The 122,186-nt window shown below is 41.4% G+C and overlaps 4 protein-coding genes and 1 long non-coding RNA gene across 17 annotated transcripts; 2 read left to right on the forward strand and 3 right to left on the reverse strand.

The window, feature by feature from the left end:
• Nucleotides 1-7,829: 7,829 nt before the first annotated feature.
• CD47 (CD47 molecule) lies at nt 7,830-29,060 on the reverse strand. Of its 9 annotated transcripts, none has more exons than XR_015285082.1 (12): nt 28,878-28,996; nt 25,124-25,474; nt 23,756-23,794; nt 21,456-21,545; nt 19,667-19,768; nt 19,192-19,284; nt 18,579-18,674; nt 16,988-17,080; nt 15,283-15,314; nt 12,930-13,059; nt 12,238-12,265; nt 7,830-10,185 (listed from the first exon to the last, which is right to left on the reverse strand). XR_015285082.1 is itself a non-coding variant. In XM_086883268.1 (12 exons), exons 1-11 carry the CDS (start codon nt 28,921-28,923, stop codon nt 12,240-12,242), a joined length of 993 nt encoding a protein of 330 aa, XP_086739394.1. In that variant the 5' UTR covers nt 28,924-28,996; the 3' UTR covers nt 7,830-10,185; nt 12,238-12,239. The 9 variants fall into 9 exon arrangements, 7 of the variants coding, with proteins under 7 accessions (XP_086739394.1, XP_086739397.1, XP_086739396.1 ...); XM_086883268.1 differs by having other exon boundaries at nt 12,930-12,954; XR_015285083.1 differs by lacking the exon at nt 23,756-23,794 and having other exon boundaries at nt 28,878-29,043.
• LOC111940372 (uncharacterized) lies at nt 29,009-57,936 on the forward strand. 4 transcript variants are annotated; one of them, XR_002869487.2, is made up of 7 exons: nt 29,009-29,189; nt 30,220-34,064; nt 40,865-40,982; nt 42,076-42,176; nt 47,336-47,513; nt 56,609-56,776; nt 57,660-57,936. It is a non-coding gene; the product is annotated as an uncharacterized LOC111940372 (long non-coding RNA). The 4 variants fall into 4 exon arrangements; XR_015285086.1 differs by lacking the exons at nt 56,609-56,776; nt 57,660-57,936 and adding an exon at nt 50,417-50,492; XR_015285085.1 differs by lacking the exons at nt 56,609-56,776; nt 57,660-57,936 and adding an exon at nt 49,764-49,849.
• IFT57 (intraflagellar transport 57) lies at nt 46,030-59,447 on the reverse strand. Its single transcript, XM_086883267.1, has 11 exons — nt 59,254-59,447; nt 57,712-57,874; nt 56,349-56,467; nt 55,354-55,444; nt 53,372-53,440; nt 52,683-52,805; nt 50,535-50,606; nt 49,807-49,938; nt 48,841-48,903; nt 47,000-47,066; nt 46,030-46,470 (listed from the first exon to the last, which is right to left on the reverse strand). The coding sequence occupies exons 1-11, from the start codon at nt 59,436-59,438 to the stop codon at nt 46,292-46,294; spliced, it is 1,263 nt and encodes a 420-aa protein (XP_086739393.1). The 5' UTR covers nt 59,439-59,447; the 3' UTR covers nt 46,030-46,291.
• A 1,507-nt stretch (nt 59,448-60,954) lies between these two features.
• Nucleotides 60,955-67,754, forward strand: HHLA2 (HHLA2 member of B7 family). The gene is given in 6 exon segments (XM_086883275.1): nt 60,955-61,013; nt 63,334-63,425; nt 64,507-64,813; nt 65,264-65,460; nt 65,463-65,527; nt 67,393-67,754. Coding segments are annotated over 5 exon segments (951 nt in total). The 5' UTR covers nt 60,955-61,013; nt 63,334-63,361; the 3' UTR covers nt 67,711-67,754.
• Nucleotides 67,755-73,673: 5,919 nt separating this feature from the next.
• MYH15 (myosin heavy chain 15) lies at nt 73,674-119,343 on the reverse strand. Of its 2 annotated transcripts, none has more exons than XM_023943060.2 (43): nt 119,188-119,343; nt 116,195-116,343; nt 115,047-115,150; nt 114,385-114,528; nt 112,776-112,932; nt 111,381-111,408; nt 110,407-110,500; nt 109,108-109,128; nt 108,405-108,497; nt 107,287-107,350; nt 107,096-107,194; nt 105,117-105,220; nt 104,545-104,683; nt 103,829-103,947; nt 102,601-102,750; nt 102,124-102,294; nt 100,897-101,076; nt 99,496-99,628; nt 97,630-97,697; nt 96,090-96,177; nt 95,738-95,855; nt 95,369-95,492; nt 94,556-94,692; nt 93,940-94,195; nt 93,201-93,443; nt 92,400-92,576; nt 91,754-91,899; nt 91,073-91,163; nt 89,710-90,099; nt 88,611-88,737; nt 87,383-87,501; nt 86,710-86,906; nt 85,369-85,718; nt 84,665-84,789; nt 81,794-81,909; nt 79,689-79,881; nt 78,819-79,022; nt 77,695-77,820; nt 77,131-77,301; nt 76,539-76,643; nt 75,166-75,261; nt 74,520-74,657; nt 73,674-73,804 (listed from the first exon to the last, which is right to left on the reverse strand). In XM_023943060.2, the coding sequence occupies exons 2-43, from the start codon at nt 116,286-116,288 to the stop codon at nt 73,787-73,789; spliced, it is 5,817 nt and encodes a 1,938-aa protein (XP_023798828.1). In that variant the 5' UTR covers nt 116,289-116,343; nt 119,188-119,343; the 3' UTR covers nt 73,674-73,786. The 2 variants fall into 2 exon arrangements, with proteins under 2 accessions (XP_023798828.1, XP_023798838.1); XM_023943070.2 differs by having other exon boundaries at nt 109,108-109,125; nt 119,188-119,261.
• Nucleotides 119,344-122,186: the final 2,843 nt, after the last annotated feature.

Genomic DNA, 122,186 nt, shown 5'->3' on the forward strand with positions numbered 1-122,186 from the left:
TCACATGTCCCATTTAAAAATTAAAAAGGTTTATCTGGATCACTTCTCCAGTCTAGCATCAGCTCAATAGTGCAAGGATAGGGTGTGGGACAGATCAGAGATTGATTTGTTACTCAGCATTTTTTTTGCTTTAATAGGTTAAAATAAATGAGAACTTTTATGCAGGTGTTTTTAAACTGCTTATTTTAATCATCTGAATTTAAATTTTGGCTCTATTTTTCTGCTTCCCTAAAGAAATGGCGGTATTTCAAAATCTCGGCTTCTGTTCAAGTGATTCACTCTGATGCAGATACCATCTGAATCAAAACAAAGCATGGATCCAACAACCACATTCACTAAGGGAGAAATAAACCAGTTTTTAATGGGTCCTTATGAATAATCATGACATTTTCCCCTAATTGCTCTCTTCTAGCTTTATTTTAGTAGATACAATTCTCTGCATTAAGAGAATTTATGCCAGTTTGAAGAGCATTCAAGACAAACAGCCTCAGGAGGCAAGGTGGGCCCTGCTTTCCCAAATGCATGGACCGGTCATTAAAATGTAATGCTGACCATCCTCCTCCTCACAGGCTGGCTGTCAGCCTTTTTGGCACAGGACACACACACACACAGATTTTCAGAGCTTCCCAGGAAACACCAGCATTCTTGTGAACTGCAGGCTGCACCCAGGAAAAGGAGCCACAAACCACCGTCCTCATGATCTCTCATGATCCAGAACCTTATCTGGCCTCATGCATGGCTCCTGGAGTCCCCAGTCTTCTTCCAGCCAAAAGCACACCCTGCCCATCCCAGGAATCACAAGGAATCACAAGGGGGTTGGTTGGGTTTTTTCCCTTTCCATGGAACTTTGTTTCAGACCGTCACTGTATCCTTTCTCACACATTTCCCCACCTGTAGTCATGTCTGTCCCATCTTGACAAGAGGTTTTCCCTGCACTCTAGCTCTCAGAACAGCAACATCCATGCTGGCAGACTGCTTACCATTTCTACAGACGTCTGACCTCCTGAGGGCTGAGATAAAGCCACGGGGTTGCAGCATGGCATTGCAAACTGGAGATATTGGAAAATGGAAACATTGCACTGGAACATCAGTGCAGCCCCGAGTCCTGTGTCACCAGAGGTGTGTACGTGTGGGAGGCCCTCCTGCTGCACTGCTCTGTTGTTTAAGGAGTTCAATCCCTCCCAACCTTCTGCTTTGTGGTGTGCCACAACCTCTCTGTGTGCTCCCAGCACTGCTCATGGCAGCAGCTCCCTGCGCAGACGCATGCGATGGAACCGTCGTGGTGGGAAATTTTTCCTTGGTTGCTCTTTTTGAGTTGTTAAAACATTAACATGAGCATCAGCAAAAGGAGCTTTTAAAGTGTCTGGTCTGTCCCTCCATCCCTGTGCAGAGTCAGCTTTTTGTCTGCTCTGCTGCAGGTCTGGGGAAATGATTCTTGCGACTTTCATTCCTCGTGTTGCCATGCCTTGCCACTGATTTTCTCTTTCTTCTTTAATTTTTTTAATTAACCTGTTAGTTTCAGTCCTTCCTCCAAGGCCATGTTTTCCTGGACTTAGGGTAATTTTTATCTTGGGCTCCCCTGGATGCCCTGAGACAAAGTCACAGCTCCAAAACCCCAATGGAGCTTCCATAGGCACATCCCTTTTTTCTCCTTTTCCTCCATGTGACTTGTGACTTTCTCTGTCCACAATTCACTTCAGATTCAAAAGCAGTAACTGGTCCCAAAATCACAACATGTCTGGGACTATACCACTGGAAGGGACTACAGATTATACATTTCTTACCTGCATTTCTTGTAGGTAAAACAGTTATGGGATTTTTCTTTATTTTTATTTGCCTTTACACCAAAGTGCAAATAACCTTTTGCTTCTGTTGGCACAGGCTATGTCTTTCTGAGCAGTTTCAGTTCCCTCCTGTGGTGCTGACAGAGGCTGGCCTGTATTAAATCAAACCCAAATGAAACCTTGCATTTGTGCTCTCTTGAGGGAGTCTGGGGTGTTTGAACAGGCATTTCCGAGGCTGCACCTCGCAGAATCCAGCCAGCTTGGCTGAGCTGCTCTGGGTGAGGGTTAGAAGTGATGGGACAAAATCTAAACCAGGGACCTGATCCACCAGCTCTTCAGAGGCTCACGACTGTGTGCAGGGGCCCCCAAGGGAAGCGGGTAAGCACTCCCCCCACTCTAGCTATTTTAGGTGAGAATGCAGAGAAATCTACTAATGATTAACTCTGCAGAAGCAGGAAGAGGGATTGCCTCTTTTTGCCAGGTGTTTTCTTGGACTGAGAAGCCTGGGATGAGCACTGGCCATGAAGCACCCACATGACCCAGTGGCAGTACCTTCAAAGCAGTTGTCTTCCCCACCCCTCCCACTGGTCTTGTTTGTTTAATTTAACCTGATCATGCACCTGAGTTAAAAGAAGGCCACTTTGGTATAATCAGACAAGGGAAGCATGATCCAGTACTATAAAGGAGAGGTCCTTAGTGCTGTAGCAAAAAGGCACTTTTTACTGCATCAGGTAGGCCATTATTATACTTTGTTACGACCCCTGATGTGGCAGGTGTGCAGAGCTGTGAATAAGGTGAAGGATGTGGAACTCTGCTCCCTGCCACCCTCCATGCCCCTTGTGCAATGACAGCACTCAGCCCTCCTCTCATCTTTAATCCTTTGCTGGCAAAATTGGGTTTTGCTTCCTTTGTGGTCACCAGAACACCTGCAGGAATCCAGACAGTACGAGGTGGTCTCCAGGCATTGCTGTTCTCTCCAGACATCCAGATGCCAGATAATGCAGACCTCAAGGACTTTCAAATGTCATCAGTTTCTCTTTGGCACTAAGGGAACAGATGCTTGGAGTCCAATGAGGTATGAGTGTCACCTACATGTATGGCTTTGAAAGTCTGTCCTTTGGCAAAGCTACTCTTTCACTGGGTTTCCTTTCAGACCTGTGAGATCACCATGTTGAGGAATGTTATGCTAAAGACACGCTTACAGACAGCAAATGCATGTACTTTTGCTTTACCAAAAAATAAAGTCTAGCCACAGATTGACAGAGCTGGCAAGTTTAGAGGCAAAGTTACCTCTAAACCCAGAAAGTAGCTCCCCTTTAGGAACTATTCCAGTAAAAGGTTCACAAGTCTTCAAACTTGTATGACCATCCTAAGGGCAATTCTTTCAGAGCTTGCAGTTTGGACACTCCCCTTTTGTCCTGTGGGTTCAGCATCTCTCCAGTTCTGTGGGGTTCAAGTGAGGCAAAAGCCTTGCCATGGGTCCTGCTGCATCTGCACTGTCACTCCCTGAAGGAGGGGGACACTTTCCAAATGAAGGTATTTATACTAAGAAGCAATTTAACAAAAAACCTGGTCTCACTTCTCTTCAGGAGGGCTGAAATCAATCTGAGCTGAGCTGGTGATGGCACACAACAGGGGTTAAGGATCAAAGTAAGACAGATTTCTCTCACCTGCCGAAGATGGCTTGCTGGAACAGTGCCAACAGTGCCAGGGAAGTTGAAGGTGTCGGAGCAGCATGAAGGCAAAGGAAGGCCTTACCCACAGTTTGGTGAACTGTACCAACTACAGCTGCTGCTGTGACCCCCCCACAACCAGTTCAGCATGGAGAAAATACTGTGGGAGCCTCTCCATCCTCCTCCCTTTTTCCAGTCCTTGCTCTTCTCTAGAAAGCCTTGTGAGCTCCCAGCACTTTCTCTTTGCTGCTCTCCAGCCCTTGTCACGGCAGTTCCTGCTATGCACCGAGGTTGTTTTGTTCAGGTTTCCCAGCCTGAGGCTGTAATCTGGATTAAGAGCAGGCTCAGGGCATGGAGCAGTCCCTTACCGAGTGCACATGGTAAATGGGCTGTTTTCTATGGTGGGTAAATAAACAAGTAGTGACTTGTACCTTTCAGCACAGGGCTTTTCTCTTGTGTTTGTTTTGTTTTAGCATCTTTTCCCTCCTTGCCTTGGACATGCACTGTGCTATTAATTCACCCACAGAGCATGTCAAGAGCTTGCACTGTCACCACCAATGAAACAGATGTAGCTCCTTTAGCTGGCCATGGGGGACAGGAACCATCTTTTCTTCTGTCACCTTCCCTGTGACTGCCAGAGTCGTGACGTATTCTATCCCAAGTTAATTGTACTTCCTCACTGATGCTGTAAGCAGCTTCATTTCCTGCTCAGTAAGACATTTGAAGCTGTTTATGCTTTGGTGTTCTGGTGTACCACCACTGCAAACACCAAGAGCTGCCTCATGGTTCGGAATATGGTGATTTTATTCCCCAGTTGCCCATTACTATTTGATTTATATCATTCCCAGAGAACTGGTATGATGAAAAAAGGGCAGCATGAAGGAAAACCTAACAGGGCTAGGAAACCCTAACAGGGTACTATCAAAGCATCACCTTTGTTAAATAAACAGAGCTGTAAGGGTGGTAGGGTGCCACATCTAATACCCTGCTCCAAGGCTCTACTGAGCATCCATGGCCACTCATCCTCCCCTTGTGGAAGCCTCTTTTCTCCCTGCTGCAGGCAGGAGAGGAGCTCTATGTCCCCCTCTCCCCGCATCCTGGGAGGAGCAGCTGTGCTGCTGCCATGGGAGCAATGGAGGAGGCACCCAGGGTGTAACAGCAGGAAAGCCAGCAGGGCCCCAGTGCTCCCTAGCCAGTCTTCTGCTGGGATGAGGTTCTCCAGTGGCCACAGCATCAGAGGACAGGGCAGGTAAGGGGTACTGTAAAGAAAAAACAATCGCCCTCCTCCCCATCACCACCTTTTTAAGCCATGTTTCTTTACATTGTCACATTAAACAACATCACAGTAGTGTTCAGCTTGTTCAGTCTATCAAAAAATAACTTTTTTCCTACCTACAGACCAGCTAAGGGAGGACATTATAGGTTCCTGCAGTGGTACCTGTTTATCTGTGCCAACCAAAACATCACAAACTTCCTAGAACAGTAAATGTCTGGCTCTGTCAAAGCCTGATGCAGCATTTTCATTCTTAAATGTAATTCCAGCTACAGAGGGATTGTTTCTGAAAACCTGTTTTGTAATTACAGTGCAGGATACAAAGGAATCTATTTCCATGACGGGCTCCTTTAATTACAATTTATATAATTTTATTACAATCCTTAAATTCTCAGTGTTTCTTGATGTGGGACAAATCAAAGCTTCCAAGTTCTACCTAGGCTAACCCACATACCTGCAGAGCTCTGCATACAACACAGTGCCTTTACTTCCACTTCATCTTCAATAGATTAATTTTCTTTTTCATTGAGCTGAACTAGTAAGAAATGTCAGGAACCCTGACCACCTTTTTCTTCAATGAAACTATCTTAACTGTCTTTGCTCAAACTTAGATGAAATTAATTGCAATGAATAGATTTTAAAGATCCCTTTTCTCCTTACTACTGTCTGAAGTGACATTTGTCCTTGGATGAACCTTCTGGTTTAACAGCACAGTGCATTTCCACTGATTTGCTAGGTTTTTGGGTTGTTTTTTTTTAGCTCTTTCCCATGTATCTAGTTTATTAAAGAATGATGCTTTCTTACACAGAAAAAACCCCAAAAAACCCAATTGCCCAAAATACAATCAAATGTTCTTGCTCTAAAAGAAATTCCTGCAGCACTTCTGGAAGACAAGAAGGAAAGTTAAATGAGTGCAACTAAATACAAGTACCCTCAAGCTAAGTTCTGAAAAATGTCTCTGTTTTTCCTCAGGTCTGGTAACCATGTCAAGTCTAACCTGCATCCACCCATTGTGCAGCCTTAAAAAAAAGGCTGAGGGACTGTGGGATGGGGTAGGAAAGGGGGCAGATTAATTACCAGAGCAGTTTCAGAATCTTTCGCTATCTTCAGGTACATAAATTGTGAATGACAGTAAAATTCAGTACTTTAATTCAAGTGGAAGGTGTGCCAGACCTTACTCTGCACCAAGCAGTTGCTGTGCCCAGGGGACATCACTGAGGTGGGGAGGTAGAGTCTGACTTCATGTGACAACTGCACATCCCCAAGGACCTCCACGTGCTCAGCTGCTTGGTCACATGCAGACAGCAGCACTGCACAGAATCATGGAACTTTTAACTGAACACCACCCTGTCAACAAAACATCCAATGATTCCACCACTTCCCTGGGCAGCCTGTTCCAATGCCTGACAACCCTTTCACCAATGAAATAGAATAGTCCCATAACTCTGGAGAGTCCAAAAGTACCAATTCTAGCGATGTTAGGAGAAACTGTTCACGCTCTTCCAGCAATCTTGCAGTTCCTGTGCTCTTCAATTCTCCCACTAAACTTGTATTCACGGCAGACTCTCTCTTCCCTTCACAGCACCCACTCTCCAGCCCAATAATTTCAAAAGCCTTTCTGTAGTCTTTAAAAACAAGCAAGCAAAAGAACAGAAGGAAACCAAAATTTGTTTCAATACTGCAGCTTTCCTCCCCCAAAGCAGATGATCCTTGTCTCCATGCTATTTACATTTGTGTACTGAAGTTTCTTGCCAATTCATCATTTCATTGAAAAACAGTCTTGGTTCTGCCCTTCTCTTGTACTTTATGAGTATTCCTTGCCCTTTTCCTGCAGCCCAGCTGCAGTGTGAGGGGTTTGGGGTGCAGCTCCCAGGCCATGCCCTACCCCTGCTGCGCTTCTGCCACAGACACAGTAGGGAACCGACAGGGAAACTGGAGGAAGTCCAGCTCACACCTTCTCCTTGTGAAAGCTTTTCAAAAGTCCTCAAGGATACAGGAAGCAAGTGTCTGAAGTCCAAGACAGTACTGGCTGCATCTATGACAAAGGCACAGAGCACTAGAGCGAGAATAATTATTTTCCATAGGACATAGATATAAATTCTTCTGCGAAGTGGAAAAGAGCTCTGGCTGTTCATTTCTACTCTTAGGTAGGTAACTCTGTAGCAACTGCTGAATCATGGAGCTCTGATCCAGCGTTTTCAGAAGGCTTCTGGACTGGAAGCTGAGGCTTGGGTTGGTTTTCCTGGTTGAACTGACTGGAGCAGTCTGGATACTGTGTTGAGATGTTCTCCAGTCACACACATTCAGATTAGCACCATTTCCCCTCACCCCAAAGTTCAAGCATGCAGTTTTCCTGAGCTTGCAGTTCACCCTGCAGTTGGGTCTCTGCACAGAAAACGCTTAAAACTGTTAAAATTCTGTGGTTCATGGCTCCTTTAGAGAGGAAAGCGTGTGTCTAGGGAAGTCACACAACACTTCTGAAGAGACACTGAAGTTCAAGAGCCACAGTTAAAGTCACCTTGAACAAACGAGGGAATTGCCAATAATTTCCACTGTTCCCATCAGCTCGGCTCCACTGAAGAGGATGTGTGAGCGGAAAGCCTACCAAGCAGGACTTGCAGCTCCTCTCTCCACAGTCAAATGAACATTAAAAACAACTTCAGGAAATCCAGAACTTATCCAGCAGTGCTTTAGCAGTAGCACAAGGGGTCCTCTTCTCACAGAAATACCATTCCAGGGCTGCAGAGAGACTGGACAGAGGTGCTGCTCTGCTGTTTCTGCAGTTACAGTGGCAGCAGCAGCTTGTTACTCCTCATTTCCTCCCACAGCACACTTGGGTGACCACATTTGATGGCTGATGTTGGAGAGCAGAACTGAAGTCATTCCAAGGCAGCCTACATATTTGCTTCACCATCTGGATGACCTTTCTAAGGAGAAACCCACCCAAAATCATCTGCAGCAGCCTATGTAACACTGAGAACATTCCTACAGATCCAGTAAGTAATACATAAAGACAGGGAGAAGAGCAGCTGTGACTGTGAATTTATAGAAGCAGCTACAGAAGTTCAGTGTGCTAGGAACAAGAAAATCTCCCGCAAAAACAACTTAAAATGACTTTATTTTTTAAGTATATTAGCACAGTATTTACAAAATCATTTCATGTTTCATAAATAAAAACAGTTTCTTGGGTAAAGACTATAGATCTAGAGATATTTAAAATGTCTATATATTTATATATACACACATATGTACACACACACAAACGAAAGCATACAGTTATGAACAACTTTGGTTTAAATTACTGGTGGGAAAGGGCTGGCTGGGTGTACCAATGACTTTTTAAACTCTCGCCTTTCAATTCCCACCTAGAAGAAATCCAGCCCTTAACACAAGAGGATGGTGGGTTTCTCCCATTTCTGGGGCCATGATTCTGCAGTCCATAGACAGCCACTGAGCTCCTCACGTTTTGACAATTCCTAGAAACAGCTCGGCCTGATCCCACGGTGACACAGTGGGGTTCTGCTGCAGTTTGCTTTACAGAAATTAACATAAAGCTATTACACATAACTGTTTTTGTAAGGCAGAATACCTCAACAGAATTGCAGCTGATTTGGTTTTTTATTCCTCTGCTGCTAAGATTTTCAACTTGCCAGAGGGAATCACTAGTTATAAACAGGGAGCGCTGCACAGTACTAAATTAGAAAAAAAATGATACCAAATTGTAATGGAGAACTACCTCCCATCTTTAATTAGATATCACTGAGATTATGGAAAAACCTGCACCAAAAGATTCATATGTAAGAGCTCAAACTTCACATGAATACTCCCACTGGCAAAGTAGGACAGTAAATGTGAGCCGTAGCTGCTTCTCCCATAATTTAATTGCATGGGTGATCCTCTTCCCTGTGTCCCAGTGATCCCAGTGAGGGCTGGACCATGGCTTGCTTTAAGTGGTTCAATCCTGCAGCCTTGGCAAGAGGGAAAATTGCACAGCACCTACTGTAAAATCAGATACCTCAATTTCGCTTTGTTGAATTCTTAATGCGACTCGGAGCTCAACGTGCAGAGACCCAAATCCCTGCAACATGCACCCAACAACATGGATATGAACCTTGATTTGCAACATTCCACTCTGAGAAGTGCCAAATTACTCAGGATCTTTAAAAACATAGATTTTATTACAAGACTTTTTGGCAACAGCTTTCCAAACCAAGTTTTAAATCGTTAGAAGGAGAAAACCATGTGTGCCTTTGAAATACAGTACCTTAGTACAAACGGGAAACAGTGTCAAGATTTCTACAAAGCATACACAAAGTCCAAGAGCAGCCAACTATATTGGAACAACTCTCAAAACAGCTGTAAAACATAGCAGAATCTCATGGAATGTGCAAGTCCTAGTAAACTGTTTTTTAATAGATATATACAGAAACTGAGCTTCCTCACTCCTCATCAGCTCCTCCTACTTTTTATTTTATGTATTTGTGATGTAATGGCAGCAACACAAACCTGGGCCAGAAATCATAATTCAAGAAAACAAGATTTTAAACTCCGTCAAAAATACACTAAATAGGACAACTCCTATTTTTATGAAGCACCCACGACTTTCACAAATTCACTGAGTTAAGAAAGCCTGAAATTGCTTCCAATTCCACACACTGCACAACATGAACACACACAAGAACCACATTCAGCATTAAGATTACCAGCTCCTGTGCTCTGTAATTCCAGTGCTGAATTAGGCTCCAAGAGCTGAGCAGTTTCGCATCAAAGGATACAGAGAAGGCACCGAGAGCCCTCTCACTGGACAAAAAGATCAGCCACCAGAGCACACATGACTACTGTCCACAGAGAGGAATACTAATGTTTCATGGAATTAGAACTCTGTTAATAATTTCAGGAGAGCTGGGAGTAAACTTTGTACTTATGCAACTTTGTGTGTAACTTTTTATTTTTTTTTTTTTATAAAAATTTGCTGAATGTCAGAAAAGATGTATTTGTACAATCTGTACTTCCTGCTTGTATCATACACAAAAAACCATACTTTGTCCATGCACACAAATAAAGAAAGCAATAGTCTAAATGGTATTGCAATCTCTGGGCTCAGCAGGCCCATTATCAAAGCAGTGATTAATGATAGTTTTTGAAAATAGTACCACTAAGGATTACTGCTGGGAGACTCTGTACTGGGCAAATAGTGCTTTTTATATTCTCACCCTCAACCATCCCATATACACCATAACAAAAGAAAATAAAGATCACATGTGGGCAAACACACATGTTCCTTGCTACAGCTGCTGTGACTATAAAATTATGTCATTTATATCAAAAGCACTTTTGCCACACATGCAAAACAACTAGATTCCTGAATTTCTTCTCGTTGAGTAGTGCATCTTCAAGGCCACGGTGTATCAACAATGGTGTACTTTTTATATACGCATCACATAGCTCTGCAGTTCTGGGAATTTAAAAAGAAAGAAAAAGAAATATTGTTTGGGAAGAATAGCAATGTTTTGTGCTGCCGACACAAATCACAGCTTACTTGGCAGATTACAGATTATTTTTTTCATTTCAATATTGAAAGCATATTTAGCATTCAAATAGTGGAAGAAGGTGTTACTAACAGCAAGTGATGTTTCAGCCTCTCCACAAAACAAAGGTGGACACTATCTTGGAGCTTTCACTCGTGAATTTGAATAAGCTGAAGTGGCTCACAGGCTCAGCTGTCTGACCCACCCTGCCCATATATTCTAATGATAGTTTATTTTCACATGCTATTTTGTAAGCTAGTCAGCTTCAGCGTCTGATTCATCCCTGCTTCAGTCTGTGTGTGAATTTTCCAGAGCAGGTTAACATAGAAGCAGGTAGAGCTCAAAAGGTTACTGCCTCCAGCGTGTGAGTCAGAGCATTTGCCTTCCATCTGTAGAACCTTCTGTCACTGGTTAGGAGCCATCTTTCAGAGCAGAAAAAGCAGACAGACTTCTAGCTCTACCCTAAAATTAAACGAGTAATTGACAATTTCTGTGCTTCTGGAAGCTCCACCTCAGCACTAGAAGGTAGGTTTTCATAACCTAAATGAGACCCAAGAAAAAAACAGGCAACTTATTTAAAATTTGACCTCCAAGCAAAATTCTGCCTTGTTCTTCAGTAGGATGAGGTAACTGCAGAGAGCCCATCCTGCTCTGCTGGATAACCATTCTGGTCTGCTCTGAATGCAATAAACTGGCAAATATCTACTTGTTTCCTGGTCTCAACTCTGTCAAGAACAAGCAGTAGCCAATTCTGGAGGAGGCCCTGCCTTCCACTCCATCCAGCTCAGATTACTGGAGCTCACTAACTGGTACACATTCATCAATGGAGAATTGATAACTGGTATACATTTATCAATTCTACATTGATATAACTAACTGGTCCACATTTATCAATGTGTTTATGAGACAACAATGCACTTGTCCTTTGTACTGTAGAAGTGCTTGTTGATATAAACAAGTTGATATAAAACCCTGTTGGTTTGGGAAACAATTATACGGGATATTTGGATGAACCAAATGTAGCAGTCATAAGTAACACAAACCGAACAGCACATGGTATTTGTAAGGAAGCCTGTTTTTAAAACTCAACTCATACACCTTTTTCCAATTAGACCTAACTAGTACCTCATTTATTTCCTCACTGTCAATCCATACCTCTTAGAAATGGCATGATATAAAATTATTTCAAGTGAGCTAACCAATTTGGAGTGACCTTACTCTTTATCTCAAGTAGCAAAATGTTGTAATTGAATGCAGGGGTACTAAACTAAGGGTCTAGTGATACCTCATGACAAGCTTGCTCAGTATTCAGGGAGAAACATAAGTACCAATAGCACCAATAAGTGCTTTTTTATCCTATTTCCATGAAAAGTACAGCTGCTGAATAGAAAAGACTTGATAATACTGTTTTCATTTTCAAACCTTATCATCTAGCCTAAAATTTAAGCTCTTCAATGAGAGCAATCTGAAAAATAATAAATTGAGTGGAATCTCATTGGAATACAATCTAACAAAACCCAGAGAATTCAAATAACATCTAAAGAAGGGGAGAGGAAGTTAATTTTAAACCACCTTCCTGTGAATTTCCATTGGGGATCACCAATTAAATTCAAGAGAGAAAGCTGAATTATATCAACAACAATAAACAAACAACCCCCCCCCATACACAACCCACCACCAAGGAAACATTGCAAATACTACATGAGCATAAAGGAAACAAAGCTATTTGACTTTCCACATTTGATCAGAAACATACTATTGCACAGTTCTCCCACTGACTCATCCTCTTCACTGTTTAGGAATACACATTCTTCCCCTATGTTTGATGTATTCTTTCTTTTCAATTATATATAATTTGAATAAGAACAGCACCTGCCCTCAAACCGGTTCTCCAAGTTTCACTGAATTAGCACTGGGTTACTCTAAACACCAAAACCCTCAAATGCTTAGCCATTAAAACAAATACCTGTTAGACTTACCATCATTCTAACATCACTCCTTTTGCATCTTTAAAAGTCAAAAAAAAAAGGTTAGTAATGAATAAAACAGAAATTAATGTTTCACAGTAAATATTTGGGTTAATTCTAAAATTCAGGTTAATTCTAAAATTCAGGTTAGAATTTGCTACTACTTAGCATGCCAATTAGTGAATATAATAGCAAAAAAAAAAACAAACTCAAAAAAAAAAAAGGAAATAAAGTCATCCTAGTTTCACTGTGAATTTCCCTCACCTTAAGTGCTATGAGCATTTCCCAACCCAAGGAAATATGAAAAGAATAGCATAGCAAGGATAGATTTTGCTGTGATCATTAAGTATTTCACCTAAATAAATCTTTATGAAAATTAACATCTATTTTCAATACCAGTCCCTCTTCTTCCCTTAAAAGCTGGACATTTGGCAAAGCAAAGAGGGTGGACATAGTATCGTGAGATACTAGATTTGTCCTAAAACAGTCAACCAGTGCCTCTGGCTAGGAAGCACAGTGGCATAAAACAGGGAGTCTGGAGCTGTAGGCAACATTTCATAGAGAAATCAAACTCTTACTGACTCAGCGAGCCACATAAGTTGCCACACTGATCTGCCATCTTAGTGCTGTGGTATTGGGAATTAGAACCATCTTTATCCATAATTAATCCCTTTATGAGAAGATAAACCTTGAATATCACCTACCATTTAGTGGTTCTTCTACAGCTTTCTGCAAAACATTTAAAAATATATATATGTATAAAAAGCCTTCATGTTTACTTCTGGCTGGCCACAGTTAAATTACTCTAATTGACATATACAGTAAGTAGTGATTCTACAAAAACGAAGAAAGCTCAACGTTAATCAAATTAATGACTAAAGGTCTGAACAAAAAAAAAAAATTGACAGTCAATTGCTGCATTCTCCAAGGTTGTTTTCCCTTACTGTGATGTTTACCCAGATGAAATACCCCTAGGTGGCAGCGGAAGCCATGCAGATACTACTTTTAAGCTCTAAAACCTAACTGATTATTTCTGTCATTTGATCAATGGTTAGTAACAAAGCAGCAGGACTAAAAAAGAAAAGAAAATTAGTAGCCAAGCAAATCAAGTGGAATCTCCTCAAAAAGAAATACACGACAGTTGTGCATTTAGTCTGGTAGACAATCATCAGAAACAACACATGCAACCTACAGAAATGCTAAAAAAAAATCTGTACTTGGTTAAGATGGCAGATTTCAAAATTTTTCTTTTGCCCTCTGACTCAGGAAAATCTCAAGAATAATTTTTTAAGTGTGCCCCAGTGTCAAAATGATGCCCTTCATCAATATTAAGTTTTCCATAGTCCTTAGATGACACAGAATAAAAATGTGTTCTGAAAATTACTTCACATCTATTTATTGCCTCAAAGCACAGCAATACAGGCTGAACAGCCCTTGATGGAAACAAGCAGCATATTAACACACTCCAATTTCCACCAGGTCTTTCCCTAGCAGCTGTAAGTTCATGGACACAAATTGTATCACTTGAATTCCTCTCTATCTGGCTCTCAGCTATCTGCAGCTGCAAAGAACATATTTGTATTTGCTGAGGTTTCCAACAACATCTAAGTTTAAAAAACTTCTTTTGATTTCATTGCTGTCCCAAATTCAGAGAGTAACATAATGTTCATTCCTGTGTTGCTGTGGCTATTTATTTCTTAATTCCTCACTGCCATGGAAGACCACATCTTCTGTGGAGATGTGTTCTGTGAGGAGAACAGCTCATAAAGAGAGCAGAGTTCTCATCAAAGGATGCTAGTGTGCATGCTGGTTTCTAGTTCTAAGTTTATTTACAAGCAAAAGATTGTAAAAGTTAAGGGGGGAAAAACCCACCCTCTTCTTGCCCAGTTTACTTCCATTCTACAAGTAAGCATAAGGATGTCAGATAAAGGCAAGATTTCATTTTCAATGAAGCATATCTTCAATTCACTTCTCAGCTCATTTTTATAACATAATTATCTCTTAACCTCTTTTCCTTCTATTTTTTTTAAAACTCTGTGCACTTATATTCCTTCCATAAAGAAAGACTAATCCTCTGAAATACTCTTCCTTACAATGAAAATGGATGAGCAAAAGCGAAGGAAATTAAAAAAGCCTAAAAATCTCTTGTCCTAACTGCAGTCAGCTGTCACTGTTAGAAACCATCTTCCTTCAACAGCTGGGTCTCAGGCTCTAGACTGGAGACCTGAAAATGTGTCTCCAATGATGGCTGGCATCCAAGAGGTGGGATGAGTTAGCATTTGCCAGATCCCCCTGCTACAAGGGAGTTTTACTGGTATTCTGCAGCTGTGCCTCTTTCTTTGCTTCTGGAAAATACCAGAAATGAGGCAGTTCACATTCATGGATCACTCAAAAGCACTGTGTAAGTCTGTGAAAATGACTGTTTTGGAAATTATTATTCTACGATTCAAAACTACCAACTGAAAAACCTTCTTTAAAAAAAAAACCCAAGGTATTTTTCAATTTGTTCTGTGTTACCTAAAGACAGGCACTTTCTTTTCAGAAGGTCTCATCAAATTAGGGGGCATGATAGGAAAATCAGAGAAAAGGTCAAGGCTATGCCATCTGCATAGCCAGGAACTGAAGAGAATACCAAAGGGTTCTGGTGTACAAGATCATAGGAAAAAACCTTTTAAGTCTTTTTTTACAGGCCACCTGGATGTTTTGCACTCACCTAATGATAAAACTTTTTAATCAAGTGAGCAAAATGGCCTTTAAATACTCAGGTGGAAGAGTGCATTGTAAAAGAAGGGCAAACTCCCACCAGCTTTCAGTGACAGCAATGGAAGCCCTGTTTGGGCAGGACTATGTCGGGGTGGCAGTCACAGTACTACAGACACACTCAATAGGGACAATGGAGACCACCAACTCACTCAACATTAGACATCTGTTAACACAGCCAGAACTGTTGCTTGCTACCAACCTGGTCTGAATTCGAACTAGTGAAGAAAGGTTCAGTATCTCACTACAATCCCCTGAGCCATCTAGTCACCCCAAATTTATTAATTTTAAGCTTACCCCCGGACGAGGATGATCTTTCATTCTGGAACCTAAAATAATTACAAAAAAGTGACCAAGCAGATGAATAAATGTCACAACAAACCAAATAAAAACAGAGAACCATAGAATTGTTAAGGTTGGAGAAGACCTCCCAGAACATCAAGCTCAAGCAATTAGCAAGCCCAACCCAAGCAGCATCACCTTCACCACTAAATCATGTCCCCAGGGGCCCACCTAAACATCACTTCCAGTGATCTTGATTTCACCACGTCCTGGGCAGCCTATTTCAATGCTTGCCCACCCTTTCAGAGAAGAAATTTTTCCTAATATCCAATCTAAACCTCCCATGGCACAACTTGAGGCCATTTCATCTCATCTTGTCACTTGTTACCTTGGAAAAGGTATTGTCTGGTGATACAACTTTCAACAGACTTGCAACACACATAATTGAAGCTTCCTCTATCCAATTCATTAATTCTATGATCTGGAAAGTCTTAGAGCCTCTAAGCACTTTTCTGTTTAGGCACTAAAGCATCTTATCAAGTACAGTGTGTAAATTGCTTCACTCATGCACTCAGCTCTAAAGGTGAATTAGGCTACTCACTATTCATTGTGCTTATTTTGGCATGCTAGAGTCTACCCCAAAGTCACATTTGGCTTCTTCAGCTAGCACAATCAAAACAGAAATGCAATATTTATGCAGACCATGAGCACAAAGCATTGAAGTCAATACTATACAAATATATACTTGTATAAATCGAAGTCAATAAATTTATCTTGGATCTCAAATATTAGGCATTCTGCCCAAATTTCTTCTCTACTGGAAATTCTCCCTGTTTCAGGATTTATTATTTCTGGCCATGCCCACACACGATGTGCACACATTAAACCTGTATGGCTCAGTGCAGACTCGTGACTGCACTCACTGTAAACATTTCAGCAGCTTGAGTCTGGAAGCAACATATCCTCAATTGCACTGTTCTGTGTCCACAGAAGGTGGACAACAGGTGTTTGAAGAGCCTTTGCGCACAGCTTGAAACAAATGTCATTCTGACCCAAGCTGGTACAGTCCACACAATGTTATGCTGTGGTGTGCCAGCACTCCAATCACACAGCATTGCTAGGTTTTGCTCATTTAGCATATCTTTAAATCTTTCATCTTTCTGAGATCTGATGAACAGATCAGTTTCTGAAACAATGCCTTGCTATTCTTTTCTCCTGGATTTTAAAACTAAGCAGGAGGAAAGACAAGGTTCACTGAAACAAAAGGTGTGCATTCAAATTGCTCTTCTTTTAACCTACCTCTAACCAGTGCAAATCAGTAGGCAGATTTTTTAGTTCTTTAAATCCATGTTTTGATAAGCTTTTGTCATCACCATCCCACAACCCACTCAACAGAATCCTTGACACCCTTTTGCTCTCTTCATTCTAAGATTCAGCTGGCCAACTGTGTAAATGCAGAACTTGAACAGCAACATCCCTCCTACAACTGAAATATTCTTACTTTAGAAACCTGGCTATGTTGATCTCAAAACAGTTTATGATGATGAACTGTGGGTTTCTTAACTCAAGATTCCCCACACGCTCTATGAAACAAAGCCAACACATATAGACAACTTTTTAGTAATTTTTAAAATTATGTAACTGTGCAATCACACCTTGTGCTCACATAAATTATGTCTACCTTAAAGGAAAATAATGCAGAATATTAGGTGCTACTTACCCATAATAAACACGTAAGCCAGACTAAGCAAACTTCCAATAGCCATAATAGCTAAGCCAGCAATCAGAACAGACCCATGTAATGGAGGACAGGCTGGGAAAAACACAATAAAATAACTGTATCAACTGACCCAAAAAAAGAACAAGCTCCTATTTTCAGATATAACTGCTTAGTAAAATAAATAAACCTGATAATGACAGGCATGATTAACTTCACTTGCAAAGCTATTCCAGAACTACTTCTGCATCTTTCCTTTTTTTAATACGTTCTTTAGTGACAGAGGCATTTACTGATTTAGCCTGCTTATCTGAACTATTCTACTAGTTTAGGTACTCCATGGTCATTCACTGCAATTGATAATGTTCTTTCATTAGCAGTATTTTAAGTTTAAACTTACATCCTCAATCCCCACTGCTTTGGACTGTAATTGTATTAGATGACAATACAATACTGTTATAGTTATTACAATTAATCTGTCAGTTCAACACAGGATGAGCTTTGGTTTCTTCTGACAGTTCAGGGTCACTGAGCTGAACTCCCAGAGATACAGGTAATGCTACCATGTATGTATGACCTGGGAGAAGGACACCCTGAAAAAACTAGGGACACTTTTCATTTACAGGCATTATAAAAACATCCTCCAAAAAATACCTGTATTAATGCTTTACCAGAAATCTCTCATCAGTTCATTTTACTATTATAACTTCCAAATACTTCTGTAAATACTAAACAAGAAGCATAAGATTCAAATCACAACTCCACTGGAAGGGTTAGCATTTCACCCAGATTGGACAAATCTTTAAAAAACTACTTCAAGGAGAAATAGGTCATAAATCCCCAACCAAATCAATGGCTAAAATGGAGAGTATCTGTACAAAACAATAAATCAGGAGCATAAAGTGCCTACAAGGAAGACGAATATGTATTCTCCTACTAAATATACTGCCAAGGACAACTAGTCCTAAATTGACCCTTTTTTGTGCTGTGGGGTGCACAGGGAAAGGCAGGGAGGGACAAAGGGAGGACAGGGCCAGGGATATAGCTGGTGTTCCTTGACCACAGAAACAGTTTTTCAGAGATGAAACAAAGTGTCAGCCACAACCCCACTTACAACAGCCCAAGAACACTTCCAAGTTTACTGTTTCTGCATTTACCTTCTTAATGTGTTTTAACAGTATTCATTGAAATACCGATGGGCTCAGTTGCATACAAGCAGAGATTAGCAAGGAATTTCTGATTTAATCACTGAACATGAGAAAGTTATTTCTAAATACCCTAGGCCACAATAAGAATAACAATACTAGCTATCCAAAACCAACACTATTATGCAAAATTAAAACAATTAGCTTTTTTTTTTAAAGCAGCTGCACAGAATGCAGTCATGAAACTGATGTATGTAACGCTTCCTTTAGGCTATTCCTCTTTCACCAGATAAAAAAAGCATTAGCACAGCAGTCCTAAACTATATTTACAGAAGTTACTAGCTAACATTCCATGTAGTGAAACAATTTTTACAAAGTTTTAGTGTTAGAAATAAACAAACATCAGGTGTAGACAAGAGCGCACTTTCACAGAACACTTAACTGCTTACCTGGGACACACAGTGCAAAACCAACCACAGCAATTATAAAACCAAGAAGTTTCAAACCTATCAGAGCCAACGTTGCCTGCATTAGACTGTCAAAAACTGGGAATAAAAGAAACAAAATTGTAAAATTTAACTACAGAGTCACAGAAGGCAGATAATTGCATAAAGCTAGAAATCAGATTCTCCTAAATTCTAAGCTCAGCCAGTCAGTGTGCTAACAAACCCAAAAGTCACTGCAAGTCAAGGCTCTTCTATGTATACACACATATATAAAATTATATGTATATAAACAACATTACAAACAAACCAGAAGTACTAAAATATAGAACCCACAATCTCAGAGCTAGTTATTCAACCCAGTCCCTAAACCCAGGCAGGAAGAGCAGAAATCACTCAGATGTGCTACCCTAAATCTCACTGTTCAAGCAGGTAATCCCTACTTCTTCTGTGAAGCAACTCAGCCCAACAAACACAGGCTAAACATTTTGTTTCAAGATACTACAAATGTGATGAACCCAGGATGCTACTGTAGCATCTGTTTATAAAAATGAGAACATTTTGTAGATTATGGGAGTGGCTCAGGTTTTTTTCTTCCATACATTAAAGAAATACTCACCAATTCCAAACATGACGTACTGAAGCGGTATCAAAATCACAGTAGGGATTACAGTCAGGCCAAGACCAGCCTGATTCTGTACAGTATAACCATCTGCAAACATTTATGTGGGAATCAGTAAAACCAAAATTGGTAATGGGATTAAAGCACAAAGCAACAAACATAAATCATTGGTATCACCAAATTTCTTGAGCTCAGAAAGAAATCCCACTGAAGGACCAGAAGTCACTCTCTAGTCCATAATATTCACCCAAGGCAGTAGGACAGAAAATATACATAAATTTGGACTCTATCTTTCTATTTTCACTTGATGACCTGACAACTCCAATGTTTCTGCTGTAGTCTGTATATTCTTCTTATTTAAAAATTAATAGATGGCAATTAATAGGTGGTACTAACTTCCATACTACAGAACAGAAGAGATTATTTTCCACTCTTATTCCCTTAAATTAAGAGAGCAATTTTAATCACTTACCTTGGATAAAAAGAGCAGCGCCTACTCCAGCTACAACTGCAAAGATGACAAGTGCTACAATAACGCACACTTTCTTCTGAGATTCAATTTCGTATTTTAATCCTTAAAGAGACAGAGAGGAAAACAATCAGACATACAGATTTGTCTCACTAAAACACAGATTTATGATTTAGACTGCTCCTAAATAAAGAAACTCAAACTCCTAAAAATTAAAACCATACACACTCCCAAGATTTAATTTGTTTTCATTGTTTGATATGAATAATATGGTTTGCTCAGAAAAATGACACCTGGCATCAGTGTTCTAGTCAAATTCTTACTTTCTCCTTCCATACAATTTAGCTGATGTGTTATCAGAATAATTTTGGGACATGGTACAGGTTAATTCAGGTAGATGCACTGCTGACATTTAAATGTTACAGTGAATTTGTTTCTCAGGTGAGTGTCAGAGAGACTGAGAAATTGCAGGTTCCATTCTCTTCCTCATGACACTGGGTGAGCTCAGACACATCACATCACCTCTGTTCCTAAAGGAACTTAAATCCTTAAAGCCAATCCTGTAAACAAAAGTCCCAAAACCCCCACCTCAAATAAACCAACACAACACCTAACTCACAAAACCAAGAAAACATACATTCCCAAATATTACAAAGAAAAATCATGCCAAATTTAACAACCTATTTAAAGGTATAAAGTATCACTGATGGATTCCCAGGTTATCTAAAAGAGTACAAATTAAATGAAAAAGAATGTACCAACACAAAAAAAATCCCAACAAACAGTAAGTCCACCCATATTTATTAAGTTAGAAATAGAGCACCTCATTTCCCCACAGAAGCCAAGACCTTTCAATGAATGCCACAGGTGCAAAAACATCCAAAAAGCATCCAAGCATTCTAAAATTACTCTTATAAAATGACAGTGTTTCTCCATGAAATTATTACTTTCCTAAAAATGCTGAAGTTCTGCTATGAATGCAGGGCAATGACAAATCCTGAAGAGATCAGAGGTTCCCATATCATTATTATAAACTATGAAAACCAGGAATGTAACAATACAGAGAAAAAATGATTTTTAAAAGTATGTATTAGTTTTCAACTTTGGACCATGGATAGACCTTTGAAGAGTCACGTAGCACTTCCAGAGGTTTATGAAAAAGCAATAAAGGAAGTTATATATAGATGGCTGAATATGTATATGATTATTACAAATCACTCTGAGTACAATTACTTTCCATTTCTTATGGACTTGACTCTTAGCTGAAATGTTTCTCTTTTTTAATTTCTTTTTTACAAGTCTACTAATTGAAAGAGGCTGAAAAACCTCAAAGACCAAGGTAACAAATTGAAAGACCAGGACATAAAGTACATTCTGCACTGCACAGATGTTGGACAACAGTGTATAAAGAACATCTAAAGATGTCTGACACTGGTGAATTAATGTATTGCCTCTAAAAACAATTAACAAAATCACCAATGTCACTGTTAAATTATAACTAAGCCAGTCCTAAAACACTAATGAAAATTTTTACATTAAGAAGAGAGCACACACATTCTCTCATATTGATTTTATAGCCATATAATAAAACATCTTTGAATTATTCAATAATGTCATGGTGAATCAACAGTGAGGAAGAGTTTCACACACACCACAGCTCTATTATCTGGATCAATTCCCACATATCCTTTAGATGTGAGCACCACCTTGCATTTTACATGGGTACCTTTATGCATCAAACTGATTTCAGGACAAATCAGTAACTGCAAAGAATTAAAGAGTAAATACTTACCAATAACACTTAACTGAGCTGCACAAAAAATAACAAGTAAGCACATCAATGATATGATGACAGCCCTTTCCACTAGAAGGAACCATGATCCTAGAGAACAAACGAAGAAAAATAGTAAGAAGAGAAAAAGAACTTAGGCTATTTGGTTTATATTTATCATTCCTCTTAGGCTATGCCCTAGATTGCCCAATACTATACGTAATTTAGCATTAAGAATTATAATAGGCTAAGAAACCAATGTCCTCTACACCTATATATTTTTCTCCCTGATCTTCTGAGTGATAATCTACTACTTTAGTTCTTCCAGTTATCCCAGTATTTTCCAAACTGAAAGTCTTAATTTCCACTAGAGCAGAGAATATGTTGGTGCTAATTTTTGACACTAGAAGCTACTGAACTTGTGGAACTATAAAAATCTCTGTAAATCAGAAAAACAGTATTTAGGCTAAGCAGAGAAGATATGGGAATTTCAATCTGATGCCTCCTCAGCCATTCTATTCTACTTTCAATTGTGGTAACTCCCAAAGAAATCTGGATGTGTGGTAAGGAATACAGGAGCTAGCCTAAGTGAGAGGGAAACACTGCCTTGATAATTTTAGGTCTTCCCAACATCATCCATTTAGGCATTTTTCCTCTGCATTTTGGATGCCTTAGGCTGTTCAGTCAGTCATGTTTTAAAACCCTGTAAGCCACCTTCCAACATAAAATGCAAAAAATATCTCTGCTGAACTAGAAAATGCAGTTAATTCTTGCACCTCTGCTCATACATCCAATTAGGCTCACTCAGTGGAGCCCAGAGTCTCCATTTCTTACATTAGACTTGCCACCATTCCTCTGCCTGTATGTTTGCTTCCAAAGAAATTTCTAATCTTTATTAAGATGCATATTTGTTGCATTTTTCTCCATACATAAAAGTTGTATCTATTGCTCCAGAAACAATTAAGTAGAAATACCTCACAATTTTCAATGCCAATTAAATACCCTGAGGGCAGCTGCTTTTAAGTCCACAAATTTCCCTCCTTCCCTTCCCTTCCCTCCCCTCCTCCCACAAGAGGTCACAGAAGATACAGTGCATACAACAGAAATACAAGGCAAACACTAAGCTGAAGGCAAGAAAATGGAGAAACAGCTGCTAACTTCTAACTCACCAAAACAGGATTAATTTATTGAATTGTTTAAAGCAAGATTTTTTGGTTCATTCACAATACTGAAAAAGCAAATATTGAACAGTCAGTGCACAGTGGCCACTCCCTAGATAAGCCAAATCCCAGCGATGCTGTTCGATGCAACTGAGAATAATTAAAGAAAGTAACTGCAAGCAGAGATTGCAAGCCACTTCACTTCCTCTGTAGCATTTCCAGCTGACACTATCTGGTATCACAAAAATAAAGCAGCCAAGAAGCCTGGTACCTGCTGGGGCTTCAGCGTGCAACACAGAACCACGTGTGGTCTGGTGCTGGAGTCTGAAAGAACTTCCTGTACAGAAGTGCTTGCAATACTGCAGCCACATGCAACATGCAAGAAAGAGGAACTGCTGAATGCATTTTCCTGGAAATACACTTCCCTTACTCTGATGATTCACAGTAATCAACTAAACTCCTGGCATAAAGTAGTGTTTTGAGAGCCAATACAAGGTAGGTAGTTCCAAGCTAAGGAGAGAGACTTCCAGACTGGGAGGAAGGAAGAGTGAAGAGGTAAAAGGGAAAGGAAACAGGGGAAGAAGACAAGGAAGAAAAGAAGAAATGAGAAGGACAAGGAAAGAAGAGAAAAAGCAACAAGAAAAGAGATGACGGAGAGAGGAAAAAGACAAGAAAACAGGGAAATTTGACAGTCACTCTCCTGATCAGGAAAGAGTGTCTGTGCACAAAGATGAGGGCACTTGCACAGAAATCTTGCTCACACTGCTACCCACTGCCTAGGTGAATCCAGGAATTCTCTAAAGAGAGATGGAGGATGGCTGGCTCTTGTATGACTATCTTCGTAAAATCATCAATTGGAACATGCTAGTAGTGACAGCATGAATTCATCGCTCAGAAATGACCGAGTGAAGCCTGGTACAGGATTTCTATTATCCATTAAACCTTTTCAAAACTCACTCACTACACTTTCTTCTATTAGCTTACTGTCTCAAGAGTTTCTCTAGAACACTGAGGAGGAGCAAGCAACAAAAAGTTGTGCAGAAGAACTGAGAGAGCAAGCGACTGTGTTTCATTCAACTACACCCTCAAACCTAAGCCTTGCATTTTCTAGCATATACTCTCAAACCTAATGCAACCTCAAAACTGAATTTTTTCACCAACCACATTTTTCCTCTGGTGTTTCATCGCCGCAACTGACAACTAGAAAATGAAATTAGAAAAATTGTATCAGTTTCCTGCTCTGTTGTCTTTATACCAGTCTCATAATTATAGACACAGAAGATAAAACTTGCAAATGGGACTTGATTCTCTACATTCTCACGGTTTGCTTCTGCTTCTGGAGTGTAACACTGAATTGCATAAACAGCCAAAAAAGGCTGAGTAAGCTGTAAGAGAATGAAGGAAACTAAAACTGTGTATACCTCGTCCCCTGTTTTTGCATCATTTTAAGAAATGAATGATTTTCTAGCATCATCACTTTCAGTGGCTGTGCCCTTCTCAATTTCAAGATCACATTTGTTTGCAGGTTATATGGTTAACTCAACAACTAGACCCAGCTGAGAATTACACAAATGTCTACAGCAGGACACAAGCCACATCTGTTTGAGCTTCACAAATATATTATTGTGAAATGCAGAAACTAGTAGCAAAACCAAACAAAATTCTAGAGTGCATGGGTAAGACTCCTTGTGCTACACATATGCAGTGCTTCCAAGCAGCTCTCCAAAGGCAAGTCTCCCGTGCAAAACAGATGAACAGGGCACACCCATGTCCAGTGAAACTGTCACATCTGCATAGCATTGGACAGATAACACATGTACAACAGAACCCATTACCCAACAGCTAAGGTGCTGGAGAATGTGGGCTGGGACTGACAAGTTCAAGTAAAAGAGTTCTTTAGATGAGAAATTAATTTAGTGAATCTTACTCATTTTAACACCACTTTAAACACCACCTTTTGAAGATGACATTTAATGCTAGAAAACCACAAGTTGCCATCCAGCAGTGGCATTTTCAACCTCGCTAGAAAACTGCCTACTTTGAGATTGAGTTTTAGAGCTCTTAGAACAGAATTTCTATTAGTTCCACCTGTAGTTTCCCAGCAGAATTAAAGGCTGCAAGAAGCAATTCTTCCAAGAAAAGATCTCTGTAGCCACTGTGATGGATGTATACATTTCAGTATTATGAAGATGATCAGAAATACGTCACACAATAAAATGAGACTGCTGAACATATCAGCACCTATATAATCAAAAAGATGTGGGAAAACATAGATTTTCCTACAGAGGACCTAAATCATGCTCAGACTTTTCTACAGAATGAAAAAATGCATTCAGATCTTTCCCATGGAAGCACTCTCCTCTAACTTAAACTAAAACAAGCCATATTAGCTTACAAGTTAGAAGGCCTAGATGCTACATTTTTTGTATTTAACTTTAAAGGAATACATTGCCACATTGATAATTTTTCTCTTAACATTTTGCTTGATTTCCCTCCCAGCAGGTTCTGAAACAATAGCAGGCAACTCACCTGAGCTGTTTTTAAGTTCCATTTTTAATTCTCCTTCTCTGTTTGATTCTGTTACTTCACAGCTGTAATTTCCAACAGTTGCTTCTGCACTGCGGAGTACCAGTGAGGCCACTCCCTTGATTAAATCCGCCTGGGACAAAAATCTTGCAGACGAAAACGAGGGATAAGTATTCAACTTCTTGTTTCCTCCATGGTAAGAAAAAATTTTCTCTCCTTGTTTTTTCCATATAACGAACATGACATTTTCATCCTTCTGTTCTAGATTAGTCACGTAACAAGGTAAAACTACAGTTTCATTACAGTCATTTTTTTCTATAATACTTGTCCCAGAAAGTATCAACTGGGCAGAACCTACAAAAAAAAAAAAAAAAATAAAATTGACACATTCAGAATTATTTCTTAATACTTGAGAACAAAGAAGAAATAATTGCAAGTGAATTGGGAGAAACAAAACAAATGCTCCTGTGAAACCACAAAAAGAGAATCATGCTTTAAGGGATCAGCAGAAGACAAAAAAAAGGCATTGTGATTCTACTTACTCCTCTACACATGCTCAGCCATTCTCACATTCATTTACTGTATAGGTACCATAACTTCTCATACATTAAAAAAAATAATAAAAAAAAAAGTTGCCATTTGTTTACTTGAACATATCTGCTATTTCACATGTGGAAATACTGCCTGGTTTCTGCATGCAGAACAGCATTAACCACAGCATACAGATAACACACAGACAGGATTAACCACAGGTCATCCCACCGATGTTTGGTTTTTTGCTGCTGATCACAAGTATCTAGAAACTGAGATCCAGGCATCAGCTTGACACAAACTTCCTTCACAGTTCATTAAGAACACTGGGAACAAAGTCTCACTATTACACTTCTGAGAGAAGGCAGGCAGGGCAGCTTAGTCATTAAAGCTTTGTCACTTGTTCCTTCTTATCTCTGAAGGTGGAGCCAAATGCCTATAGGTTTAGATCATTTCTTGCAAATTCTCTCTCTTTTCCTTTCCAGTGGAGGAGGTTTACACACAATACCATATATATTAAATAAGATTACTACTTAGTATTTGACTGCATACACAACAGAACTGAAAATGGAGAATTTGTAAAAATGACCAATCTGTGTTACAAATCACTGTGACCAAGGTCTCTAACAATCACATTCAATGTGGGTAAGGAAAAATAAACACTTCACAGGATTATGTTACCACTGTTGGGTTTTCCCATCTCCCACACTGCACCACAGTTCTAAAACAGTAGTACTCACTGACCACTGTTTCAAGACCTAAACCCTATGCCAAGATTTTATCAAAAATGAAGATCCATTCATCACTTCTTAAGTGTGGATGCTAAATGCAAGAAGCAAGCAGGGAGTACCATGTCTGTGTGAAACTAAGTCACACAAGGGTCTCACTCTGGCCTGGGAAAGCGTAAAGAGGAATCTAAACAGCCCTTGGAGAAAGACAACAACCCTGCAGGTGTTGTCTAGGATCCTTTTTGTTGACTTGTAAGAAACAGTCAAGGGGTGGTATTCCACTTGACCAACTATAGTGGTGTGTAAGTTTAATGACCAATGAGAGTTTTATCTCTTGGACTTGTCTATAAATGAAGATCAGGGATAATGAACTTTGCTCTCTTGGACAATACAGCTAAGAGAGTCTGTGTTGTACTTCTCACCGTTCCTAATACGGTGTGACACTTAAAAATATCAAAAATCATAACAGCAGTATATAAATTACATCAGCAACAAGAAAAAAAGGGTTAATAAAATGATCTTGGCTGTAAGCTACAAAGATTTTGAATATTTTATTTTCTCTATTTTTCCTTGTTTGTATGAAATCATAAAGTTTAATAGTTTTCTTTGTAGTAATTGTTCCCTGAAGTCCCAGAGACATTAATAATTCAAAATGCTTTACTACATCCATCTGATGAAGCCAAATATGAGAAAGGATATGACAGTCCCCTCATACTGTAACCACTGAGATTTATAAACTGGAACAGTTCCAGGGACTTCACAGGAACTACTGATACTCACATATATAAAGCCAGCCCAGAATGATGATATGTATTTAATGACTAAACTTAATTAGGCCAAGGGAAGAAAAATAAAAAGGAAAGGGGAAAAAGAAAAAAAGCTACGTCACTATTTGCAGTAGCTCTTTATTTTTTTTTCCTCAAATCAAAAGCCTCAGATCACATTTAAAAAACACTCCTGCTTTAAATGTGGCTTTAATTGTCTAACACTGCTTCCTGGATTGCTACTGAATATCAAAAGCTTGAGGGTACCTCACAATGAAAATATTCTCTGGTTTACTCACCGTGTTGCATTTTTTAACTAATAAAAGCAACAAAAGCATACAAACCTCAACCTATGCCCTAATAAAAAACAATTAAAACCTTCAATGCGTCTTTGTGAAATTAATTTCACATCTGTTTCACACTAAATCATGATAATAACTGGTGGGGTTTTTCTTCTTTTTCAGCGCCAGCACATTTACGTTTTTGCGGGCTCTGTCCTCTGCAATCTGGCCGCTTTCACAGAAGAGGCTGTGTGGCTGCTCTCCCGCTAAAGGGAGCCCGACAGCTTCTTGCAGATGGTACTTCCACTACAAACTTACAACAATCCTGGTGCTAAGGGCAACCCAAGAGAACCCTCTCCCAACAGTCACCAAACCCTGCAGGCAGTGGATTAATAAACCTCGAACCTTCCCGCAGATTATCATTTTAGAGGTGCCACAATGAAGGTGGCGATTTTAGAGCCTTGCACTAAGGCAGCGTGGGGGCTTCTGAAGAGCTTGCACTTGCAAAGCTGCCACAGAATTTGCACATGCAGTGCAAATTCAAAACTGATCGAATTTTTATCAACTGCACACAGCTGATACAACTGGTTAAGTTTGGTCACCGCACTGAGGGGATCCGGCCCTTCTCACCTTCTCATGCAAACCGCGCTGGGGCACTTGGCATTTAAGTCCAGCTAACCCCAAAACCCAGACTGAAATTTCGACACGAGGTTTAAACACACAAGTTTCGGTGTGCTGCTTAGTGACAGAACAACACCTGCACCTCGGTGAAATTTTGTTAGCTCTGTCTCCCCACCGAGTTTCTCCTCAAGGCAAAGAAATAAGAATTTAAGACCGTGCGATGTCAGCTGCATTTGGACGGCACAAAAATCTAACACTGAAGATGCAGAAACGCCCCAGAGCCTGCGCAGCAGAGGACCGGTGTGACTGTTTCAGGAGCTGAGCTGCCCTAATGCACAGGGAAGTGAGGAGCAAAGCTCTGGGCACGCCGTCTCTCCTCTCCCCCGCAACTTCTGCGGGGAGCAGCCCACCGCCGGTCCCGGGGACCATGCGGGGAGCGACGGCGGCGGGGGCTGGATGAGGGCGGTGTGTGTGTGTGTGTGCGTGTCCCCGCTCCTTCCCAAAGGATGGCGATCCACCGCTACGCGCCCGCAGCCCCACACGCGCCGGCTGCCACCAGCAACAGCCGGCAGCGGCGGGCGGCAGCGCCGCGAGTCCCCTCGCCGAGCGGCGGGAGCGGCTGGACAGGCGGCGGCCGCTCCGCCCCGCTGCCCCCGGGACCGGCCCCCGCCCGTCCCGCGGCTCGGGGGGCAGCTCAACCCTTCCCTCGCACCCCGGGGGCCGGGACCGCACGGGACGCGCCTCGGGGCGATGGTTGCGGCCGCAGCCGGAGGAGTCCGGAGGACGAGGGAAGGGGAGAGAAGGCAGGAGGGCGGGTGCGTCGGGCACTCACCTGCGCGCAGGGCGCCGAGCAGCACGGAGGCGGCCAGCAGCCACATGGCGGAGCGGCGGCGCGCGGCCCGGCGCGAGAACGGCTCGAGCGGCGCCGCAGCGGGCGGGCGGAGGAGGAGGAGGAGGAGGAGGGGGCGCTCCCGCCGCTGATTGGCTGGGACCCTGGCGCGGGGGCGGGGGCACGCGGGGCGGCCCCGCCTTCACCGCCGGCCCCGCCTTCACCGCCGGCCTCGCTCCACCCCGCCCCCACGCCGGGGCTCCGCAGCAGCCCGCTGGATGAGCCGCGATAAGGCTTGTTTTTGCGGATGTTTTTGTATCTTTTTAAAGTGATTAGCAGGATGTATATCCCACGGCCGGCCGAGCTCCGCGGCCGCGGTGCTGTGGTTCGCGTTGCCCCGCACGCACAGCGCAGAGGGTCGCGTTCGGGGCCGGGTAAAATGGCTGCCAGGGGAAGTCTTTGGGCTCCAATAAAAGGGGAAGCTTTGAGGGACTGACTCCTCCACCGCTTAATTGATTGCGAAAGATCTTGATTTTTTGAAGGTGGGCAGGGCCGCGGCCCGGCGGGGGCGGGAGGGGATAGAGGGAGCGCTTTCGTTTTTCCCCGTCTCTTCCCCTTAGTCAGCTGACTGAGCCGGGGGCTGAGGGCATCCGCCTCGCTGCTAAAGGCCGGTGGGAGACCGGCCGTGCCAGGAGTACATTTGCTGCTGGCTGCAGTCATATGCGCTAAGTGCGAGTCAAACACGAGGTGTTCAAAAATACTGAAGAACTTGTAAGACATCAGTTGTTGCATTTCATTTAAAAGCGAGGATAAATGCTCCGTTTTCCTATGTTTGCGGTAATACGTACAATTGACTATTTCAGCAAATGTTTCAAGGAGGTTTTTTTTTGGTTTTTTTTTTTTTCAGGGGTAGCTCTTTTTAGAACTTTTAATGTAGAGTTGTTTTAAAATTTTGAATCTATGCATACTTTGTTCTCAAACATATGTGTTGGTGAGGCATTAAAAAAAGGACTGTTAAATATATTCGGGGATCACACCTTTATGTACATTTATAGATGTGTATATATTTACAATGTTCTTAGAAGTCCCAGAGTTCAACAGAGGATGAAAGCCAGGGCAGAATCAAAATTCTGTGAGAAACTGAATTTCCATAGGTTTTATGTCTCATATGGATTTACTGCATTTATGGGGGTTTGCAACATTTATATTGACTTTATATTGGGTAGGTCTACCCCACAAACATCCCCCCTACTTCCTGAGCCTCTGTTCTCTTAAATTCTCCCCTAGCCCTCCCTAAGTGATTAATGGGTACCGATGCCTTGACTGCCGCATTTGTTTCCTCCAGATATTCATAAAGCACTCAGACATCCTCCAGCATTCAAGTTTAGTAAAAAAGCCTTGAGCTGTGGGAGCCATCAGACTCGAGAAACGATGGAGGGGGCTGGCACAAAGCTGCTGATCCTGCTCCTGCCAGACTGACTCAGATGATGTTCTCTGGAGGCCAGAAGAGATGAGCTGGAGCAAAGGGTAGCAGGGAAGACATGTCTGCGTCAGCCGTAGCTCATATCTGTGTTTGTGCCCTGCGTGCCAGCACGCTGATAGCCACAGACACTGGGGTCCCCTCTGCGGGGAGCTGTGCAGCATTTTCTGTAAGAAAACCAGGGATGCTTTCCGGCTGCAAAGAGGAGAAGGCTACAGCTGCAGCACGCACTTGTCCCTGTTGCTAAGGTAACACATATCACACCCACGCTGGCCTAGAAGCAAAACAGCGCGCATGGGAAATTTCGTAGGGCCAGGAGCCTCGCGTGGGAGAGCACTGCTTTTTCAGGTGCTGCTGCCTCCCATACTACTGAGCCGGGTCTCACAAATCCCTCAAAGATAACTCTTCGCATGCAGTTTCCCTGATTGTGTTGGAGGTTGCTATGCCATCCAGCTAGGTGTACACCTGAAATACTTTGTCTTGTAATGCTCTGCCTTCTGCTGCCAAGAAATGTCTGCAATGACTCTGCTTGCTGATGGTTTTGGGCAGCAGGACTGTGCAGCACAAGGCAGTTCAGATGCCCGCTGAAACAAAGGTTGGGCAGCTCTGCTTTACATTCTGAACCAGGAACACAGAGCAGCCCCTGCTGTAATAAAAGAGCTGCATGCTTTTAACCACTTTCCAACATCGCTCTTGTTTTGCCCAGCAGTGCATGCTGTAGGTCACACAGAAACACATCTCAGCAGCTGTGAAAAGCACATCCCCAATGCCAATTTGTGTTTAAGTCCAAGTGCTCCAAAAATAAGAGGTGATATATTTTGAAAACTGCTTGAGTCTCTCATTTATGACTTCCAAGGCACACTTCTGGTCTTTAAATTAAGCAATTTATTTTATTACCACTACTAGGAACAGATCTGCCATTTTATACTGGTTTACAGCTCTTTGGAGTGCCATTGATCCCTCTCTGGGGTCAGCAAGCTGTAACAGGCACGAGTCACATCCTAAAGCCTAAAAATGTACAGGAGGCAGTGACTGCTGTGGCTGGCAGGAAGCTGCTGAAGAGTGACATAAAAGCCTGAGTGCCTAAAGCAAAGAGTGTCAGTAGCTGTGATTTGTCAAACTGACTGTGAGAGCTGTCTCCCTTGGCAAGAAATGCAGTGGCCAGGCCTTCATCTGTGTTCCTGGACTCACTCACCACAGGTACCCTACCCAAACACAGAAACCACGCACACCCAGAGCTCACAAGGCAGCAACATGATGGGTAATACCTTGTTCTCCCTCAGGCACCAAAAGGATTCACAGAGGAGCATTTTATCCTTTTCGCTTCTGATCTGGAAACCTAAGGATGCCGAGGTTAAATGAACTGACTAAGGTTGCATAATTAGCCAGTGGCAGAGCTGAGAATAGACACCATCTCCATTTTTCCAGGCCTAACATCTAACTCTCAGGCCCTTCTTGGGGGCATAGGCAGGCTAGCAAAACTGTATATCACAGCTGTATAGAATATGACATTTTTAGAACAGGCTCAATCCTGAATTTACTACAGCTCTAATAAAATAAAAACAAACCAAAACCAAACAAAACCACAGGAAAAGATTTGAAAAAAAGGAAAAGCAACAATATTTTCTTTTTACAGTGCTCCTGCATGGGTAAGAAGGTAAAAATGGAATTCAAGTGACATTTATAAATATTAATGGACTTCTAAGCACTAGCACATTAAACAAGTTCCCAAGGGTCAAAGCCTGAATTAACTTTGACTAATGGTTGCTGAAGACCTAGGCAAAAATAAAGCAATGCTGTGAAGAAATGTTAATCTTTCACAGATGTTTGGTAGGGCTAAAATGCAGTCATTTGTCCTCCATTTCAAAACAAACTATTTTAGGGAAACAGTGCTTCTTTCATGCTCCCAACCCTCCCCTTCTTTGCTTACTCTCTTTCTACTCTTGCGTATTTGAATGCATTTTTTTGCAATTTCCTTTCTTCAACTGCTGCTGTAGATGCTGGGATTTATCAGGCAACTTAATAACCTTAGTTGAATTAGTGGGGGAATGTGGAAGACAAGAAATCCTGTTCACTCTTGTTCAACAGAAAGCACTCTGGGAAAGGTTCAGTTAACAGTGAAACAAGGGGGTGTGAAACTCCAGCCTGGGAAACTCTCCTGCCTGAGGGCTTCTGAACGCAGATTTGTGTTCCAGGTCACTGAACCCCTGCTGCAGACTGCAGCTGAGACAGATGGGCAGAGCAACCTAGGGGTTACCTGCAGCTGCCCTCCACTTACATAAGGCCTGGACAACTGGATCAGGTTATTGACAAGCCAAGAGGAATTACATGTCACGGTAGCTAGGCAGTGAAGATGGTGATCTGCTTTCACTTTAGGCAATTTGCTCCTTCCAAGAACATCCTGGAATGGTGAAACAGTATGTACATTTCAAGGAAAGGTTCAGCTAAGCTGCTTGGTTCTCAAGGGTTCTAGAAACCTCTCATTTCATGCAAGATTCACTCGAGAGAGGGTCATTTTTTCTAAAATATTTAGGGAGAAATGTTCATAGCTTTGAAGCTGTTTAAAGACATGACTTCCGATGCAGTGCAAGTCAGAGTCCCCTTTGATGTCAGAGAGAATTAGGCTCTACCTGTCCTCAAATATCTGGCTCAGTCACCTAAATGCATTTACAAAGCTGGCCTTAGCAGCTTTCATTAGTGGCTGGCAGGTCTCTGAGCACAAAGAACACACTGTCCCCCACACTACGAGTCTTTGTTAGCAGTGCACCCATTATGTTCAATTAGTCGCAGCATGGAGCATATGCTGACCGTGCCTTGCACTTTGCCTGTCTGTCCTGCCTGGGGGCATCTACCAGCCCAGCCCAGCCACCACCCAGGTTCTGCAGCCTGCAAGTACAGGCCCAGGGCAACACAGTGCCACTGCCTGCATCAACACAAGATCCCTGAATCTCAGCTGGCAGAAAGAAGGGCTGTGCCTGTTCCACTTCTGCACTGCAGCAGCCACAGCCAGTGATGGCCCCTAGGAAATCACACCCATGGACAAGAACAGTATGTTTTGTGAGATGTCTGCAGAGACACCCGTGCCCACTGACTCTCCAGTGCTGCAGACTGGTTGGCTGCCTGCCTTCAGCCAGGATGGGCTGAGGATTAGCTGAGGCCTCACAGACTTCCTCAACATGGCACACACTCAGTGTGGTCTTGTGCTTTGTAGTCTCCCTCCTCCTCCTCCTTAGCCCCAACCCAGTCTGCTGCTGTCTTTCATGAGATCCATAGAAATATAATTATCATGGAGATGTCTGCCTCTGGCAGTATTTTTTTTCTTTGGAAATAATTATAATTGGCTGTGGCAGTTAAAAACTTATCGGTGTAGACAGATGACAGACAGTACAATCACGTAAGCTTCCCTCTGAGAAAATAAAGCTAAAACTCATTTATCATCCTGGATGGAAACAAAAGGTCTTCCTTTGAAGAGTCAGGCTGTGAAAACACAAAGAGAAGACTGTTATGCCCATGGATTAAATCTGTGGTACGTAACCAAGTACAAGCAGTCCATTTGCAGCATGATGATACTGTAGTAATTATCACTGCTTTCATCTGAGAAATACCTAGATGGGAACATATCAGCCCACTCAGAAGCAGAAACTGAGGTCCCAAGAGGATAATTAAGCCACAACTACCTGAAGAGTGACTGTACCACAAACACAGAAAAAGTAAGTATATGCACATAGTGTCTATAAGGGCTACTTGCATGGGGATCCACTACTGGACATGATCACTTATTTCTGGAGTAAGTCATTAACTGCCCTCTCCCAGAGACCAGAAAATTTTGATTCCTAGGTATATCTCCAAAGCACAATCTCCTGGGACCATCTTTCCTGTGGCAGCTCACATGCCATCCCAGGAGGAGTTCATGCTGTCCTCACTCAGCTTCCTAGCAGAGCCCAGGCAAGGACTGTGCAGTCCTTAGAATCACAGACCCATAAGATCATCTTAAAGATCATCTAGTGCCAAATCCCACCACCCCCCTGCCACATACAGTGACAGCTTCCACTAGACCATGGTGCTCAAAATCCCATCCAACCTCGTTTTCAACACTTCCAGGGATGGCACATCCGTAACTTCTCTGGGCAGCCTGTTCCAGTGTCTCACCATCCTCACAGTTAATGTCTTCCTAACATCTAATGTAAATCTCTCAGTTTAAAGCCGTTCCTCCTTGTCCTATCACTATCTGCCCTTGTCAGTAGTCCCTCTCCAATTCTCTTGCAGGTCCCTTTAGGTACTGGGAGGCTGCTCTAAGGGCTCCCTGAAGCCTTCTTTTCTCTAGGCTGGGCAACCCCAACACTCTCAGCCTTGTCCTCCCTCTATCTTGGTTCAGCAACTTTCAGTCTCCAACTGGGCAGAATAATCCAGCCACCCTACACAAAGTCTTTTTTTGGTAGTAATTTTTTGCAAATTATTTTAACATCTGGCCCTTCTTTGGCCTGAATGGTTTCTAATGGCATGCAGGTAAGCAGTCCTTTATTTTCTTCTCCATGCATCCAAATTCAGGTTGGGTGCAATTGGGGAGGTAAGTGGGAGGGCTTCTCTCAGTGCTAATTTAAAACAATCCGTAAGAATTCCTGAGATGTTTTTAAGCAAATGAAATCTGGGTGAGGAGAATGGCTATCGTGTGGAAGCTGCTGACTACTCAGTACATATGAACAGATGATAGACTCAAATTCCACAAGACATGCTTGGATCTAATGGTATTTGCAGAGACACAAAGAAAAATACTGTTAGCATGCAACCAGTTGTTGTATGGGAGAGGGATGAGAAGGGAATAGAGAGAAGGGAGGATGGGAGAGATAAGGACAGAGAAATACCAGAAACAGAACTGCACAAAATGTTTTCTCTAAGTTTAGTTCTCAGGATTACAGACAGTCCACCAATAAATTCACTAATTGATATGCCTCATGTGCAGCCACATTAATGTCACAACTATGCCACTTGGCCAAGTGCTTGATTTCACAGACAAACTCTTCCACTTTGGATGAGACTGTGGATGGTTTCTACTTTTTTTTTTTTAAATAGTCTTCTTGGCTTCCAACAGCTTTGCCTGGTTAAATTTCCCCTACTAGCTAAAAAAAGAAATTAGACTGATCTCTTTTGGCAGCTGTGAAATGGTTGCATATTGTGTATGCTTTCTTGATAAGCTTGCATGAAATGGAATTGGTTTTCTTTTGAAGGATACACCCCTTTCAGCACAATGTCCCCACAAGATTAGCAAGTGTTTAATTTTTTTAGTGACTTTTTATTTGCATGTTATGTCATGTATGCTACTTCTGTAGAGCATTGAGTGGCACATGAAGCTGTTTGAACAGGGAGACTGAACTGACTGAGGAGTTCCCCAGTGAGTGTGCAACATGATTTGTGATGATGTGTAGCTTGCTAGCCAAAAAGCTTCAGTCGATGGCAAGAACTCTGTGAGATTTGGGCCAAATTCAGGTGCTGTAGAAAATATGAACTGGCTGTGCTGGGTCTGCCCTAAAAGCAGTTTGGCCCCATGTTCTGTAGGGACAGCACCTAGATATGAGTGCCTGGGGACAAGGGAGAACTTATGCAATAGTCTTTACTTTCTTAGGTCCCCAGCCTCCGGTCTGTTTTAGCTCAGACTCCCTGAACTCCTGCTGTCTGCATACAGTAGAGCCCACAATGGAGAGAGAGAGAAGAGGTGCAACTTGCACTGAAGACAATAGATATTACACTGAAAAGCACCGTGGGTGAATGTGATTGCTCTGACTTCTTGTATGGTTATGTGCGTGAGCCTTAGCCTGTGCTTCAGTGCAATGCTATTATTAAGAATAAAATCAATGAATGACAATGGAGATGTTCCAAGACAACAGCAAAAAAGCCAAAATGAGTATAAAAGGGTAATACTATTATGCAAGATCTTTATTATATCTCATAATATGAGATAAAGTGTCTGGCATTATTATTATAGTAGTATGAGATAAAGAGGCTGGCATTCTGCCATTCTTTTCCCCAATATTTAATTTAGCCATGAAGGTCTTTCAAAATTACATTCATGAGAATTCAGAGGGGAGTGACCAGCAAGAAATCTATTCTGTCTTGAAAGTAAAAGCTTTTGCAAGGTGGAGGTAGGATCATTTAATTGTTTCTCTGACAGAACCTCTCAAGAATAAATTCAAATGTAAGAAAAATTAAGTACTGGAATAATTAGCAGAGTATTTCAGTTTTAGTTATTATGTACTGTTTGCCTGCCTGCATGGTGGAACTTTTCAGTACTGGTAGGACCCAATAATGGCTGATGGAGAATCACAGGCTGGCATTGCAGGCAGCAGCTAGACCACCAGTGCAAGCTGGTTGCACATTGCCAACAGAAAATTCCCCAATGCCCTCCTTTCCTCTGTTTCCCATTCTTTGTCTTCTCAAGGGGCTGCTGAATTGACTGCATGGGATGGGTGGGCAGAGGGGGCTCCTACCAAATTAGTTTTCAGCCCGATCTGTGAGCTGTTCCTGCTAATCACACTGCTGTGCATTGGCAATTCCTGCAGGGAAGTGACAGAAACATGCAGATCAGGAAACAAAATGGGCAGCTTCTCATTAGCTCAGCTTATCCCAGCAGGAAATCTGATGTGCCAGGGCCATGTTTCCTTTTTCCCTCTGTAACTGTCCGGCAGAGCACTCCATCTCTGGACAGGCTTCATCCCAATGCCTGCCTGTACAGCTGAGCAGCTCTAAAGAGCTGGGACTGCCACGGCTTTCAGGGCCTGTGTAGGCAAGACTACAAGGCACTGCCATCTCCAGCTTGGTGGACTGTGGATTCCTGTGGGGCCAGGAGTCTTCCCAGGCAGACTGGCCCAGGCCCAGGACACACAGACATATGGTTGCTCTATGGCTCTGGGGCAGGATGCCAGGGACAGGCAGAGCTCCAGCTGAACCCTAGCTAGAACTCTGCTACTGCATTGTGGCCTCCTCATGTGGACATTTTTCCACCTGAATTTAGTTACACATGAGTATTGTCAACCAACTTGTCATCACAAGTCTTCAGTTTGGAGTAGGGACAAAGAAGAAACAAGGATGAAATTAATTTTCCGAGTTACATGGAGCAACTTTAAATTTAGCTTATGGCTCTCCTCATGAAGCAGGTCTCCAACAGATGCTCTTTTCAACTAAGTTTAATTTAACTATAACTACCTTTAAACCTGCCTGAAGTGATAATTGTAGGTTCTGCCTTTTGACACCAGATTTGAACTAGCAAACAGGAAAATAAGGGAAGTGTTCAGCACGAACTCTGCTGGAGGTGTTACTGGTCAACTGAAAAAAACTGTAAAACAGCTCTAGTTTTGTTTGAAATTTCCCTATTACTTGTGAAAATTATACCAAACATGCAACATTAAATAATTAAATCCTGTTTATCTACCAATTAGCAGCAGTTAAATGCAGCTCATCTCCATAGAGAAAAAAAAAAAAAAAAAGCAAGAGGGAAAACAGTGCCCTGGAAAGGGTTACTTTAAGAATTTTTTCCCCTCTTCTCCTCAAAGCTGTAGCCAAACAAGGCTTGTAGTTGTTACAGGGCAGGGCCTTGCTTGTACTACTGCAAGAGTTTACACCATGCTTAACTGTTTCATTGTGGCTGCAGCAAATAATGCAGTATCTCCCTGCAGAACAGTGGGAAGTGCTCCAGCTATTCAGAGACCAGAACTGGAAGAGCTGCTAACAAAGGAGGTTTATGTGGAAACCAACACTATTCCCGCATACTCAGCTCACTGGTTTCTGTCTTCCTCCTCCTCCCCCCTTCCTCTTCTTCCGTTTAGAATTTCCTTTGCTTGTGTATGTTTCTGAAGTGGCTTAGACTCTTGTCCTCACCTAACCTTTTACCTCCCCCCTGTTTTTTCTCTTCTCCTTATTTCTTCTTGTAGCTTTTGGACACTAAAGGTAGCTGTGGTAAACAAGTTTGTTTGGGGTGTTTGTGTGCGTGCATAGGCTGGTGGGAATGTCCCGTGACTTATGTAAGCTTACATTAAGGCTGTAGAGAACTTCCATTTCTTATCAGTCTGTCCTCCTCACCCCCAATACTTTTTACCTCTTTCAATGAGCTGCACCTTTTTCTTTGCTTTTCTCTCACTTTTCACTCTCATAGCAAATATGGTCATTCCAGTGCTATCTTCTTCCTTGCTGGCTTTTCTCTGCTAATGCAGAAATCCCTTCTGCCCTTCTGCATGACAGAAACATGCTCTTCCACCTACTGACGACTTTTCCTATGTAGCAGCCTTACCACTTCCTTTAGGGATTGTTTCTCTGCATGGGCATGTCCAATCGTTTCTTTGTGTTCCCCAGCTTTTGTCTTCCAAGTCTGTAATCCATAGGAATGGTCACTACTACCATGTCTTTAACTTTGCCCTTCTTCACTCTGCATGCTGGTACTGTTGCAGATACCTGTAGGGTCTTAGTTCCATTTTCAGCTCTCTTCAAGGCAGAGGGTATATGGTCTTCAAGTCAGGCTGAAGCACCTGAAAGCACACCACTGAAAGCAACACCTTTCTTTGCCTGAAACAACTTTTTGTAGAAGTCTAGAGTCACCTCCTTCTGATAAAGCGACATGTATGCCTGGGAATATTTCTGGATAAGAGCAAGGTGTGGCTCAGTGATATAACTGCCTTGGCTGGTCATGTGTAAGGAACTAGGAGCAGCAGGAAAGCTTAAACACTGTGGTTTCCTGCATGTCCTGGTAAGTGTAATGCAAAACAGTCACTCAAAATAGCAACTGTCACTTGAAAAATATGACTCATTTTGACACTCTTGGATGTTTTAACTGTATACCATTTGTAGGGCTCTAATGACTCAGTGTGAAGATTTGCCTGAAAAGCTTGTGAAAGGCAGGTCAGTGCTAGAATTAACCTGAGTCCACAGCAGCTCTTCTAGGGAGATGGCCCTCAGTGAAAGGGGCCCCTGAGCACTGGCAGCTGTATTCCAACATAGGGTGAAAAGCACCAAGAAGAGACTTCAGTACTAACCTGACCAGCCACTGAAAACAGATGCCTTTTTGTCTGGCTTTTGTTTTGAAATGGCCAATAAGAACAGATCAGCACTGGCACCATTGTCTATAATAAATGTGTCCTCACGCAGTGGAAGACTGTGGTGTGTTGTAAACAATCACAGCACTGAGTAAAGTATAATCGATCACACAAGTGCCACAAAGGATACATTTGCCAAAGCATGGTTTAAAGATTGGGATCTGTATAATAGAGCTGGCACACTTAAGACATGGTGAAAAGGAGCTACCAGCATTTTCTGGGATGAAATATAGGATGGATTGTCATAAAAAACCTTAATAACCCTTTACTGTTACTGTATTTTCTGCATCACAGTAAAGCTTTATCTGCTGCTTGTCAGAAGGTCCCTCACACTGATAAACTGGCATTTTGTATTCCGAGTCCCTAAAAAATAACTGACATGTTTAATCTCAAATGCAGACTTTGTTAATGTTGAGCACTGAAAGATCTTCCTGTATGCCGTGGGTCTTTCTCGTTGCTATATTCTTCAAGCCTTATGTTGGGGGTCACTCTGCTAATATCAGGAATGGCAAATTTAGGTGTTTAGAGACACAGTATGTTGGCACAGGATAAAAATCTGGGTCCTGCAGGGAATATTACAGCTTTCTAGAAGATACATTGTCTGGCCATACCTTCTTCCATTTCTTCTATTCTTCCACCACTGAACAGAACAACTGTTCTTCATAAATGAAAGCTTTGCTCGTCCTCTCCAAACTTTATGCTGGTAAAGGTCAAGTTAAACTGCTTTGAAACTCTGAATATCAATACAACTCTTTGTGGTGCAGATAAAAAGGATTTTTTTCTCAGATCAGGTGGTTTTGAAAGGCGTAACATAAAAATGTCTGTCCACCAGACAGATATAAATGATCCAGGCTAAATTCTGAGGCTTCAGGCATATAGGTTATTGCATATAGAAAAGAGAGAGGCGGTGAAGATCTGAAAAAACATAGGTGAGGTAGGAAAGCCCATCCTTACTCAGAATGTCTAGCCTGACCCCAAAAACTAGTCAAAAGATCAATTCAAGAAGAATACTTGAATTTGCAAACAGGTTCTGTGTTTTACTTTCTGCTGTTTGATTCATTCTGGGCACAAAAGTTACCGCTTGGCTTCTTCATCACTTCTCCTCCCCCTGATTAGAGTAATCAATGGGACGCTGAGTTTTGATTAGCTGCTTTTAGCAGAAGGATGACAAGCACCATGGTGTTCACCTCCCCTCTGTATGTACCTGTACTAGCAAATTCAGTCTTCTACAGTCTCCTACAGGAGACAAGCACTGTAGAAGCTGCGGTTTCTCTGACAGGAAGTGGGACCAGCTTCCTGCTTCTTATGTCCTGACACCCACACTGGATTGGTGTCAGCAGAGGCTGCTCACAGGTGGCACTCCACAGAGACACACCGAGTCAGTTCTGCCCAGCTTAGCAGATGCTCAGACTGACCACATCCGTTACATTCAGGTCACGTTGTCAAACTTCCAATTACTTGGAGGGAAACATCATTACAGCGGACTGCACTGTGTACTTCAGAGAGATGAAGATCAACTACAAGCAACAAATGGAATATAACTAAGCAAAGGTATGTTTTGTACATTTAAGCCAAGACAGTATGGAAGTGCTTTTTAAAGGAAGCTCTTTCATTCCACCCATATGAATTTGTTACCTGTATATCAATCCTGTTCACAATGGAGAGAAAATGGAACTGGCTTGCAGTTGTTTATTTTCTCTAACACAGTCACCTGCAACTCCTTTGTTTGAAAAGAGTTCTCACAAACCCAAACATACTAACAGGTACGTCCTTATTCAAACAAAACTCAGCATACTAGACTACTTAGAGAAAAAAACCCTCCAAACCTGCCACACGTAGAGTATACTCTTCTATCCCGAGAAAAGTCTTCTCTGAACAGAGTTTTTTATTCTTTGTTGTCAATATTATATAGTTGAAGATGATGAAAATATTCCAGAATGTTTTACTGGAGTTTACAGGCACTCTACAGAAGGCTGTAATGAAATGGCTGCTGGACACGTTAGTACAACATTAATGAGTGACACTTTTAAGATCACAGTTTTCACTGTTTTTACTGTTGTTAGACAGCATTTGATAAACTCGGCAGAAATCCTTCCTGCCATCCTGCCAGATCACCAGGAACTTGCGCACCTCCTGTAACAGAGGAAACAATGTTCAACAGATGCTGTCAAACCTTTTGAAACCTGCATCCATTTTTTGGCACTAGTTTCCAGGAAAATTTCACAAACAGCCTGTCCCTATTGGTCTGACTACTGGCTTGTATTCTTTCCCAAATGGATTCTTTGAAAGAAGGCAAAGTGCTCATGGACAAGCCATGCTCTAGACGGATAGGGACAACTCTAAAACTTTACAAGAACACTGCTACCAAGATACAACAAGAAACTTCTGCCCGAAAACTAGAGGATGGATGGGAAACTTTTTTGTCCAGGGGATGCCTACACTCTACAGTTTAATTCTTTGTGTTATTATTGAATAACATTAAGGTGTCATTGGAAGTATTGTCATTCTTTGAAAACCACAGAAACAGGAAAATATTTTTGAATGAACAATTTGAGTTGGTGTGTTACCAAGAGGAATATTATTAGAAATAATTATTCTGTCCTTCTGGCCTCAAAATATTTGCCTTTGTTGATTTTTACAACAGGATGCATGTGACACCTCAGCCACTTCTCGATGGAGTACCAGAATACCGCTGAACCTAACTACTAAGACCAGGAAAGAAAAAGAACAGAGTAAAGCTAGGCAGTAAGTGAAAGACTAGCATTATTCAAATTATTACTTACTCTCAGTAAAAAGCTCTCAACCCTGCTCATTCCACTGTTGCGTGGGAATAATTGTGAAATGGTAGGGCTGTTACTAGGAGGCTGAAAGACATTTCCAGCAACACCAAGCCCCGGAGCAATAGCTGAGTATTAGCTAATACATGAGAAAGCCCTGGTAGTGGCATTTACTGAATGAAAAAATACATCGAAAGGAGGAAATGGCAGATGAAAATAACCTTTACTGTCTCCAAGCCTTCTGTGGAAAGTCCCCACCTATGAGCTGTATTCATGCAGAAAAGCCAGTGCTCATACCCTCTGTTTACTTTAACCTCATGGGGACTGATTAACTTTTCCTGAGCCGTATTTCACGCCTTTGCCAGGTATCACCCAACCATTTCCTAAGACATGAATCCATCCACAAGCAAATGGAAAGCAGTGAGACTGCAGGAAGTAGGCCAGGGTTTTCACAGGCATGTTGTTCTGCCGCTGGTTCCAGCCCCGGGAGAGGCCAGTGTGCGCGCAGGCCCGTGCGCATGCACGTGCAGCTGCCCTGTGGGGGTACACTGCAGCATTGACATCCCCGCGCGGGCACGCGGCCAGCGTGGCAGCACAGCATCAACCGACTCCTTCTTTTTCTAATTAACATTTGTCAAACTTGGAGAGAAGCCCAGGATGCAAAATTTGGATGTAAAATTCAAAGAGCACAGAAGCTGGAAATGTTCACATACAGGCTCTTCATTTATGCTTAGGTTTTTTTTATAGGTCATGCACAGATGACTTACTTGCTCTTACTGTAACTTACAATTAGCAATACAGTGATTTTTTTGTATGTCTTAGTGCACAGTAGAACTCCAAAATAAAGCAGCAAAGCTTACTAGTAGGTGGACATAAAGGTTTCCCCTTTTAAGAAAAAATTTTCTCTGAGCTTCTTCTTTTGAGTGGGTGAAGAGGGGAAGGCCTTTAACGCCATCAGCAGACAGGAGTGAGAATATTTTGACCAGATCTGGAAGTTGTTTATAATAGTCATTTCTTAAACTCATGTGAACTCATTCAGCTTTCTGCACAGCACCCAGCAATGCAAGTTCAAATGATTAATGTGTCTCAGTGCTGAAACAATAAATTCTCAGTATATGATTGAAAGCTAGTTTCAAACTCTTGCGATTTCAGGGTTCAGTCACCAACTCTATAGAAGGTTCTCTGTGAGAGAAATTGATTAAAAGGTAAAAAACCAGCTTTTTGCACTTTTTATCAGCCCAGCAATTCATGCTATCTGCTGACATTAGAGGAGATTGGGCAGTGGGGTATTATATTTATTAAAGTAAAAAGGTAGTGCATATAGTCACTCTCAGATATCCTAAATGGCCTATAAACAGCACCTCTAATAGAGTACCTAGCACTAAGGCTAGTGCCAGTTCCCAGCAGGACACTTATATCCTAGCCTCGACAAAAGACAGGGAAATAAGACATTGGGCCATTTTCAGAGGTATTTCAGAGCTGAATAAACCCTAAGAAGTAATATACTACAAGTGTTCCTTTCCTGGAGCTTTGAAGAGTACATGCAAGAGACTGAGCTGGCTACTGATGAGCCTTCCTCAACAACATGTTTCCAAGAGCCAAGTGTCAGCTCACACCAGGGCCACATACAAGACTGAACTATTGCAGTCCTCATGGCAAGGACAAAACCCATGGCTTCTCTAACCAAAGTGAACAAATGAGGCTCCTTCTTTCTCTCTCTGCACAATTTCTGGGCTTGTCTACAGCCAGCTTCTACTAGGTTTCTAGGTAAAAACTGACAGTGACACTTTGCCTCCATGCTGGTGTTCCAGAGAAGTGAAAATGTTGAGACCTTGGAAGAGAACAGCTGTATACAGAAGTTAATTCTTGTGAATAGTCCTTCTTTCATAAATTCTCTCCAGAAGAAGATAACCTCTTGTATAGATGTGCATCCTACTAACTTAGGGATATCTTTGTTTTGTTGGTCTTATGTTCTGACACCGCATTAGATAATGAGCAGTGCAGGAAGTAATGTGAACCAAGTGATTTAATTTTAATGTGGCTTCTACTTCTCACACTGATTGTGCAGAGGAATAATTACACAGATCGTTGCTTCTCTAGAAGGGCCTTTCAGGCTGCTTGTGACAGGCCTCACTGCTCTCCTCTGCTTTTAAAGAAGATGGTGTGGCCACTTGCCGGAGCAGTAAGGCTGCTTTCAAAGCAGCCTTTTACTGTCTCAAGGGGCAAATGCCACTCTTTGCTGGATGACAATTAAAGGCTGTGTATCACTCCTGAGATAACAACAGAAGAGTTCTACTTAAATAAAGGCAGTTTCAGACAGTATGGTAAAAATAATGTAGATCAATTCTAGATAATTAGCACACTATTTTAGAATTACTTTGGCACAAAGGAGGCTTTTCTTCCGGAGATTTTTGTCACATTAGAGGGTTTTGCCTATGCTTGTCTTAAGAGATTCACTTCTAATAGAATAAGAAGCTCAGTTCATATGGAAAGGTTTTTGATTAATCATGTTTGTTATATTACCATGAAGGAGGAGTTTTTTTGAAGAAAATATTTACATAAACAGCATTTATACAACACAACATTGCAATCCAAAAGCGTCAGTGAGCTGCTTTGCAGGCAATGCAAAAGCGAGTTGCTTTATCTTAAGCTGAAGTAAAGCCACTGTTAAAGTAAATATGCAGAAGCAACAGCACCTAACAAAGGGAACATGAATAATAACTTTTCTAATTTCAGCTGAATGTGGGAGGATATAGGTAGGCAGCAAAAGGAGCTGGAAACCAATTTCCAATGTGATTCATAGCGACTTTCAGCAGTGACTTGCACAGGTAAATTTTAATAGTCGACACTTACAGATAGCTTTTCACTTATTAAAATCCAGTAGGTTTAGGGCTTTTTCTTTTTGTCAAATGGAATACTGAAGCACAACAAACTTACACTGGCTCATAACATTGACTGTCAAGCATCTTGACTTTCAGACACAGAAGTGATCCACTGATTCTGTGAAATACTGCTCACGTTTAAGTGAGAGAAATTATTTGTCAGGGGAATGGAATAGCCTGCAGAAGTTAGGTGAGGATTTTAATGCCACTGGCATTGTACTAATATCATTCACAGCTCACGAGCAACCAGAACCAAAAGGATGTACTAGTACTTTAATAAGGTTATTTCTTTGCTCCATACTCCTTCATTACCACTAACATCTAGAATCACTCCCTACCCACACATTTACTAAGACAAAGCAAGCTCCCTGATGCCATTACATTCCCAACCCCTTCCTCCTACATTTTTCTTCTCATTCTGTATTACTAAACTAGATTTGGCAACATTTTCCCTTCACAGAAATCAAAAGTGGGTGTTCTGACACAAGAACAGAAAATAAGAATAATCTAAATTATGTCCACAGAGCTCCTCTATATACTATAAATGAAAGCAGCATTTGACCCAATGCTAATATAAAGTGATTCTGAAACAGTGATGGCACATGGAAAAAAATTAGAAAGCCAAGAGCAATTTCCAAACAATACCTTTCACCTTCTTTGGTCTTATATAGATTTTGATATTGTTGCTGCTATTAGAGGAGCCTTGCAGCTACCAGTTTTGACCCAGCCTGCACCCAGAAAGGGTAATGCGGTATTATTTCAGTATCATCAATTAAATACTTTATCTAAATGTATGTTAGTGGCAATGACAAACATTTTACCTTCAAGTCTTTGCAAGCAATTTCCTTTCAGCACTGCAGAGTATCCAGATTACAGGCTGTCAGCATCGTTCTATAGACTTTCACGCTATGTAACATTCTCCAAAGAAACAGAGACATCTTCACTAACAAGAATTTATTAGTATATTTGGAAGAGATATACAGTAAATCTTTACAGCACAAAACTAAACATGGCTCCCTCTTGAGTCCAAAGTGTGCACGTTACTTCTTTTAAAAGTGCGTTTTTTAACAAGCATCTGGTTCAAAAGGAACAGGAAAAAAGAACATCATCTTACCCCAACAAAAACAAAATCTCTGAACTCACAAAAAGGCAAATTGTAGAAAATTGCATTTTGGGCAAACCAAGTCAGGTCCAACCAATTTTAATAAGCACCTACTGCAGCTTCTGGAATCACTGTTGCATGCATATCTCTAGCCATATTGGATTTCTCTTTCAGCTTTGACTGGAGCAATGTGTGTTCCATCACACCAATCTGTATGTCCATCTGAATGGTTTCTTGCCTCAATTTTGTTAAGGCCTGTTTAATCTTCACTAGAGGAGCTGTCCAAAAAAAGATAAACAGTGCAACTCTGTCAGCCACTTAACACAAAAGCATTGTTTGCTGTACTTCACTCCTTAAAATTGAAGACTTGAATGAACAAAAGGGTGTTCTACTCTAAAGACACGATTGTACTGATACTTCATTTTTAATATGCAAAACACTTTAAAGACAGAAATAGGCAATGACAATTTTGCTGTCTTCTTGACATCCAAGAGCTTCATAAAGATGTGCATCAACATTAAGACAGGTTTTTCAATGATGTGTTTTGCTCAGCTGAAAGCCTTATCCCCAAACCTGACTTGAGGTTTGGTAGAGAACTGAAGACATCTTCAGCAGGGTGTGAAAATATTACCTGTGAAAAGCTATTAAAATGTTTTGTGCCCTACATTTTGTTTCTAATCCCTTCCCACTAATATGATGCTGCTGCATCATTTTTCTCCTTGTAATTGCTCTTATTTCAATGAAGTACACATCATGAAACTGTCACCAAGAAAAAGGGTGTGCTGTCTGAAGCAAAAATGTACTTACCACCATCAGTCATACTGCTTCCTTTCTCTTCTGTTTCCTGCTTTACTTTCTCTAATGCTTCTGTAATCTTAAAATAGATTTTTTTCTTAATTAAACCAGATTAATATCAAATTTTTAAAAAGTCTCTGCTGAATAACTGCTTTTATTTAAAAAATTAACTAATCCACCTTACTTGTTATATAAAGAGGAATGATTTTTCAAACATTCAGAAAATTTTAATTTAACTAAATTAATGTTGTGAAAAATTACAGAAAAAGGGTAACAACTTGACCAAACACCATGGTGTTACTAAAAATCTGTGCATCCTCAATAAAAACAACAATATAATTGTTTTAGTGTGACACTGGATGGAAGAAGAAAGGAACCAATATCTCTACAGATCAAGATTCATCAAATAACCATGCCCACTGCCCTTCTGGAAGCATCAGGACTTCAGCGTGTTACACTGGAAACCTGACAAACAGCACTGCAGCAAAAGAAGGTGCAGCAGCCCAGCCTGCTGGCACTGGCACTGGTATGTAAAATCCATGTATGAAGAACAAAAGTCAAGAAACCTGTCTAGCAACCAATTTGCCTTTGTAGATAATGAAAAAAAGCAAATATATGATTCTAAAGTATAGCCAAGGTAATAATTCAATATTCTTGTACAATGTGAAAACAGCCCTCCATTAAGGCTTCAACAAGCCTTTTCAGCAACAGAAAGGAATTATTGTTGCATTGTTACTGCATACCTGCAGTGGTAATGGTATTGCCAGGTGGGCTGAGGTCTGATTGCATCTGAAAACAGATCAGTACTAACGTCCCATGTGTCTGCTTTACCTCAGACACGCGCCACTGCACATACGTAGTTTGAAGGATGCCAGCTAGTAACATATTCACCAATATTTATCAGTCAATCAGGTCACAAAGCACACACTGTAAATCTGGAGTTATCACAAAATACTTTTTCAAACTTACTTCCTTTAGAGTGAAAGACAAAGCAGCTCGAATTCTGCAGAATTCATACACTCAGAAATCTGAGCTAGAAAACTCATATTAAACCGCTGTATTACCTACTGCAGCTGCACTTGGTGATCACTGTAGGTCCCTTCCAATTCAAATATTCTAATCTGTTCTAAAACATCTCAAACTTGTTGTACAATTTCTAACACATTCTTATTGTGTGACCTATTTTATGCAAATATTCCTGAGACATTATATTGTTTAATAAATAAAGTTGTTTTCTAAAACCCAAATAGAGCCATTTAAAAAATTTCTGAATTGGATTAAGAGTTGAAGTTATTTGGAAATCAGGCTGTAAATCTAAATGAAATGCCTTGAAATACTCAACATGGGGAGGCAGTTAGGAGACAGGAAATGTTTATTTAAATTTGTCAGAGCACCAATATAAAGGAAAACGAAAGTCCACAACAGAAAACCAGATTTAGGTAGTAAGATCATTTGATGTATGGAAAAAATTACTGTTTAGTAAAATATCATTTTTAAGTGCCTGGAAGATAAAAACTTCAAACTGTTAATTTTAACTGAAAATAAGAATTAAGCTTTTCTTATTCCAAAGAATTTATGGGCATGATTTATTAATCCCCCATAATTCTAGGACATAGGTTATAAAATATAGAACATTTACAAATTTACATTAATTTACAAATTGAACTCACATTTCATGAGTTAAAAATCAATGACAGCCTGGATTTAAAATTTAGGGACTGGAACTAGATCACCTCCCTCAAACAAAGAATAATCTTTAACAAGAGAACAAATCAGAAAGAACTGGTTTCATTAAACTGCAACCACTAAATGCCAACTCTCTGAAGACTGTTTTAAAATAAGATGTGTTTTACCTCAGAAAGCACTCTAATCCTTTCAGTTACTCCTCCACTTCCCTCCTGGTACTTCTCTTTAGCCTGGAAAGAAACATGTCTTTGCTGTAATGACAGAGTTGAAGATATGTATGCAGATAGCTCAGAGAAAACTTCAAGACTTGCTCTTGTATGTTTCAATTCCAGAAGCTCTCCCAAAAAGCCCCAGTGAGGTTTACAAATGAGGACAGTCTTGAAACATCAGCCCCTGCAATGACTATCATTCACTATCATGTGAAGCAGTAAACAGTCCAAATACACACTTGATAAGAACTATGCTTTCTAGTCATTTACATTAGGAAAAAAAGATGAAGAAAATCTGCCGTAATACAGAAAAGATTGAATATTGGAATCCAGAATAATAGTTCATCAACAGTAAATCTTCAAGATACCTTAACAACAAGGCAAACAGAAGGTGCAGAGGTCAAATTTTGTTAGCTTTATTGTCAGCATGGCCACAACCAGGAGGGCTTGCCAAAAAGCAGACTATGACGCCTGCTAAATAGGGGATCAAAAAGCTTCTCAGATAGCACTCTGTTTGCATAAAAAACTAAATGAAGCAAAGAAGTAATCAGAGTGCTTTGTGCACGTTAGCACCAGTACTCAATCTAAGGGATGAATGCTGGACTGAGACTGTAGTTTTTCCACTCCTGACAGATGTGTGAACTTCACAGGGAAAGCAGAACTAGCAATTTACTAGCTGCTCAAGACTTACAACAGCTATACATAATACTAAGGCAAAACCATGTATTTTCCCCTGCAGAACAGTTGAATAAAAATTGCTAGTTTAGCTTAGGAAGAATATAATCTGACAGACAATCAACATTTCCCCTGCTTTATATCTGACAGCAGAATTCATAGATAGCTCACCCCATGTCATCTTTGCCTCTACCCTCACTTAACAGCAAGTTAATACTGGAGAAGGCAACAACAAAAGATCAGCAGTACCTCACTCAGCAAGGCTTGTGCTGAACGGTATTCTTGAACCAAGTGCTCCAACTGATTGTTGATGTACTTTTCCCTGCTATTGATCTTTTCCAGTGTTCTGCTGATTTCATTATGGAGTTTGTCAAGGTAACCCTAGAAAATTACATTCTGTGGGTTGACAGTATACAGCCAGTATGCAAAGAGTATCAAAATGGTGCAGTAGTTAAGAAAGGTTATGGAAGCCTACAGAGAGGAAAAATAGTACAGAAATACTGTGTTTAACCAACAAAAAATGATTCCCAATGTGTTCTGGTTTTCCCACCTCCAAAACACATAGTTCAGTCTTTACTGCTTCATCACTCTCCTCTCCTCAATTAATTACAAATGTCAGTGTCAGTAAGTTACTGTAACAACAGTATTTGAGAGTATTTTGGATTTTTTAACAGCACATTCAGATTGTATTATTCTACTTTGTCCTCTGTAGTCAGGATGTACTTAGGGTAATGCATTCATTACTGGATCCTGATAGCCCTGTTAATCCTCACACATACAACTCTTCCCCACAAGGTATTTTGCCACTAGCACTGCCTTTAATGATCATTGTCATATCTTTCCCTTTTTAATTTTACAGCAATAGCACAAATAAAATGAAAAAAAAAAGACCCATTTAGTTCTTAATGCATCTCAAATAAAAGAGAAAATAAAAATGCTGTCAGATTAGTAAAATATTCTGTACATACAAGACATACCCTAGTTTCTTTCAAAGAAGAATCAATTCCATCCTTATGCTGATGCATTTGATCTACGTGAATCCTCCAATCCTAAAAAGACATCAAAATTAAAACATAGGTAAGTAACTTCTATCTTTCTCTGGTTACTTAAAAACAGCGGGTATACAAGGCAGAGTCAGTTCTCTTTTATACTATTGCCATGTATCATCCTGCCACTGCCATGTTCATAGCCAGGGGCATTGGCTCAATGTGACACAATTTATAAATCTCCTAAATGTCACATGTGACACTCAGATCCATAAACAAACACTGACATCTTCACTGATACCATAGTAGCTATGCTTTTTAGAGTCTGATCTTCATGGAACTATTTCCGCTAGAAACCACTCTGGGCACAAATACTAAAAATATTGATTGTAGCTGCACTAGTTCAGCTTATTCTTAGACAAAATGAGTGCTTTTGATGCCCAACACCTACCAGTTCTGGACTATCTCTTCTTTCCTTTCTATTTTAGCCCTACTGTTACCAGGAGAAGAATGGAAAGAAAGTGGCAGAAATACCAAAACTTGGTTTTGATAATGGGATACAGTTAGAGGGGGGAGAATTATTTCCAGCTTCAAGATCATAGGAAACATACATGGACTCGGGTGGGGTCTAAGAAAAGGTGCTGAGAATTGGCACTGCACACCAGGCAATGAGCCACTAGAGAGAATGTGCTTAGAAAATGTACAGAGAAACCTGTTTTTCAGGTTTGCAGGAGACTCATGATCTCTTTTGGTCTAGTGACAATCGTTCGCAATTTGCCAAACTTTGGAGTTTAAATAAAAACAGCAGGCACACAACCCACCCCCACTTCTGTCCAGGATTTTACAGTAAGTTCCAGTTTCTAGTGCCACTGATTAAACCATTAATACTTTCCTGGTACTATGTTTACATGCACAGCTTGGGAAACAGAATATGTTTTCTGGGAGAATAGAAAAAACACTTCTCTCCAATTATTTCTCAAAGAAGCTACAAGAATAATCCTCTTTTCATGTTCATTTTGACATACTCCTTAATGCCAAGAGATGGTACATTAAGCTGGAAGCTAGTAAACCTCAGATCCTACAGTGGCTTTAATTTTTCATGTATGTCTTATTAAGTTTTAATTCCTCACTGTGAGACTCAAGCATCATGTTCTCTGCAACAGATGGGCTTGCTAAGGATCACAGCAGAGTGGTTCGAGCCAGGCAATTCTTCACACAGAAAAATGCAGTATGGTGCAAGACAGGCAAGGAGCTCAGCAGACAGTTGAAGGTTTCCCCTATTTTTGGCAAGATAATTATCTTTCATTGTATTCATGTATATGTATTGTATTGCCATATCAGTGCTGCAGATTGCTCTAACACCCCAACTGCTCGGGTCACTGCAAATGAACAATTTCAATACTGCACTGATCTGGGTGTGCTACACAAGCTCCTAGAAAGAATGCTTATGGCAATGCCAGGAGCAGGTCCTAGGTTTGGACTTGCCAAAGATGGATGCCTACTTCTAAGCTGCTCATTCTAGACTCCTTGAAATAGACTATGGAGAGAAATACACAATTCTAAGACACAATGAATTTCACCCTGAGAGAGTTGCCAAGACATGATGAGCAAAAGCAGTTGAAAAAATGCTCAATTCTTTTCACAAAGCATAAGGAGAACTCAGGATGACTAGACAGGGGTACAGACCTATTTGATTGTCATGTAAAGTTCACCAAGAGGAATTCCACACAATCAGCCTGGTTGAAAAATGGAGCAACTGAAAGGTAAGATCATCAGCTGTCCTCCAGGAAGATATTTTAATAGATGTTAAACTGAGCATATAATTTTTTTAGAAGTGTGAATACACTGGAAATGTCAGAGGACTGAAAAAAATATCCCCACTGAATAAATATGTAGAAATAAGGTGCCTTCTAAGCAGCAGAAAAAAAAATATAATATTGAAAAAACACCTATTTAAAAAAATATTGCTTCTAGGATCAAAGTAACTGACAAAGGTTCAGACAAGATAGCACTGGAGAGCCCATTAATTACAGGTCTTTTCATGACAAAAGACAACAACTGCAAACAGAAAGTAAACAGCATCGACTGAAATCTCATTTTAATCACCACATGTACACAGGCAAATCCATTCTTCCATACCTTATTGTCAGTCCTGACTATGACTTTCAGCTGTGGAAGCACACGCTCCACTTCCAGATTCCACTCTGCTGCATCTGTTGTGGACTGTAAAATCTCTTCTTGCTTTGTAGTGTCATTCATATTCTGTGTAAGAATCACAAACTTTATACATGAAATATCATTGTTATGCACAGTGAGAACTGTTAGAAACCACTATAATGGCTTGCAGTGTTAATATCAGAAAAAGATTTATATCCAGAATGATCTAGACTACAGATGAAATAGATTTCTTTAATGGCTTTCTTTGAATTCATAAAGATTTGGAATTAAAATAAGTTCATCTTCTCATCATACATAAAACTGACGACAATTAAAAGTATATATTAAGAAATTATAATACACTTCAGAAATGGTGTATATATGTAGGATTAAAATGTATTCATGGAACTAATACCATGTTTCTGTAGAAGTCCCTACAAAAAAATTCTTGCAAATGTTCCCAGCAGCTCTTCAGTGACATTAGTTTAGAAATTGGCTGCACATTGTTCTCTAAAAATAATATTTATATATTATATCTAGTATCTTATTCATTTCAAATGGGGTGTTTTTTCAAGACTACACAAGGATTTTTAGACTTAAACCCAACAGACACAAATTGCTGCCACAGATATAAAAATCTCGCAAGAGAGGACTGATGGATAACCACTTACTGATCTGTATGTTTGTGCCTTTAAAACATTCAGGTCAATATAATCTTCTTCATTGTCTGATTCTTCTTCCTTAAAAGAAGTTTCAAAGTAAGACTTCAGTAAGTATTTCACAATCTTTCTCCATAGTTTTATTTTGCAGGAGCACAAACCAAGGAGTATTAAGTTCCATATTTCTGAACAAAATAAGACATGGGGAATTTATGATATGGAGCTTATGAAGAGACATAATACCTCTGACAAGCTGAAAGATCAAAACTACACCACATTTCCTTCAGAGCGCCACTGTATTACAAAAATAAACCAACCAAACAACAAAACCCAAACCCTAAACCCAAGGCCTCTGACATCAAATGGCCCATTATCAATAGTTATATGGTAATTGTATTTTATTATGTATTTTTTAAAGCTCTACCTTAAAAATAAAACCCCATCAAAACAAACACCAAACCAAAACCAGACCTCAACAGTTTTCATTATGTTGCTTGCACTACATATTTGGAGTTACAGAATGATGCCACACCTTAAGTATGCAAAATAACGCAACAGAAATTGAGGCAATTGATTTTTTCTTGCCCATGAGACCACTCTCTCTGCTCACATATTCTATAAATCTGTTATAACCTCAAAATTCCCATCTTCCATCACTATGATCAGGTGAGAGCCCATCACCTGTAAGTAACGATGCTTTTTCTGAGCATTAACTTTCATTTCTCTGTACTGTATTTCATCTGCCATTTTATCACCCATATACTTCACCCTTATACACTTTGTCCTCCTCCTGTCTTTTCCACCAAAATGAAATTTTATCATCCACCTCCTTTCTACACAAATCACAAAAGCTGCAATAACACAGGTCTTATGGTAAAATCCTTCAAGACTCAGTGAAAACCTTGGAGTTTATTACTCTTTCCTCTACTTTTCCCAGTTTTTAACTAACAGGGACCTTCTGGCATGTTTGGCCCCAAGTCCCCTGAATACTTGCAAGAAATTAAGACCTGACTGAGACTATATTTTGCTAAATGGATAATACATATTTGGGCAGCATTTAAAAGAACATACCACCAGAACGAGAAGACTGGTTATCAGAACTGAGAAACCAAATTGCAGATTCCCTTAAACACACAGCCTCACTGCCTACTGCTGGCCACCTAACACAGGCTATCCCATTCCCCAAGAATTACAGAACTAGCCTTGTCTCTGTCAGCCTCATTATTTTTATTCAGAATAATCAAAATCAAAGAACAGTCAATGAACCTTATCATTAGCATTTAATTGCTGGAAATACTGCTAAATTCAATTATGAATACAACTAATACCAATAAACTGGCAGCAACAATGGACTGGGCAAAAAAAATTACATTGGCATGTAATTAATCTCACTAGAGCCACTAGGGGCTCTAAAAAGTGAGTATCTTTTTTGGTATAAACTGCCTGGTAAAGGAATAACACCTCACTGTTTTTTATCAACACACATACATTCCAAAGACCTAACAGAATACATTAGTTGTGAAAATCATGGCCTAGGACAATACCTGAGAGCAAACCCAGAGGTTCTTTGAAGCATTTCAACTGTGCTTTAGTTAACTGTTTCATCCCCACTTCCCAATTTAAACAGCTTAGACCTTAACAAGATACAGAAAAGAGCAGACAGCTGACTGTTTTCCTATTTTAACCCTTTAGTTTAACATCAAGAGTAGATTTATCAGTAGAAAAGAAACAATTCTCAAACTTCTTTTTTTAATGCATAGTTAGATTCCACTGCACTTAAGAACACGTGCTCTGTCTTGAAGAGTTAATCTTATCTGAAAAGCAACAAAAAACTCTGCAGAGAATCTGACAATGCAGGAATGGAGCTGCAGGAAAAAACCTCAATAGCTAACTGAAAAGACTTTTTAAACAAAGCCAAACAAAATGAACAGTAAATAAAAATTTCCTCATAGCTGACCAATACTAATATAATAAAACCAGTCAAATAAACATACTGCAACATCCTCTTCCAATTTACTAAGTGTTAATTCTGCATCATCTTCTGTTATTTCTTCTTCTTCTGGCTCTTCTGTTGGGTATGCTGGCCTGAAATTAATTCAAATAACAGCAGAGCTTTTAAACACAATAAATTGTAAATACCTCTGCAAACAAAACATATCATGAGAAAAATGGATCATGTGGAACATACCTAGACAGTGATTAGTGTTGCACTACTTAAATAAATATACACTCAGCCTTGAAAGTCTTATTCATCTTGAACGGTCTTAAAAGTAAAGGCAGTACAGCACATTCACACTACAAAGTCATCTAGGAAGCAAATTTTGGGGGTTTTCTCTATTGGCATAAGCTCCTAAAATTCAAGTGCAAGTCACCACAGGCTTATTTTCAGCCTACAGTGGAATTTGTGTACTAAAGAGCAGTAACAGTAAAATATTTCCAAGGTAAAAATTACTTTGCTTTATCCATTTCAAAACTCATCAAAGGAAAAGAATGAAATAAAGAACACTTTTAAGGACATTTTCATATACTTGAGATTATCTGCCATCTAATTTGTCCTAAGATTTCCTTCAGATTAAATAAAATTACTCTAGTCTACTTGTAACATGATGATACTGTGCATAACTCCAGAAATTTATTATTGATTGATCGAACCTAAAAGGACTAAATGTTTCAACTCAAATAGAACAAGCTCAGATTAATAAGGAGTTATGTATAGGAAATAAAAAAGAAATAAAAAAAAATCATCAGTTAAACGTTAATTAGCTAAGTCTATAACGTTCCCAATTCAGCTTGCTGGTAACAGGCCAGTTGTGTGAAATTGCATTAGGACTTAATTGGTCACCCTGCTTCAAGCCCAGCTGAATTTTCCATCTCATGAAACGTCAAGTAAAACGTTTTTAGTCATTCCTATGTTTCATTTTACCACTACAGCTTACATCTGTTTCCTGGAAAGCAATGCCTAAGGGAGGATGCTTAGACTGTACTGTACCTTTTCCAGGTAAACCCAGTGTGTTTCAAGGCTTCTTCAGCTAAACAATCAAGAACATAGCACACTTGCTCTCCACAGCCAGTCTTTAATTTTGAGGGAGGAAAATCCACAGACCTTCCCTACAATAAAGAGGACAGCCCGTTCACTAATGGCCTAGCAACTCAAATTTCCCTGTAGGGAGATAATTTTTTGTACACTAAAACCAAAGTGTCCCTTGTGTATGAAGATTTCATTAATGACAATTTACACTCTTCTCCTAGGCAGCTCCAATGAGGCAACAGAAGGAAAAGCAGACAAAGGCAAGGAACAGATGAGTGTAGAAATCTTTAAGCATGTGGTAAGAGGAGGAGAAGAGGCAGCAGGGAGCAGAAGAGGCAGCAGCCACAAGCGATCTGTTGGATGGTCAAGCACACAAGTGACAAGGCAAGGTAAGAACAGCTACAGAGAAACTCAAGTATTGAAACTTAATTACCACCTTTTCAATAGTGCCCTGTTAGCTCCAGACTCTATTTATAAAATATTTTAATTTATTGCTGTCATGCAGAACAAACATAGCCATTTGTTATGGTTTAACTGCTTTAGAGAACAGTGTCCTTAACATCATTCACAGCTGCACCAGAGTATAATCTTCCATAAGATCATATTTCTTGTCAGTTGATATATACTCCTGACCTTTGGGTTTGTTTTTCCCTTTTTAAAAAATGTATTTATTCAAATTATTATTATTAAATTCAATAATATATATTATATATGGTATATTATATGTAATAGTATAATATACATTATATATTATTATATAATTGTTATAATTATTTGAAATTATTATAATTATTATTTATTTTTTAAAAAAAATCCTAGTAGTTCCTGGCAGTTTGTACAGCCTTTTACTCCTTAACAAAGGGAAAAGGAAAAAGAAAAAAAAAAAGAAGAAAACATGAACACTATTGTAAACAACTTCCTACACTACAAATGAAATCATTGGCTTTGGCAGGAACTGAATTACAAACTGTGTAAACCTTCCAGATAAAATTTCTGAAAATTATGCTACTATAAATGAGCAACATATGTAGCACTACAAAAGGTAAGCCTGGTTTAATCCATTTTACAGACTGTAGAACAAAAGTAACTGGAATAATTTAAAAGACCATTTCTGTAGTGCTAAAAAAATAATCAGCAAGTAGGTACTACTTGCCTATGTAAACTTCCAGTTAACTGAGTAACATAGTACAAACTTAGAGCCAGGAAAAAGTCTGTCCAGTCCTTGTGACCAGACCCAGCAGGAGAGCAGTGTGACTGCTGTTATTTCTGAAGGGAATGCAGGTGTTTGCACCACACTTGGGAAGAGAGCCCATGTGACACTCACAAAGGACCGCAGTTCTGAGAGCACATTTGAAATCACTGCATTGGGGTCATCGCACTCCTGCGGCTGCTCGAAGGGATGTCCCGCTTTGCTGATCAGCCAAGCGGCGAGCGTGCAGAACATGAAGAACTGCTCACCGGGATTGGTGGGCAGCGCAAAGTAGTGCCTGTTTAAAAAGGGGACAAACGGTACGTATGGTGAGCTTCTGGAGCTCTTACAGCATTACAGGTAAGTACAGGCTATGGAGCAGTTTCTTTACCCTGTTTTGTCAATGAGCAACCAATCTAAAATAAATTCAGGATGCCTAGTTTCACACATGACCACAATAGACCAAGTTTTCTACACCCAGCTTGCTTCTTTTCCAGCTTTGAGTAAGTTATTAGTCAACACCAGACTTGGCTGCCAGGTTCCCCAAATCACCTCCCCTTCCCGCTTTCCTCAAGAGATGCAAGAGGATCGTATTCCCACATCTGCAAATTCAGCTGAGATCAAGAGCATGTTTTGAAGTGATCCTTCTACTTACCTACTGTGCTTTGGAGAGCAATAAAAACTGGAACTGATTTGGATCACACCAAATTCAAATATTTGAACCTAACAAGAATTCAGTCCATAAAACCAGACCACAGGCAGTTATTCCCCCTAAAGCATAAATAACATGCACACTGGATACTGGGAACTTCTGGAAATGCTTCCTTTTACTGACACAGCTACTCACTAAGGTCCACAAAGGTTTGCTGCCCTGCTCCAAACATTCCAACGATTCAACAGCAGGCTAGAACCAAACTACAGCCACTGTACTCATACTTAAGCCTCCTTCCCAAAAGGGAATAACTTGGACTCCCTTACCAATTTAATTTTTTATTAATTGTTGATTATAAAAAGTTTAATTCTGTGACCCTTAATTCTCCACCCTGCTGTGGAGCCTGGCTGAAATTTACAGATGGGTTTAAAAGTTATTTGGGTAGGTGATGTTGGGAGCACATTGGTCCTGTTTCCCAGGCTTCCTGTCTCTCACCATAATATTAAAAAAAGACATAAAAAACATTGCATATGAAACAAATACATACTGGATACCAAACCTCAGCCTTACCAACAACGGGTCCAAGACCCTCTTTGTAAAGGGTTAAAGGGTTAAAAAATACACACACCCCACGATTAGCTAGTCTGAATTCAAGACATGTAGTTATTTAGAATAACTTAGAATTTAGGCAGAGCTATTTTCTGCATAATAGGTGGAATTTAGGTAGAATTATTGTTTGCACAGGTACCCTGGCATGCGGATATCCAGTACCTGCCGGGGGCAGGGAAGGTCAAGGGACTATTTACTTATCGCATCTCAGCCTTTCGCGGGGCCTCGCGTTTTGAAAGCTCCCAGCTCACACGGGAAACTTTGCAACTGGCTGGTTTTCCCTTGAGCCAGGCATCCTGCCCCGCCTTCCTTCGCTTGGCTCCGATGGCCCGGAGGGATTCCTGCCCGCCGCCCCCGCCCGCGGCCACGCCAGCGCCCTCCCGCCAGGGCGAGGAGGAGGCGCGGGCCGGGAGCACCTGGAGAGAGGCCGCATGTTGTGGCGCCGCAGCGCCTCCTCCTCGTAGCTCAGCAGCTTCAGCTTGTCCAGCAGGTCCTCCATGAGCACGAACATGTGAAAAGCCGCGCCGGGACCGCGCTCCGCCGGCCCCTCCTCGCTCCGCTCCCGCTCCCCGCGCCGGCCCGGAGCGCCCTCTTCCGCCATCTTTACCCGTAACCACAGCGACAGGGGCGGGCCCGCCCCGCCTCCGAGCGCTCGGGGCGGCGCCGGGGAGGCCTCACAGCCAACCCGCGCGGACCGAACTGCGCCCTTCGGCCCAGGAGCGGCTTCACGGGACCTCGGCAGCTTCTAAACTTTTCTCCCGGCCCGAAGGCAAACTTGGGAGCGCCTCGCGGGTGCCGGCTGGAAGCGGCGGGCTGGGGAAGGCAGCGGGTGGGAAAGCTCCTCGGCAATGTGCTTGGCACTGGTGAGGCACCTCGAGTGCTGTGTCCAGCTCTGGACACCTCACTACCAGACACACTTTGAGGTGCTGGAGCGTGCCCAGGGGAGCGTACTGGAGCTGGTGAAGGGTGTGAAGTGCGGCTCCCATGAGAAGCCGCTCAGGAAAGACTTTACCCTGAAAAAGTCCCTGAAAAGAAGTTGTAGCCGGGTGGAGATCGGCCTGTTCTCCCAGTTAACTAGTAACAAGAGGACATAGCCTCAAGCTGCGCCAAGGGACGTTTAGATCGGATATTGGCAGGGATTTCCTCACTGAGGTGGTTTTCAAGTATTGCAATGAACTGCCCAGGGACATCACCTGAAAAAGACATTCCTGAAAGTGTTCGAGAAACGACTGGACGTGCCCATGTCATGGTCTAGTTGAGGAGTTTATCAGTGAAAGGTTGGATTCAATGATCTCAGAGGCCTTTAGCGACCGAAATAATTCTGTCTGGAATGCAAGACACACCTCACCTGTGTATTCCTGGCACCAGGTCTTTGAGGGGAGACAAGCATTCTTGCCACTTCTTCCTGCACTTTATTTGGGGTTTTTTGTAAGCCCTCTTCCCAAAAATACTTGAGTCGTTCTGTTCTGCTGGAAACCAGATGGCACATGCAAGTCTTGAATTGTTCAGAGAGAAAAAGTCACTGCTAAATATTGTTAGAAAATAATTACCTAACCCTGCAGGCAGCTCTAGGCACCTATTTGTTTCAGGTGACCAACTTTTTGAGAAGAGTGTCATGATTACTTTTACCTTATGTTCTTGTTCTCCTGTGCCTGCAGAGAACTGACCTCGCTGCATGTCTGAGCGGCATCGTGGCTGCTGTAAGCATCATATTGCTGACTTATCTCCTCTGTTACAGCCTGCAGGAGCTTTGGGTTTGCCAGGCAAAAGAAATGGTTAAGATAAAAGGTTTTTTAAGCCCAAAGATGAGAACACAAAAGCTGTGAAATCTTCACGTGTGTTGAGTCATAGCTCTCACTGTAGAAACAGCTGCTTCCCTTTAATAGGATGGACACGAACTTGTATGTTGGTTACTTGAGCCCTGTGCCATGCAGGTGGGCCGCTCAGAGTGCAGCTGGAGAGAGGCAAAGTTCAGCAGGGAGAGACCTTTAGATTGTGGAAACTTTCTTCCATTGGGAGTATTTCTCAACAACTGAAGTTAGCATTTAAGTTGTAAGGGTTTCATTGTGGGGAGGCAGAGAATTCCTCCTCTGTTTTACTGCTTCCTGTTTTATTTACAGGAAATCCTCTGAAGGTTCAGTGAGGAAATTCTAGAAAGCTGGTATCATTGTGGCAGGTAGGAGATTTTAGCAGTGTGTGATTAACATGTGTTTTTGAGAATTTTACATGTTTGTTCTTCTTGTTTGCTTGTTGGTAAAAATTAAAATCTTCTGGTATTTCCCAGTCCTCATAAGTGTGTGTGTTGTTGTTGTTAAGTTGCATTGAAAATGAATTAATCAGAAGTACAAAGAAATAAATTTTATTTGAAAGAAGGTTATTTCAATATGCCTATCTTATCTCAAAGAGGTCACAGAGGAAAGTACATTGAGCAGCCACCAATCCTGATGGCTGTTTGCTGCAGGAGTGCTGTGATCAGGTTTCAACTTGAATGCAAAGCTCAAAGATGAGGAAATATTTGGATACCCTTTGGTCACTGAGTAACAGAAGAAAAAGCAAGCATGTGTTCTTTTCCTGTAGTGGCCAAATACTGCATTCTCCCTACCTTTATTTGAACTATTCAGTATGTCTTTGGAGATGCATTTTAGCACCTTGCCTTGCTCTCAGAAACCGTGGCTGAACTGCTTTCCAGTCAAGCCTGTGGTGATTCTGTATGAAATAATTCTCCTGAGAACTAGAGCATCAGTGACTAACATGACTCCAGTGATCTTAATTCTAGTTGTGCACTGTCTGTATACATAATTTCATATTGATATTTCACTACAAAGCCTCGGGGCACGATTTCTTGGTTGTGCCACTTACATCTGTGACAAACAGGAAAAGCATGTTTGTTCAGTACTTTGCTGTGTGACTCTAATTATCAGCATACACACTCTTTATTCCTGTAAAACCCCAGAACTGGCTGAAAAGACTGGCCAGAACCTACAGTCCTCACATTTTTCTACAGACCAGCATACATTTTTCTCTGATGAGAAGATCCAAAACTAAGGTTTGTGCTGAACATGAAAATTTTCAGCTAAGTAGCTGTGTATTTTGGAGCAGGGTTATGGGGCACAGCTGGAAGGTGGGAGGCACTGTGCCATGCAGCCCCCAAAGGCATCACAGAGGTACCACTGGAACCATGTCACTCTGAGCATCGCTGCCAATGAAAGGCAACTGTCAATTAAACATGGCAGATCCCTCCCTGTGTTTCTCTCAAGGGAAATACAGCACTGATTGCAGTTTCTGAAATTCAAACATCAGGCACGGTATATTGTGGTGATCAAGTTGGAAGTTGTAGGTAAATAAGCAAAAAATCCAGTAAAACATGATGTACCCCACTTGGCAATGCAGGGGGTGAAGAAGGTAGTTCCTGGCAATGGTTGCTGACATAGAACAAAATTATATGTTTATTTTACCATTGCATCTAGTTCTGTCTCAGATTTAATGTTTTCATGCCTCTGTTCTTTTTTTGTTTTGTTCTGGTTTTTTCTCCTAAAAGAATAGTGAGAATACATAAAACAATCATAAAACTAGATTTTCAGAAGAAATAATACTCAAAAATCTTTGGGATTTAAGATTCACATCTACCACAGATACAGTCTCACACACCAGTCAAAATTATTCATAATACTAAAAGGTCTGGGTAGCAAGCCTGGCTAAATCTGTGTCCTGTGTAGAAATGGTACCTACAGCTGCCTTTTGGGGAGTAAAAAAGGACTAGGGAAAATCCCTTAAAATCTTTTTAAGTAACTTGACTCATGAGATAATTTTTCCACTGGCATATGCTGTATTTTAGGATAATAAGACTGCATTCTTCCTCCACTCAGGTAATAGTTACAGTAAGGTTATGCTTTTTCTGCTATGCATGAGAGTTTGCAGTTCATTGTTGTCTGACAAAACAGAAGATATGATGAGTCTCCTCCTCCTTTGCATTCCTATCCTAGATTTCCATTTTTGAAAGGGTAAAAAGTGTGAAAAGTTCTCTATGTTGGCAGTATTTGCAAATGCAGTGAAGTTTCCCACCCCAGAAAGTCAAATGTTGCAGTAATCAGAAAAATATTTTAAAAAGTAAAGAAAATCAGGCTTGATGAGGGACATCTTATATCCTTTTACAAATTTTACTTGACCAGTTTTCCTTGGTGTCCCGTTCAGGAATGAAGAAGATTAATATTCCCTAGCCCTGCAACAACACTGAGAGTAAATACTTTCTATTTATTAAAAATAAAATATCAATCTGCAAGGGGCTACAAGGTAATGAGAGGGCCTCCACCATTATGTAATGCATAGGATCATATAATGGATGAGTTTAAGGCCAAAAAACTGCACCAGTCTGTTGCAAACAAAAAATGTGATAAAAAGGCCATTATCCTTAGCAAGCTGTAGAAAGGAAATTGTGATATGGGCATGTCTTTGATGTCCATTTATACAGGTCTTCTCCCCTGCTTTTACTTTGCCAGTTTGACATGAATCTAAACCAATGAAGAAATGGAAGGACAGAACATACCAGCTGTTATGATCTGTTTATTTCACATCAGTGCTACACTTTAGGGTAGGTTTTAGCTGAAAACTAATAAAGAAGACCATGATTACTAATTTTTATTCAGGAGAGTTAATGAATTCAAACACTACTTATTAATGGTAAAAAAATGATTTTGGGTAATATAAAACCCTTCTGAAGCAAAAGTGCTTGTCAATGGCTGTGGCAATTGGGCACCTTGGCCCCCAGACCGTTACCTGCCAATGTTTCTGCCCCATGGCTCAGCAGGCAGTGCTTTTCAGTTCAGAATGAAATTGGTTTGCAGAAAATTGGCTTACTTTGCATTGATAAGACTAAGGAAAGGTCATTTGGATTGTTCTGCCAGGTGAGCTGGAGAGGGCATCAGAATGTCTGAGAAGGCAGCTGCCCCTGGGTACTTACTACCAGCACAACAGCTTGTCTGAGCTTGGCCAAGAAGGTTGACATGATGACACTAAGTCAATGCAGTCAGTTCTTTAAAATATTAATTTTAAATTGCTCTTGTATGCCAGCAATGCCTAAGTTAAATTTTGAGGGAAATGAGATGCTGCCACTTGTATGAATTTGTGGAATGCACACCTTAATCATCTCGAGGGGCTGGGACAGAGCTTCCTGATGGTGTCTGTGGTGGCAAAGCTGTTTCAAGAAGTTCTGTCCTTCCCGACTGTTGCAGTGCTATGTCTTTTTTTCCTTTGATGGTACAACTGCTTGGCACTATGTGGGCATTGCAGCATGGCACTGTGAATGTTTGAACATGTAGGAAGTCACAGCTCAAAAGGCTTTTAAAGTCTAAGGTGGAAAAGATGTGGTTCAAGGTGTGGAAACAAGGTGTGAAGTTCAGATGGTAAGGTGGCAATGTGCTGATTTGAATGTGTAGGTGCTTACTTGGGATTTCTACATGAACAGATTAGAAGTTCAAAGAGCAGAGCTGTGTGTTATAGTCCTGATTAAACTGAATGGACACTCTTGCTATCCCGAGAGATTCATATGACAGAAAAGTCATGAAAGAGTCATTGGCACAACTGCAAGAGCATTTTTTTGTCAGGGATAAAGGAGGGCAGAAATATACTTGTAGACTGGGTTAAATTTATTCATTTGTACTTATGGGCTTTAGGTTTTACAGAACAGGAAGAAGTAACAGGACTGTTTTCCAAGCATTGTATCCTCCTGTGTCATTTCCCACCTGGGCATGATGAAGTAATACACTGGAGCAAAGAGAACAAAAAAGTGCACAGTTACTACCAGCAGAAGGATCAGCTGGAAGAACAAGATCCACATTACAGACTCAGAGCACACCTTTTCCAGGAGAACATCCCTAGTGGAAATGCCTCCTTGAAACTTAACCTGACCATGAGCTCTGATACCTGCTACCTGGGAACAGCACAAGATGGAACAAAAGTGGAAGTGCTGCTATGCATGAGAGCTCAGTAAGACATCAAAAACTGCTGGATTGCACCACCACAAATTGGATGCCAACAACAGATTTCCTTGTGTTGTTTTTCCCCAAGGAATCAAAATCCTCCAACCCAGCAGAGCACCTTTTGGTGTTACAAAGCAATTTTTTTTTTCCTCTGGTGAAATGTTGTAAAATGGATTTGAAAATTTTGGTGCAGCACTTGTTTTCATAACCTACCGCCCTCTGATTTCTAAGGGGTAATTTTGTGGTACACATAATGTGGCTTCTCAGAACAATACAAATATTGGCATTGTAAGTAGCTGTGCTTTTTCTGAAATCAAACACAGACTAAGTTTAATTCTCAGCTGTATTTATTCTCCCCAATGGTATTTCAAAAGAGCAATCACTTCAAGTTAAAAACTATTTTGTAAGTAGTAGGATTTATTTTTTTTTAATTATTTTTTTTTTCATCTACAGTTCCTTCTTCTTATGTACTGGAATACAACAAGACAAACACAGAAAGGAGACTGAAGTGCCATGCCTTTCTCACTTATCCAGCACCAAATATATCTTGGGTAGAAGGCAGTATATCTATCTAAGAGACAGACTGGGAGGAAACTAGGAGTGGAGTTCTCTATTCTCTTAGAAGTGACAAGGACATTATAAACATTACAGATACTACTGTCATATTCATTTCCATCATGAAGTGTGGGCTGCTTAATGGAAGATGCAAGATAGGAATGAAATCTCTTCCTGCATTGTTACTGAATTTCACAGCTGGTTTCAGAGTCAAACTAAAGACAATCTTTCTGCAGTGGGGCAACATAGATATGGGACAGTGCAAAAGGATATTTGAAATTTTTTTTGAAATGCTTTTCTCTTTGAAAGGCATTTGTTAGGATTACAAGGCAGCATTACAAGTTCCTTCCAAGAAGTAGGAATGAGAGGGGCTAGCTCACCCTTCTATAAGTTGCCTTTATTCTTAATATCTTCTCTATATCAGTTTCACATTTTAAGAGATGCCAAATAAACAAACTTTACCCTCTATCAATAAAAGAATTTTGCTTATTGGACAAAATACATGGAGGCCTTAGAGAGTATGTGGGTTCTGTGAGGGAGGTGAAAGTTTTCCTGCTGCTCTAGCTGAGTATGATCTTTACTCTGTCCATTTCCAATTTTTTTGCCAGACTTTTATTGGTACTGCTTGATCTTTTCATTGTACTTCTCTTCACGTACATCCTTAAGTACCAGTCTGAGTTCTGGGGTGAATGGGAATGGAGAGTAGCAAACAGTTTGCATTTTAGCAAACAGCAGCTCATTTTCATAGTTAAGGAAAAGCAGGACTATGAAATTTCAACTCTGCTTTGTCTTCCTCCTGATTTTCATTGGAAATTCAGTTCAAATGAATAATTGGTGCTTTTCAACCTCTCCTGTTTCTTAGGAAATATTTTTAATTGAAAGAAGAGCAATGCAAGAACAGTTCCCTTGTGAGATGTGCATGGATGGTTCCATCACCCTGATTACCCCCTGAAGGGTACCCAGACTCTCTCAGTTCCTAACCCACTGTATAAGCTCCAGAACAAGAGTGCAGTTTTTAATTTCCATGAAATAGTTTACAATATGGAAGGTTTCAAGTATGGCATCATAGTAGCCAACAAGTGCACTGTGTCTGTTTTGTTATTTATGCCTCTGATCCACAAGAAGTACATTTCATTACACATGTATTTGCATTTCCCTGCATCCATCTAAACCCTCAGCAGAATATTTGGGAAACAAACTGCTTTCTTTTTGTTTCTATAATAGCAGCGTGGGGTACAATTTTGGGTTTTTTTGTCTTCATGATTTTTCAGCCCCACACATCTCTTCGTTAAACCCCCCCACAGAAAGCAAGTGTAGTTATACTGTATCAAAATAATCTATTATCTTCTGCTCCAGCTGACTGCCATCCACCACTGCTGTCAAAGCCTGCTGTCAAATCAGTAGTTGTACTATGATGTTAATTTGTCTTGTATTAGTATTTTATATATTGGGTATTAATTCCACTTACCTGCCTTCTCCTTCCCTTTCCTGTTTTTTAAAGCTATTAATTAATTGTTAAATGTTCAACATAGACAAGTAAAGTATTTAAGTTCACCACAGCTAAAAGTTATTTCTAGCTACATATAATCTTCTTATTCTTTTAGTTAAATTACATTGTGTTTTATCATTTTGCTTCAGATGTGCTGGTATCTGATCAGTTGCATTTTCTCTCTGCTCCCAGCATGTGAAATTTCCTGCTGTTTTACACAGTAACCTGGACTAGACTGAATCACTATTATGAGGGCCCTTAATTAGGGGAAAAATAGTAAAAAAAAAAAGATTTTCATAAATATTCCCAATACCAATTAGATTTTTTAGGGTAAAATAGGTTTGTTTTTAAAATCTTCAGATGCTTCTAGAAACATACTGTGATATTTGAATACAATATCAAAGTAGTGAAATATGTTTTTGTATTTGTTTATGGTAGAATCAAACCTCAGGAAAAAAATCAGAAAATGTCTAAATAACCTTAACAGTACTTTCCAAAAAAAAAGTGCAGAGAGTTCTTTATCTGTTTCAGACCACCTGTTTAATGTGGAAGGAGGTAGCACCATAATTCCTTGTGAACAGGGCAATGACACTGCAAGCACTGATTGGTTTCAGTGTTGTCTGGACATTACACAGAAATGCAGTGACCTCATCCTGGCCTCTTTCAGTAGCACACCTCACTCTCACCAGCCTCAAATCCAGGTTAAGGAGAATTACTTTTCACTGATGTTGGATCATCTTGCTGCAGGTGACAGTGGAGAATATCTGTGTAATATTTCAACACCTCCCTGCACAAAACTTGCTGTGAGAACTTTGCACATTGTTAAGTTGCTGCTCCTTCCTTTCAGAAGATGAGGACAGATAGGACAATGCACAGCCAAAGAGTCAAACAGAAATCTATACAATACTGAGAAAAAACATCTTTGTGTGATGGGTACATTTGGGAAAGAGATACATATTTTATTTTTGTTGGCTCAGGGGGATAAAAAAAGTTACTGAAGATGTGTTTATTTAAAGACTAGAAGTTTTTCAGTCAGCAGCTTATTGTGGCAAAGGTTACAAAATCAGTGGCTGCCTTCAGTTGCTACCAACTGCTCTCATAACTGAGGTCATAGCTGGGCTCTCAGAATTCTGTCCTAAAAGCTCTGCTGACAGCAAACACAGCTTTAAATGTAGCAGAAAGATGATGGGAAGCCCAGAGCATGTGGTGTAAGTTTGGCTGCAGAAGAAATCTTATTGAGAATATGGAGCTGTTATTTTTAAAGCTTTAGTATTACGCACCAGGCCTTTTTTAGGCCTGGGGATATATATGTTTAAATGCATTCCTGTGTTTTTATGAGCTATAGTAAATTCCCAGCTGTGAAATCTTAGTTACAGTTATTTCATTGTCAGTAGCACATACAGCAGTAGCACACAGACATTTCACACAATTAAATACAGTCACCTAAAAGACTGAGAAATAATATAGGGCTCCTTTCCTAAACAAGGAAGAGAACTTGAAGCAAGGCACTAAGACATAAAAAATAGAGGCAATATAACAGAAAAGGGGGTGGAATAAGTAATAACAACTACAGATGAGCACCTTTGTAGCTTTCAGCACAGCCTGAAAGCAGAGAAGCAGCTGAAGACAGTAGGGAGTGGGCTAGACCATGTTGGATAACAGTCATGGCACAGCAGCTCCTGAGCCACCAGGAGGATTTCCAAGGTGCACTGGAAAGAAGGCTTTTGAGAGGGAAAAAGATGAATTTACAATCATCTCTCCTGCATAAGGAAGGGTTGCTGCTCTTCTAAAGGAATTGACAAGATGTGAACATAGGCATGGGGTTACAGAGCCATGGTAAAGACAATGACTAGATTAAATGCTCTGTCTTAGCAGCTCTCATTTTTTAGCTGTTTTCCAGAGTTTTATAGGATATTTCCAGAGGAATACAGAATTTTTCAAATTCTTTGGACAAGACACAGCAGGGGAAAGATAGCCTGAGGTAGAAGAACCATACAGTTCTTCTGACAGTTTGGTGCTGTGCAGAGGTTTCTTCTAGCTGGGCTTTGATCTCCTGTGGAATCCATGGTTATCACTCATCTCAGGATTTCCTGTGTCCACCTGGATTGCATGGTTGCACTATGAGGCTGGGCATTGTTTCAGATTAAAGTTGCAAAGATTTTGCAGCCAGAGTAATGAAATTTCTGATCCAGGCTGGAGAACATTTACAGAGCTGCTCTACTGTAAATCCCCAGTGCTGTTAATGGCACTGAGCACTGCCCCTGGACAAAGTGTTCAGCACACTGGGCAGCTGATTTGTTTTAAATGGGACTTGTATTAAGAAGTTGTCAAATCCTATCCCATGAGCACACATGGAATTTGCTGTCTGCACAGTTAAGTAAAATAATCTGCTTTTGGCTGTTCACACTTAAGTCTGTAAAGTATCAATCACTTCAATGTCTTATTTGTCAGGTAACCTGAACATTGTTGTGCTTGTCTCAGTTTTCTTTTAATCTTTCTTTCTCCCTAAATCATACCTTTTAGATTATAAGAAAAAAATATTTAGATTATTAGAAAAAAAATCATAGCTTTGATAAATTTATTGAACAATAGTGAATATTTGAGATATAAAGAACTTCTGTTTTGTATTTGTATTTTTAAAGAAAATTCAGGTAACATCTGGATAATTGTGCTAGGAGTGCTTGGTGGCAACAGTAGTACATTGCTATCTCAAGGTATGTACAATCATTAGAATACTTATTTTTTAAGGTGCTGTGGATACCAAGCCCTTCATGATTTGAATGAGGGTTTGAGCCAAACTCTTCTATTTTGAAAAAATTGGTAATTAGTAGCTGTAGCTAGACAATTATGATTAAACAACTACACTTGTTAGCATTGTTTGCTAGGCTGATCTTTTGTTTTAAGAAAAAGGGAAGACAGTCCCAATGTGAACAGGCTGTCTGGACAAGGGCCACCAGGAGTGAAATCAGAAGAACTGAGCAGTAAGTGGGGAAAGGTAATTCTGGCAGTGGGAGGTTGAAACCCATTGACCACCTCCTCAAAAGGGACCCCCAGTTGAAATTAAATGGAAAAACCTAAATCCAGACCTCAACTGTTTGACCAAAATATAAATTGTATTTTCACAGGTTTTTGTTCATACAAAAAAGACTGAAAATGTAGGAAGATAAGTTTCAGCATAAATAAATTGTTCTCATTCTTGCTATTTTGTAAGTCCGAAGGCCCTCCGTGGTGCATTTATGCAACAGTATTTTGGTTATAACAATGTCAACAAGTCCTTCCTTTGATCAGATACACTTCTGTGCTTTAGAGAAGGATGAAAGAGTTGGTTACCCCTCACAAATATTTTCTGCTAACTTGCTTAAAGAACGATTGAATTGCTGTATTTTCTTACTTGTCTTTAAGACTGAAAATAATCCATATCAAAATGGGAAGTTTCTCAAACAATGCTCTTACTTTAGGTCTTCATTAGGCCCCAAATTACTGTTTGATTGTGTCCAATGTCAAAGCCTATGTTTGAAAAGTGATACTAAATTGCTTTGTGTAGTAGATCATTGGAACTATATAGTCCCTGACCTCATCTCTCTGCACAGCTCTCCTCTTTACTGGAGTACAACTTCACGTGGATGCATTTTATTCTCATGTGTTTGCAATAGGTTGGCTCTGTCTTAGAATAGTCTGTCTCTTTCCTTTGCAATTGAAGTGAGTATCCTTAAAAATCCAAACTTTAATTCTTAGTCCATCCTTCTGTGCCTGACCCTACCCATGGAGAGATTTACCTTCAAACTCCCTGTGTCTGAAGGTTTTGTCACAGTCTGGGTTTGGTAAGATTCGGGAGACATTTTATTGATGGGTACCATGGGGTACAGCAAAAACACATGAGAAAGAGAACTCTGATTATGCTTCAGTCTTTTTTCATTTTTCTCTCTACATAGAGATTCACTTGCTTATTAAACAATTGTAACATGCTTTAGAGATGATAATATACTTTGAGATGCAGTTGTCTAAAAAATTTAAGCAAGATTAAGTTATCTTAAGACCTGTTGAGCCCTCAAACATATGATCAGAGGAAGTGGAGCAGTTTACAGGTTAACTCAGCTCTGGTTATATTGATGGAGGACAAGAAGGAGAAAACAGGAATTAATTCTGCACTGTCATGTGGATGCTTATTTTACTCAAATAATGCTAAAATGGAAAATGCTGACTTATCTTTAGAACCTTGTTCTGTTCCCACTAGGGGATTAATTTTACACATCAGTAGTTCTTACGAGTATTTTTATTTTGTCTAGAAAAAAAGGAAGAGAAGAATCATATGAACACCTTGACATACAGGAAGAAAATAGCTCTCTGCACACAGATACTACTGAGATTGGTGATGAAAAGAACAAAATGTTCCTTCACCTTCCCCTTTGAGTTACAATAAGAAACACATGGAAATGTGATTTTCTGAGCAACAGTAATGGACAAACGTGGAGGAAAAAAAGTCAATGGACACTTGTATGTGAAAAGTCATGTAGCAGGGCATATTACCCTCCACATGAGCTTATCTATTGCTTGTTAACTGGTGAATTAATTCAAACCAGGCAAAGCTGTCTTGTAGTGGGTTATTTTGGCACCATGGGATTACCATTGGCCTGGCATCTCCCAGCTGACAATAAGCATCTTACTGTGAAAGTGAGATCTGGAAAGAGAAACTGGGTTTCTGACTGACAGGCACCTACCTTTACAAACTATATAAGCTGCATCAAGCTTTCACAAAGCAGAAATCTTCTGCACATTTTCCTGGAAACATGTGGTTTCTTGTCAGAGCAGGAAGGCCTGCTTTGCAGTTACTCCTCTGGAGGCTGAGTATTTCATTTATTAGTTTTAATATAGGTACCATAATATCATGCAGTGTTTTATGTAATATACTAGTATTTCTTTTGCTTTATACTGTGTCATAAGTAACTCTGATTAAGACCTTTCATTTGTTATCTCCTGTCTGTTCCATTTTATAAGTAGATCTAATCTGCCATCCTTAGAACTTGCAGGCCAGAGTGATTTCTTAAATTTAAGGCAGGGCTTGTCTGAAGCTCCCACTCATCCTGTGACAAGTCAGCATGCAAAACTGGATTTCCTAAAGGGACAAAGAAGTTTCCAGAAAAGAAGAAATCCCTAAATTTCAAGGTTGGCATTTTTATTTTTTTTTCAGGATGAGGACAAGAGAGCTCACTGGTTTTCATTTCATTTAGTATTTTATTTTAAAGCAAAGACCACGTCTGCTATCCACAGCAGCAAGTCCGAGCCCAGCAGAGTGTGCTGGGCTGGCAGTGGCGGGGGGAGCAGAGAAATGTCAGAGTGGGAACAGCTGTGGGGAACAAAACAGTGGCAAACTGAGGTGTGAGGAGCTGAATGCTGCCAAGCTCAGCCTAGTACAGCAGTCTGGAAAATGGGCACTGTAACATGGATGATCCAGCCTTCTGGGGTTTGTCTGTCATTGTTTTCCATTGTCCTGGGCTCAGGGATAGGAAATGTTAGCTGTGGGAGCCTCCCCCACCATCTTGTTTTAGTCCTGGGGGGCACATGGTGTGTGGGAATGGTTGCCACCTTGTCTTTGTCTGGAAAAACTTGTGGAGCTGGCAGCACTGGAACAGTTGCCATCTTGTCCTTGTCCCAGAGAACCACATGGACATGACCTACAGGGAGTGTCCACCATCTTTGTCACAGCTGCCACATGGAACTCAGCTGAGACCATGAACACCTCTTTGTGGGTAAAACATCTTCTCTTTTTGTATATTTTTGATATTAATATTGTTGCTTTTTGCTTTCAGTAAATTATCTCAACCCACGGTCTCTGCTTTTGTCTCTCTCTTACCAGAAAGCGGTGGGGGAAAGGGGAGCAGCTACTTTGGAGTTTATGAGTATTTTCTGACTGGTGTTAAACCACCATGGACCAGTTTCCTATTTAAAGGCAGAAAAGATCTAAGAGCTCTGTTTCTGAGCCACAGAGAGGTGTGTCTTGACACAATCTCCTGTGTCTGTCCTGTAGCTGACAAAGAGAAGTCCCTTGACTCATGGTAGTGGAAGCTTATAAATTGACTGTTCATATTTACTTTCCCTTCTCCTCCAAAACTCAGGGCTTTGCGGGCAGGACAAATGCAAGCTGGGTTATCCTGGCTTCAAGGGCTGTCCCCTTCCACAGGTTTAACCTATGCTGCTGTCCTGGTTCCAGCCAGGGCAGGGTTATTTTTTTGCAATAGCCATGAGGGGGCATGACCAGAACCCTAGTGTTATTTGATACCACCTTACTTCACTGGGGGGTTGGGGTGGGGACAGGGACTCCCTTTGGGGTAAAAAGGATTCCTTCAAGGACGGGTCCATGGTGAGCATTTCTGCATGTGCATCACCCTCTCTTTTGTACACTTATTTTATTAATATTGTTGCTATTAGTATTCATTTTCTTATCTCATTGCTGGTTCCAGGAAATTGTTCTTAGGCTGTGATCTTTCACCTTTTGTGCTTTCAACTCCCAACTCCATTCCAGGAGTGGGAAGGCGGAAAGGAGGGAGAGCAAGAGAGTGGCAGTGTGGTTTGAGAGAGTGAACTGAGAAGTACTGTTCATAAACCAGGACAGCTGCTTTAACAATCTGCATATGAAATACGTGAGGCTGTGAAGCATGACTGGATTTGCCCTTAGTTTTGATTTTGTCAGGGATCTGCCAATTAGGATTTTTTCCAACATAAAGAAGTTGGCTGTTGGTGAGATGTAATCTTCTATTGATCCCTGAGGCTTGGCAAAATAGAAACACAAATAAATGAATGAAATATGCTGTACAATCTATTTGGATTTTCACTTGATGTTTATTTCTGTAAGTGCTTATTTTTTCATACATCTGCTTTCAGTTGTGCCTGATTATGTCAAGTATTTTCTCATATCTGTCAGCTTGGACTTTTTTATTCCTCTTCATGAACCTGAAATGCAATTGAGATAGTATGTAACTGTTAAAAAATAGAAGTGTGGAGGGGTTTTAGTGTAAGTTCACAAATAAGTGACAAAAGCTTCACTAATGCTTCTTGTTCCCTGGTATTACTAGTTTGTATCTGAAATAGACTAGCAGCAATCTAGCCAACATTTGCCATCTTATTCCAGCTAACAATGCAGGTATCCTGTCCTCATTCTAAATTATATAGATCCTTTTGAAGGCAGAGGACTTCTACAACCCTTTTTCAATACATGGTGGTGCTCTGAACGACAGTCCCCAGAGTATCCAGGAAATGGGTACTGGTAGCAGTAGACAAGGTATTTCTAATACTACAGGGTCAAAGTGATCTCTAAAGTGTCCTCTCCACAGAGGAGATGTCATGATTTTTGGGACAGCAGTCTCCACCTAAATGTGTTTCCTGGCAGCTTCTGCCATCACTGCCACAAAACCCTTCTTGTGGAGCTGCCACCTCTGCATGTACCACTGAGCTCATCTTTGGCAATGCAACACTCTGCTACATTTCCAGAGCTGCAATCAGTGTTAGCAAACAGCATCTGACCAGTAAAATCAAGGGCAGAGTGAAACAAAAAAAATGTAGAAACCCAAGAATTTATCCTAGTCTACACTACTTTCAGAGATGTAGCAGATACAGAACATCCACTACTGTGTGTTAAACACATCTACCCCATGCCGTATGACCATACCTTTTTCATTCCAATATCTCTTGACTTGCTCCTCAGCTTATTAACTTGAGATTCAGCTATTTCAGCCCTTTCTTCAGCATCATCCAGATCATGTTGCTGTTTTCTGTACTTCGAGAGGTACAGATTGGCTTGAGCTTCCTGGTGAGAAAAAAGAATGTAGCTGATTTCCTCCTGTCCACATGAAACAAAGCTTTTAATTTCAAGTGGGATGGAAAGTGCTCAGCATGAGTAGGTAACAGCTGTATGGGCACCACTTGCCTCCTGCAGAACTGAGATTGTTGTTGTTTTACAGAGCTGGTATTTCTAACGGCATTTTCCACATTAAGTGAACTGAGAGGCTCTCAACATGTCTTCTGAGGGGCTAGGAGGAAAAAAACTCCTTTCTATTCTTTCCTTTCCTCCCCTTCTCTTGCAAATTTTACTGCAGTCTTAGGATAAAATTGAGTACTTTTTCTTAAATATAGTCAACACATATGCTATATATTTTAATTTATATATAATATAAATACAGTTTTATAAGCAGGGCTCACATAGATTTGAAAAGAAATATTTATGTGTATTTGTACTAGAAGTTTCTATGTATAAAAGATTTTGGGTTTGTAACAATACATCTCTCAAAGTTAAAAAGGCCCAAATTGTTACTTACAGCTTCCTCTGCTTGGTGCTTGTAACTCTTCACTTTTAATTGTAGCTTGTCAATCAGATCCTGCATCCTGGCAAGATTCTTCTTATCTTCTTCTGACTGTATCAAAACACCATTAATTGAGTTGATAGAGTAAAAAGGCTTAAAGCATCTCCCACAATCCAATAATTATGGATGCCATACATATTTTAGAAACTTATAGCTCAAGGCACTAGTTAGCCATGTCCTGTGTACACATGAGAAAAATTTCTATGTCATCACTGAAGATGTGTGGAGGGTGAAGACTGAGAGTACCCTTCTCATGTATAGATGTGTAAATATAAATGTATATAAATAAAGATATATATGTGCACACACTTTCAGAGGTGTGCAGATACAGGCAGAGTTCCTTGCTCAGGGGTGAGGAGCACGCTTGTCATTATGAAGCGTGTCATTATATATTGAAGCAGATATGGCTGAGCCTAGAACTATGTAATTTGCATAATTTGAAGTTTGATTCGCAGGCATTCCTGGTAAAAAAAAAAGCCTAGTTTTAAGCTGTCACACTCCATAAGCAAAGGGACCAGCTAATTCTGCACACTGTATTCAAACAAACCGACCTTCAGCTTCTACATACAAAATTCAAAGTAAAACAACAGGTAGGAGGCTAAATAATCTCCTAAGGCAGATGGATGGATTTATCTCCTTAATGCTGCTCAAAGCAAAAGGATAAGTGCTCCATGCTGCAGGCCTTTTTTGAAGGGCAAGCAGCATGAGCAGCTGTTAGCAAACCTGCAGGAGGCTCAAGACTAGACCCTGCTGCTCAATAATAGGTGACAGAGCCCTGGTACTCGGCAACCCTACACTGAGCAGGGCATTAGAGTCACCTGAGTCCTTCTGGCTCCTTTTAGCAACAGCAGCACAGCTGAGAGAGAGAGAGCTGGGCTCTTTCTTCCCCTGCATTGTAAATAGTCATTGGAGCCTGTTCCATATTAATACTGTGCTAAAACTGTCCAAATCCCAGCAACAGAGGCTTTCTAACATTAGTTACAGCAAATCAGGCAAGAGGATGATGATCACTGGCACAGATTGCCCAGAGAAGCTGCGGATGCTCTGTCCCTGGAAGTGTTCAAGGCCAGGTTGGATGGGGCTCCGAGCAGCCTGGTCTAGTGGAAGGTGTCCCTGCCCATGGAAGGGGTGTTGGAATGAGATGATCTCCAAGGCCCTTTCCAACCCAAAGCATTCTGTGATGGATGCCCTAGGGAGATGTTCCTCCTGTGCCTAAAGCTTCCTGCAGTCAGAAAGCTCTGACTGAGGCCACTCTTCATCCATTACTGTAATGCTGAGGCTGTTCATGACATTTCTTGCAGTGACAAAACCTGGTGGTTACTGCATACCTGGTAAGTCAGCTCCTTTATGCGTCTCTCAAACTTGCGGGCTCCCTTTTGGGCATCCGAGTTGCGACGGAGTTCAGTCTCAAGTTCGTTCTCCAGCTCGCGAACCTGCAAAAAAGGAACACCTTTATGCTACATATATGCAAAGCAGCAGATAATTTGGTCCACAGTTCAGGAAACACTGACTTGCTAGGTATCTCCATAGAGTCAAATTTCAGGAAGAGATCAAAATGTCACCTTTCTATTCTTTTTTCACAGAAGTATTCCAGCTGCACCATCAGTCATAGGTGCAGACATGTGCAAAGGCCAAAAACGTGTAAACAAGTAAGCACTGGGAGAGGCTTTTGCTGATTTTAGGTGCTGGGGCTTTTAATTCTTTTTTAATCAAGGGCTTTATTCATCTGCTGGTCAGTAGCTGGATACTGAAGGGGAAGCATGCCTCCAAGAACTGCTCACCTGCATTTTTGAAACAGAGGAAAGTGTCCATACTACCTATTCTTGGCCTCTGTGAACTTATCAGGCAGCACTGAGCTACTGATCTGGTGCCAAGTCTGTAAGCAGAAGGCAGTGGTCTGAAGTTGGATCACAAACTTACCCTGGATTCCAGTTTTTGGATCTGCTTCTTGCCACCTTTCAGAGCTATTTGTTCTGCTTCATCCAGTCGTTTCTGGAGGTCTTTAATGGTTTGCTCCATGTTCTTCTTCATTCTCTCTAAATGAGCACTAGTATCCTGCTCCTTTTTGAGCTCCTCAGCCATCATTGCTGCCTGAAAAACAGACACATTTTACAGGAAGTCCCATATGCTTTTGTCTTATGTTTCAGAATAAATGGTGGAAGATCAGTCCTGAACTATCCCTTATCTGGATAATTCACTGTAGCCAAAGGTCCACAGAATTCCTTCTGTGTGCATATCTCACCCAGACAGAGAAAATGGAAGGACAGAAAAACCTTGGAGGCCTTTTTTTCCCCCTCTCCGTTCTAATGCTTTTATTTCAGATTCCACCTGTCTTTTTTTTCTTATTTTTTTATGCCTGTCCTATACCACTAGGGTTCTCATTTACAGTGCCTACAAGTAACATTCACTGTGACATTTGCTACACTACAGTGTCCTTAGATGCTGTGTTGTGAAAAGAAGTGAACAAGGAGCCAGCCTACTTACATCTGTGATTGCTTTCTTGGCTTTTTCTTCTGCATTCCGGCACTCCTGGAGTGATTCTTCCACTTCATTCTGCATCTGGGAAATGTCACCCTCCAGCTTCTTCTTTTGATTGATCAGGCTTGTGTTCTTTTATTAAGTTTTCCCCAAATGAATAGTGGAAAAGGAGGAAAAGTGATGATTAGAGGCAATTCCTTTAAATACCATAGCACACCAAGGCTTCCTGATTTTTGCCACTTCTGGATTATTCAGAGGAATATTTGGGAATGGAGACCCAGGTATGTGGTAAGGGCTGCCTTGACTAGCATAGGTAGCTTCAGACTGAAGAAATATTAAAAAAACTCTCAAAGCTGTAAATATTCAGATTTTGATTCAGATGAAGTAATAAGAAGTAGGCCGGAATAGAATAAATGAAGCTGTTCATTTTGGTAAATTAATGATCCTTAATTAGCCAGTGAGGTGACTAAAATGACATTACCAATGGCCTGTAGAAAATACTGCAAAACATTGCCAACCTGTAGCACATTTTCATTTCTTTGTGATTATTATTTGGTGAAGAGAAGGTTTGGGTTTTAGTAAAAAGTGCTGCCAGGTCAGGACAGGCCCCTCCATGGCACCCTAGAAATGGTGTCCACCTGGACAACACCCCAAGGCTGATCTCAATGGAGACCTGCAGGCACAGAGAGCACTTTGCTGCAGGTGGATCCTGTGGTCCTGCATCATCTCCCTATCATGAGAGCCCAGCCCTGTGGCTTTCGCCGCTGACTAACACCACAAAAACAGTGCCTGCATTGTTCTCCAGAGAAATGCCTCACTGTCAAGGACATGGCTTAACTAAAGCAGGAAACTGATTTTACAGCAGGGAAGAATGAAAGGAATCAAATTCATTCTTTTTATTTTCCATCGGTGTTTTTTCTGGAAGCTGTTTAAAGCAGTTGGATGAATCGTCAGTCCCAGCTAACTTGGAGTCAGCTGGAACATCTCCAGAGTAACTCCTCTGCCCCATTTTCCCTCTGGAGGGATGCCAGGGTGTGTCTGACTTGTGATGGCCATGGACCAACAGTGTCAGTGATCAACAGAGAGGGCTCAGGTTAACCAGTGAGGGAGAGGGCACAGAAAAAGCCAACCTGACTGTGAAGCAGGTTCACACGTTCAGTGGCTTCCAGCAGTTCGTGCTCTGCCAGCTTTCTTGCCCGTTCAGTCTGGTCCAGCAAAGCCCTCAGCTCATCCAGCTCTGACTGGAGAAGATTGTTCCTCCTGTCAGAGACCGCCAGCTGCTCCTTCAGGTCTTCATTCACGTGTCCTGCGTCATCCAGCTGCACCTGAAGCTCCTAAAATAAAGCAGCACAACTCCATTTCAAGCCTCTGTCCTTATATCACAGAAATCCAGATTGCAGCGGCTACCTGGGGCCAATCTCAAGAATTTCGGTGCCTTTTTTTTATTATACTTTTATTTCCAAACTGTAAGCTGAATAGCTTTTGTGGTATGTGGTGCAATGGAGGAAAACAAATCTGTGTGCTCAAATCTCTCAGAGCTGGTGGGTCTGGGAGAGGAGACAACAGAAGAGGTGCCTTGGCAAGAAACACTTCTCTTTTTTTTTTTTTTTTTTAAGCTATTACAAATGTTGACACAAACAACAAAGCTGAATATACACACACTCCCTGTACTCCAGAAAATCCACTTGCTCTTCACTTCTTTTAAAAGCCTTGCAAGCTCAAAAGAAAATCACAGGTTTTCAGTTCCTCATGCTGTAGCTTGCTGCCCCTGCAAGAGGCTGCAGCCAGCAAGGGTTTTATGACTGGATCTCATGCAGCTTGTATGTAAGTCTGAGAAGAAATCCACATTTCAGTGCTCTCTTACACCATTCATGATCACCAAGGCTTTCCCTTTACATTGTTGGGAGTAGCTTCCCTCTTACCATCACCACCGCTGGTTTGGCCTGTGCTAAGAAAACCCGGCCTGCAAGTACCACTGGGTTCTTGGGGGGCACCAGTACCTTTATTTGTGTCTGCAAACCACGTGCTGACTTGGTTGCTTCTGCAGCATGCCTGTTAGCGTGGCTGAGCTGGATTTCCATCTCATTGAGGTCCCCTTCCATCTTCTTCTTAAGCCGGATGGCCTCATTTCTGCTGCGGGCTTCAGAATCCAGCGTGGACTGCAGCGAATCTATGGCACGTTGCTGGTTTCTCCTGGGAAGGACATGAAAGATGGATGGAATGATTTTCCTCTCTGTGCAGAGACATAGAAGTACTTGCAGCAGAAGTGTCTCCCTTCCAGAAATAGTGTATTTCTGGCTGACGTAGGTAGCACACATACGTAGCACACGGTTTCCAGTGCCTCACTGAACTGGCTGGTGTACTTCACACCCCCAGCTAACTCCTGATTTAGAGGTAAGCACCTCTAGCAACCTTCTTCTGTGTTTCCTTTGGCAGTACTGGAGCAAGGAGTGCTCTCAAAGCTCTTGTAAACACAAGCAAGTACGGATTTGAACAAGAAGCATTTCCAGCCTAACAGTCACTAAATAAAATATTTACTGAAGAATATCCTGGAATGATTTACATCTCAGCCTTTTGCTGGAGGCATTAGTGGAGGGGATTTATCAAATTGAAGGTAGGTTGCTACGTTCTAAGCTCTAGGTGCTCTTTATAGTAAATGGCATGTGTAAGCTACAATTCATTATGTCTTAAAATAGATGTTGAAAAAACTTTTCTTGTGCTAATTATAAACGGAATGATTCATCAATACAAATCTGTGTTACGGACATCTAAATTTAGAAGTGATTAAACCCACCCAGTTGACAGCCTGTCCCTCTGGGAAAGGCAGCTTAATGTCAATTTAAAGAAAAAACCAGCTACAAACAACCTAATTTTCTTGATTCTGTAACAGAGAAGTCCTACAATGAAAGTTTTGCTCTCTTACAACCAAAAAGTAACTCAAAGCCCAGAATATGACACGCATGGAAACATTTATTTCACTGCCGGCCAATTTCAGCTGAAAGTGTAGGAGTTCTGGGAAATCACTGAGTCAACAAGAAAAAACCTGAGGGCTTTATTGCTTCAGCAAGATACTGAACTGTGCCCTAGACTCCCAGAAAACAGCACAGAGAGTCTGCTGAGCACTTATTGTGAAGCTGAAACAGAAAGCACTGATTAGCACTGTGCTTGTTTAGCACTGATTAGCTTGTCCTGAGATCTCTACAATCCAGACATCTCAGGACACCTGAAGATGAAAAGGCCAAAATATTCTTAATTTTGAAGCAGCTAAAATATCAATCCCTCTGGGTATGCTGGCCAGGGTGGGTCTTGGACTTAATGTCATGATTCTCAAATTAATAACATTACAACACTGACTAATTCAAGGCCAAAGTTTTTTGAATAACTGCACAGGCACATAGGCTAACATGACCTCCTCTTAAGGGTATAACTCTTCAGACTTGCTTTTCTGCTGGCTGGCAGGGGAGAGACAAAAGACACCATCCTCCTGAATTGCTTTCCATTTTTTCCCTATTTATCCATCTTACCTGCGAGTTCCTCTCCTGTTCCATTCACACTTTCTGCACGTCTGCAATTCTCACTGCTTACCCAAATGGTGTACACATAACAGCAAGCTCCTCACATCCTCCCACACTCAGTGTAGCTGTAATTGCATAAATTAACTAAATGCCTTCAGATAACATAAGTTTGAGCACCACTGAGACAAGTACTGCTGATTTTGCTGGGGGGCCACTTGGGAGGCAGCCATCCCACACAGGATTAGGAGATGGCAGCTCTCTAGACCTACTTGCCTCCATACTGTCAACATATAGAGTTAGTGGCCCTGGTCTGCTGTGAATTGATTATGCCAGAGAGTTTTTTTACAGCTGCAGTTTGTTATGCATGATGGGTTTAATTGTACACTGTCAGGGACTGATCTGACAGGAATATTTGAACTGAGCAAGGGAAATGTGGTAAACAGTCAGAGCTGGCTCGGTTTCTGGTACAGACAGTACCTGCCTATGCTGGCATAACTACCTGCGCTGCATTTAACTGGATTGGGTCTTGAGAATAGTTCCAGGCTTTTCAGACTTTTCACTTAAGAAGCATGCTACCTCCTGCACAGTACCTTATATTGTCCATTTCTTCCTCCTTTTCTGTCAGCTTCCTTTCAAACTCTGCTTTAACCTGAGAAAGTTCAAGCTGAAAACGAAGTGTCTTACTTTCTTCATGCTCCAAAGCTCCCTGAAATAGAAAACACCAAGAGCTTGCAAACCAGGAATTGATTTTTTTTCCCAAACTACAAACAGCTGCACAAACATGATCCCTTCACACTTCTCTTCCTGTTTCCTCCTTCTGTCTCTCTCTCTAGGCAAGGACACAAGCAGCTTACATTTACAACGCATTTACTTGCCTTCTAATGCAACCTGACAGCTGGAAAACCGAGCAGCAAGCTCCTCAGAGGACAAATTTTCAAATAGTCAACAGCTCACAAAAAACACCCAAACAACACACCAACACCTTCAGCCCTTGCCTGCATGGTTTTGACATCAACAGATGTTCCCTGCTCCACACCTCTGTACAGACACCCTCCAGAAATTCACAGGCTTGTAAGGGACAGGGATAAGCTAAAACAAGATTGTTGTTGGGAGTGTGAAGGGGTCCACACATCCATCCCACTCACAAAAATCTCTCCAAATCACAAAGTGTTAGAAACTTCCCAATTACATAATCTTATTAGGCAAGATGACTTCAAGGAAAGAAATAACAGACGTCAGCTCTGTGACAAAATGCAAAAACTCTCTGTCTGTTCTTTCCAATTAATATGAAGTCTGTGAAACAGGGATGATTTGTGCCTATGTCTTTATTTCTACATTTTTCTCATATATAGAAGTGAAGAACTAAGCAGACAACAGCCCATAAAGAAATAACAAGTCCTCTGACTTTCAGGTCTTGCATAAGCCAGGCTCAGTGTCATTCTGTTCCCCTGCTGCTCTCACTGAACAGCAGCAAAAGCACAGAACTGAACATCATATTCTGGGAGGTGTTCTCTGAAGGGTGGAACTGCACAAGCTTACCTATGCTTCCACCAATGAGGAAACAGAATGAGGATTGAGAAAACAAAGCTGTACAAAATCCCTGCTGATCTCCAGCCAACATGCAGCAAGTCAGTCAAATACATGCATCATGACCAGGAGCCACAACAGGAACAGCATTGATAGGAGGAATTCATAGGAATGGCACATGGAAATTCTTTGTCATCAGCAGTGACTGCCAGAGGCCCAAATTCACAAGAAAGGGAGAAAATCTGCATTAACCCATTTCTTTCACATTTAGAGTAAGATACATAATCACTTTATTTTTGTTAGTTTCTACTACCACTGAATTTTAGAAAGCCATCCCACACAGTCCAGGAAAGTAAACTGTGCCCCTTAGATCCCTGAAGGACTAATGTATTCTTCCTAGCAAGGGAAGTTTTTTGACAGGGTACCTAATCATTCTCAGTGTCTCAGAGCTGTGGAAGGAAGACATGCTCTTTCCTCTGCTCTGATTATGATACCTATTTGTCTGGCTGTGAAATTCCTGCAATATATAAAGCATCCCAGAACAGGCAAAATAAATGGCACAGCATTGAAGTTATTAACAGATTCCTGTCACTGGGTGACCTTTGGTTTAGCAGATATTATTTAGATGCATTTCAAAATAAACACAACCTTCACTAAAAATCCCTTGCTATTTGCTGGGATGCTTCTGCCAGCACCATGCACACCCCTTCTTAGCCTTGTAATGCACCTCACTTCTGATAAAATCTGTCTGCTGAGCCCTTGAAGTGAATAACAAGGATTTCCAGTTAGCTTGTTCTGTAGTGTTTTGTTTATGGAGATTGGGATGAGGCAACCCTCTTGGGTATGTGCCTACTTGGCACTGTAGAAATTAAAGCAGTGAGGCCAAATGTCTTTAGTGAATTCCTACAGGACTATTTTCATTTGTCTTCCGAGACTGCTGCATTTTCTAAGGCAGGCTGCAGTACCCAACACAATATCTGAGACCTTATAAAAGAGATAGTCATCAGGAGGCTTGTTTTCTCATTCTCATAAGCAGGAAATGGTGAATTTGCTGCTGGAACCTAGATGGTAGAAATATCTGATAAAAGAGTGTAAGACCACAATTTTCAACATTTCTGTTTTCTGAAAGACTAAAATGTTCTACATCAAAGTGATCAAGGACTGAATTTTGAGGCAGTGGGCAGAAGATTTCTGAGCTTCCTGAAAATGAAAAGCAACACAAACACCAAACCAATCAAGCAGAGGAGGAAAACAAGGCTAGTGCAGGGTCTAGAAGATGTGTCTTTTAAAGAACAGCTGAGGGACTTGGGTTTTTTAGTCACAAGAGAAGATTCAGGGGGCACCTCATCACTCTCTACAACTCCCTGGAAGGAGGTTGTAGTGAGGTGGGAGTTGGTCTCTTCTGCCTACAGCGAGAGGACTAGAGGAAATGGCATAAAGCTGAGACAGGGGAGATGCAGATTTGATATTAAAGAAAAAAAAGTCACTGTATTCCACTGTTTGGGCCTTGTAATAGGCTGTGCAAAGAGATGGCGTAGTCCCCATACCTTGAGGTATTAAGGAACAACTGGCTCTGGTGCTGGGCAATGTGGTTTAGTGGTTTAGGGGTTTCAGGGGTAGTGTGGGGTGGATGGTTGGGCTGGATGATCTCAAAGATCTCTTCCAACCTAGATGATTCCACGATTCTAACAAAAACCCAAAGGCTGCAAGGCACCTCCTTGCAAAAGGCCTCCACTGATGATCATAGGGCTGACATCTTCAAAAGTCACTAGTCAGTCTTGAAGACACTGGCTAGCAAGGCTGGAGGAGCTGGGTGCAGAGAGTTTGTGCATGCTAGAAATCAACACAATGGCTGTTTTCCCAAGAAGATGAAAGGGATGGAAAATCCTGATAAAGACACCCTCTTCCTTTTCCCTGGAGCTTTCTTTCCTCACCTCTGCTTCTTCCAGAGCCAGCTGAACTTCTGACTTCTCTTGCTCAACCTGCTTCTTGATTTTTTCTATTTCATGGAGGCTCTTGTTTCCTTCACTAATCTGATTGGTCAGATCAGAAATCTCCTCTGAAACAAAAGAGGATAGATGGATTTAGCAAAACAGAGAGTTTGGAACATCCTGCAATTCATGGAGCGTGAATAGAGGACCCATGCCTCAAACTATTACCTCAAGGGCTCTTCTGTATGAGAACCCTGCCTTCCTTTCACTTACAGTGAGATTTTTTACCTGAACAACTTGAAGGTACAGCTTTTCTTGTGAATGCTTTTTAAAGCAGCTATAGTGATTTAGTTTTTGTCTGTGATGTGTTTAGTTTTTGTTTGTGTTAGTTTTTTTCTTCAGGCTAGAACACCATGCTCTGCTGTTTAAGCTTTATCTGCTGCACCTCTGTCATCTTTCTTGTTCCTCCCTGGAGACTGCCTCCTCTGCCAGTGAGTTTCATTGACAGAGGGGCAAAAGGAAGCCTTCTCTGCTCTGGCCATACCAGTCTCCATGTTGAAAACATTCACTGGCAGTGTCTCAAATGACATTGGAAAGCTCATCTCAGGATGAGATAAACATCTTTCCCCACAGCTGCTGCAGTGCATCCCTCCAGCCATCTGCTGATGAGGCTCTTGCACTGGCTGCAGGACCTGAATGAAGCCTACCTTGGAGGTTCTTGTTTTCCCTTTTCAAAGTCTCCAGGTGGTCCAGGGTCTCCTCATAGGCATTCTTCAGCTTGAAGAGCTCAGTGCTGAGGCCACGGGCCTCCTTCTGGGAAGCCTCCAGCTCTGCCTGTGACTCCTCATACTTCTGCTTCCAGTCATTGATGATCTTGTCAAAACCACGCTGCTTCTTGTCCAGCGAGGCAGCCGCTGAGTTGGCCTTCTCCAGGTCAATCATCATGTCTTCCAGCTCATTCTGCAGCCTGTGCTTTGTTTTTTCCAGAGAAGAGCATTTGGCATTGGCTGCCTCAATTGCTTCCTCAGCTTCTTGCAGGCGAGCAGCAAGCTTCTTCCTAGCAGGTGGGAAGACACAGGGAAATGACCAAGTGTCACTGCTGCCATGTTATCCAGAAAAACTAACCCCAAAGCAATAACTCAGTAAATCAGTTCTGAAAGGGAAAATGGGGAGGGGGTGAGGAGGAGGATGGGGCAAGGGGAAGAGGAACAGAGAGGGACTGAGCCTCTAGACAGAAGGGGCTATGATGGAAAAAACAGCTTAAATTATGAATACTGGTACATGTCAAAACATTTTGTGTGTGTCTGTGAATATTTGAAATTGAACTTCTGAACTCTCAGGCACCAGCTAGCTACTTACAAGCTGTAATCAGTATGGCTGGTTGTAAATTTTTTATAAGACCTGCTCTAAATGACAGTGTCATTTTCTTCCAATCAAGAGATATGAGATACCCAACAGTTAGGAGGCTGTCATGCAATGGGCTTTTGTTCATAAACTATTTAGATTGGGAAAACAGGGAGTCCTGTCAAGAAGAGGTGATTGAAAGAAAGGACAGCCTCGAAAGAGGATTGTGGAGATACTAGATGAAGAAAATATGTTGTGAGATCCTGCAGATAGGAGATGTGCAGAGGCAGAAATTGGAGGTGTTCAGAGACTGGGAGCAGCTGTACAGTGTGAGCCAACATGACTTTTTACTTTCCCAGGGCAGCCATCATCTCCCAGTGGGAAAGGGAAGCCAAGACCAAGGAAATATAGTACCGGGCCTGAGCAAAGTAAAAGAGTGTGACATAACTAAGTAGGACTATCTAATTTTGATAGTTCTCTAATAAACCCCAGTATCCACAGCCACTACTCCAGAGACAAGCGCTCAAGAGAAACATTGACCTCCCCAAGCAATATGAAGAACAGGCCCAAATTACAGCTCTGAGTTTTGAGTGGGAGGGACTTTCCAGCCAGGAAAGTTTCCAACCCTATTTCCTTAGCACACAGCAAGACCTGGTGAGCACAGTCCTGCCAGTCAAGGGCACGCTGACGCCCACGTAACTCACTTGGCATCTTCCAGCTCCTCAGTTCTCTGAATGGCATCAGTCTCATACTTCGTTCTCCACTGTGCCACTTCTGCATTTCCCTTGGAGAGAGCCCGCTGCAGCTCTGCCTTGGCTTCCTGCTCCTCCTCATACTGCTCCCGCAACAGATCACAGTCGTGCCTGGCCGCTTGCAGGGCATGTGCCAGGGCATTTTTGGACTGTGGGAATGGAAAGGTTACAACATTGCAAGGTCACCTACAGCAAAACCAAAATAGTCCCTAGAAATTGAAATGGAGGCTTAAGCTTCTTTCTTCTTTTTTGCCTCTGGCTTTGACAGTTCAGGTCAAGTGAGGTGAAAATTGTTTGCAGTCATCCCTAACTGGTGACTTAACTGGGAAGAAGCTATCAAGACTGAGGATAATTTAACAACTTTGGAGAAATAGAGAAATAACCCAAGCTTTTAAGATGTAAGATCTGAGATTTTGGCTGTCCTACTGGGTAAGTTTTATTTAACATTTATGTATGTCAATGATTTTCCCAAACTCTCAAGTCACTCTTGTGACTTGCCTCAGTCAGGGGCAGGAACTTATATCAGTACAATTAGTAGGAATCATTGCCACTCCTATGTCTCATTTCAGCTTTTATCTAGTCCACAATTTCCATTTCATGGAATGGGACACAGTTAAAGCATTACCTTGGTTTCCTCTTCTAGCTGTCTCTTAAGTTCTTCAATCTGTTGTGTAAAGGATGTTTTTCCCCGGGACAGCTGACTTATCAGTGACTCCTTCTCTTCTAGTTGCCTAGTAAACTCACCTGCCACAAGATTTGACACATAAACAACAACAACAAAAAAGGAGCAAATTGATGAAATGACAAAGTTTCAGTCGAAAAACCATAGTCCCACCTGTCCAGTTCTGCTGAGGAAAAGAACTCACAGTGATTGTGATTGACCTGTTATGAGGCTTCTTCCAAAGTTGTAACCATCAGATACTCCACCAGGATAGTTTTTTACAGATTTTTTTTCTTTTTTCAGTGGGTTTAGTGACTTAAGTTTTCTTGTTTGGTCAGTTGGGTTGTTTTTTTTTTTATTGCCAATAGCTTGAATTATTAATTTTACTTCAGTTTGTGGATTAGACTAGATTGATGCTTACTTTCATGGGCAGTTGTAGCTGGTTTTACTTTTTTTCACTATTTTATATTGCTTTTTCACAGACTTCTTTTCAGAGGGCTGCAAAGCACCCTGAGGACCTCACAACAACCAACATACAGAACAGATGAATACATAAGGAGAACTTCACTGGGAACAGGAAGTGTGTCACTGCAGGGTGAAAACCACAGTCTTACAGGAGACACAGAAGTTACAACAAACAGGAAATGAAAAATATGTATTTGAAAATACACAGAACAGTGATATCTGGTTAGGATGCAGAAATTAAGTAACACTGATCTGGCCAGAAAGGTAGTAAGAAGTTAGAGGACATGTGAACATCTTAGAGGGAGCAATGCTCAAGGTCAAGCTGAGGAAGATGGAATTCACACAGGCCCAACTCCTTTTTCCCTCTAGGATTTCTAGATGCATATACCCTTGTTCCTGAAACAATAGGTACCTAGGCAGCCTGGCACATCCTGGGTTCTGAGCTGGCACATCCATTTTGGCTGATGAGATGTTATCACTGTATGCTGATGAATGTGGGTAAAGGTTTGTTTCAAAAGCCAGTCCAAGGCAAGGTTTCCCCACCAAGGTTATAAGACTACTGAAGATAGAAATGCCAAAAGACACAAAGCTACTGCTCCATTCAACAATCCCAACCTTGCCACCTTCAGAGCAGATGCCACTGCAGAACACATCTCACTGAAGCAGTGTAGAGATGCCCCTGATAAATTCCTGGGAAACAGTCTAGCTGGGCTGAACGTGCACATACCGTTCTCACTCTGGAGTTTAGTCTTCTGAGTCGTGAGGTCGTTCATGAGGCGAGTCATTTCCTCCAGTTTTGTTTTTGTCTCATTCAGATGGTCCTCATAAGTGCGACAAAGCTTCTCTGCATTGGCCTAGTGGGAATCAGGAGAGAGACAAAGAAAGTTGTAGCCTCCAGGCAAACATTTGGAAGCTGTAGCCTTCAAAATGTGTCCTTTTTTCTGTGTGTTTTTCTTTCAGAGGAATGGCAGATCGTAAAGACACAAATATCACAGTATTAGAGCAGGAAAGGGCAGCCCCACATCTGTGATCCCAGGCCATGGGATTCCCCATCAGACCACCTTCCCCATTTGTTTTCCCTGAGCTGTATTCTGAAAGTAAGCACCAGTGTAAAAAGTCCCTGCAAGAACTTCAGCAGCAATCACGTGCCTGTGAAGTTCAGGCATAGCCGCCTCATAATTGCTAGATGGGAAAATCACCTCCAATGAAAATTGCTCTACTGATTCTGCTTTAATTGCCATTTATCATAAATTGGGTTTGATGACAGCTTTCTAACTCTGAGAATACTGACATTTCTTTTCCTCACTTGCACTGAAATAAATCTATTTCAAGTGCTCTGAAAGCTACTGAGATTATCTACTCAGGAAACAAAATCCACAATTCAGCTGTAGGAAGTGAAAATATACAGTGTGATCATGCAAGCCTTTGCTTTGCACTCCGTGATAACATGGATCAAAACTGTGAACCAAGGGTAGGATCTGAAAGGAGACTGCTTAGGGTGAGAGATATCCTGACTTGGATGGCATCTCTCCAGTTGTCACCAGCCTGGAGGAGCCTAATTTACTTGACATGTTTTTGTGCCCTGAGATACATGAATAAACAACATGCCTGGGACTGAGGATGCACTGTGTGTTTCAGACAGGCCATCTTAATTACTGTCCCATCTCTAGGGAAGAAGGGTTGTATCACCAGCTGGATAAGGGAGACATGGTGCAAGACAGCACCTTCTAAAACACTTCAGCCATACCAAGTGGCCTGGGAAACCTTCAGACCAGCCTTCGCTACCCATGATTTTTCGGGGCTTTGGAAAGCCTCAGGACCCTTACTTTTCCCTTGACCATCTGCTCCATGTTGGATGAGAGATCATCCACTTCCATCTTCAGCTCGCTTTTCTCCTTCTCCAGTTTCTGCTTGACCCTCTGCAGGTTGTCCAGCTGCTCCCCCATCTCGGCCACGCTGTCCGCGTGTTTCTTCCTCAGCGTGGCGGCCGTGGCCTCGTAGTGCAGCGTGGCCTCCTCCAGGTCCCGCCGCAGCTTCAGGAACTCTGCCTCGCGCTTCTTGTTCATCTCCAGCTGGGCAGCTGTGGCTCCCCCAGCCTCCTCGAGACGCTCACTCAGTTCCTCCAGCTCTCGGGCCAAATCTGATCTCTGCTTTTCCACCTTGGCTCGAGCAGCTCTTTCTGCTTCCAGCTCCTCTTCTAGCTCTTCTATACGAGCCTGCCAGAGCAACATGAACACTTTGGGGTCAGTTTTATGATGATTCCCATCAGAAGACCATGAGGCACCTTACAAACTGCTAAACCCTCTGCCAGCCCATATTTTACCTCTCTGGCAGAAGCTCAGCTGTTAAAGGACTTGCCCATTTGTGTCAGTAAATCAGATCCTGAGCTATGTGATATGATGATGAGTCACATCTCGCTTGCAGTAGATTGTTCTGCAAGTTCTAGTTCAAGACATATAGGTCCAGTGCATTGACCTTATGTTCATGTGTTTGACATTCAGTGGAAGTACATGTGAGGACTTAGGTGCTACTAGAGCTAACTGCAACAAATTCTCATTTTGAGACCTCCACAACTGGAGTAATTTATCTCTAGGAGTCTTAAGACAGTGTCAGTACAGCAGTGTGTAGAACTGCCTGGATAACAAATATTTATTGGAAGCAGTTCTTTTTATTAAATGATTATTTTCACCAATCTGCACTTTACATCCAAGTTATACAAATATTCTTTTTTAACAAAAAAAGGTAGAGCTGTTATTTTTGAGTCCAGACATTGTGTTTGAACTGTGCTGAATTTCTTTGGCCTCTTAATTTCTGTTGAAAACTTACTGTGTCTTTTAAACTTTTCTCTAAATTTCAAATCCATGCTTATCACTGCTGAACTCCTCTCCAGGAACTACCCTCACCTCCATGGTTTGGAACAATGTTATGTGCCCAAAACAAACCACCAGAGTCTTTCTGCCTTGCCTGAAACCACTGCCATTCTGTGGTCATCTGCCCTGGTACTGGGAGGACACACTGCAGAACGACCATCCTGAGGGAAAAAAGGGATCTGTCTGGGAAGCTATGGACATGTACCACTTTGTGTCTCAAAGAGGAGCTGCAGCTAGCTGTGAAAAGTTTCTGCAAGGTCTTTCAGTGAGGCACAAAGAGAAACTTGTCCTCAGATATACGATAAAAAAGCAAGCTGACCTGAAGCTCCTTGATCTTCTTCTGCAGCTGCATCACTATAGCTTGTTCATCTTCTATCTTGGAATTCAGCTGGCTCATTTCAAATTCTTTCCTAGCACAGAAAGGAAAATCCTACTGTGACAATTTGCCTTGAAGCCTGAAGTTAGGAATTTGAAATTTTTAAAGAGTTGTTCAATAAAACTTGTAACGCATCTAAAAATGAAAACAATTCTCATGTATTACAATTTGCATGAGAACACATTTTCCTCTGAACAGCAGTTTCCAAGTCAAGCCTCTTCATGCATTTGTGCAATTATATTTCTGGTTCTTTGTGTCATACAAAAATAATGCTATTTTCAGACTCAATGGACAAACATATTTAACAGAGTCAGGTCTCCCAACAATACTGCCACAGCTAGTTAGGATGAACAACCTTAGAGAATTTTGTCAGATTTCTCCTCTGAGCAATGAAAAACATTAGTAAGTTTCTGGGTTGCTTTTTTTTAATGTAGGAAATTTTAATGAATTCTAGTGTTTAGGGCATTGTGTACACAAGAGTAATTTTGTCTCCCTCCTTGGCTACACATTTTCATAATGGAATTTTCTTTCAGCCACCATCAAAGCAGGATGACACACCTGAAGGCTCTTAAATGACACTGTATCTGTGCTGCTTTATTTGGTACAACAGAATCAACTTCTTACTTTTTCAGCTTTTCTTCCATCTGCAGCTTGTCATTCTCCAAGTCCATGACACTCTCTTGGGTCAGCTTCAAATCCCCTTCCAGTTTGCGTTTTGCCCTTTCTAGGTCCATCCTGACTTTCTTCTCTTGTTCAAGTGATCCCTCGAGCTTTAGGAGCAAAGTCACTTAATGAATACATTGAACACAGATGGTTTACAACAGTCAGATGTAGGCTGTGCCCTACAGTTCTCTGCTGAGTTCTAGTGAGCTGTGAAGCAGAAGCACTTAAGCATCCTAGCAGGGTTTGTTTTCGAGCAGCCAGTGGGAATAAGGGCTACAGAAATAGAACAAAAGGGTTAGTCCATGCTTTACATTTGTGCAAGCATTACAGTTCTCTTAGTGACAAAGGTCTGTTTGACTTCATGCCAGTTACACTGTGAGTGCAAGTTGGGAGGGTTTTCCCTTGTTATTGCAGTCTTTTGAGAGGCTGAACACAGATCAATTTTTGTGGTATTCCTGTAATTATACCTTTTACAGACAGTACAAGGAGTACATTTCTAAAAGGAGAGGAATATTTCAAAGTTTTGCAAGCTTTCAGTCTCACGAAAGGTCCACTCTAAGTGGTGATCAAATGAGCCTTGTGAAACATAAAGGAAGAACCAGCTTACATCATCCACTTGCTGTTCCAGCTTCACTTTAGCTTTGCTCAGTGTGTTGACCTTGTCCTCTTCTGCTTGTAGGTCATCTAGAACTTGCTGATGAGATTCCTGCAAGGACTTTTTCTCCTTGGTAAGTTTGCTGATATTCTCATCGAGTGTTGCCATTTCTTCTGTCAGATTTTTCACCTGTGTGAAAAAAGGAAGATAGGTATGTAAGACTTTGAAGGAAGGGATTATCATAACATGTCTCAAATTACTATCTGATCTGAACTTGTAAGCAGGAAAACAAGAGAAAGAAAGGGATCTCTCCCCTCCCAGCACTTCATGGCTTTTTGAGTTAAATTGTCATCAAGGTAGTTAATGTCTGCCAGTTTTTGATGTGGGCACAGTACATTTTTTCAAACATACTAAATTCTTTTCAGAGTCACTCCCATTGTGGTGGACTCCAGCTTCTGATTCTCTCTGGGAGGAGTAGGAGAGGAGTTTTTTACATTTAAAGCATTTTTACATGCTTTAAGGAGGAGAGCTGAAGGAATTAATGGTTACAGCAGAAGATTGTTTATCTTAAAATGCCCCAAATAGTTTAATTCTTTAGCTGAAGTGCAGTAAGACTTACTTCAAAAAGAAAGAAAACTTAGGCTCCGAGGTAACAATTTTTACCTCATAAAGTCAAATTACTGTACCTACTGTACCCTTCCTTCATTGTGGCCTGTGTGACAAACAGTGTAAAACCATCAGAAGACCTGTAGCACTTGTCATAAAGGTAATCCATGCCCATCCTCTCCTGAACACACGAAGTTCTGAATGTACCTTGTTTTCAGTAGCATGTTTCTCTTTCTCTACTTTTGCAAGTGTTATTTCAAGATCATCAATATCCTTCTTAAGCTCAGAGCACTCATCTTCCAATTTTCTCTTCTTAGAAGTCAGCTCAGAATTCATCTCTTCCTCATCCTCAACCCTCTCTGTCAGCTCTTTGACTTTGGCTTCCAGCTGAATCTTGGATTTAATCAGCAAGTCGCAGCGTTCCTCAGCATCTGCCAGAGTGTCTTGCTCCTGGTGTGGCACAAGGAAGAGGACAACAATGACTCCCTGGCACTTTTCTCCCTCACTTGTTCCCTAGCCTGTAACTGGTCAGGGAGCCTGATACAAAGCAAGAAAGCAGAGTAAGGAAAATTTCCTACTCTTCATTTCTGAAGACAAGTAATTAACAGAGCAGGATGAAATAGGGGTGAGCATGACTAGTCACATACGAGACTACTTGCATGTGTTACTACTGTGGCCATTGCCTTGAACAGAATCTGTTAAGATGTGCATTGTTAGCCCACCTGGTTATATGCTGGTTATATATGCATATATATATATAACTATATTTATGCATATATATAGTTATATGTGCTAAAACAGGAGAACTCCTATCCACTCTGAATTTTGGCAAGGCTTTGATATGATCAGCAACTTATTTTTATTAAATTCCACTAACACCCTAGTCTGCAAACCTTTGAGTTTCAAAGAATGTCTAATAAGTACATAAATCTATGTGTCTACTCACAGCTTGCAGCTGGAGAAGCAAATCATTTTTTTCCTGAACTAAAGAGACTTGTTTTTCCTCAAGTTCCTTTCTTCGGGCTTCGGATTTTTCCAGGGCCTCCTTCAGCTTCAAGAATTCTTCCTTCATATTGGCCATCTCCTTTTCAGTTTCTGCAGTCTTCAGGAGAGGCTTGATCTTAAAGAAAAGCTTCATCCAAGGCCAGTTCTTGACAGCCATAAAAGCACGGATGTTCCACTGAATTACAAGAAGGGCGTCCCTGGTTTAAGAGAAAATAAACAAAATTCCCCAAATCTTAGCCTGAATTGAAAAATTGAGTTTTCATTCTCAGTCTGTTTCATAGTTCTCTTCTGAGCAATATTAGGAACCTGTACTAATTTCCAAGAGATACAAGAAACTTCCTCCAGATCTCTTTATTTTTGGAGACACAAAAAATTTCTAAATCTCATTTTCACCAAAGCTGCAGGCAAAGTTGCTATTATTTTTATCACACATACACTTAAAGCTTTTAATTTAGGGTTATCTGTTGCCTTAGGGACTGTAATTAATGGCTCTATTCAGCTTATAATTAAATGGTAATTACTATTATCTGCTAAGATTTAAGGGGATGCCTTCATACCTGCGCTCCACTATCTTCTGAAACTCAATCCGCATCAATCTGCCGCGTGCTCTTGCCTGGATCATTGTTAAGATTTTTGCAAGTCTCTCATCCCTCATTTCTTCTAGATGGCCCAAGAGACCAGCCTTGAAGAACACCTGGTATGTGCACAGATGTCAGTTCACCACAAAGAAGGGTTTATATCAGATTTACAATGACTTTGTTGAAATGGTTCACACTGGTATTCTCACTAACACATCAGAAACTAGGAGAGTATAGAGGGCCAAATACTACTTGCATAAGGGACTTCACTGCACAGTTCCCGAGTTGTTTTAAAACTGGGTTTTATCTCCCCAGTTTTGAATAGGCTGAACAGTTTTATTGCCACAATACCTATCAGCTGAGGCAGGGCTCCAAGTAGGTCAGCTGAACCACAACTCCTGACTCCCAGAAATCCCTGCTAATGGGATCATGTGAGAATTGCACATGGCCTCATTTCAAAAGAGGCAGCTGATCTTGTGGCCCATCTATGTTTGGATGTACCTATATAATATTAAATAAGCTACTGTTTTACTGGGGTGCATGGAGCATCAGCTGCTGCTGTGTCTGCTTGTAGAGTTGCTCCAATAAAAGCTTTGAGCTAGACAGTTAAATTTCCTCTAGCACAGCTTAGAACATAATATCACTTTGCTTCTATTTTGCTGCCATTTTGCTAGTATTATTAAATCTCCATTAAACATCACCACCAGAAATTGCAGTGTCCTATTCTGCAAATTAAATACCAGATCTATCACTTTTCTCTTTACATAAACAATGATAGTCTCTTCCAATTACCTTGGTGTGTCCAAAACGATATTGGGTATGGTCAACATCTAAAGATGCCATCAGTTTTTCAGCAGCTTTTCTGCTATCCACAAACTTGTCCTCTGGGATTGCTCCTGGGTTCAGGATGCGGTACCTGTTAACAACAAATGAGAAATGTGTAAAATTGGCTTAGATTCTGCTTTAGGTTTTTTTTTCCCTCTTCCCCCAAAAACTTAAAAAATAAAAAAAAACCCCAAACCAAAACACCCAGGGTCTTCAATCAATCTGCTTTGTATCTAGACAGACAGAAGGAGGAGCAGAATTCTGCCCTCCATGTCAAGCAAACTGAATAGAAGATAAACTTGAGTGGATCAGGAAACAGTCATAGCTCTGCATTACCTTTGTTTGAAGTCAGCATAAAGCACCCTGTTTGGGAAGCCCTTCCGGCAAATGCGGATGCCTTCCAGGACACCGTTACAGCGGAGCTGATGCAAGACAAGGAATGCATCCATTTCTCCTGCAGGGGAAAACAAGGCTAAATTAAAAGGAGTTTCTCCACAGGGCTTCATCTTCATTTCCCCAAGGAAACTGGAAAATGCGAGATGACATCTCCTGAGAGAGCAACATGACTGGATAAGGTAAAAAGCACAGACAGCATTTAAAATAAAGTACAATCTGGTGACTCAGAAGTAAGTAATAGAATGACAGAGCTAAATACTCTAAAATCTTAAGACTATTGTCTTTTTCATACCTGGAGTTTTTGATTCATTGGGGATAATGCATCGCACAAAGTGAGGGGCTGTAGATTTTAGGTTAGTCATCAGCTTATTTAAATTTTCCTAGAACAGACACATTAAAAACATGATTAGCTTTAGCAGTTTAGTGGAATTCCAATCACTATTTCTTTGGTTTGCTGGTTGTTATTTTAAGAAGCTCATTTTTCTAAAAATTCTCCAACAAAATTATAAGCTTACCAAAATTATTAGAGAGAAATGCGTTCAAATAAACCAAAGTAATATTTAACATTATTATAGGATTCCACATCAGTTTTAGCAAAGAAGATATGTGTTTTACTTACAACCCCAGAAACTCAGAGCCCCAGATGAACAGCAAGCAAGACTCAGCATCATCTGGTGGAGCATTTCTGTCAAGCCAGCTGCATCTTTGCCTAGTCACTTCCCCACTCAGTGGGGAGAGCTCACCTTTCCCACCTGTTCCTCATAAAGGCTGAGGTTTTATCTCCTGACCAAATATATTTTATATTTTAAGACCAATAACCCTTTATTGGTCTTAATCAGACATGTCCCAGGCAGACACCAAGCTAGCTCAGAAGCCAACCAAGATCACCAGGCTCTGGGGAAAGTGTTTTGTCTGGTAAGTAGAAAATGGAGCCCATGGGAGGAGGAATGCAATGCCATCAGCACAACTGTGCAAACTGCAGATTTCTCATACACCAGTCAGGACAACAAACAACCTGAGCTAACTGCTGCTTGTGTGCTGGAAAGGGGGCTTATTAATCTATCTGTGGCTTATTAATTGTTGTCTGAGTGCTCCTTCAGCCACCGCTTTACCTCCTCAGCTGGTAAGATGCAGGTCTCCATTTCCTGTGATTTCCCTTCATGGGGAGTTTCTCCAAACAAGATAAAATGACATGACTACACGTCATGGCATATGACATGACTACAGGTAACTACATCCTTCCCAAACTGAGGTTTACTGACATTACAGCTTCCTCAATGTTACCCATAGAAATGGCAATAATGGTAAAAAAGAAAGATAAATAGCCCCATTTTTCCTCAGGCACGATCTTAGTGACAGCTTCCACCAGGAGCACAGGCCAGTCCCAGAAGAAGGGAATAGCTGAGGAAACAAGAGGTTTTATGCCACTTCATTCAACAGCTTTTGTTTTCCATGACTGCTCTAACCCTAGGATCCAATTACAAGCAGTGATCAGATAGGGACTAGCAAATTACTTGTAATCAGTTCCTGTTCCAAAGACAAGCATGAAGCTGCAAGCAACGAAATAAGTGATAAAGGTTGTTAGCACCATTTTGTGATACTTTCTAAAACACAGTAAAAAGAACAGTTTCCTGACCAAGATGATGAAATGGAACAGACCTTGGCATGCAGTTTTAACAGCAGTGTATTACATTAGCCAAGGTAAATAACCCTGTCCACGAGTCAAATTTCAATGTTGGATTTCAATTTTTTTCCTGTCCAGTACAATCTTTAACATTCTTCTTCAATGCATTGTCTTAATTCAAGCCATCAGGTGTGGAGAGGTAACAAACCTTGTGCAATGAGGACACAGTTTGGAAAGATGCACCTTTCTTGCGTTTCTTTTCTCCACCCTGGTCACCTAAGGAGGTAAAAAGAAGCATAAACCAATCTTTATCTCAGTAAGGGGTGCAGGCAGAGTGTGGAAAACAGCCCATTTTAATAGTGCTGCTCTATTTGACTAAAAGGCTCCGATTGCTCAAATTTTATCCAAGGCATTCTGAAAATCATGTGTGATACATCACCCATTTGCAGCTCTCTGTCCATAGTTAGGAGTTTTGTCAGAGACCACTGTAAACTTTCTGGATTGCATTTGCATTTCAGATCTATACTGCATCGCTTCTTATGCAGAAAAGCCCATAAATATGAATATGGCAGAAAAATATATTTTAACAAAAGTAATTTGTAGTTTGTTAAAAGCTCCATAGAGTGAGATGACGTGGAAAAAGAAAAACTTAAAGAAAAATAATGCTTACAGAAAAATTGTACTGCACATTGTACTGTATAGAAACTGATTCTCTGCTATGCAGGCACAGAACTTGTGCAAGTGAGATTTGTCTAGAATAAAGGGAAATAAGTATTTGTAATTTTAGATGCAGTTATCTTGCATCCCTTGAATTTTGCTTGAAGCTTTGGAGTCAAAATCACTCAGATCCTCCCAAGGAATGCTAGATTCTGACAAGACCTTTACAAAGTTTCACAAGTTCCTGACAAGACCCAAAAATGTACAGCAGTTGCTGCAGCTTTCTAAGCAGTGGGCCATTAGATCATTCCCAGGAGATCTGCCATCGTGTCACCCGTCAACATAAAAGGAGAAGTGAAGAGTGCAATGTGCTTGATGCAATTATCCACAGCCTATCCTTCCTTCAGAAGGTGACACTGCTGGTGAGACTGGAAAAGGCCAATCTGGACAGGCTGTTCCTTTCTCCTGACACCAAAGAAAAACAAGGTAGTATTCAGACAGACAGGAACATCCACCGGCAAATAGGCAGTTAGTGACTTGAAAGGATTTGCTCGTGGCAGGACGAGCAAATGTTATTTACATTCAGCTTCATCTCATTCCCATTTTGAAGTCTTCAGCCTGCTTGTTTCCTAGGAAAGTGTCATGTGATTCATGACAAGAGCATCTCTTGAAATGAGGTTTCTAATAAACAGGCTGTAAGTGATTGCAACTTCAGGACATAAGAGCTACATCTTTGTAATGAATACCAGTTATTTACTTGAGATCAATTTTCTGAATGTTCACTACTTGTCTTCCCACAAATAAAAGAGTTCTGCTTAAAGGATAGTGATTAAATATGTCCTCAGATATACATTACTATGTACATATACATTGTTAAATAAAAAGATCAGCAAAAAAAGGAAGACATATTGGCAAAGCCCTCTACTGTGGCCATTGTGGGATGGTGTCACAGTACCTTCAGTGTGTACTTGTCACGAATCCAATAAAATATTCCAAAACTCTCTCTTAAAGTTAGTATTTCTTATTTATTTCGGGGGGGGCTGGCAAGAAGTACTACAGCTTGAGAAACAAGAACTGTTCTTTTTTGTTGGCATTTATGTACGCAATCTTTTGTGCAACGCTTGGCTGCATATCTGAACACTTGCATGCTCAGACTCCCACAGGGTTGTTCACAGCACAGCTTTCCTTGCCACAGCTGCTCAGAGGTACTGTACATTCAACCTAGCTGAGTTAATGGTCTCCTTCCTATAACTGGAAAACTCCTACAGCTGCTGTGCACATCTAAATGATTAGTCACTGCCTCATCTAGCATTGAGGCAATTGCAGTCAAGAGAATTGCTTAGTTTCTGAAATCCATTCATGCCCAAGCACACATCCCAAAACCCAAAGAAAGCCCCTGTGGGCTGGTTCTGCTTACCACTGTCAGCACCAATGTAGCTTTCAAACAAGCTTGCCAGGAGTTTGTTGGATGATTTCTGGAAAATGCCTACCACGGTTTCATTAAGCGGGTCCTTGTTCTTCTCAAGCCACCCAATGATGTTGTAGGGAACCTACAGCAAGGCATTGAAAACAAGCCAGAGGTTGCAAACCTTCCCCTTCAGAGCAGCCAGGAGTTCTTTGCAGTTTGGCTTGAAGCCAATGACTTTATGTGAAGAGCTGTGCTCAAAGCAGTAGCAGCTGCCCTGGTTTTCATCACTTCCCCTCCAGTTCTCTGCTTCCTAATTCCCAAGCCTCTCTTCCTAATAATTAGCATGTGAATCCCACACACCCCTTCCAAACTATCTGGTCCCTACATCTTCTCATGGACTCCATGTGGTTATCTGTGGAGATACCACGTGGCAGTGATGTCCCAGGAACCCTGTTAAAAAGTGCTGAAGTTTGAATCACACAAGTAATAATTTAACTTCAAAATAGCATACTACACTGGAATAATTAGGGTTTTCTAATAGAGTCTTAATGATTACAAACTAACTCCAGGACTTTGCCACAGATCTGTTTAGTGGGAAAATATGTTCCATTATCAGTACCACAAGGGAAAAAAATTTCTAATTTTCTTTGCTGAATGCATTAACAACTACAGATAAGTACCAAGATCAGCATTATATCTTTTAATAATTACAAAATTAGCTTAACGCTCAATTATAATTTGAAATTAACAGCATCAGGTAAATTCCTGCTCTGCTATGCTGAGGCTCCTTACCAATTATAGTTTGATTAAAAATTCCTGTGACCCTCTTCAATTCTTTCTGCCTATCTGATCTGAAAACAGAACTTCAAAACTGGACAAGTTTTGGATTATGTTCTTGTTCACCTCATCACCAGTGAACCTGTAAACTGAACCACAACATCAGAGCTAACCATACTTCCTCTTCCTATTTTGACATATTGGTCCTAAAATTAGTAAAAAGTGACTGTTTTGGTTTTTTTTTTTAATAGCCATCCTTTGAGTTAAAGCAGGAATTAGTTAATTTTTCAAGAAAATTGAAAAGTTAGATGCTGCTGATGTTTATTACCAGTCTTACTTGGATTGGAGAAAAAGTAATAAACGCAAAGCAAGGCAGACTTCCTGCAAAAGAACTATTAGCCCTCCTCAATTAATTTCTTTCTATTAGTACATCTAAGAAGCAGATGTTCTGGAGTTTGGTGGCATCTTACTCTGCTGCAACACCTGTGCAGAGAGAGGAGATATTTGCTTTTACTCCTCACCTTTCCTTTCTTCCCCTCTTCATCTTTCCCACCCTCCCTTGTTGTGTGCTACAGCCAAACCCCACCTGGAAGACCTCTGATACAAAGTCTACCTGCCAGCAGAGGAACTTACTGCACCAGCATAATGAAGGAGTTCAAAGTGAGCTTCATATTTCCTTTTCTTATCAGGCCTGGGCTTCTGTAAGTTGGGTGACTTGCCAAGATGGTTGTCGTAGAGTTTGGATTTGAATGTCATATCTGTAGCTTTTGGGAACATGCACTCCTCTTCAAGGATAGACAGGATTCCCAGTGGCTGTGGATTTAAGAGCATCTTTGTTGGGAAATGTTTAGGCTACCTGTTTTCAGTGGCTATGCAGCCTGTAAGTTTTATCTGATGGAATTTTAAGCCTTCAGAATTTTTTCTCAACCTGAGGAGGAAGTCTTTGACTATTCTGTTAAAAGAGTAACCACCCCATTCACTATTCATTATGTCACCTCTGCCTCAGGAGGCCTTATGATGGCTTCCAGAAAGAGTTTGATTTCTCTTTCAGGGAAGCTGGACCAACTAGCATTTTATTATTCATGTCTCAGGAAGAGATGAACAAACCCCATAGCACTGGGCAGATTGGTTTTGAGGGATCAGGATCATGCACAGATATCCTGCCCTTGGACAAGTGGTCAAATAGAAGATCACTTAATAATCAGACTTTCTACTTCTGCTGTTATGAATTTCCTGCTAATGCAAGGTTCTGTTTTTCCTCACAGATCAGCAGGGTTAGATGCTGTGCTGTAAAACACGGCAGAAAGAGAGATACAAAGAGAGGTTATACAGCAGGGGACAGCTGTCCCCACCAGGACCACATTATACTCCCAAAGAAGGGAAAGGAAAGGCATATCCCATGCTGGGGAAGTGGTGAGAGGTTTCTTTCCTTTTCAGGGTAGAAAGAGCACAAAGGACTTTGCAGATCAGCAGGAAATGTGAGAAAGAGGAGCCTCACGGGAGACATACAGGGCACGAGACTGAAACATTGCATTTGACCTGAAAGGCTGGAGAGTTTGATGTTAAGCATATGTGGTACAGACTAAATGGAGGAACAGCAGGGACAGAGAAAGATAAAAGTGCAAACCAGGAAGGATGATACAGCCATACAAATTACCAGTTACAGCTTGTTGGCTGCTGTTGGCTCTGTAAGGCACAATTCCAAATATAAAGCTGAGTAGCCACAAATACTGATTTTCTTTTGATTCTGTGTTGCAGGTAGAAAGGCAGGAAACCTGTCATCCCTGGGCCATGAGGACACACCCAAGGGAGCATCACGAATAAAACCAATTCAGTGAATGCTCCTTGGCATGTACATACCTTCTCAATTAGATCAATGCAGGCCTGCAGGTCCATGCCAAAGTCAATAAATACCCATTCAATGCCTTCCTTCTTATACTCTTCTTGCTCCAGGACAAACATGTGATGATTGAAAAACTGTTGCAGTTTCTCATTAGTGTAATTGATGCACAGCTGCTCAAAGCTGTTAAACTGCAGAAAGAGATAAAAAAGAAGCATTTGCATTGCAGTTAACTTGGTGGAACAGCGAGAACAAAAATGTTTGCAGCTCAAAGCATATGAGATGTTGTTCCCAGGAACTACTGGCATGTCCCAGCCGAGTGGTTTTTACATCTATTCATGAGGAAAAAAAACCCCATGTAAAATAATTCACATTATTTGCCTTATGCGTTTCTCAGCACTTTGCCTTCTGTTCATTTAGAAACACCCAACCAATAAATACCAATCTCTTGGCATTGTTTATGTCCTTCCACCCAGTCCTCACACATTAATACTCACATCAAAGATTTCAAACCCAGCAATATCCAGGACTCCAATGAAGAACTGTCTGGGCAGCTTAGTGTCCAAGGTCTTGTTGATGCGGACCACCAGCCATTTGAACATTCGATCGTACACTGCCTTAGATAAGGCCCCAACAGCATACAGGACCTAAAACACATGTTTAGGAATACTGCAGTGTGAAACTAATCTCACTGTGGAACACAAAGATTTTGGTGCAGTAGATTATTTCAATGTTTGTTTGCAGTTTAAATGAAATTTCCCCATGGTTTGTATAATCACCAAGGCATAGTTAATACAACACAAAGTTTCTTCTATTATCTCTGCTGAATTTCCTTTGAATTACTGCTAAATATGTGGATGTCTACTAACATGTATGTAAAGTGCTTGTGAAGTACATCTTGGGAAACAGCTGGACAGCAAGTTGCAAATGTTTTAATCCATTATATTTCTGTGGAATTAAGGTAGCAGAGACTCACAGGCCAGATGCCAGCTATGATGGCCAGAGCTATTGCCAGAGCAGGGTGGAGGTTTATGCTCAAGTTGTTCATTGACATTTGCTTCTAATCTTTGAGGGCTGCTATGGCATGAGCAGGCAACAGGAAAAGTCTCTCTAAAGTCTCTTCTTTAGCCTGTGCACATCTGCATCATTAGGATACACCTCTCTGTAGCAGTCTTCTACGTTCTGAGCTTGTACCACAGGCTGTATTCAAACAGCAACTTTTATTGTAACCAAAACGCTGCAGCATCTTCTGCAATATTGCTACAGCTGCAGCATAGCAACCCAAGGACTATTTTACCCTTAAATTAGGAGTTAAAGTGGATACTGCCTTTAGCTGATTGAGGTCACACAAAGATTAAAATTACATGAATAATGAATGAATGATGAGTGAATAAATAATCCATGGCTCAAATCTTCCAGGTAACTATTCTCATCCAGAATTAGCTGTCAATCCCCATGTGGTTTTACTGCACCTGGTTTCCTGCAGTGGCTGCTACTAACACATCAGAAAAACAATTATATTCAAAGTAGTGCTGGCCAATATTCCTTTGTCAGTCTCTCCCCCAGTTTCCCACATTTTCCCCAAGTTTGGGGGTATAACATGAGAACAGGCACTAGAGGCACATGTTAATATTTCTAGCAGCTATCTGTCTCTCTCAGATATTACAGGCAAATCCTCAAGGCTTGCAGGACATGTACTGAAATATCCTGAAAGTGCCTCCTTACCTGTTCAACACTTTGACCTTTGGTCACATACTCGTTGCCAACTTTCACTCTAGGGTGCAACAAACCCTTAATCAAATCGGATGAGTTGATTCCCATCAGGTAGGCAGCTTTGTCAGCACCTGGTCAGGAGAAACAAGGTTTCAATTTGCTTTAAACTCCTACATGGAAACATGCCCAGCTTAAATAAAAAAAAAACAAAAAAACATTTTCAAAAAATTCACTTCAAAAGACAAATTGGTTAAAGACCTTGGTCTCTTTATGATTTGTGTTAGGTATGCCTCTACTCTTTCTTATGGTAGGTCATCTGACTACTCTATACCCCAGTTGCTGCAAGAATCTCACTTATGAAACTCTTCAGGTTTAGGGAAAAGATCATATCTCCACACTGGTTATAGACAGTTTCAGGTGCAAGAGAATACAAAGAAGCAGGACCTGAAGTCATGAAAGAGAAAGTTAAGGCAGCAGGATTTCACAACCATTTTGTCCAAATGGTCTCAAAAATGGAATTTGATCCTGTTAGTCTGACTGTGTCTGTTCATCTCCTGCTGAGTAAGGTTACCCACCACTGAATAGGCCTGTTACAAATACAGCACTCTTGGCTGATCAGGGGCTACGGTGTGCAAGAACAAAGCAAACAGGCTGCTGCTTCCTCAGCACAGTGCCTGGTACATACCAGACTTTTGAAGCTGAGGGGTAATTTTAGGTGTTATTCTTACTTTCAGTGCCGTCAGCCTCTGCCTGCTCTTCTCGGGGTCTTTGCTTGAATTTCATATTCCCAAAGTGCATGATGGCACCTGTGAGCTTGTAGGAACCAGCCTTCTCATCAGGCACAAATCCCAAGATGTCCATGGCTTGCTGTGAAAAGGAAACACAGGTATGTTGCCACTTCCCTGCTCAAAAGCAGGGAATCTACCTCAGCAGGTACCTGTGCAGCCCCACAATCTGCCTTTGCATGTCAGAGAGTACTATCCTGCCGAGGAGTGTTATCACCCAAAGCAGCCACTGGAACACCCTGAAGACCCAGCAGTGGCAGGGGAGCCAAGGGAGAGCTCTCTTCATCTAGCATTTTATATATAAAAATTATAAAAGATGGACATTACAGGTAGAGCAAGGCCAGATTCAAAAGTATAACAGTTTACCAGGCCTTGTGCTTCACAGTCTGAATGCAGTTAAGACCCAATCCTGCTTTTGCTTTAGTCAAATAGTTTCAGGGACAGAAGTTAGGCTCCTCCCAGCAGTCTTCCTCCCCTGATCTAGGAAACCCAAAATCAAATCCATACAGACTTACATCTGTTGCCAACAATTCTTCTCCATCATCCAAGTTGTCCACTGTAACTACTCCTTGTGAGCAGAAGTGGTAGTCATAGGGGTTGGTAGAGATCAGTAGCATGTCTGTAAAAGAACTGCCAAAGTCAGAACTGCCATCCATTAAGGTTATCCTCAAAAATGGAGCTGGAAAACTCAGCTGCAACCTATATTTGTCTCTGCACTACTGAGTTGTTTTATTGTTTTTATTTTAATAGCTGCAGGGCAGAAACCAGCTCTCTAATTCTACTATGTTAGTCTGAAGATGGAGAGAAAGTGTGAATAAATATGGAAATACTGCATGTTAACATTTACTGTGGATACACATCTATTGAGCATGTATTGCAGTATATTGAGTTAATAATTTCCTGTATAGTCCTACTTTCTGCCTCACATGCTTTTAGGGGTAAAAATCCCATCTAAATAGAGATGAGAATAAGTTTTGAGTATGACCCAAGACAGGGAGTACGGGCATGGCTCCCCTTTTATATAACAGACTCAGAGAATAGTGATTTCCAATACCCTTTGCAGAAGACACTTGGCTTTTGATAAACAGAAATCAGAATATGGCTTTCTCCATTGTCATTCCTTCATATCAAAACCCCAAAATGAAGAGTTATTTTCTACAAAGCCAGCTGGCTCTAAAAGTACAGGCAGAGTCCTGCTTCCCTAAGTTTCACCCACATTCACCAGACCAAACTTTGGACTAGATTTCAAGCTTTTGTATGCAGGCACATATCCCTACATATCTAAATATGTATGAATATTATATGGATATATATATGGCTATCAATTTATGTTTATATGAAACATATATTTACATGTATTTATATGAAATCTTATTCTTTATAGGCCTGTCTTACTTGGCTATGTAGTCACTCTGGCATACATTACTTTATCTATAGTTACATTCATCCATACTTATTGATATTTATACTTATCCATATTTAGATATGGATGTGTTTATATACAAGCACACACATTTCTTGTCTACAAAATACAAATCCCTGTCAGTTTCAGCCTCTTCAAGAGCTTGCAGACATGTTCCTGCTGGCCAGAAAGGCGTGTGCTGTTGTGGAACACACAGAGTTTATGGGAAACAGAGCATTCTCCCAGCACAGGGATTCTCACAGGAATCTCAGTGCAAAGCTTCCTTTAAATCTTTCCCCTAATTGTCATTAATTAGGCCACGTAAAGCTTAGAGTGTTAAGGACTTGACCACGCACTGTCAGGATAATAAGACTTCAAAAGAGATTATGATTGCTATGGCTTAGTGGGAGTTTAGCAGAGCAATAGAGTGACTCTCCAACATATCTTATTTCAGAGCACAAATTGAAGGCAGCAAACCACATCGCTTAAATAGCTAGTGAAGGTTTTATTCAAAGCATCCCAGCCCCTCTCTGCCCTTCTCCAGCGATTCTGTGGGACCACACTGAGCCAGGGGAAGCTTGAAAGGGGTAATCTCCACACAATCAGCAGCTGGCAGCTTTGAATATTCTCTCCTGCTGCACAACATGCTGGGATGTCAGTTTAGTCACTAGGGGCAGAAAGAGGAAACTAGCTTTTCTTTGTGGACCCATAAGCAAGTCTTCTCATATGTGAAAATCTGGATAATTAAAGTTTTATTGCCACAAATGCTTTGAAGGCATAGCATTTTCCAGATGTTTTGAGACCTTGGATTACACAAATTCAGCGTGACATTTTTTGCCTTTACAGTGCTATGTTTTTAAAGTCCTGCCTGAGTCTTACTCCCATTAGACTAATCTGTCATATGAGAAAAAAATGGTCTCTGCTGCTGCCACTGGAACAGCATCTCTAAAAGATTGTATTTGACAGTGGAAGTTCAGTTTCATCAAGGGGAAGCATAAGAGCCATTCTGCACATGGGTTTGCCTCTTAAACCCTTATCCACTGTCTATTGAGTTTTAGGTTCTTAAAAGCTGTGGATCCACATAAAGCTTACCTAGTAACTCTGGTTTCTTTCCTGACAGGATTTGATAGAAGATGTGATAGTCTCTTTCACCAGGTTGCTGGAAAATCACTCGGGATTTCTCTAATAAATCTAGTCACACAAAGGAAAATTCAGTGAGAAAGGGTCTCACAGCTTTCAGATGAACAATTGTATTTCTTAAAAGGAGAGAGTTTGCTGCTTACAAATCTCAATATCAGCAGATGACAGCTTGCCTGTAGTTCCAAAATGGATTCGGATAAATTTACCCTAATTCAGACAGAAGAATATTCTAATTAGTGCATATAGTACACACAGAGGGAAACAAAGAATGCAGCTTGAAGGCAATCATTTGGCCCAAAGAATCAATTTATGCAGACTCCTTGGCTTTGCACAGGCATATTTTCAATGAAGAATATCAAACAATGATATTACTGTCTTCCAAGCCTAAATCTGTACATAGAGCTATGTAATCTGCTTGTGGAGAAAGGATAACAGTGTACTTATCTGCTGGGCTAAGATATGGCAAAGCACATGGCTTCCAGTTGCTTGATGCAGGTTTACTGTAATGCAGGACTCAGAGCATTAAGCCTGGGTTTAAGATACACAGGCTCCTTTTTTGGCTTCTCCTCATTTGCAGTCCTAACTTCTATGCACCTACTTATGTCAGAAGAGTGCTGTGGTTTTACACAGCTTTGCCCATTAAATTTACATATCCATCTCTCTGAATTCATAAAAAATTTGTAGTTTTCATTTAGTTTCTCATATTCAAACACACAAACTTTTAAAAATAATTTCCGTTCCAGCTGACAAGCTTCTTATACAACTGTGTAGATTTACAGATGCTTACAACCTCTGGTCCTCTCCACCCCTTCCAATTTAATTTTTAGCAGGATTTGTTAGGGAAGCATGGGCTCCAAGCTCAGGCTTGTCGTCCTCATGTCATTCCTTTTGGATCTCTCAGAAGATGTCAGCCAAGTGCAGCAGAGGCAGAGCTCCCAGGAGGATTGCTCTCCTGCAAACCTAACAGGGAGGAGGAGAGCCCAAGGTGGTGGCAGCACGGAGGGATAAGCAGGGACAGCTTACTGGGCTTTGCTTGTCTTCTGTTCATTTTAAACAATTTAAAATGTTCAAACAATTATTCAAGCTTGATCTTTCTTTGTCTCTTCAGGTTTTTGTTACATCCTACTATGTTATCTTTCCACTCTGTGGAAATCCAGTAATTTTATTGGGCAAAATGCAATCTATGAAGAGATTATGACAAAGGTGTTATTAACTGGCCATTGTTGAATAAGACAATCACTAGATTATGCTGCAGACTTACAAAACGTGAGGAATTGTCGTTTCTCAGGGTTTTGGCATTTCCGAAAGCTTCTAGGGCTGGGTTTGCTTGAATGATTTGATCCTCCAAGGTTCCCTGGAAACCAAGGTTGAAATACTGTTGAGAAACCTACAGGCCACAGACTCAGCTGTCAGCTCTAGCTCAGCCATGCATTCGCTTACGGAGTGGAGCCTCGGTAGCAAAGTGATTTATTTAGCTTCACCCCAGGGGCGGCACAGTGTGAACAGCAGAACAGCGAGACCATCAGTCAATTATGAGCGCTTAAAAGGCCTCCAACATTCTGCTGCTCCCTACTGTCTGGCTCTGTAGATTTATGTCTTGTGCCATCTGCATGAGAAAGAAGTCACCCAGTGTACTTGGGAGCATGTGGGGACATCTGAGGAATGAGCAACGTGTGTAGGAGAAGGAGCTACTGAAGACAGTGACAAGCACTAGAATGCATTTGATTTAAAAGCACTCGGGAGCTTGCAACATCTGGGATTTTTGGAGATGAGAAAAGCTTTAACCATTGCTCGCACAGAGTTCAGTTTGGGAAGTGAATGACTTTTCCTGCTGGGGCTCCTGGGATCGTTCATCATTCACCTGGGAACTACACAAAGTGAAATGCTGAGGCTCGTGGCACATCCAACAGAGCCCAACGCAAATTCTGCGAGGCAAAAATAAAACAGCAAAGCTGATGACTTACCCCACTTTTGGTAGCTGGCTGCTAAAAAATAGGAACACAATGGAGAGAAAAAAGAGAGAGGATGTGAATACTAACACAGAGAACAATAGAAAATATAACAATTAGCAAGGTTAGCTGTCTTGTGGGCACCAACACACCAGCAGTGCTACTTGAAGCCTTCAAAAAGCATGTGTGGCTGTTAATTTGCATTCACCATACACCACAATAGTGCAAAAAGATATTGCAGCTGGAAGATGTTTAATGTAGTTTATCAGGCCAGGCTACATTTCCTTTTCATTATTATCCCCATTTCTTCCCCCCAAAATTATCCAAAAGTTGAAATGCTGCATCATCTTATTGTCTACAACTTGTCTGTTTGCATTTATGCTCTTTTATTCTTGCCACCTAGCAGCAGTCTCTTTTCACTTAGTTGGTGTTTTGGTCCATCATAGGACATGTCCAGAGAAAAACCAGGTAGATTTCTGCAGCAGAAGTTCAAACAACAAGCTCGGGGTAGGAGCACCACTGTTGCATGAGCACAGCAGGTTTTGGACACCATGATGAGCACCAGCCTCGTTGCATGCTGGAAGCTGGCTCTGGGCAGCTCAACCATTTGTTAAGAAAGCCTTGCAGGCCTCAGGAGAACGTATATGAGAGTTTGATGACGTGAATTCTGCACACAGACTTGAAGCATGGCTGAAATTTTGGTCTTATAAATACAGTTCATATGAATCAGTTAAGTCACCACAAAAGAGCACTGAACCCTTCAAGTGCAATGAAGCTCATAACAAATAAGCTCATAGCAACACAAGATAAAAATCATCATGAACACAATATTCACTGTAACCTTAGACAGCACTTATAAGCACTTATCAAAACAGAAATACAGAAAAGCTGATTGAAAAAATATCTTTTGTCAAAACAATCCTTTTTTTGTGGACAAAAAAGCTTTCAGTGAAACAGACATTTTGATGAGAAGTTATAATCCTAGTCTTTTGAAGACTATTTTCCATTTGAAAAAAAAAAAATTCTCATTCTTTACAGTCTCCCCAACTTTTGACCAGTTTTAACACAATCAGAAGCATATTTGGCACACACACAAAAAACCTGAAACTCCTGGGGAAAAAAGAAAGAAAGGTGTCAGCAACAAGCATGTCCAGAACCAGAGGTGGTGTTTCTGCTCCCTCTGGAGCGTGGTAGGTTCATGTGTGCCTTTCTCCCTTCAGAACAACATGCTCTCTACTGCAGACTCGTAAGGTTACTTGTGCACAAGAGAGGAACCTTAGGAGTCTGAAATGAGTCAACCACCAGCAGACTTACATTTTTTTTACCAGTTTCACCCAGGGCTGCCACTGTGGCAAAGTACTGGATGACTCGTTTTGTGTTGACAGTCTTGCCAGCGCCGGATTCTCCGCTAGAGGAAGGGGGAAGAAAGCAAAAACATTGCTCCAACACCTGCAACTCATTTTCTTAAACCCTGTCCAGCCAACACCTTCCCTCAAGGCTGTTCTCAGACTCACTGACTCTGGTATCTGCAGCCTGTTGCTCAGCCATTTCTGTGGAAATACGTCGAGCTGACTGAGCCAAGAGGTGCAGTCCTATGACAGCAGTAACTGCTCTCCATACAGCTGAGAAGTCCTGTACAAACCCACACTACACTGATCTTCTTTTAGGGGCATGAAGTTTAATTACAAACACCCTGACTTACTCTCTGGGGTATATATATATATACAATTTATGAGCTAGAAAGAGTGGAGAAAAGCTGCAGTAATTTGCCAGTATTACCCAAGAGCACATGTAACTTTGTAGAGACACCCAAGTCTCCATCCTTTTATGCTTGCCAGTAAATGTCACACCTCCTCTTTTCTACCTTGGTCATCTCCCCTTCCCTTGATTCTTCTGCACAACACTCTGAAACATAACTTTCAGCAAGAGTAAGCACTCTTGAATTAACCACCCCACACTGAACAGAAGGGGTCCTCTGTGTCCGAAGAGGAGAGCCACAGACAGGCTCATCCTGCAAGGAGCAGTTTTAATTGCCTGATGAGTTATTTTCATGCCTACATGGAAGGTTCACCACATGGGGATCAGAAATGGGCCAGGCTCCATCAAACCTTTACCTGCTCCTTTCTCATGGAGGCCAAGTTAACCATCAGATGGCCAAATTGACAGTTACTCAGTTCCAGGCAATTTAGCTGAGATTTTAAGAGCCAACTTGTATTTTATCAGGGTTTTTTTCTTCAAAGTTTTTCACAGCAACCAAGTCTCAAATCAGTCAAAAAAGAAGAACTTACGTGATCAGCATAGACTGATTCTCCCGATCTGTGGAGGGGAAGAAAAGGAAAAAGAGAGAGAAACTTAGGAGGGTGTACAAATCACTTATTATAATTGCAAATGAGTACCAGAATCAGTCATGCGAGGATAGGAGAGAATCACATGAAGCAAAGACAGAAAGATAAAAACTGGTATAATTTACAATGATTTCCAGAAGTACAAGTTCTAGCCCTGCCCTGAATCCTTCTCTTGTGTTTTGCTCAAATTGATATTAAATACCTGTCAGTTGTACACATTCATCTGTGTCTGGGAAACTATAATAAAGAAAGTAATTTCCTATTCTGAAAACATTTCTTCCCTTATTCCTGAGTGTGTCTTTGCTCATGTCATGACCTTTCTGCTCCTTCAACACTAGACCAGCCCAAGTAATTCTGTTCTTTTTTCACAGTCTGTTCTGTAAAATGCATGTGTATTCCTCTTCAGCTGGCCATGCTGCTGGAACTAAGCAGCCTATTGTCCAAGCCTAATTGCCTGATCAGAAACAAGCATTTATTAGAACACTCTGCAACCCTAATATATTATTAATCAAGTTCAACAAATGCTAAATCATGGCAGCTTCCCAAGTCATTGAGCCTAAATTCCTCTTTTCTTTTTGTAATTCCAGTCATCATGCCAGCCTACATATTGAGCAGCCTTATCTGATAAAAGAGCATCTCTTTGCAGCCACAAACGCATCCCCTCCTAGCTAAGGCGCTTTTTCATTTTGTTAAAACCAAATCTCAGCACGATGTGTTCTGGTCAAGTCTCTTTTGGATTTGGTGGGAGCACATCGCTGCTGCCCTCTGCTGATAAACTCTTTTTTTCCCAGGAACAGGAGGGTCAGGGGGAGGAAATTTCCCAGGGAAATCTGGAGGTGTCTGCCACAGGATGGGTGCCTGGGTCAGCAGCTGCTGTGATCCTCCACAGGTGAGGTTTGTGGCAGCAGTTTGCTCCCAGCCCCTCACGGGGTTCGCCTTCACCGACCTTGGAACACGCCCGTCTTACCAGCATCACGATGCGGGGCCTAAACTGACTGGAGATCCATTTTTGATTTTGGGAAAGCACTTACAGGCCTTTGGGACCAGGCCCCATTTCTGCTGTGAACTGATGGCTGGCTCAGAGCAGACAGGTGAATTTGTGCCCCAGACAGACGGTCACCAGACGTGCCGCAGGAACAGGCAGGGCAGTTCAGAAACAAAACCAGTACGTGGGTACGCACGCAGCTATAAAATCATCACAGACTGCCAAGCCCCTGTTGTTTGTGGACTATTTTGATGTTTGTTACATGCTGCAAACGCTCTCACACACTTCCCCCCAGCACAGCCAGATCCCCTGGTCAGGGGAAGGCTGGTGGGAAGGCAGGCGGTGACACTTACTCCGCAGCATGTCGTGGTACGCGTTGTCAGCGATGGAGAAGATGTGGGGAGGAGCCTCCGAGCGCCGCTTGCCTTTGTACGCTGCAACAACCTCCGATTTGTAGACTGGCAACCACTTGTAGGGGTTTATAGTCACACAGAATAAACCAGAATATGTCTAGAGAGTAACACAAAGCCAGAGGGGAAAAAACTCACTCAGGTGGAAAGGCAAAAAAGTCTCGGTTAACCAAGCAGGATGTGGCATCGCCAGCTGCTGATTTAGGTTTGAATTCTGACTTGAATTTCAGGCTTTCTGAATTTTAGAAGCTACTGGTTTGCTAAGTGACTTCCTAATTGCAATTCATAACGAAACTACAGGTACTGAACAAGTTTCAAAAGCGGAAAAGTGGTTGGGAAGGTGTCAACCAGAAATGGAAACATCCCCTCCAGTAAAACATAGGAGCAGCAAATAGACTTGTGTCTGATTTTGTGCCTTGCTGCTCCATGGGTGTTGTTTTCTCTTGAAAACAGACATTGCAATGGAAAGTTACAGCTTCCCTGTTTGAACTGCATTTTCAGGAGGAGAAACAACCTCCCATTATTAATTTTATGCAGGAACCTCAAGACAATTTCTGGTGGGTGTTCAAAGAGAAAACCACTTCATAGTGTTGTACCCCAAAGCTGTGGAACATTTTTCAGCTTTTGGAGACGCCAGTTTGGTAAAAATCTCTTTATAGTTGCTCTCTGGATAACATACATCAGTTCTCTGGGGCCTGGTCACTCTGAGGAAGAATGAGTTTTGAGTTGTAACCCCAGGCAATCAGTGGCAGCTGGTAGCTTTACAAGTACTTAGCCCAGCTTGGGGCAATATCTTCAAAGAAACCCAGTTATCATATGAGCACAATCGCTATATGCACATGGATTAATGAGCTCAGTTAAGTTCTAAAAGTTTCAGGTGAAATCCAGGTCCCTTCCCCTAAAAATAGCACTAGGACATGCTCCTGAATGGCCTTGGCATGAATCCTCAGTCCTGTTTTCTGGAAACTAAAGAACACACCCCTATCAGCAAACGGATTAAGGCAAGATGCCAGTTTAATTTTCTACCTATACTTATCTGCAAACAAAGCTATGCTTTAGGCCCTACATGTCCATACAGGGGTTATTAGAGAAACACAGAAAATGTCTGACGATCAGAATTTAAATGGGTAATGTTGGATTTGCTCTTCTGATGAATACCAAAAAACAGAGCAAGGATTGGCTGGAAAATCAATGGATTCCTTGGACTGATTTAAAACACAATTGAATGCAGCTAACTGAAAGCAAAAAAATTCCCATGGCTGGCATTGACATGGATTAATATTAGAAGATGGAAAATAAACTGGTTCTCCCTAAAATTTTGACTTAAGAAAAATGTTCCCCCCCCACACCCTTTTCCTAGGCAAGCAAGCAAAACTAAGGAGTCAGGCGCCATTTTACTCCTACATCTCTAAGCAGCATCTTTCTTGAGGTGAAGAGCAAACCCTCACTTTTGTGACTTATCAGAGTTGTAAAACGAACATGAAGAACACACCACGTTCACACACTAGGTCAGCACTTGAAATGCTGAATCCACCCCTGCAGGGACCCTTACATAGATCATCCAGTTGCTGTAGCGCTTCCTCAGGTTGTACAACACCGACGCCTCGTTCAGGTGGGTCAGCATCGACATGTCCTCAATCATGTCAAATTTGGGAGGGTTCATTGTCTGCACATCATCTTCTTTTATAGTCATGGTCTGCAAAGACAAAAAAATACAGCAACACTGGAAGACACTGGGATTCTCTGTTGCTTCATACACTTTATGGAGGAAAACACATCTTTCCCCCTGTAGAATTCTCCAGGTCAGTCCCTGCCTATGTGCACAATGCTGTGTTTCCACGGGTATCAGAAGAATGGGGGAAGGCTGAGATGATCAAAGAAGCATGATGCTACGGCCGCAAAAGAAGCCATGAAATTTGGCTGGAGCCTGGGTTTTTAGTTCTGGGGACCAAACCAGGACTTGCTGTCTGCAAACCTCCAGTCACAGCCCGCCCCCGGCTGTGCCGTGGCTGATGCTCACCCACACATCACTGCATTGCTGCTTTTCCCTTGGTGGTTTTCTGTGTGTTATCCTATCCTCAGCTGGCATCAGTTACTGAGGCTTCCCATTCACAGCCCATTTCATGAAACAGGCAACCGAGCTGAGACCAGGACAATGCTGCAGCTTGCAGCTCTGGCCTCGTTAGTAACAGCTCAGACAAAACCAGACTTTACCCTTCCATCCGTTGTCTGCACAGTCACTTTGCCTTCGCTGGTTTCTGTAATTTCAGCTTCAACATAAGCTTTCTTTTCATCAGGAACCCAACATTTCTTCTTCCCTGTGAAATTAAGAAGATCGAGGGCTCACAGCCTGGCATCAAACATCAGCACCATGACTAGCTAAGTGAGATTGCTGGATTATTTTTTCTGCAGAACCGACACAAAACCTCTGGGATTGCAGCAGATTGGCAGGGCTGGGAAGCTGAGTGATGAAGCAGAAGGCATAGGGCTCCCAAATGTTGTCTTCCTTTGAAACTACTTCTCGGCTTCCTCTAGATCCTTCTAGCACAAGGTGTCAAAATATTTCACAAATGCTGGCTAAGCCTCAGCCTCCATGGGAAATCCATAATCATTATCACCAGTGTGCAGATGGAGGAACTGAGATCTAAACCCAAACTAAGGCGTTTGCTAAAAAGTCACACAGAGAATTTCAAACTGTTCAAGGAATCCAGCCCACATTATTTAACTGCCAGCTATCAGATTTAACCTTATTCCTTCACATTCTTCTGAGATTTGTGTTGAAAAACAGCAATATTAATAACTCACATTGAGTTATGTATGGGCCTTTTTAGAGATTGGAGCAGCTGCACAAGACTTTTGGTCTTTAGTTACAACAACTGTTGTGAATAGTGAGAGGCCACAGTTATTGATGTATCCACACATACTACTAAACCTCAGGGCTCACAGAAACCCATTTAATGAAAAATAAATTATGGGAAACTAAAAGCTAACATCACATTATTATACAGGCTGCAAAGCAAATAAGACATCTAGAGAGGCCACAGAAACATGTCTGTCGTTTTTCTCTAAAACTGACAGAGGGATGATTCCCCTGTTAGCAGACACACCTTGCTTCTAAATCTAGACAAACTCTTACTTGCCATAGATTATTTTTATTGTTTATTATCTGTGAGTTTTTAATAGCTTTGCAGAATAAAGGAACACAAGCTTGGTTGAACCAGCTACCTCCAGCAGCAGCAGCAGTGACAACGGAGGCTTTGCATCCTGCTTTGCTCTGCATTTCTTTGACTACCTTTGTGTGTATCCCTTACCCCTCTGAAGCAGCCCCTGGCTGCACAAAGGGTTGTGAGTCTGCAACTCACCATCGAAGGCGACGGTCTGAGCCTTCATCAGCTCCTTCTCGCTCTTTCGGAGGTAGGGAGCAGCCTCCCCAAACTCTGACATATCGACCATCATCTTGGCAAGGCTTCAGGGTGGCACAGCTCACAGAGGAAAAAGAAAGGCACCCAGTCTACCAAAGAAAGGGGGGAAAAACCAGAACAATTGTCTATTTTGTGAACAATATCAGGCAATATAAAATGCTCAGTGTAACATGGCAGGTGGCTGATCAAAGGGATGATTAATGTTAAACACAAATGCCTAACACAGATTTGGGATTATACTGCATTTTTAGTTAAACCCTTCCTTGGCTCAGCTTATTACAAGTCAGACAGACCTTGAAGGGTTCTAAACCTCAGCACTGGTCACAGTTATCTCCACAGGAGGATTTTGTCTCTCTTTTTTTGTTGCACAAATGGTGCTTAAGAGCAGGAGGGACCACTTGAAGCTGTGATTTTAAAAACCACTTAGCAGGGGCCTCTTCTGGCCCCTTTCAAAATCGCCTGGAGCAAAGGTATGCTCTCCCACAGGTCACCCTGGGGCTCTTCCACTCAGCCTATTCAAGCACCATCTCAGGCAGGCGTTTTCTGGGAAACAAGGAGCAAAGCCGCAGGGATGTATGCCCATGCTGTCACTGCAGAAAGTCAGCACCGGAGCTGGAAACAGCTCTGCTCCCTGCACTTCTCTGATTCAGGAATTGGCATGCCAATAAAAACAGGATTAACAGCGCTCTGGGAGATCCTGTGCTGCTGCAGCTTCCCAGGTTGCTGCTCCCTCTGAATTCACCAGCCTGGGCATCCCCCTGCAGCAGGGCATGGCTGAGGGCAAGTGTATTCTTGCAATTCTTCCCCACAATTGGTGCAAGGGCTTCATTTTTTTCATATTGCTTTATCTGTCCAGCTTAATACCTACACTTGTTTTCTCAAATGACAAGGGCACAGTGTTTTGGAGTCTTTTTTCATGAAAGAGAGGGCAGAGGACATGGGTCTCAGTGAGACTAATTTGCTGCGTTTGTACTGCCAAGTAATTAATTTGTTTTGTACTCTCTAAAATGATCAAACAGATATGTTGGTGTTTTTTGTTTTGTTTAGTTTTGGGATTTTTTTACAGACACAGGCATAAATACTTACACACACATAAACTACTCAGCATGTTGTCCAGAGAATGTCTGAAAGAAGTTCCACTGCTAACAAGGTGTACACACACAATTTTAGAATTTCAGGCTTGTATTTTTTTTTAAGTCAGGACACCATTTGGCTACTATTTAAAGCTGTATAAGTGACCCTCAGGTTAATCTCTTCCCTTATTGTATTTACTGTGCAATATCCAGGACAGCTGGGTAAATTTTCAAGACTCCTATCAAGAGAGACACTGTAGTCTTTCAAAATTTTATTCCACTTATTTCTAACAAAATCCTGGTAGAGATAAAAACTCCTCGTCAACCAAGGCAGCTTTTTTTTCAGCATGTTCCTCCTAGGGAATGCAAAGCCCTAAGACAGCAGAGTTGCCAAAGCGTTACATCCAGCCCTCTCCCACTGCTGCAGTAAAAGCTTGATACCTTCTGTCTTGTTGCTGTAGAGCAAAAATTCTCTTTCTCAGAACTAGCCTTAATTTTTTCTAGATTTTTAAGTGATTTTTTTTTTAAACCTTAGTCTTTTTAAAGGTTTAGCACCTACACAAGCACAACTATCACCAATTATTTTAACATCATCTGAACTGACCAAAATTCCCAGCTGGAGACACAACTCGATGGCAGAGCCTCTCTCTCCCCCTGAGTGTGTCTCAGCTCTAGTGGAGCAGTGAAATTACGTCAGTTCAGACATTTAAACAGAGCAGAGTTAGAGCACATAAGTGTCATTTCACATTAAACGTGCAAATGCCAGAGGGGCCACTCCAGAGTTCATCTCTAGGACCCAGGGCAGGTTCCCAGAAGTCACAGAATACACTAAAGTGCACTGAAAAATTCTGTGCAGCCCTTCTCCATTTGCGGACCTCCTAGGGACAGCTCCCCAGCTATCACCTCTCGTCTCTTCCTTTTCCCCCTCTTGTTCAGGGTGGACCACTACAGCAAGTATGTTATGGTGTAAAGTGTTCTGGCAGCTGGGAGAGAATCCCTTTTCCTTCAGCAGCCTTCAGAGTTACAGCAGAGCCTGGAGCCCAGGCAGCACACACCTTGGGGCGCAGAGAACTCCGTAAGGCAAACCCATCAGCAGATACAAGAAGTGGGAAATCTTGTTTTGTTATGGATGCAAGGTTATTTTTAAAATGCAGAATAGTCAGGAAAGAAGAGCTAAAGCTAAAGGTGTTCCCTTTCAACCTGTTGTAGCTAACAACAAAAAGAGCCAGCCCTTGCATACCAGCTGTGGCAGGTCCTTGAAAACGCCTGCTCCCCGTGGAAAGCTGATATTGTTACACAAAGGGAAGCGGCGTGCCCAGGACCAACAGTTTGATGGATCCAGACTTGGAAAAAAGGGACCTTGTCTGTCCTTACTGGGGCTGTTGGAAGTGACTGTAGCACTAAGGGCAGGCAGGGATAATGCTACAGCAACTGCAGCCTGGCCTGGAAAGGGAGCCCAGTAATGCTCCAAGGGTTACAACTCAGGCTGCCTCGGACCAACAGGCTGCTTAAAACTGCAAATTGCATAAGCCATCATCTCTTGCAGATGACAGAGAAGGCAAAAAGATGACTCGCAGGCACTAGCTAATCATTTCACTCAGATGCATAATTACAAGGGACCTGACACTTCCCTAAGTGGTTATTCCAGCTAGTTAAATGAGTGCACTGATGTTAGAGAAGAAACATGTATTTGTTATCCTACCATTTCAGCAGCATCCTACAGCGACTACCACAGGCTAGATGGTTACTGATACTACTGCTAAAACCTTAAGCCACATGAAAACCTTAATCATATCCAGCCCATGGTACAGTGTTAGAGCACAGCACCCACACTTAAAAGTGAGAGAGGTTGGTACTCACCCTGGAGAGCACACAGAAAGCGTCACGACTCTGCCTGGTCCAGACTTTATATGGCTCTGTCTCAAGGTCACTGCTGATAACTGGTTAAAGGCATCAGCAGTTTTCCCCCATGCCTATATTTGTCCACTGGATCCCAGCTGAGGGGACAATGCCCAAGGAGGGGACACGTGTGGCTGTGCCCTGAGGAAGGGGGGCAGGAATGTCAGTGGGGAGTGGCACTCTCCATCCCAGCCACCCCTCACCACACCATTCTTGCTCCATGACTTCATGGAAGAAGCCTTTCCTGTTTCTGTGTTTTCACTGGGGCAAGTATTGCCTTTCCAAGTGCTTCAGAACTTAATTACCATGGGCTTGTGTGTGAGTGTGTGAGTGTGTGTGTGTGTGTGTGTGTAAATTAAGACTATTCCAACATAACTCCTCTGGAACATGAAAAAATCAAAGTTTTTTGCACCAAGATTATTAAGGGAATTTGGTTACGTGAGCCAAATTACCTTCATAAAACAAGGCTAGGATGTGGGTTCTCACATCCCAGCCAAGGGCTTTGAATCCCTTTTTGGGCCCCAGGAGCTTTAGAACCAAGACTATAGGCTCAGGTCTGGAACACACAGGTGTTCCCCAGTTTATGAACAAGGTAAGACAGGCAAGAAACCTAAGAATGTATCGATTAAGCCCGGAAAGTGAATTACAGGTAAAGAACAAGGAAAGCATCAGTTTTAGTGAGTCCTTTGCTTCAAGAAACTAATTTATGAGTCCCAATTTAGGCAATGTCTGGCCTTTTTATTGTAAACTCATTTTTCCTGTGAAACAAGCCCTATGAGTAACTCAGGTCTCATTTCATTGCGACCCATAAATAACAAAACAACTGACACTGCCAGATTGATTTGCTTTTACCAGCACAGGTGGATATATAGGTTTCCTTTGGTTCTAGCAGAAGCTGCATATAAAAGCAGAAAGGAAAATAAATACTGTGGATAACGTTTGTTGGCCACAAGGGAAGACAATATATTTGTGCTCTAAACAACTCAGTTCCAAGGAAGCAAGGAGGGAGCTTATCCACAACTTCATTGAATTCCTAGATACCCACAGGAACAAGTGGCTTGGTTTATGACCAGGCAAGAAGGAAAATGTCTGCATAGTGAGTCTGCTATTTTTAAAGCTGTTACACTGATGACTGGACAGGGACAGGTTGTACAGACAAAGCTGGTTTGTAAGAAACAGGAATTTCTGGAAGTGATAGGCTCAAAGACAGGAGACTGATGTGGCAGCTCTGAGGATTTGAACACTTTAGTAACTTGGTATTTTTAGCATTTGGGGAATGCAACCAAGAGACAGAGAATCACTAGTGCTGTGCTAGAGACATGCTCACCTCCAGACAGGCTGGAGAAGAGAGTGCTCTGCTTGGGAGCAGAGGTAGGGATAAGAGCTAGGGATGAAGCTTTCCATCCTGGTCTGGATTCATCTGAGAAAGTAACCTGCACTCAGGCTGAACACAAGCATCTTGTGTCATGTTCTAGAGTGTGACTGGCAGTCACTCTCACACCAGAATTGCTGCCTAGCCTGCTGCTTTAGAGGTGTTTTGTGCCCTGCAGCACAGATGGACAGCGTTAGTGTCGGACCTAAATCACCACCTTTTTGCTTTATATCTGGCAAAAAAGGAAAGAGAGGTGGCGATTTTGGCTGCTGAGGTGAACAGTGAGTGATTGTGTAAACTCAAGCAGATGCTCCTGATCACATAATTTGAAACAAGGTAAATCACAAGCATCACCAAGATTTATGGACATTGTTAATCTGCTGTGAAGACTGAGAATATGATTATTTCACCCCATGAGAATATTAAATGCTGATACTCTCTCCCTCTTGCTCCTCTCTCACATAGCCAGGAGCTTCACTTCAAAACACAATATTCCCATTTACCACTTACATTGCTTAGAAGAAGCCATCTTTTTATAAATACTCTGTTATCACTTACATCTTTTCTGTTCTGTAAATATTCAGCTTTCATCAGTCCTGCATGAACACTACAATCTTGCTCCCACGCCTCCCTTTTCTTTCTTGGGGTTGCAAACGACTGTTTCCATAGCTAATTCTAAAACAATTTCAGTGCTTGTGTTGCTTAGAAAGGGACACAGCTAACTGGTTCAAACACAACCAATTTATTTTCTTTGCTAGCCTGATATAAATGGATACTGCACATTAATCCTGCCTCTCTGGAGTTTATTTTCTTTCTCTTAATATGAAACAGAAATTGCAGCACATTTTCCCTAGATTAAATTTGTAACAGGGACAACCAAAGACATTTGTCTTTTGCAGGGGCTACTTTTAGAAAGGTTAATGCTGGTCACTGTTTCTAGGGAAACAAGGGTCTTTGATAAGGAGCTCTTGTGACTAAACTATTTTTAATAACATTACATATTGGAAAGGAATGCAATAACATTTATCAGCTCTAGACAGAAGATAGTGTCAATATTGTGGTCTAATATAGAAAAGCTGACATCTTGTAAAAGCTCAGTTATGAACCCTCCTTATTTTCTTAGACAAAAAGAACAACCGGCTGGCTGAGTTTTGACAAAAGCTGGCCTTTAGACTACTCTTAATAAAATGTTTACTGTAATAACCTGGCACTCAAGAAAAGCAAGATCAATGAGAGAGAAGGACACCAGTTCAAGATACAGATGCTTGGAGAAAACATCTTTGGAGTCAGGATCCTCTGGGTTGCTCTATAAAAAAGCAGATAGACTATCGCTCCACAAATTGCATCTAAAGAGACTGAGAACCTATTGTTTACCTCAGGTACTTTTTTTGATCACTAATCCCTGCTGCTGTTGCAGTCTCTGTTTAAAAGACAAATGGGAGAGAACCAAAATGGCTTAATTGGATGAGAAAGTTCATCCACCTGGGAATAATTTCAGGAGAAGAAAGGTGCTAACATTGCATCCTGGAGCAAAACCAGACCCATTCTGTACAAGTTATGTATTTTGTCTTGTGAAGAATTATGGTTT

The sequence above is a fragment of the Cyanistes caeruleus genome, chromosome 3 (assembly GCF_971803275.1).
Source record: "Cyanistes caeruleus chromosome 3, bCyaCae1.hap1.1, whole genome shotgun sequence".
In the NCBI taxonomy this organism is placed as follows: Eukaryota; Metazoa; Chordata; class Aves; order Passeriformes; family Paridae; genus Cyanistes; species Cyanistes caeruleus.

Excerpts from the sequence above, each read along its gene's own strand:
- CD47 (XM_086883268.1), bottom strand. The coding sequence starts at position 28,923 with ATGTGGCTGCTGGCCGCCTCCGTGCTGCTCGGCGCCCTGCGCGCAG. Across the intron at positions 23,795-25,123 it reads GGAACTTAAAAACAGCTCAG|TTGTCAGTTGCGGCGATGAA; the intron begins GTGAGTTGCCTG and ends TTCATTTTCTAG. Across the intron at positions 17,081-18,578 it reads TTTTGCACTGTGTGTCCCAG|CCTGTCCTCCATTACATGGG; the intron begins GTAAGCAGTTAA and ends TGTTTTTCCCAG.
- IFT57 (XM_086883267.1), bottom strand. The coding sequence starts at position 59,438 with ATGGCGGAAGAGGGCGCTCCGGGCCGGCGCGGGGAGCGGGAGCGGAGC. Across the intron at positions 55,445-56,348 it reads ACTGGGTTTACCTGGAAAAG|GCCAGCATACCCAACAGAAG; the intron begins GTACAGTACAGT and ends AATTAATTTCAG. Across the intron at positions 48,904-49,806 it reads CACAAGCCTTGCTGAGTGAG|GCTAAAGAGAAGTACCAGGA; the intron begins GTACTGCTGATC and ends GTTTCTTTCCAG.
- MYH15 (XM_023943060.2), bottom strand. The coding sequence starts at position 116,288 with ATGATGGTCGATATGTCAGAGTTTGGGGAGGCTGCTCCCTACCTCCGA. Across the intron at positions 108,498-109,107 it reads AGCCAGCTACCAAAAGTGGG|GGAACCTTGGAGGATCAAAT; the intron begins GTAAGTCATCAG and ends CTTGGTTTCCAG. Across the intron at positions 95,493-95,737 it reads TATGCTGACTTCAAACAAAG|GTACCGCATCCTGAACCCAG; the intron begins GTAATGCAGAGC and ends TGTTGTTAACAG.